General features: G+C 46.8%; 5 protein-coding genes across 7 annotated transcripts in view; 3 read left to right on the top strand and 2 right to left on the bottom strand.

The window, feature by feature from the left end:
* Positions 1–1998: 1998 nt before the first annotated feature.
* Positions 1999–55497, bottom strand: NCAPD3 (non-SMC condensin II complex subunit D3). The gene is made up of 35 exons (XM_077839717.1): positions 55404–55497; positions 41417–41571; positions 40638–40800; positions 39664–39848; positions 38546–38716; positions 38398–38459; positions 38036–38123; positions 36667–36800; positions 35583–35655; positions 34686–34811; positions 34239–34491; positions 33664–33726; positions 33392–33475; positions 27868–27941; positions 26922–27056; positions 25950–26170; positions 24059–24250; positions 23612–23709; positions 23372–23487; positions 21861–21968; positions 19855–19969; positions 19655–19762; positions 18386–18624; positions 17575–17654; positions 11324–11461; positions 10830–10963; positions 10460–10659; positions 9684–9794; positions 8536–8703; positions 7361–7530; positions 6899–7032; positions 6665–6742; positions 2946–3020; positions 2778–2838; positions 1999–2677 (listed from the first exon to the last, which is right to left on the bottom strand). Exons 1-35 carry the CDS (start codon positions 55465–55467, stop codon positions 2566–2568), a joined length of 4488 nt encoding a protein of 1495 aa, XP_077695843.1. The 5' UTR covers positions 55468–55497; the 3' UTR covers positions 1999–2565.
* Positions 55498–56239: 742 nt separating this feature from the next.
* Positions 56240–71212, top strand: VPS26B (VPS26 retromer complex component B). The gene is made up of 6 exons (XM_077839819.1): positions 56240–57287; positions 62382–62538; positions 64659–64823; positions 66196–66371; positions 67119–67261; positions 67817–71212. Exons 1-6 carry the CDS (start codon positions 57065–57067, stop codon positions 67961–67963), a joined length of 1011 nt encoding a protein of 336 aa, XP_077695945.1. The 5' UTR covers positions 56240–57064; the 3' UTR covers positions 67964–71212.
* A 619-nt stretch (positions 71213–71831) lies between these two features.
* Positions 71832–78389, bottom strand: THYN1 (thymocyte nuclear protein 1). 2 transcript variants are annotated; one of them, XM_077839890.1, is made up of 8 exons: positions 78261–78389; positions 77264–77373; positions 75932–76158; positions 75273–75341; positions 74378–74470; positions 73255–73350; positions 72186–72336; positions 71832–72069 (listed from the first exon to the last, which is right to left on the bottom strand). In XM_077839890.1, the coding sequence occupies exons 2-8, from the start codon at positions 77304–77306 to the stop codon at positions 72026–72028; spliced, it is 723 nt and encodes a 240-aa protein (XP_077696016.1). In that variant the 5' UTR covers positions 77307–77373; positions 78261–78389; the 3' UTR covers positions 71832–72025. The 2 variants fall into 2 exon arrangements, with proteins under 2 accessions (XP_077696016.1, XP_077696017.1); XM_077839891.1 differs by having other exon boundaries at positions 77264–77347; positions 78261–78328.
* Positions 78390–78577: 188 nt separating this feature from the next.
* On the top strand, positions 78578–90892 carry ACAD8 (acyl-CoA dehydrogenase family member 8). Of its 2 annotated transcripts, XM_077839883.1 has the most exons (12): positions 78578–78755; positions 80545–80645; positions 81092–81261; positions 83722–83831; positions 84618–84694; positions 85427–85564; positions 86521–86656; positions 86773–86870; positions 87571–87723; positions 88697–88799; positions 88924–88994; positions 89891–90892. In XM_077839883.1, exons 1-11 carry the CDS (start codon positions 78656–78658, stop codon positions 88959–88961), a joined length of 1224 nt encoding a protein of 407 aa, XP_077696009.1. In that variant the 5' UTR covers positions 78578–78655; the 3' UTR covers positions 88962–88994; positions 89891–90892. The 2 variants fall into 2 exon arrangements, with proteins under 2 accessions (XP_077696009.1, XP_077696008.1); XM_077839882.1 differs by lacking the exon at positions 88924–88994 and having other exon boundaries at positions 78580–78755.
* A 2414-nt stretch (positions 90893–93306) lies between these two features.
* The window catches only part of LOC144278420 (beta-galactosidase-1-like protein 2), a 49968-nt gene continuing 2570 nt past the window's right edge, over positions 93307–140704 (top strand). Inside the window, exons 1-17 of the mRNA XM_077839697.1 lie at positions 93307–93423; positions 105906–106103; positions 107477–107545; positions 109202–109297; positions 112509–112617; positions 113098–113190; positions 116678–116759; positions 121094–121158; positions 125654–125738; positions 127819–127956; positions 129323–129403; positions 130494–130600; positions 131673–131819; positions 132937–133008; positions 133936–134014; positions 135353–135440; positions 140164–140278. Coding sequence (XP_077695823.1) covers positions 93338–93423; positions 105906–106103; positions 107477–107545; positions 109202–109297; positions 112509–112617; positions 113098–113190; positions 116678–116759; positions 121094–121158; positions 125654–125738; positions 127819–127956; positions 129323–129403; positions 130494–130600; positions 131673–131819; positions 132937–133008; positions 133936–134014; positions 135353–135440; positions 140164–140278 — 1710 coding nt within the window. The 5' untranslated portion in view covers positions 93307–93337. The remainder of the gene's footprint in view (positions 93424–105905; positions 106104–107476; positions 107546–109201; positions 109298–112508; positions 112618–113097; positions 113191–116677; positions 116760–121093; positions 121159–125653; positions 125739–127818; positions 127957–129322; positions 129404–130493; positions 130601–131672; positions 131820–132936; positions 133009–133935; positions 134015–135352; positions 135441–140163; positions 140279–140704) is intronic.

Consider the following 140704-nt stretch of genomic DNA (forward strand, 5'->3'; position numbering starts at 1 on the left):
TTCTGTTCATGGACAAGACAATTCAAGAAAACCTCTGAATAGCTTTATATTTGAACTAGACTTAGTATAATGACCAATTCACTGATGTCTTACTGTTTAATATGCCTAGTTAATTGGGGTGGAGGGATGTAAGTAGGATGGAATGAAAAAGGAGGTGGTCATAGTTAGCCATTCCTCCATTCAAAACCACTTGAACTTAGCCATTCCTCCATTCAAAACCACTTGAACTAACCCTGTACATCTTGCTACATTAATTCTGAGATTAAGATTTGACCCCACTTGAAGTTCTTTAAGAAGAATCCTAGGAGTGACCACTGTATTAGTAAAAAAGAAAAGGAGTACTTGTGGCACCTTAGAGACTAACCAATTTATTTGAGCATAAGCTTTCGTGAGCTACAGCTCACTTCATCGGATGCATACTGTGGAAACTGCAGAAGACATTATATACACAGAGACCATGAAACCATACCTCCTCCCACCCCACTCTCCTGCTGGTAATAGCTTATCTAAAGTGATCACTCTCCTTACAATATGTATGATAATCAAGTTGGGCCATTTCCAGCACAAATCCAGGTTTTCTCACCCTCCGCCCCCCCCCCCCCCACAAACTCACTCTCCTGCTGGTAACAGCCCATCCAAAGCGACCACTCTCCCCACAATGTGCATGATAACCAAGGTGCGCCATTTCCAGCACAAATGGCCCACCTTGATTATCGTGCACATTGTGGGGAGAGTGGTCGCTTTGGATAGGCTGTTACCAGCAGGAGAGTGAGTTTGGGTGTGTATGGGGGTGGGGGGGTGAGAAAACCTTGATTTGTGCTGGAAATGGCCCACCTTGATTATCATGCACATTGTAGGGAGAGTGATCACTTTAGATAAGCTATTACCAGCAGGAGGGTGGGGTGGGAGGAGGTATTGTTTCATGGTCTCTGTGTATATAATATCTTCTGCAGTTTCCACAGTATGCATCCGATGAAGTGAGCTGTAGCTCACGAAAGCTTATGCTCAAATAAATTGGTTAGTCTCTAAGGTGCCACAAGTACTCCTTTTCTTTTTACGAATACAGACTAACACGGCTGTTACTCTGAACACTGTATTAGTAAGGTTAAAAATGGAAGTTGAATTTTGCCCCTCTCCCTTTTCAGTCTTTCAATTTCCTTTTGTGCCGGAGCAGCCCTTGCCTTATTAGCACAGAAATAAATGCTTACAGAGGGTTGTAGTGAAATGCATTGTCATGTAAGTTTTAGAGTTTGAGATCTACAGAACAAGTTATGTAATGCAAGGGTAGTGCAGTAGTTTTGAAGCTGAGCATTGGAAGATCTCAGTCACGTATGCCTGGGCACCAAGAAGGCTGGGCTTTCAACCTTAACTGCAGTTCCAGCATTAACACTTGTGTTTTGCATAGAACAAAATAGGGTTTTTGTACTGAGCATTAAAATTCAACACGACTTACCATCCTCAGTAAAATACTCAGAACCTGCTTTCAGTGAAATGAATAAGATCATGTTCAAAATCTGCTGTTCCAACAGCTGCATTGAATGTATGCGTAAGTCACACCAGCCGGCTGGTGGTAGAGGCTTTATTTGGCTGTCATATACACCAGCCCCGAGAATGGGTGATCATAAGGATTGGGACACTGCAAGCAGCTGCTCTAATGGGTGGGGATCCCACAGGAATTCAAGTATTTCTATGGACGAGCACAACGGCTGTTGGGGTGACTGTCAGACCAGTAGAGCTTCAATGTAGGCATGGGAGAGACAAAAGCAGTGGGCAAGAAATAAGGTGAATGCAGTAAGGCTAGAGATTAACAGAAGAAAATAATTTGGTTTTATCAAAGCAAGAAAAGCGGAGAGGTGGGTGGAATTTGTTCTCTAAACATTTATTTTTCGTAAAATTGTAACAGCTGGAAATAAGAACTTCGTCCAAGAGTGGAAATATTCCATTTAGGAAAGAAAAGGAAGGCTATATATACATAGAATGGACCTTTCACTACACATAAATCCTTAATCACTTGCATTTATATCAGATTTGCAGGTATGACAGTGTCAAGCTATTCTAGATTTGTAGAAAATATAGAAACTAGTAATATTATGAACAGGGGACAGCATGACACCAAGGGAATGATTTAAGCCAATAGCCATTCCAGTCATGTAAGGTAACAAGCTGTGACAAACATACCAGGTTCAACCAAGCCAGCATTCCTAATGGCTGCACTTACAATGGGCGAGAGCTTATGGCCAAGACAGATTTATGTTTCAAAATGGACAAGTCATAAGTCCTGTGCAGTGAATAGTCAGCCATCACTAGATACTGCAGCTTCCTGGCACTCCCAGTTGTCCTACAGCAAAGCATGTCATTAACTGCTCCAGTTTATAAATCAAAGCAAACTTTTGTATGCGTGTGTGAATATAAACAAATAAAATGGAGGGGGATAAGGAGGGACACTTGTACACACAATGATCCATAATTATAACTGTAAAGGGAAGAGGAGTAGTTCATGGTCAACGTGATGAAGGTTCTATACAAGAGCATTTCAGAACTACACACTGCGTGGATGGGGAAGGATCAGTTGGCTGGTTTCAGGGGAGCTTTCCGAAGGGATCTCCTTAGACTTGCAGTTGAGCTGCTTTTTCTCCTGGATGGAGATTCTACTTTCCACTGACGAGGCAGGGGCCCTCTACAGAAAGGAAACAATGACTGTTGGTTTATTTTAAAAAAAAAAAAAGACACTGGTATTAACTTTAGCCACTGGTCGCTAAGGCCTGGGTTGAACTTACGGCTTATCAGGTGACGTCAGACAGAGAACATCTTTTTGTTGATCTTGGGATCCTTTTTTTTCTGCAAGCGACATTTACAAGTTAAACATGCACATTTTATCCTCTCTCTCTCTCTTTTTTTTTTGGTTTGGTTTTCTTTTAAAAGTTAGGAGCATGAACATAACTTGCCTTGAGCTGAAGCAGGTGTGCGCGTCAGGCTGATGAAACTGACCCCAGCCCCAAAGGTCAAGTTATCAACGGTCTCTGAAGAAAACACACAGATCAGCAGTCAGCTTGTAATGCAGCCATAGGGCAAGACAATCCCTTCATACCCAACTCAAACAAGCATGCATGCTTCTTTCTGGCCCACTGAACCAGGTATCAGCTCATCTTTTGCATAGAATAAAGGCAATGCAATGAGATTGATCATCCTCACTGCCCACAGTCAAGTTTATACCAAATACTGATAGAACTTCTGCAAAAATTTCCTTCACACTGTATGCCTGGGAGTAGGAACTGCATCAATGACCCTAAACAAGGCAAATCCCTATCCCTTCCGGGTAGTAAAGTCATAGCCTGTGTTAGTATTTTCAGGTTTGCATGTGCTTCAGGAGGAAGATAGAGGCACATATTGCCAAGTGAATTAATAAAACTCTGTAGATGTTTAGCTAAAAGCCTAACTACCCCGTACAACTTGTTCTTTAATATTTAGGAAAAAAACCTTAAGTTCAAGTCGGTGTGAATAGTGGTTACTAGAGGAAGCTAGCAGCATTAGCAAAATACCTCCATTTCCTACAGTAGATCTCTACACTAATCCTTAGAAGTCTATATAGCCGGAAGCCAAAGAACTGGTCATTCAAGGCCATTCTAAAAGCACCAGCTGCCCTCTTGTCTTGGAAGCATAGAGCGCAAGCCTGTGCCTCAGTCTTCAAGGTAACATACATACACGTGTTCATGATAATCTGTTTTTCACTATTAGACTTGAAGGAACCTACATGCTTTGGGGGCTACCAGAGAGTTCTCCTTTCCTTAAATCTACAACTGCTTGTCCACACCATCTCATTCACACCTGATCGAGCTCCCCCTGCGGGACACTCACCAGACTGCTGCGTTTGAATCCAAAGACAGGATCCTGTATACTTCCTAATCCCACTGCATCGAGCATACAGACACTGTCTCTGGCCTCTCAGGCTCATTCTCAGGGTACTGACTTGCTGTCTGGTACCCTTAGGACTCCACAATCCAGCTGCCTTTGGCCATAATCAGGGAATCACCAAGGCATGCCATTGCTGTCCAGCTTTCTCTGTCTTGCCTGGATTGGCTTTTGACTCGTGAAACTGGCCTCTGAATTTCCTGACTTTATGCAGTGAAAGCCTTATCTTAAGGTAATGTGGTTTTCACATATGGCAAACGACTACACCTACCTCATTTTACTGGATGCTACAGCTTTTTAGTATAAGAGGGAGAGAGCGAAATGGCAAACAGAATTAACAACTACTCTTTCCACACCCCCTGTTTTTATTGAAGCCCTCCATAGATTATGTAGTGTTACCGCCAGTGTTTGCATTTACATTCCATAGTGAAGTAGTCTATTCTCTCCCAGGCCCTCTTACCCATTTTCACTGTCGAGAGCAAGCAATAGATGAGAGAAAGACCCAAGGGTGGCAGAGACTGATCTGCTAGCCAGCCTCTCAACATGTGAAGTCAGAAGTGATTTATAAAGAACTGCATCTGCAGAGTTTTACAAATGACAGACCAGAGAAAGAAATATGTTCTCCTCTGATCCTCTAACAACCAACAAGGCCCGGTGCCATCGTGCAGACACCTCAGTACAGATTAACTGAAGCAGCGATAATGCACTGTACAGCTTGTCACTGCTGAGAACACAGGCTGCCAGGAAACAAAGAAGGATTTTAGGCCTGGTGCCACTGGGGATTAACATTCTCCCCATTTTACAGCATATGGCTCTTAAGTGGAGCAGCAGCGCAAGCCCCCGAGACAGACATGCAGTCGATGAAGGAAAGATTTCGGCTCTGAATAGCATCCCAGTAGACAACATTTTATCTGCAAAAAGCATTAAGTGGTCAGGTAGCCCAGTGGACTGGTGTGATGTAGATAACTAGACAGACGGAACAAGCATACAAGAGTGGAGAATACACAATGGGTAAGGGTCAGATTGTCCATTAAATGTAACCAGTTGTCTGTGTTTGGCTTCTCTTTGCACATGGAGATCAGATATTTGCACATGTAAGCAGCCAGTCTGCTGCCTAAATGGCCATGCAGATATGTGAATACCCACTTTGTGTGCACACAAGGTATTTCTACACAACTGAGGTACAGGCAATTGTTCACACCTAACTTCAAATATTAAGCCAAAACTGTTTATTGACAGCCGACCTGTCATTGCTACAGTTAAGATGGAGTTTCCTTTATTTTTGTGGGGGAGGGTGAGGAAGTTGATCCCACACGCAGAGCGACTGGTATAGTATGTGCCCTAAAGAAATTCAGAAGTGGGAAAGGAAAAGGAGAGCAGACTAAATGGATTGATAAGGCAGCTCAGCACAGTAACATTTCATAGTCCCTTCTGCATCCATGCTCCAGTACATATGAACTGTACAAAAATGGGGCTCTGGCACTGTACTGCCCACCCAGGAACTACCACAGCGGTCTCCTCCAAAAGGATAACAGGAAGTGGACTGCCACATTTCCCACGATCTCTGCACGTGCTTGCCTCATTTAGATGATCAGAGGGATCTGGATTACAGACGCCCCCCTGATTTATGCAATCGTTCCGTTCCAGAAAGCCTTGTGTAACTCGAATTTTGCGTAAGTCAGAAACATATACCTATACGTTATGCAAAAATTTCCACAACTCGAAAATCCTATTTCTGGCTTATGGAACTTTTTCCCGTAAGTGCGAATTTGTGTAAGTTGGGTCTTGCGTAACCCGGGGAGCGTTTGTATTGCCATATGTCATTCGGATACTCTAAAGTCCTAAGAAATGAATAATCAACTGTCTTTTATTATCACAAAAGGGATATTGTGTAACCCACAGGAACTAGATCAGAGATGGCTCCAATAAATGGAAATTTTTCAAGGTCAGGTTTTGTGAGGCTGTAATTTAGCTGCCACAGACATAATGGGCAGAGAGACACTTATGAGTGACCTGTGTATCAGAGTTCTCCCAATTCATTACTGCTGCAGTTTACATAGCTTGTTTCCACAGCTGAGAACAAAACGATTACTGCTTCCCCAACACTCACTTCAGCTCTTATTTAGAGAAGAGCTCACTCTCTGAGAACACTTCATAGGTTATTAATACCACTTTATCAGATCCAAGCCAATTGTACAAAGATCTTTCTGCTATTGCAGCTCGTCAGCACCTTCAGTGATAGAACAGGTCTCGGCTGGGCCCTGAACTGGACTCTTCATCGAACCGAAGGCAAATGCCAAACAGGTATCCTTTCTACTGTGGTGGTACTCGGTTCATGCTTCAGATGATCACAGGAAGCAGCACTGAGCAACAGCACAGCACAGGCAGCCTGGGAGATGTAGGTCAGTCTAGGGAACACTCCAATCAGATGATGAGCCAGGAAAAACTAGGGCAAACTCCCCTCCTCAGCAGCCCAGAAGTTGGGAGAAAAAAGGAGCCACCATTCCCTCCATTCATCAGCCAGGAGCACAGACCCTATTATACACTGACTCCACACTAGGACGTCATGCTTTGGCTTTCTAAGACTTTCATTTGGCCACCACGGCAAAATAGCTATATAATAATCCAGAGATAAGTGGCTCTCCAGTAATGAAAGGTTGACTACCGCTGCACTACAGTGGGGGCTATGTTGGTGCATCTGTACAAACAAGGGAGTTCTTGGGCAGCGTGGAACATATGCAGTTGGGTTACTTACGGTCAGGAGTACTGATTGCACGGCCCACCAGGGAAACGTTCGCTCCAGTAGACTGTTGGTTTAGGCTACACAAAGACACTAAAAGTAACAAGAAAAAAAAAAAAGTTAAGGACAGAAAGCTGCTCCCCAAGACAGTTCTACAACCACACCACCTGCTCAGAGGTCTAAACGACCAAGTGGCTTCCACATTAAACCTGCTCTATAATGGGCAAAAGCCTGCTGCTGGCTGCTTACCTTGCTTGCTGTCGCTTGTGCTTGCTGGAGAAGAAGGCCGCCTTCCTCCTACACTTTTGCTGCGCTGCTTGTTACTGGCTTCCATGGCTTTCTTGGCAGAGTTCAGGATGGCAAGCGTGCTCAGGGACATCTGCCTATTGGGCAAAAGAAGCCACAAATGCTCTAAGGAGTTTCCTTCTACAAGTCACTCCAGAAGAGAAGATGTAGGGAAGATCTTGCTCACTCCCAACTCACTTTCAAATCCCCAGCAACCTCTCTCTCTCACATACACACACACTCACAGAGAACACAAAAGATAAGGCTATGGTGAAACAGCAGGGTCTAACTACTGCTGGTATTCACATTGTTGAGCTGAGCAAAGAGAAGATGTCAGGCAATGCAATGGCTCTGGAGCCTTGACACACTACCTAATGCCTGTCTGCACAGCATCATTCTAACCTACTGTAAATTTGCAATCCATACCTGGGTCTAAATGGCTGCTGTTTCAAAATGCCAGCTCTGGGTGTAGTAAACCCAAATGGAGAAGGGGAAGCAGGAGATCCAGACGACGAAGACCGTCTCTCAGCAACAGGTGACTGGGCTTTGTTGTTGTGGCAGCTAGGAGGTACCGCTGTGTCTGAACTTGGGGACTGCTAGGGAAGAGAAGGGGAAATGGGTTTGCCATAATTCCATTGTTTAATGCATGTAATTTACATGACTGTCACACACACACACACCATATCATGTTATGTATACGATGTGTCTGGTTAAGACGTGCCAAGGAGCAGTATCTACAGGCCAAGATTTTCAAAAATCACTTGAGAGTCTGGATGCTCAACCTGACATCTTAAAAGAGGTCTCAATTTCAATGGCAGGAGTTGAAAGTCAAGCGCCTTTAACATGTCATGTTATGTAGTCAAAAATTGAGGCGCTAAGGATCACTCATCACTTTTGAAAGTCTTGTCCTACAAAATCTGAAGAGACGTATAATTTAGCTATTTCTAGTCAAGGGTGAGTTCCTTCAGTAGTGACACAGTTTCCTTCACAAGGAGTAATGTAGGGAGAGAGGTCCCTATCACAGAAGGAGCTGTGAGAAATACAGCTGCCAGTTCCTCAACACCCATTGAGAGAAAGAACTTTGCCAGTTAGCAAAGGACTGGCCACAGCCAGCAAGTTCAAATGGATCCTCTCAAGTTAGACCTGCAGTTTTGGGTTTTGTACAAAAAATGTTCTCCCTAACTTTTCAGGCTGTGTAGACAAAGGTTTCTGAGAATATCTTGCAAACAAACATTGCAGCATTGTTCTAGTACAAAGAGAACCAGGAACTAAAATTGCCTAGAAAGTGAAGTTGAAACTGACGAGTGATATTTTGACTGTGGAAGTACAGAGCAATGCACATAGTATATTAGATTAGAAGATCTGTTTGAATTTATGGATGTGTGAGAGGTACGGGTTTTTGTCTGGATGGGGTTTTTAAAACTGTTATCAATGCCTCTAAAAAAATAAAGCCCTGGTCAGCAGGAACTATTGTGGTAAGAAAGATAGAGGAAAACCAGGCAGGTGGTATCCACTGGTTCTGTAGCATGATCTATAGCTATAAGCTGTATGACCACTGGGTGCTATTGCAGCATACACCTTACTCTGGTGGAAGCCAATACCTGTATTGTGTTCATGACATTGAGGACCTCTGTCTGACCTTCTCCCATCTCTCTCTCCCTGGCCAGTTGCTCTTCATATTTCTTCATGTCATACTCCAGCTCAGCTGCCAGCTGCTTGTCTACCGCAAAGAAGTCTTTGATTTCATTCCGATAATCTTGCATCACTTCCTGGAAGACACAACAGTCAATTTATTTTACTTCCCCATCTTAAAATCTCAGCTGACCAGCACTTACTGCCCATGTTCACATCATAGCTCTGAAAGTCCAAAAGAAAACGCTAGTTGGGACAGCAGAACTGTTTCTGTTTAAATGAAAGAGAGAGTCTATCAAAGAGGTCTACCGCTGATTCATGACTTTATAATGCTACTCATTGTTATGAACATTGAAGGTTTCTGCCCACTCCACAGAGGGAAGCCTTTTACTTAATGTACGCAGCCCTCTTCTGTACTCCCATCACCACCAGAGCAACCTGGCTATCGGAAAGGAATGGTTTACCCTACAAAGCTGTACAATACGTTTTACTGGGTTTCAAAACCTCCTCATATGGTGTTAAAGCCATGCAGTGGGACTGGAAATAACAGCAGGAACAGGAAAAATATACTCTGTTGTGGGCAGGATTGGGTGGGTGGTAACTTGCACTAAATCAATCACCAGTTTGTCATAAACAGAATTTCAGCACTGTGAAGTAAGTTTGGTTTTTTTAAAAATAAAGGTTTTAATACTTAAATTTAAGCAAGGGATAAAAAGAGAGACTCGATGTCTATAACAACAGGAGTTAAAGTATTTTTTACATGGTTTAAGCAAGATTTGTTTTATTTTTTTAGTGGTAAAAATTGTATCTGAATTCCCTGTGTGTGTGTGTGTGTGTGCGCGTATAAAAATATTTTAGAAACTGACAATTTTTTGTTTATTTTTTTAGTAGCACGTGGCAATCTGTCTCTCTTGTGGCATTTGTAAGATCTAAGATTTTTGCCGGGGGAACAGAATAAAAATGCAAGAAACAATGCAGGAGCGGGTGGGAGTGGATACTGTGGGGCAGGACAGGAGTGGGATTAAAAAACAGCCTACGCAGGGCTCTACCTTGGGTTCTACTTCTGGCCACACTTCCAAATTCGCAACCTGAGAGAAAATCACAAGTCTTTCCTTACCCGGAGATAGTTCATGAGGTCTCTCAGAGCTGGAATCCTAGTCTGTTCCAACAAAGACTTCAAAGAAGTGATTATTGGGATGATGTTTTCTATGAAGATCTTCTTCTGAACCTGTAGTTTAAACAACACACAAACACTTAACATGACAGAACAAGGGATGGTTCATTTCATTCTTATGTAGATAAATGGCCCCTAAACAATAAACGAGTAACAGCTTAATATAAGCACACATGTAGTGTAGTGATGGTTTCACTTTATCCCAATCCATGATCTGCCTTTTACGCTGGTCCACGTCAGTCATTCTAATGGCAAGTTGCTGACAGATGCATCAAAACCTATCATTAACTTCAAACGCTTCACCCGTCAGTGTCTCTTAGAGCCAAACTGAGCCACAGTGTAATTCCATTGATTTTAGTGGAGTCCTGTCTGTTTACACCAAGTCTGAATTGGGCTCTTGAACTAGGGAGAAATCATTTTAAACATGTTAGTCGCCAAACTGCTAGCACATTCTAATTCAAATTGTCTGTTCAAGTGTAGGTAACCTTCAGAAATCAGCACTCCTTTATAGGACATTTTCATTTTGCAACACATGCTGCTTGCACAGATTCACTAGCTGTCCCCAGATCACAAGGAATATATGGGCATATAATCTGGGGAGATGGGTGGCAGTCCCTACTATAGATCAATGACTTTACTCAAGATTGTCCCTAGCTGCAGGTTTCGATTTCATTCAGTGCTGTGCCCACTCTTCGCACTGCATGCCAAGTGGTACTCACTTGTGAGATGAGTTTCTTTTGTGCTGCCTGCATGACAGCATTGGCCATGGCGATTTCATCCTCAACTGGCTGGATATCTTCATCTGGTTTAGATCTCATAGCAGACAGTTTGATCTCTTTGCAGCTAAGGACTTCAAATGTATCTGAGAGCAACTCATTGGCTTCCATGTCCAGTGGGAGGATGCCATCCACAAAGCATGCTGTAAGAGATCAGGAGGGAGGAAGATTTTTATTCCCAGAACCATGCTGCCAAACATAAGCCAGGGCAGAAGGGTCCCTGTGCTGCACCCAGAGGCTAAATCGATGCAACTGGCTCATCATAGGATTTATTTTTACAGTACTCATTCTGTGCCAAAAATGATGCCCCTACCCAGGATGTTCAGGCTGATTTTAGAAGTGATGTTGAACCTTTGCTCATCTGTAAAATGCTCTAGCAGGAACCTGTAGATCTGCATTCTTTTTCCTTTGTTATCTTTCCCCTTCAGAGAAAAGAGATTCTTCTCCCTGTATAGATAAAGACATTTTACCTCAGGCTAACACCTGTAATTCCATGTACATAAGTAACTAGACTAAATCTAGCAAGAAACATTTGAATGCCACCTTAAAGGTCTAGAAACCTACTGCATATCACATACCCACACATACTATTCAGAAGTCTCCCCCATGGAAGGTGCCGGGGGAAGGCAGAGCGTTGTTACCTTAATATGAATTATTCTTAGGATTTTATCTTTCATTGCCGCGCACTATAAAAAGTGACCAAGAAAGCTTTGCTCCAGGCCCAAAGACTGCATGCCCAGCACCACACTGATATTCACATGCAACTCCCATTAACATTAAAAGAGAGGTGGCCAAATATTCACTGACCGCTCACTCTGGGGGAATTTGTTGTACTTCTCGTGTTTCTCATAGCTGTTGAAGTGGAAAATGCACTCGATGAAGTGTTGGGAGAACATGACTGGATTCCTCTTCAGTAACAAGTGCACCAGGCAGAACTCCCCAAACCTGGATACAGAGTTGAAAAATTAGAACCACCAGAAAACCTCTTTCATTCTGGGGGCCACCTCCTGAATTATAACGAGGTGTCCTGCTAATTCGGCAACCCCACAGGTTGTACTCAAAGGGCATGGCAGAAACAGACTCTGGAGAATTAAATCTTCCTCAATACAACATTTAACCCTTTCATAGACTCATAGACATTAAGATCAGAAGGGACCATTATGATCATCTAGTCTGACCTCCTGCACAATGCAGGCCACAGAATCTCACCCACCCACTCCTGCGATAAACCTCTCACCTATGTCTGAGCTATTGAAGTCCTCAAATCATGGTTTAAAGACTTCAAGGTGCAGAGAATCCTCCAGCAAGTGACCCATACCCCATACTGCAGAGGAAGGCGAAAAACCCCCAGGGCTTCTTCCAATCTGCCCTGGGGGAAAATTCCTTCCCGAACCCAAATATGGCGATCAGCTGAACCCTGAGCATGTGGGCAAGATTCACCAGCCAGATACCCAGGAAAGAATTCTCTGTAGTAACTTTCTCTCCCACATCAGGGCTTTGAGAAAGATGCTGAACTATTTACTTTAAGCCCCGTTTTCCCCCATCCAGAATTGTGCTGAAAAGCTTTCAGCATCTATGGTGCACATTTATTTCTCTTTATAATTCAACACAGTTAAGAGAGAGAGAGAGAGAGAGAAGTAACTTTGATGAACAATAAACCAGGCATAACATTTTCAATAACTCTTGGCCTTGTCTACACTATGGGGGGAGATGGATCTAAGTTACGCAACTTCAGCTACGTGAATAACGGAGCTGAAGTCGACATACTTAGATTTACTTACCGCGGGGTCCACACTACGCGATGTCGACTGCAGACGCTCTCCCGTCAACTCCCCTTGCACTTCTTGTTCAGGTGGACTACAGGAGTCAACGGGAGAGCAAGCTGCGTTTGACATCGATCGCCGTGCGTTGATCCCCGGTAAGTGTAGACAAGCCCTATAGTGACTTCCAAGCCTAAGTCCTGTTTTAAAAAGTGACAGACACTTAGGAGACTAAGGCCCAGATTTTTAAAGGTATCAAGGCACTGCTGCACCCAGCATCACAACACCTAGCTGATTTAGGAGCCTACATATTTTCAAAAGGGATTTAGGTACTTAGAGTAATTACAGCTTTAGCCTGGACAATGGTCAGTTGAGTTGATAATACAAGATTCTGTTACAAACAGAAGGCTTCTTCATCCCTCTCAGCCTGGTACATGCTGTTGTGGATCAAGACAGTAGTTTAAACAAACAATGACAAAGGTTTTGCAAGCTCAGTGACCTTGGATTATGTTGACTGATGAGATTCAGGTTTGACTGGGAGTGGGAGTGGGAGTTTGGCCGCACACAAAAGAAGGAAGAAAATTGCCTTGTGGTTAAGGCACTCAACTAGAACTCAGAACAACTAGATTTAATACCCGGTTTTGCCATAAACTTCCTGTGTGACTTTGTGCAAATCACTTAGTTGCTCTGCGCTTAGGTTCCCCATCTATAAAATGGAAAGAGGAGTTTCTCCTACTTCACAAGGGGATTGTGAGGACAAACACAGTCATGTCTGTGTCATGCTCAGACATGACTGTGATGAGCACTATGAGAATGTGTAACTACAATCTCATTTCAAAGCTACCACCCAAATGGCAGCTGCTTCTAGGGACAGGATGCTAAATTGGAACAACAGGACTCAAATGCTGGAAAAGATATGAAAGCCTGCTCAGATAAAGGTATTTTAGCAGAGCATTGTGGGGACACAAGATCAGAGGACCAGGAAAGCTAAAGTACTGAACTGGAGGGTCTCGGCTACAGCGAAACGCACAGGCACAGCTGTATATGAAAGCTTGCATAGTTCTTACTCACATTAGATCTGGCTCTTGCCAATGCTGCTGGCTGTCCACAGCAAGCCAAGTTGAGGGGCAAAACAGTACATTCCATGATACATTAGACTTTTGCAACAAGCTGTCCCATGTCCTTGAAACAGACTTTAACTTATGAATTCAATTAACTTTGCAGGTCCACTTTTTGGTTTTTACACTAGAGGTCTGGGCAGAATTTTCAGGAGCTGCTGAATGGGTTGTGCATGGAAAAGTCATAAACAACACTTAACTGCTTTTACTTCCTATCAAGAAATACAAAGGATGATGCTCACTCAGGAAACACCTGTGTACTGGGAAAATATTCAGGGAGTTTCCTGGACTGAGTTATCATCAGTGATCTGACCAATGGACAGCAGCTGAGGCCTGGCCTGAGGCACAAGGGACACCAACAGGTGGAGGCTAGGCATGTTTGCACAGTAGTAAAGCATTCACAAGGGGAATAGATTGGAAAAAAACCTCTGGCCTGGAAAAGGTTTTGGTGCAGGGAGCTCTTACGCATCACTTACTCTCCGATGTCATGCCTTCACCATATAATCTGGCATTTTATAGTAGTTTACATTCTGCCCTTTGCTATTCTGGGAGATCAGAAACACATTCACTGCAGAAAGTTTAAAGTCCTTTACCCATATATACCTGGCTTTAGGTATCACCTGAGTTCTCTGAATTCTACGGAAAGGAAGATGGTATTTGCTATGTATGTGTATAGTGTGAAATGCAAAGGGTTTGAGATCTATCCCTACACCAATCCAGTGGTCAGAACTACAGGTTGCTTTAGTGAAAAACACTTGCATGAAGGTAAGCCCAGGGAGGAGATAGGGGAGGGACAGAAATAAAGCTAAAAAGCATCTAGGTGGAACATGATTTTTAAACATGGTTCATAAGAGTGTGTGGGGGGTGGGGTGGGGGGGGATCCTAACAACAAAAATTGTTAGACACTCATTTTGTCTAGACCTATGTTTAAAAAGGGATCTACAAAGGATTTTTAAAAAGGGCCATGGGGCACTTTGGCTTTATTTATGATACAGCCATAAGGCCTATCTTTTTGGGAAGGGGAAAACGGAGGGGGTTTCTCCTTGCTTTTTTATATATGAATTTCAGGTTTTGTCTGCCTTAGAACAGTGTTGTCTTGAGAACTAGCAAAATGCCAGGACTGGAAGAAAAGATATTACCAATTAAAAAATGCAATAATATATATTACCTCACCTACCTTGTCTCTAGCATTGCAAGAGTTAGAGAGTGAAACCTGAGCTATTTAAGGGGAGGGATTTTTATCATCAGCTCTCTAACTCTAGTTATTAACATTTTAGACATTTGTTAAAGATTCAGCTACCCCCATTCCACATATGAAAGAGGGAGAACTCACAGACATGCTCTCTGACATCCAGGAGATACACCTGCACTACCAGGGTAGACCAGGCTTGCTGTTTCTCAGTTAGAAAGCAAGGAGAAACTTCTCAACTCCCCCCACCACATTTTCCCATGCCTTATTAAATCAGAAATGGGAAAAAGGGCAGAAGCCATTAAAAAAAAAAATTCCCTGGCAGCTCACCTTTAAATACATTCCCTAAGCAAGTCCTAAGGGCCTCATATAGTTCATCCCCATTTGAGCAGGCTGCCCATATTAATAAGTTTGATGTGCAATTGTTACAGATGTGATTTAAGGTAAGAATTCGAGAGCTAAAATGAAGGCTGAATCATTCAGTCAGCAGCTCAGCAGGCCGTGCCGAGCAATTGCAGCTTATATAGTCAGTGAGACTCTGCACTGACACCATGCAGGCGAAACCCAAGCACGTTATGGTGAGGTAAGAAGAAAGCTTGACGCTTTGTTATGAATCACTGTGCTTTGGGAGACTACTGGAAGTCAGGCCATTAACCCTATTTGAACCTGGGGTGAAGTTCACTATTCCAGATGTAAATAGCTGTGTGGGCACTGAAACAACGCCGATCATTGCCCAAGCAAAACCTTTTCATTCGAGTACTTTAAATGGGTCATTGGAAAAGAAAATGTTAACTGCCTTAAAAAGGAGCAATTATCAGGTCTGTAGGGTTATTTTACTTCCCAGAAAGTTAATAATTAGTATTGATCTGAGAGAATCGGTAACTGTGCTGATTCAAGTGGTATTTTGTTTCAAGGATTCAAATTGAATTCAATCTACTGTACAATAAAACAACAGGAAAAGCAGTTAATGTAGAGAAGCAGTAGTTACCTTCTGACATGCCTATGACTGGGGTGTGTCTAAAGTCATCCCCCTTGCTTCTCCCCATATCAAAAGTCACCAGTTATGTGCAACAGAATAAGCACCTGACAAATTAGCTTAATTGCCAAGATAGTACAAAGCAGCAGCTGAAAATCAAAGCACGTATAATGTTCTACTTCCCAGAACTCAGAAAGGGAAGAAAACTAAACAAAAATCCAATTTTATATATTTTGCAATGTTAGTCGTTGCAAGACCAAGAGCTGTATGTCAATCCCAGCCTGGAATAAAGGGTTTTTGTCTGTGTGCACCTGCTGAATATAAATGCCCAGAAACCGGCTCCCAACAGAAACTGTTATTGTTCCATACCTAAAGCATTGTGAATACGATGCAGCAATGCCGCCACCTACTGGGAAGAGCCAGGATTGATTATAAAAGTGCTCATGAACAGGCCCAGACTGATGGCCCTGACTGTAATCCTCAATTTATTTGGAGTAAGCAGGAACACTGGCAGCAGTTGGGCAAGCTTCCGCTGCACGCATCATCTACCCATCCATTCCCTAGAGGAGTAACCTGCAAGGGAGTTCATCTCTCCACGCCCCACTCAGTCACTGCCCTTCCTACTGAGACAGACAAGGGTCCTTGTCAGTACCAAATACGGTGGAGCTCTATATTAACACCTATACAGTAAGAACTAGACCAGAACCACCAAATTACTGCACCAAGGCCAAAACGGGTGTCAGACAGTAATAACTTATGGTATCTTTTGAACTACATTTGGGTAAAATCAAGATCTTTAAGCCCACAGAACCCAAGCAATTCAGATTTCAGATTAATTCTGCAGGATCCCTGGTATCAGTATCGCAGGAGATCTTCAAGCCATGGTATGATGTTTAAAAGGAAAATGAATAACAACATGCAAAAACAAGTTAGAGTATTGAACTGTAACCTAAGTCTACTATGTAAAGTGGGAGGGCAGTTTTTAGAACACCTGTTTCAAAGTTCCCATTCCCACATGTATGTAAATCAAGGCAAGATAGAAAGGGCAGAGCTGCCCTGTAGTCAGTGCCACCCTAGGGTACTCCCTTGTGGCCTGATGTGTCCTTTCTGGCACCCTACCTCAGTTTCCTTCCAGTTTACACCCAGAATCTTTAATAAATTCAAGTCCAGGAAGAAGGAATATTAAATATCATCTGGTTCCCTAAAGAGCCCTTTTGACCTCCCCTTAGTTTCCAGGTTTCACAGCTCTACATCCAGGGGGACTGTGTTTTAAATCCTGGCCTCTATGGCCTGCGAACTCTTCTCCCCTCAAGTTCAGGGGTTGCATAGCCCTCCTTCTTGGGGCCTGTGTGCTGGCTGAATTCTTCCTCTCAGCAGCTCCTCCTTGACCGGGCCTGGAACCTACTTTTGAGTCACCCACTCAGTCAACTCAGTCTCTTGATCCACCCCAAGTGGGCCTAATAACTCCAAACACCAGGCAACACTGGCTTGGGAAAGAGGGGAGTCTTGCCCTGCCTGTTCTATAAAGCAGACTTGGGGCTTTAAATGAACAATGATCTGGAATGGCCCTACATCCTCCCTCTCCTAGACACTAACGGCTTCCCTGGACCCTCTTCCTCGCTCCCAATGACTACTTCCATTATTTTCATGGCCCGCATCTGCTTTCCCTGGACACATGGAAAGAGTAACTGGCCTCTCCAGTCATGCCCTCTGACCTAGAGGCCAGTACCCAGTTCCATGCACACATGAAAGAGGGAACAGATTGTATCGCTCACTGTTCTCCCTCCTGCCACTCTTGTACTTTCAGTTCAGGTCAGGCTTGGAGTGAAGTTTCCCACTCCTCCATTCCCACTTTCAAAATTTTATTAGGGCATAACTAGGGAGAAAGTGGGCAGGGATTAGAGAGCACATAATCTTTCTCATGGAGATTTCTCTGTTACATTCAGAATTAACAGCTGGGATGTGAGATTCAGTTTGCTTTGCTATCCGGATAGTTTATGGAACTGGTATCCTACCTTGCAATATCTGGGTTGGGATCCACCAGAGAACTGACAAATCTGAAGAACAGGGACTCCTTCCACTTCACAAACTCCTCCTACAGGAAAGAAGTAGACAGTGAACCATCGGCATGAACCAGGAATGAATGACCCTATTTGATTTTTCAGCTTGCACCCAGATATACCCTCTGGGTCATATCAGGAGGCACACAAAATAAAGCTCAAGATTCCTTAATTCTGAAAATAGTACATTTATTTAAATGCCATAGCAGCAAGTGTCCTGATTTACCATTAAATGTTAGCAGAACAAGGGAAGAGAGAGAAAATCTGAACTCCAATGCTGAGGTGCCAAAAAGGCATTCCTTTACACTGTTCTCATGAATTAACACATTGGTGGTCTGCCTACCTAGGATACATTATTAAACCGGGGGTAGACTATCTTCTGCCTCTCACATATTGACGTCCACACCATAACTGATAGATCACCAGAGAAGGTTAGTGCCCTGCTTCTGCTTGGTGGACACCTGTTACACCCATCTACTGGGGGTGAAATTGCAGATTCAAGAAAAAACATGATAGACAAACCTTGAACTAAAATCATTTGGATAGCCTGCTGAACTACCATGCTGGAAGTCTATTTATTCACCCTAGTTAACGAACTATGGCAGTAACAGTTTACTGTTAAGTGCATCTTAAAGTGTGGGGAGATTGAAAGGGTATTTTAGGGTCAATCTGAAAGCAGCGTATCCATTGTGCAGGTTGCTAACATTCTGTATGATGGGGGCTGTTGGAATGGAGTAGTGAGAACTAGCCTAAGCCCGCTAGTCACCTGAAGAAGGTTGGTAAGCAAGATCAGTGTCTGCTTGCGGATGAAGGGCTTCGGGTCCTTCAGGCACATGGAGATGTTGGGAATGTACCTGTCCACCATGGTGGTGTAGCGGATACACAGGTCACACATAACTATGACAACGTTATTGCGAATGGCCACATCCTCAGACACCTCTAGCTCACGAGCTAGGGCTGCGACACATTTCTTTGCTAGATCCTCATGCTGCAGACACAGCTTACCTGTCACATAGATAGGAAAGAATTGGGGCTATGAATGTTACAGTTCCTCACCTCCTCAGGGCTATCTTTCCACATCCTCTTGGGGGCATACAAGTCAAAACACATGGACAGAAAAACAAGGGCAAGGAGAAATGAAAGCAGAAAATAGTGAGAGCAAGAAGTAAACAAGGGAATAAAAGCAAGAAAGTCCTAGTGGAGACTGTATAAGAAACCCACAACCCACCTCAAGGGAAATGTAATCAAGGAGGAGGATTGTCACATCCCTCTTCTGCGAAAACATGAGGCCTATATCATGGATCTAGTAACCCCATTTCCTCTTTTCCAAAGGGCCATAGGGAGCTCAGAGTGCAGCCTAATGTCCTATGCATAACAAGAAAAGAGCCACCCCAATAACATTACTAGGAAGTCTTTAAAAATAACACTAGTATTTTGCACCTCTAAATGTTTATAAGCTCTTTAAGAACAAAGGATTAAGCGTCATGAGGTGCATAAGTGAGGAAGCGATAGTACTCCCACACTAGAGAAGTGATATGTCCACAGTCACACAGGAAGTATAAAGCAGAGCTTATATAGGAGACAAATATTCTACCCGGCCTTTAACACAAAGGCTCTGGCTCATCATTCGTATAAGTCAAACATATAAACTGTTGTCAGACAGCTTTTCTAACACAGCCTGCTCTGGAAAGCATTGAATTCCCTCCATCCCCCTGTTGAGCCTCTTGTGCATCACGTAGTTCCATAATCAGATGCCACCAAGCCGGTGCAAGTCTGCAGGGTTCTTCAGGTCCCGCTAACTGTGCTACTCACTGGTTAGATATGGTAAAGTTACATATTTTTATTGGTGTGTGCACATACTCACTGCAGGGAGTTATCTGAAAGCTTGGAGCTGTATCACTATAAACACTGAATACAGTTCATCTCTGTGTCTAAGCTCATACAGAACAGCTGTAGCAATTGTAACCAGGGAAGAGAGAAAAGGGTAGGAATCAGTGGTTCACAGCATCTATTCCCATGACAGGGCAGCTCTTACCTAGTGTAATGAACGCATGGGCTCTGACCACTGAGGGCATAGCAGATCCTCTGATTTGGGACAGTGGCTGAGAAACTGGGAGTTCCTCACCATCTGGAGGACTAGACACTGGGAAACAACAGACCAAAAATTAAAATACCCTCAAAACCAGAGAGTTTTAGTTCCTAAATGCAAATTTAAGAGTAAAGGGAGGGCCTCACATTGATCTACATTGACAGGACAAGCCAGAATAGACTGAATCAAAAGAAAGATGCGTTTCTCCACTTTGGCTGGACATAACTGTGCAGTCTCACCCAAGGTGAAGAGATGTCTCACCTAAAGAGAAAAGCAACACTGTCAAAAGAGAACAGCAGGGCTGACAATTAAATCAACAAGCTTCCACGTTACCCAAGTCAGCCAGCGTTTCAACGGTGCTACAGCTTCCAAAAGAGCTTAAAATTCCCTCTGCCCTTTAAAAGGGAAGGCATCACCTGTGTATGAGGCTCAGTTAGATCTAATTCGTTATTGTCTAACTGCAAAAAGAAAAGGAGTACTTGTGGCACCCTAGAAACTAACAAATTTATTTGAGCATAAGCTTTCGTGAGCTACAGTTCACTGCATCGGATGCTGTAGCTCACAAAAGCTTATGCTCAAATAAATTTGTTAGTTTCTAAGGTGCCACAAGTACTCCTTTTCTTTTTGCGAATACAGACTAACACGGCTGCTACTCTGAAACCTGTCTAACTACAGAGAGCCAAGTTCCTTTAGATCTGTCCTTACTACATGGTGAATTTCAGTGGTGACATGTACTATTGACAAGTTGCAAACGGGAAATTAAATTACTATTTTTCCCAAAAAAACAAAAATGAAGGCAATAACATGATGCATTTTGCATTAGTACAATCACTGCAGCTCCCCCAGAACTCTTGAAATCAAGTCTATTCTGTAGCTTTCTGGCACATCACTCAAAATTTCCATTAGGAATGATATCCAGTCACTCACACACAAAAGTCTATAGACATGTACTCGGAGAAATATCACAGGGATTTAGTATTTTCCCCTACAACTGTAAACTAATGATGTTTTCCCCTCTCTAGAAACCTCAAGATTTGAGAAAGTAAGAGTGGCAAGGTAACAGAGGAACTATGCTTCTTCAGCCTCCAATGGATGCAAATAATGACTAGATCCCTTTCAGAATGGGCTGCTCTACAAGAGAATATGTGAAAATGAGAATTTTTTACTCAAAGCAGCTCTCTGTGTATTAAAGTCAGATCTGCTGACTTGAGTTGAAAGAGCTTTTACTACTTCTAACTACTGCCACTCCTGCCAAACCAGCACAACACTGGGAGAATGAAGTGGATTCTGTTCTGGATTGTGCATCAACAGGATACTCAATCGTATTCCAGTTGAAAGGATCACCCGTGCAACCCCACTTTGCCTTCAGATTAAGAGCTCAGCTACATTTCTGTATCCCAAGTGAAAGTAATAAAGCTGCACAGATCTAACGGATGTTATAATTTTAAGAGAATGGGGTTGCACAGGGTCTAAACGAGGGCAACCTTTTGTCTACAGAATGCTTTACTGTGGTGGCAATATGTGAATCAGAAGGAACCTATTTTTACGTTCAACCATGGACTTGAAATTTGCTGACAAATTCCCATAAAAGCAGCACATCTGATGTAGAGCCACTGAGATTAAAGAAAAGGTCATCGCACTGATCACATTTCGAATGTTGTCTTCATTACCATAAGGGCTGGAAAGAGGTTTATTTATTTATTTATTTTTGTAGTTTAAGGAAAGGCTAGATTCTGTAGAAGTTGATAGCCTGGGCTGTCCCACTCATCAAGGAAAGCTTTCCACTTGCAGTCTACTTTCCAAGCCCTACTTCTTATTGTGTGTAACACCATGTCAAATTTGTGGTGACTGGCCTGGGCCTGTTGTTCTCTAGGACTCACAGGAGAACAAAGTATTGCATCTCATGAACTATTCCAGTGAATATTTTAAAAACAAATATATAATTCTAATTTATGTTTATTTCCATAATAAATATCAGAAAAGCAAGCTAAAGGCCAAAAAACAACCCCCACAACAAAAAAATCCTGTATCAATGTACAAGGCAGAGTACTCCAGAGAATACTGCTCAGCTGGACAATCATGGAATCATCATTTTAAAGAGGGAACAAATGAATTCTTTGATCAATCAGTACAGAAAGGATACCAAGCTTACCAAGAGGTCTTCTTGCAGCTGCTCTGCTCCATCCTCTTTGAGGACTATACTGGAGATGTAGCACTCACAGACAGATACTAGATCTCCACATACCTGGTTGAGCAGCTTCTGTTTCAAGATGAAGGCAAGTCAATGCAGTGCTCGTTAAAGAAATGCATCATGGGTAAAGCATCCTCCATGCATTAGTCCTGAAGTGGTAAATGAAAACCTTTTTCTCGAATCTGAAATGAATACTCTCTCTCAGCGCCCTCACACTAAGCAGTTTCTCTACGGCTAAAAACTTGTCCCAGTCTTTGTTTAGCAATCTAGCTGCAGGAATCAGCTGCAAACAAAATATGGGTAAAATCTACAAAAGAACATCTGATCTGAACAGTTATTTTCCTCTTTAGGTTTTAACTTTAAATGCAGGAGTTGTTGGTATCTAAGTAGAAAGGGCCAATTGTCTTCATTTGGCATTGCTTTATGAACCTTACACTCTCCCAATGATAGAAACAGAAGAACCCGCTTTAGCACATTGGTATAGGAATTTACTAAACAGCATCTCAGCAAAGCACAGTGGTTCCTACAGCAGCTAGTGTGGTTACTGCATTTTTTTAAGCTATTTACATAGCTACCCATGGTAGGTGTCTAAGACACCATTATGAGGTAGATGCGATTAATGTTGGGAAAGAAAATTAATCCATATGTAGGAAGAGTCTAATATTGAGGGAAAAACTCATGCCAATTTAGCCCCCCCCCCTTTTTTTTTTTTTTAAAAAAAAAACAACACTGCTTAGGGTGAGCTCCAGAGCTTAGCTACTGAAGATAGCCAACTTCCCAGCTACTGAGACAGAGCAGACAGATGGGGCATAAAAGGAAGGGAAACCAGGTGGCAAAATTAAAAGGGATGCAGAATTCTCCACCAGTAAGTTAGAACCTCCCTAGCTTTCTTTTATAATGAGGTCTGCAGAATGGGGAAAGATCTTCACACAAACCTGCTCCCCTTCCCAGTTTGCCTTGGCTTTGTCACAAGCTCTTCCATTAACATAGCCTGAGAAACACGGTCACCTACTTGCACTTGTTTGAGTCCATAGCAGGTTGGTAGTGACCAACTTAATCTATGGTGGCATACATAGAACGTGTCTGTAGCCTCAATATGAACTAGTGGAAAAGCATCCAAAACACAAAACCCTGTATCAAAATAGGCACTACTGTAGGTCCCTTAAGGAAGTGAATTCAGCGGATTTCAACTGCAAAACATTCTCTTAGGGAAAAAAAAAAAAAAAAAAAAAAAGAAGCAGCAGCTCTCTCAAACCCATCCCTAACACTAGGTGCATGCCAGTGCTAGCATGATATACCAATCAAGATGGCTCAACAGAAGAGAGGTGCAATTTTCTGGAGTCAGAAGTCTCTTTCCTTTGTGCGCTGAAGAAACCAGCATTTTCAGGAGAGGAAAATGTCTCCGTCTTCGAGAGACGACCTTCTCGAGATGTGTGAAATACACTTTTAAAACAGTCTATTCGAAGCCCCACCTGTGCCTCCCCAGGGGCATCTGTGTATGCATGGCAGAGCTTCTGCAGAGCTTCAACAGCTGGGCTGATCACCTCCAGGGGACACTTAAACTCCTTCAGCCAGCACTTGATATCATCTGAAAAGAAGGTCAAACACCTAGCTGAGGTGAGTGCTCATGCTAGCTGACTATGAATAGAAAGACAAAAATACAGTGGAGCTGGGAGGCAAAGCTGAACACTGACCCACACCAAGGCACTCACCAATCAGCCTGCCCTGGGTGTTTCTGGGGAGATGCTTCGCAACGTGTCCAATTACACACAGGATGTGACCTGCGGTATTAGTGCTGGTATTTTGCTGTCTGAAAGGCCATAAAAGGGACAAATAGAAACATTAATCCAAGAAGAAAAACTGACTAGAGTCAGAAAATCCTTTCATTTGGATTATGCATGCTGAAGGCAGAACTGTCAGGGTGAATGAAAACATTGCTTGAAGGCAACTTTAAGGTACTGGATGATCGGGCTCTAGCTCAAGGCTGCAGGCCACTGCTTCTCTCCTAGACGGAAGCACTGTTAGTTTAAATTAAGCACTTTGATCTAAGCAGTCACCAAACGACACTCTACCTGTGGAGAGACAGGAAGAGGAGATCGTTTTCTTGGCCTGCCCTGCATGTCTTTTAATTGCCGAATGATTAAGATAAAGGCACACACCTGCTGACACTGTCCCAGGATTCGATTATCTTGGAGTAATCCAGCTTGGGTGAGGAACCTGCTACCTTTGCGAGCAGCATCCAGGCTGATGCAGCATGCTCTGTTTCCACATATGACATTACATTATTTATGAAAGTGGAGGAGAATTTCTCCTTCTGGGACCATACGTAAAAAGCTTTGTTTAAATAACGGCTGCAAGGAAGACAGAAAGGAGAAAAGAGCTAAGCATGCCACAGAGAAAACAGCTCATCTCTGAATCTATACTAAGGGCCAGCCGTTTTAGCCAGGCCACCCTTCACGCAGCAGGCAACACAATGAAGCTGGTGACATTGCCGTCTGGTGGCTATTTATGTAAAAAACTTTTACTTCTCATTGTTCTGAACAAATCAGGATTTCCATTCTACATTTAATCCCCAAATATTTACATCCTCTCTTCCATATTCCAGTTCATAATTCAGGTGCACACAAAGCTTCTGCCATGTAGATATGGATGTATCACTATAGATATCAGGTCACTGCTAAATTGGGCCCAATGTCTGGTATGCTTATAGCCAAGAAAACTTAACTAGAAGAATCCAGCAGGGGAAGATTTTTTGTTGGCGGTTTCTAGCCAACATCCACAAGCCAGAAGAAGATAAATTTGTTATTAAGGCACAGGACTGGGATTTATGGGTCTGAATTTACCCCCATCTCTGAGGAAGCTCACTCTGTGTCATTAGGCAATTCACTTTACCTCTCTGGTTCAAAGTTTCCTCTTTTGTCAAACAAGGACCATGATACTTGCCTTCCTCATGCTGGGGGAATTCTGAAACTCAATGTTCATCAAGTGCTTTGAAATTCTCAGTTGGAAAGTGTTATGGATGTGCAAAGTATGATATACAAGAGCCAAAATTAGACTGGTAAAATGATTTTACAAGCCAGAAAGGCAGCACGACCGACAGATCAGTTTTCTATTTAAGATCTATTACATGCTGTTGACTAATAAACATAAGGCTGCTTTTAATCAGTGTTTTGTCCCTGTCATTTTGTGTGTCACCTCATCTCTTTTGCTACTTCCCACAGCGTTCTGCAAAAGGCAGTAAGATACTATTAGTCATAAGACAAGTAACATATTGTACACCAGAATGAAGAGAGGGAAAAAAAATCCCATGTACACTGATCTCTATAAATATATAGATGGTTATTTTTCTCATCACCACACCCTCAATTAACTTTAACAGTCCAAGTTCCTAGCAATACACCAAAAGACACACCACATGTGTCATTCTCCCATTTGAACACTGGAGTTCAGGGAAAAGGAATCAAAGTTAAAACATCCAATACACAGGAGAACTGTGCTGTGCTCACCAATTGCCAACATGGAAATAATTGGCTGTTGATTTTCAGGCCTGCTATACCCTGCCCATTAAACTGGTAGAGCAACACAAGCAGCTCAGAATATAACAATACCCACATTAGCACTGACAGTATCACTTAATAGTAACATGTACTTGTTTAAATCACTTTGAGATTCCCCAGGTGAAAGATGTATCAAAAATTAATTAAGCCTCACAACATCCCTGTGCAGTAGGTATTAAATACATTTTAATTGTAAGTAAACAGAGATACACAAAGGTTGGAGTCACACAGAAAGTGAGTGGCAGAGACAGGAACAGAACACTGAACTTGTGTCCCAGTCCTCTACTCTAACCGACAGACAAGCTGCTATTGTTCTACAGTGTAGTCAATAATCTCCTGACACAGGATTAGCTGGACACATTTCACGTATTTTTATAGGAGTACAAGCATTATAACAGCAATACATGCCTAGAGAAACAGTGAGTTGGAAGGGGCCAACATACGAGTCCAAACTCCTCTTTATTGACTGGAATTGGCAGTACAACTGACCTACCTCAACTCCTGATTTTCTGCAGTGATGAGGGCAAGGAGATCCCAGGCCAGTGTCTGGTTTCGGTCTTCATGCATGAACTTATTATAGTGTTTAATGTGCTGCAACAGAAGCAGATCCAGGCAATCCAAGGCCTTTTCCTGCACAGAGTTCTCACTGTCCATCACAACAGGGACCACACCTGTTAACCAGGCCTTCTGTATCATAACATTATTGTGTTGAGTCTAAAGAGAAAAAAATTCCATATTAGAAATACTTTGAAGCCAGTAATTCAGATTCTACGCATTCAGATGCTATGGTGGGATTAATGAGAGCCTGGACAATTTTAGTTTCCAAGGTACTGATGAAGCAGTATTGAAGTCTTACAGTGTTTGGGACCAGTAGCCTTAAATTTCTAAATCACCATGCAATTGCTGAATATTATATTCATGCTCAAGGTATCAGTTATTCCTACTGATCTGAGGTTTGTAATATTTATTTTCTAAAACTAAAATCAGTCTCACACAGTGTCCCAGGAAAGCACTACAACAGATCACTTAAAACGAACGGTAGTGAGCTGTGCCTAAAAAAACTTGTGCTCTTATCCTCCTTTGCTAACCTTTTGTAAATAAACATCAAAGCAGGAAAAATCTTTCAATGATACAATCTGCATACTGCAATCTCAGTACAATGATTCAGACTTTTTTTTTTTCTGACCAGGTGAACAACAAATGTACCAATTTGCTACAGGAGAGCTGTATGAGAGCCAGAAAGAGATGTGTATAACAATAGGAAATGTCAATGTTATTCACAACTATGTGTAAGAGTAAGATAGATCTTTCATGTCAAAGGCAACAAAGTTAAATCAATCTAAAGAAATTCAGTGGAGAAATAAGTGGATAGTAATTTATGTGGTCTTTTCCCTCTTTTTTCCCCCCTTTAAATAAAATTATACTCTGCCAGTCTCGGTAAATATTGTGCGCTCTTTCCCCTCACCATAAGGAGTTCTGTAATAGACTGTAGTGCCTGCTTCCGTACGGAGACGGCAGGGTCCCGGCAGCGATCTTGAAGAGTGGACAAGTCTTCTGGGGTACATGGGATCACGTTGTGCTTCAAGATACTTGTGAAGACCTAGAAATCAAACACCGTGACAACACTGATAGGAATACAATGGGTGCACATTTGGCTGCCAATGAAAAATCCAATCCACTTCCTATTGATTTCAATGGGAGAAGAACTGGTCCCAACGACGGTAAATCTCAAGACTTAGAGCTTCACCTTTCCCTCTGTACAGTTACAGTCAGTTTCCCTTTGCATTTGTGTGGGTCATCACACAGTAACAAGGAAAAGGAAAACAAACATTCTATAGACCCAAAACAGTATATTTGTACAAACATAAATCAACCAGGAGGAGAACTGTAGGGCAGGGATTATATGCCTATTTTAACTTTTTTTTTTTTTTAAACTGACTAGATTTCAAGAGGACAGTCTCTTTTTTCAAGACCAACTGCCTCTTATTCTATGATTTTTTTTTTTTAAAACTAAAGCAGCACACTCCAAAATCGAGGCTGGATAACATCCAGTTCCTTTGTAAATGAGTTCATGAATTCTTGAGTAACTACCCAACGAACATGCCTCAATTTATATAAGGAAGTTGCTTAATATAAAAGCCTACTGACATTTGAAAAGAAGCCCTATTTCTAAAGTGAACTTCAACGAGAGTACTGGTAGAATTCGTTGTGCTTGCATTATTCACTCATCAATTAACAGGAACAAGTGGAGAAGGCATTTTGAAAGACCTGCCTATATGCTGCAGGAGCAGCAAAATGAGGCCATGATTCTTCAGTGAGCTCCATGTGGGCAGATCACTCCATGAATTCATTGCAGAATGTTAGCCTACATGTTTATATTAATAGCACACAGTGCTCAGTAGAGAATATACCTGGAGTGCAGACTTCCTGACATTTGTCTTCTCATCCCCTGCTCTCAGTCTCAGCATACCCATAATCTCCTTCCCTGTCCAGGGAAAGCATGGAAAAAGAATCATGAGATCCAACACAGGTAGAGACTGCAGCACCACCAGGAGATACTGATAGGGCAAGCAGCACATCATGACAAGGTAGAGCACAGCTCCACACTTTGTTGATCATCAATTGTTGACAGGAAAAGAAAAACCACACAGTATCTGGCAGGTAAACCAAAAAAAAACTGATTTTCAAATATTTTATTTGTAATTTTAAGTATATTTGTATTGCTTTTATATTTTAGGTAAAATCCTGAAAGGAGAGTTATGTACATAAGAATGGCTATACTGGGTCAGATCAATGGTCCATCTAGCCCAATATTCTGTGTCTGACAGTGGTCAATGCCAGATGAATAGTGCCAATGAATAGAACAGGACAATTTCAAGAGATCCATCCCCTGCCACGTCCAGTCCCAGCTTCTGGCAGTTGGAAGTTTAGGGACATCCGGCGCATGGGTTGCATCCATGACCATCTTGGCTAATTGCCATTGATGGGCCTATCCTCCATGAACTTATCTAATTCTTTTTTGAACCAAGTTATACTTATCCATGATTACTCCAAGGTCTCTTTCTTGTGTGCTAAAGGCTAATTTAGAAACTATCATTTTGTGTGTATAGTTGGGATTATTTTTTCCAACGTCCATTACTTTGCACTTACCAAACACTGAATTTCATCTGCCATTTTGTTACCCAGCCACCCAATTTTGTGAGATCCCTTCGTAACTCTTCGCAGTCAGCTTTGAACTTAACTATCGCACCATTTACAAACTTTGCCATCTCACTCTTTACCACTTTCCCCAGATTACAGTATTTATGAACACTTTGAACAGCACTGGTCCCAGGACAGATCCCTGGGGCATGCTGCTATTTACCTCTCTCCATTGTGAAAATTGACCACATATTCTTACCGTTGTTTCCTATCTTTCAACCAGTTACTAATCCATGAGAAGACTTTCCCTCATATCCCTTGATTACTTACTTTACTTAAGAGCCTTTGGTGAGAGACCTTGTCAAAGGCTTTCTGAAAATGCAAGTATACTATATCGACTGGATCACTCTTGTCCACACACTTGTTGACTCCCTTAAAGAAGTCTAATAGATTGGTGAGGCATGATTTCCTTTTTAAAAAGCTGTCTTGACTCTTCCCCAACATATCATGTTAATCTGCGTGCCTGACAATTCTGTTCTTCATTATTAGTTTCAACTGATTTTCCTGGAACTGAAGTTAGGCTTACTGGACTGTAATTGCCAGCATCACATCTGAAACCTTTTTAAAAAATAGGTGTTACATAAGCTATCCTACAATCAACCAGTACAAAGGCTGACTTAAGCGACAGGTTACATACCACAATTGGTAGTTCTGCAATTTCATATTTGAGTTCCTTTAGAACATTTGGGGGATACCATCTGGTCCTGGTGACTTACTGCTGTTTAATTTATCAATTTGTTCCAAAACCTCTTTTATTGACACCTCAGTCTGGGACAGTTCCTCAGATCTGTCACCTAAAAAGAATGGCTCAGATGTGGGGAATCTCCCCTCCATCCCCTCTAATATCCTGGGACCAACATGGCTACACCAATAATTTTTAAAGGAACCTTTTTGCCTCTAACCACCTCTTTCACTCTGCTAATTAGCCATGCTGGCATTTTTTTAGTCCTATTGTTCTTTTTCTTATTTGGGGCGTACAGTTAGTTTGAGCCTCTATTATGGTGTTTTTAAATAGCCTCCTTGCAGCTGGCAGGCATTTTACCCTCGTGACTGTTCCTTTTAACTGGCTCTCTCATGTCTGCGTAGTTCCCCTTTTTTAAGCTAAATGCTACTGTGGTGGATTTCCTTGGTATTTTCCCCCTGTACAAGTATACTAAATTTCTATTACCAAGTGGTTCAGCTATAGTCATCTCTTGGACCAGATCCTGCATTCCACTTAGGACTAAAGCAAGAAGGTCTTTTCCTTGTGGGTTCCAGGACAAGTTGAGCCAAGAAGCAGTCATTTAATAGGTCTAGAAATTTTATCTCTGCATCCTTCCCTGAGGCAACACATCCCCAGGCAAGATGGGCGTCGTTGAAATCCCCCATTATTATTGCCTTTTCTGCTTCTGTAGCGTCTCTAAACGTACTAAATGTTTTAGAAAATAAAATAAAAATAAAGGGAATGTGTAATTTTTGACCAATTGTTTTTCTTTATAAAGGGGCCTCGGATCATTTTTAACCTTAAAAGTCTTATCAAATTAACACTGTACAAAACTCTCAAGAAAGTCTGTATGATGGTAACTCTGCTGTTTGTGGGATAGAGATTTGGGTAGTGGGACATGAGAAAACTACTCGGAAATAATCTAAGATGGGTTACAAGCCTCACACACTAGAATTTCAGTATGCTTTACAAACATTAGTGAATTAAACCTCACAACCCCTTGTGATGAAGGAAGTATTAATACATCTATTTTGCAGATGGGGAACTTATGGCATAGAGGGGTCAAGTGACTTGCATGAAGTCACAAAGTCAGTGGCAGAGCAAAAATAGAACCCGAGAGTCCTGATGGAAGCAGAACACCACTTCCGTTCCCTATACATGGAAATTAGGCCTAAAGCTTTATTTTCCTTGCAAATACTGAAACAAACTTTTATACATGATTAGGGGAAATTATATAGTCTACCAGTGAGTTTATTAACCGGTAGATGTAACTAGGCTCTTATATTGTCAGTTATCACCCTTGACACCCAGAATAATCAGCATTCTAGCACTAAAACTGGTTGTTCTGGTGAACTAGTTTCAATCCTGCTGTTATCTTTCAGAGCTCCTATAGTGGAATTTCCTACATGTTCATCTTCTTCCAAGTATACTTTGCAAAGTCTCAGCGTAAAACGATTCCCCAATAAAACAGTTTCTATAATACATGTCCAGCTTGGAGCACTGCGCTTCTGTGTTCTGGTCAGTAAAAGCCTGATCCAAAGACCTCTGAAGTCAATGGGAATCATTACACTGTCTTTAATGGACTTTGGATTGGGACCTAAATGCCTTTTTAATGGGCAGCTATTCTCTCCACTTGACTTCAGCTGCTAGATGGCTTGATAGTGTCAGATCCTTTTACAGGAACAGAGATATACTGCCTTAATTAGTAGCAACAAGTTTTCTGGGGAGGTCAGTCCATGACAAACTAAACTATTGCAGGGGGAACCAACTGGCTAAGATAATCATGCTCTTGCCAACTGGCACTGACTGAGCATTTCAGCATAATGGACAGGAACAATACCAAGGTGACCTTCAGCAGGCGGAGAAGGACTATAAAGGGAATGAACATAATGTAGTACACAATAGGTACTACAGGCTCTGTAATGTGCATTAACCCTATTGTATTCCTGGGGGAATTCTGCACCGAAAAATTCTGCACCAAAAAATTAAAAATTCTGTGCACAGTATTTTAAAATTCTGCAAAATTCTGCATATTTTGTTGGTCATATGGTTTCAATTATTTTGGTAATTTAGTTAAACTACAATACAATGGATGAAGATTTGGAGTGGGGAGCATTGGAGGAAATCGCCAAACTCCCTTTCCTAATAGTAATGTAGCAAGGTTTGACCCTTTATTTCTAGTTATTAGTCAACAAATATATGTAGCCATATGCTCAAGGTTACATCATACACAACTGAAGAACAAGTAGGCGCTGGGGAATCAAACACACAATTTGTATTGGCTACTGACCATCTCCAGAAAGGTCAGTAGCAAACAGTTCATGGAGCACATTCCGATAGGAAATTTTTTCAGTCCAAAAATTTAGACCAGTTTTAATTACTAAAGCACCATAAGCATTTATGAGGCCATACTGTCCTTTACACCACTCTGGCAATGTAAAGGAGCCTTAAGACTTTTACACCTGTTTTATACTCCTGGGGGAGTTTACTAGAACAATGAGAACAATTCACTAAGCAGGCAGGATGCTACATTCTGCTCTGCCTGAGAGAACAGAGCCTGCCCCACGCCTAGCTCCTCAGAAACACCCCAAAGCTCTGCCCCTCCATGCCAAGTGTGCTGTAATAGTGAGCGAAAGGGACAGTTTCTCTCTCTCCCACGCATGACTGCCCAACCCTTCCTAACCCCTGGCGGTGATTTACGTCTCAACCAGCTGCTCCAGGCGCCCGAATCAACCTGCCTGCGCTGCTGGGGAGGGGCGCGTGACCACTCTTGCCGCTTCCCTTTGCTTCCCCTTCAGAAGTCATTTTTCTGCAGAGAAGCCAAGAAATTTGCAGGGGACATGAATTTTGCACACATGCAGTGATGCAGAATTCCCCCAGGAGTAGCCCCATTGGGCCAACACTGCCATTCTTTTGTCTCTTCTAAACATGGGGTTGATCACATTTTGAATACATTGTTTATCATTTCTTTTCTTTCTAAAATATTTAAACTGTTTGGTCCTCATGTAAGTAAGAAATTAGCATAGGCTTGAGTCAAGTATAATGCAGCCAGACAACTCTGCTAATGCACCTCAACTCTGGCTCACATGTCCCTGGTGTTCCAGCTATCCTATCAAGCACAGACAGCCCATTGCACTGAGTTATTGTTATTAATTTGTTTTATTAAGTGCCACACTCCTTACTCCATGGAGCCTACAACCTAAATAGAGAACACATCATACACTGAGTGGCCTAGAAGGCATTTCTATCTGAGAGAGTAGATCTTATAAGAATATCATATGTTTTACTGAGTGGATTCTTATTGGTTTTAAGGAAGGATTTTAATACAGAAGATAGGAGCCTGTCACACTGAGATACGGAGGGAGTTCCTGTGTAGGGAGCAGCATGCGACAAGTAACAAAGACATACATGAGGGACACAAGGGGAATAGTGAAGTGGGATTAGCAGCAGTACAAAGGGAGTGGTGGTAGTGGGAGTAGTAAATATAAGAGCAAAGATGTAGGTACAGCTGTGCAGTTCCCAAAAGCTCAGGACAAGATGCCAATACCTGATGCTGCAGAAAAGTGAATTCTAATCCCACATAATGCACCTAGTAAGTGGTGCAATATTTACGTGGGGAAAATATATTTGTTCCTTGTGCACTGAAGCAAGAGATTTTATTAATATTATTACAAGCAATGGAGCTACAAGTGTTATCATCCACATAATTTACTCCTTCCAAAAGAGATGGTAATTAATGTGCTTTTTGACAAGTGCTTCTGCCACATCAGTAGAAATGAACATCAATATGTCAAGATTAAATACACTTTCCAGAGTGGTTCTTCCAGACTTAAATGGAAATGGAATTTCTTTAAAACTGAAAATTCTAACCCTCCCCTCATTACATATAAGTGGAACCTAAAATCGCTACGGAAAGATCTGTTTACTTATATAGAAAACTAAATGCTGAATACACATAAGAGGCTCTGACTGCTGTTAGACACTGCCAAAACCTAATATCAGCTGAAAAGACAAATGTGATTTTGACGTACCATCGAACATAGTGGTATCACCATCCCTGGTCAATTCAATGGTCTTGAAAGTCGGAAGAGTCTTCAGTGGATGGTCGGAATGAGCTAAGAGAAAAAAAAGTAAATCAAAGGATTAAGAAGACAAAAAGGACATGTTCTCTGCACAGTGTGGCGCATCACTAAATGGAGAATGTGATGTACCCACCCCGAGATTTCATATATCAAAATTATTTCTCTGTAGAGAACATAAGGCATGTGGAGGAAAAACAAACATTTTTAAGAGAAGACTTTACCTTCTGTGTGGGTTACCAAACTCTCAGGGTAGTTGTTTGTGTCTAAAAGTATATGACCAGAAGCTGCAGAAAGAAGAAAAAAAAAATCAAACAAGATAATTCCATTCAGGATTCTTCTTCTTTCCAAAAATAATCAGGCAGGTAATCTAAGAATAGGAGACTGCATATGCATTACTGGAGCATGCCATCTGGCTTTTTAATCACACTATGGGAAGTTTAGCATGCTAAACATGACAGATTTAAACTTCCCAGACACTAAAGGTTTCTGAAGATATAACTGTGTGTCAGGAATGAGGAATTTATTTTTTAAATGAGTCATTAAGTAGTTTGTAAATGTCTTTCAAAGTCATCACACAGCAGAGTCTATTTAAACCAGTCATACTGTCAATAAAGCCTTTCTAAATATAACTTGTAATGAGTAACAAGACGACTACCTTTTCACTTTGTCATAACACCTAAGGGACCTCTGCCCAGATTTCTAATTCCTTGACAATTAGATCTTTGATCTCCCAATAACTGTTCCCGCAAAAATTCAAGAGACATTTAGCAATACTGAATTCAGCTGCCATACTTACTGCCTTGTAATAGCTCCTGTATACTCTCCAACGTAGTGGCAGCTTTCATTTCCAGACAGTAAGCAAAACTGGATAGTGCTTTACTGCGGACCGTAGGTGCCTTGTCTGAGCAGCGGCCGAACACCATATCCTGCACCAGAAACTTGTGCTTTAGAAGCTTCTGATGATCCACAGACAAGGAGCTGTCCAGTTTCCTCTCCGGCATATCCAACAAAGCTAAGGCTACATCAAGGGCAAACACCCTGTAGGGAATCTATGGAAGTGAAGAACACCAGATTCTCTACTACGGAAGTGTTAAAGCACTGAGACATCTATCACAGCTGTAATCTAGTTGCTACCAGCCGTCAGCTATAAGAAAAATACTATTTAGTACTTATACGGCGTTTTACCTGCTCAGAATACACCTATGTCCAAAGGTCTGGTGTATTAAATAGGATATACACTTACCTTGGTATTATGTGAGTATCTATAAAGCCAAGCTATAAAATCAGCATACTCTGCACAAGGGAGCTTATTCAGCAATTGCATCAGGGCTTGTGCAGCATAGGTACGATAGTCAGCTTTATCTGGGACCTGAAATACAAGGACAAGGGAATTTGCCAAGACCAATATTCGGATGGTCTGTTATGATAGCTAAAACACATTTCAGTCCTCAGAATAAATATCAGTTTATTCAAGAGGGTAATACGGCCTAGCAGTGCAAGCACAGGACTGTTAACCAGGAATTCCAGCATTCTAAGCTTGTCTTTGCCAATGGGTCAACATATGGCCTTGGGCAACGCACAAACCCTCAAAAGCAAAGGTTCCCCCTTTATAAAATGGGGATAATGCTAGCTTCCCAAGGCAACTGTGAAGACTGGAAAAACGTGATCTTGATTTAAAGGGTGATCCATGGACAGCTGGCTGGTCACAGGGCTCTTGTAATCTTCGTTTTCAGGTACTAAAGTCACCCTGACAGTAACTACACATATGTTAAATGTTTCTCTATTTTTACTTGGCCACATAAGTAATTGGTTTGCCACAAGATTTTGAATTTTTTCGTTTAAGATATCAGTAGAAGGTACAAGCAATTGTGAACAGTGGAGAAATGTCCATGAGAATCTCTCTGCTAAGATGCGTGCCATACTTTGACGGTTTGAAAACACTTACATGGATCTAAAGAGAGTCACTTTGTCACAAGAATCTCAGACATACTAAAATACCCAACAGAAGACCCATGGTGATAAAGTTTAAGTGGTGAAAGTTAAGGAAATAGATTCTCCACGTTCATTCATAGGCATCACATTTTATCCAAGAATAGTGCCACTGTCTATAGATCCGAGACATAAAAAGGAGCTAACATACCTTGGCACAGATATGCTGCAGTAAGATTCGGAGCACAGGAAAGGCGACTTCCTTTAGTTCATCTACTATAGAGCTGTACAAAACAGAAACAAGCAACTTATAACAGGTTGCTATTGTAATAGGGAGCAAAAAATTAGCACAAGGTCATCTCCTACATTCAGACAGGCAGCTGTACACAGAGCTTCCTTATTCCTACTCTGACAGTTAAATATTGTTCACTGGTCTCTGTATAAACTGTGCTTTTAAAATATTCTTGTTTCTAAATGCAGGAAGAGGAAGTCAGAAATAGCAGCTGCTCCCAAAAGCAACACATTAGAAGTAGGGTACTAAAAACAAACTCCGTGCAACAGTTAGCCAACCCCCACCCTCTTGTGACTGCCGCATAGCATAACGTTGTAAAGCTCCATACCTGGGTCAGTTCTGTTACTAAGCCCACCAGTACCCAAGTGTTTGTTTAATTGCATCTAACTGGTGAGGACTTCAATCATTTAGCTAGAGCCAAAAACTTGAGCAGCACTTGGCAAAACAGAATTAGATGTGTCCCGTCTGTCCCAAACACCTGTGTTCTCCAGTAGACAAGACAAAGGACAGCAGTAAAGGTAGGGGATGTCACAGAAAGATGGAGCGCCTATACAAGAAAGATTCCTGGAAGGAGCAGGTTTTATGAATAGGGTTGGAGGAAATAACAGGCCCTTGGCAGATGAAAGTAGAATATTGTTCCAAGTATAAGGGACAGCATAAATGAAAGCAAAAAGCTAAGAAATAGAAAGATGAGAATTGAGAATTAAGAGAATTAAGGGATAAATTCCTAACTAAAGGTCTCCTTCATCACACTCAGTTATGAACTAAAATCCTCACAATTTGCTGCAAGTCTAAAACAGATCTTTGCCCTCCCATCCCAGTTTTCAACATTCAGTGTTTTTTCCCCTCAGAAGACAAGTCCTATGTTAGCTCTTCTGACAGAAATTGAAATTAATCCTCACCTATACACAACAGCTTCAGAATAAGCCTTAGTTATTCTAATCCCTCTATTAACTAGCAATGGGGAGTAAGATTATGCTAACCAAACAACTTTGTACTTCACCTGATGAATTTTATTCCCTGATTCCTAGCACCAATAACTTGTGATGTGACAGAAAGGGCTGTATGCCTGGATCCTTCTTCCCCTTCCAGCATGAGGATGACATTGAGGAGACGATGGAAGATACGGTGCAGAGTCTGGAAGAAAAAGACACCCAGAATCAGCTGATCTTCAGCAACAAGTACAGGAGCTAGAATACCACTGTGTCTTGGTTAATAAAATAATTCAAGCAGGTTCATACGAAACTATTTTTCCCTTACAAAATCCAAACAGAATACTTTAAAAGGGAAGCTACATACACAGAGAGCATCTTTCTTATACTGGGGTTATACTTACCCTAACTGATGTCATACAAACCTGAAAAGACCTAAAAAGTTACTTTCCAGCAGGACAATCAAGTTAAAAAGGTACATAATTTCAAGTGGAACACAATATAAGAGTAACTGATTGAAATTTAACAGCCTGTGGTGTACAGGCCGTCAGACTTCTGGCCTTAAACTCTATGAATCAGTTACAACAGAAATCCACAGAACTTGGGGAAATTCACTATTTTCCTCACAGAAAACACCTTAAATTAAATGCCTATGCTTCCTTATGCACTGATGGTGCAGAAGGTACATTTTTGGCATTCCATTGCTTGCCATGCTTTAGCTGTCACACTGTTCCTATTATTCATATCATTTGACTGAGGGGCCTGAGCAACAAAGAGATAGAAAGGAGGAAAGAAATTCTCCCTGAAAAAATGAGACTAGTGCCCTCTTGACATTATATTACAATCCAGAAAAACATGGATACTTTCTAAGTTTACATGCCCTATGGAAACAGATACAATATGTAAATAATTAAGCATTTATGCAGGGTGCTTGATTTAACAAAATAATAAAAAAGGTCAAGCTGCAGACTTTGGTATAATGAGATGTTCCTATGAGAAAGAATTTTCTGCCCATTTGCATTAATCCTGTTTACCACTGTGCGTAATATTCCCACAATCCCCACTGCCCCTATCACCAAACTGTGCCACAACAGAGAATACTAACAGACAGAATTAGAGCACCACCTAGCAGGAAGCAAGAGAATTGGCAGTTCAAGTCAGTAACTGTTCAGATTCTCTGCTCTAAGATATTAAAGAGATGCAACTTTACTTAGCTTTTGAAACACAATCCCTAAAATGTTTTCATTAAACTATGCCATATAGATGCACAACAAATCATCACAGAAGTCACAGAATATAGGGATGAGGAAAAAGAGGTACCTAAGCCTATCTCCAACTGGGAAACAACGTATATAATGAAAGTGGCTTGTTAAAGGGGGGAATAATAGTTTCTTTCTGATGTATGAAGAAAGACCTGAAAGATTTTGTCAAGACTTTTACCTTATTTTCTACACCATGAAGCGGGGAGCACAGCAACCGCAGCCCGTGATAGGCCAACTCTGGGACATATTTTGCTTGGTTTATGTTCCTGAACAAAAGAATACGTTGAGATGGCTTCACCTACTGCCGGATATTTATTTACTTTAATAAAGTGACCAAACATACTCTTAATAATTAACTGGAAAGACATGTTTAAAATTCACTGAATATCATTTCTATGTAAATTAGGAAGAACTAATTCAATATTATCTAGAGAAAAATCACTGTTTTCATTTTAACATCCACAGAATAATAATACTTAACATATTCACCATATTTACCTCTTCAAAACAATGTATTAACATTAAGAAATAATAGCTCACATTGTTCCTGAAAACTCGAATTCATGCACTGCAGGCTCAAAACTTGTCAACTCAACAAAGGTCTGCAAGAAAGCAAAGGGGTGATGTTATGTGAGGGGCAGTGATCAGGATCTGTCTGTGTGGCTGAGTCCTTAGTAGTCTTAGTTACCTGCATGCAGTTCTGCACACAATGAGGTTTCTCTTTCAGAGAGAACTTGGGCAGAAGTCTTAAGAAGTTTTTCAGGAGGAGGAGGATGGCTTCCCGAATTTGAAGCAGATCATGTCCTGAAAAATAAATCTCTTCTTCTTGATCCTCATCCTCTTCAAAAATCTCATCCATCTAGATTGGTAGAAGACAGAAGTATCATTTATCATTGATACAACCGCTTTTTTTCTTAGAAAGCAGGAACTCTTATTTGTACTATGCAGAAACTCTGAGGCTGGAATTTATTTAATTAATAGTAAAGCAGGATGGAATTTGCATCCAACGTACCAAGTATTTTATTTCAAACTATTTAAAGGCATTTACTATAAGCTGGGAAAAGAGAGAAGGGGGCTTCCAGAAAAATCTCACACAGCTTGTTCCCATCTGAGATTTTACAAACAAAAACGCCTGCAGAACTAGGGTTGGGCGTCTGAATTCTGATATTGATGTACACAAAGCCAAGTTCCTAGCTCTGCCTACTCTGTTCCACCCTCTTTCATCATGACCCTGCCCTCATGTTCAGATTTCTGATATCCAGTTCAGGACTCAATTAATGTTAACAAATATAACAAAGAAGGTTTTAGAAAAGTTAGAACTTTTCAAGAGGTGCAGTCATGTGCACTTCATAGGAGGCTGCAAGTATTTAGTCCTTAGTCTCCCATCATTAGATTAGTATGGAGATCTGAATACCCTTAGTCCTCTAGTTCTGCTAACATGCAGATCTCTTAAATATACAAAACAGCTACAGGCTGCACTCATGATTAACATCAACATGTCTATACGCTGCTGAACATGTTAACAATATGCTGAAGAACAGTGCGCTTTCTTCTGTCGCAACTCACTCATCATCAAAGAAACTGCCAGCTAACTTTGCATGCCTGGCTTTTCAGAAGTTTGTAATGATGTGCAAAGTAAAAAGAACACAGTTTGATTTCAGAATGCAAGGTTGAGAGAGTAAAGTGCTGGAAGATAAGAGAAGTCTCATTTTGACTTGGAAATTAAATAAGTTTCCTATTGAGTTATGAATTAATAGAGAGCATAAGGATACCGTATCTGAAGATACTGTATGAACATTATCTTACATCAAAGTTCTCTTTCCTGGTTGGCCTTCCTTTCTTTTTATTTCTTCTTGCTTCAGCCTGAGAGCTTTTAGCATGATCCTTTTTCCTTTTCCTAGTCAATTCACACCCTTGAGGCCAGCTCTTTCTCAGGGTGTGAAGACATCTGTCAAACATCACTTGATGGAACACCTGATGAGCTACGCTGCCTGCCCAGAAACAAAACACCCATTTTCAGAACAAAACTACAAATACATGAAAAGCATAAAATTATTCAGCTATCTGCTCCACTTGTTTGCACAATCAGATGGCTAGAACACGAGTGCCATTCTGGTGACTTGAGGTTCAGAAAGTGAAAAATCAGTATTTAAGTTAACAAAATTAAATTGCAGGAAGGAGTAAAATCAGCAAAAACGTTCTCAGTTGGTGCTGATAGAACAGGACAATGAGCCAAACTGGAATTTGCTGTATTATTTAACACAAAACTTTTAACTAGAACGTACATCAGCCTTAAAACACAAAAAGATGCAGCCACAGATTCAGCCTGCTAGAAAACTCTGATTACCTTTTATTTTAATCAGAGAATTTTGCTTTCATGATCAGCCTGATAGCAATAGTGAGCTGAATCCTCTCTATCTGCAAAGCAAGTACAGCACAAGCATTGGCAGTACAATCTTTCCCTGGTGAAGTTCAATCTCCATGTCACATTCAGGCCCCTCTGCTAAAACTGCCAGTCAGGGGGAGAGACTGATTAAGATGTCTGGCAATTAGGACCTGGACTGAGATCATCAAACGGTTTCACATACAACACCAAAGCACTAAGACTATAGCAACTTTCCAGCACTGCACATCCACACAACTCTAGAGGAAAGTGGCTCAACAGCCATTACCTATCCAACTTCATGTTCTTATGAACAAGGGACATGTAAAAGCGCTGTCCAGACAGCTTGAGCCAAATTAGCCACACTAGCACTAGAAAGGAAGGTCTATCTACTTACCTGGTATTTCAAGCAGTAAGAAGTACAGCCCAGCAGCATGGAGAGCACATAACCGCTGCTGTACAATAGCCTTTTTATTCTGCGCCACTTGGACAAAGTGATACAACACAGCCACAAGAGCACTGGGGGAGAGATTGTTCTCAGCAAAGAGGGTCCAGATACTCTGAGACAAAGCAGAAAACTGATCGTAAGAACTATGGTAAATCTCACATCAATTTCCCCCCACTTGCTACCATGGCCACTCAGATCAAAAAGAACACAAAGGGCTATGATGCCGGTTTGAAGGAAAAACTGGTCATTCACAAGCTAGATTTTTTTTTTTTTTTTAATTCACTGAACCACGCCATTTGGGATAACCAAACTTGTTTAAATTAGAGATTTTCTTTCATGATTTTAAGTAAATGGATGGAGAAGAGATGGTTAGAACAACACTTACATTCAGAAGACGCCTAGCCACTACTTAACCATAGAACTCTTTTGTGAACCACACCAGGGCAATACAGTTCCCCGTCAGCTACCATTAACACTTTGAAAAATTGTTCTTCTGTCCACTCCCCACATACGTAGGTTTTTTATTTTAATATCCTTTCTGTGAAACAGCCTGCATCTCAGATATGTATTCTTTGAATACAACTGTATAAAATATCAGTTACTCATTCGGAGGTCAAAATATTTAATTACTAAACTACTACAGAAAGATGGGGAGAGCATGCATAGTAGGAAAATTCAGTGGGTACATCTTTGCTACCAAGTAGAGAGATGGATAATTTCCAACTTACTTCAGTGGTCCCATGGTCCTCGTCAACAAAAGAGTAGAGAGTCTTGTAAAGTTTGCTGAAGGCATCAAGTCCATCCTCTGTGATCCCCTCTTCTATTCTGGAATCCAGAGGCTCTGTCTCAGTGAAATCTAGTTCCCAGACTGTGTCAACCCAGGCTGGGGGAAAAAGATGCAACACACACACACTTATTCAAAAAATATAAGATACTTATATAGAACTTTTCATTCCAAAGCACTTTATAAGTTTGATCTAAAAATATAAACAGGGATCACTTCACTTACCACTGAAGTGTGGCCACTTCTGAGAAGGAATGTGACAGTTTTTTATGAGTATAAAACAGTTTAGGATAGGAGTACTAATACCTGCATTTGGGCTGGCATTAACAAAACCTTTAGAACAACAATCCTTTAAAGATAAATCTCTCACTTTGACTTATTAAATGTACCTATTTAAACTTCAATCACAAATACAACTTTTTTTTTTATGTGATTTTTTATGAGTTAGGTCAATATTCACAAGGTGACTCCCTTCAGCTAATCAAGAATAAAGTCTTCCCCACGCCCAATCCCTTCAGGAAAACCTCAGAAATTGTACAGGCCTTGCACTGTGCAATGAAGTTCAACAATTCAATGTTTTGTTAACGAACTGGCAAAGGACACTTTCAGAGCAAAGGACCCTTTCCCCAAAACATCCTGCCACAGGCCTCTCCTTGAGGGTCTGTTAACTCAGGAGCCTCAGATGACTGTAGATGTGTCAGTCTCTTTCAATATGTGATTCTGTATCTTAAACCATTTGGAGCTCTATAGGTCTAAAACTTAGAAGCTATTTTTTCTTGTCCCTATGCAGGTTATAAAAAGGTAAAATGCTGTGATATTCTCCATTACTGAGGTGAAAGGAAACACAATTCACCATCAAAGATCATAAACTATGGGGAACTCAGAAAGAGGTGGAATTTGTCCCAGGCCGGTGCTTGTGAAGGTTCTTTCTGCTATGAGATTCCATTCCCTGTTTTTCTTTTTAGAGGCTCACAGTAATTACAAGAGGACATAAGGATGTACATGTTATTCCTTTATAATAGCTTATTAAGGGTACCCATATTTCTGGCACCTGGACAAACATGAAAACAAACAATTTATAATTACCACAATAGGAAGTAACAGTAATCCTCCGTTAACTATTCATCAGGAAAGAAATCAGATAGTAGGGGTAAAAAAAGGACAATGCCTTAGATCATTGAAATGTAGGGCTGGAAGGGACCCTAAGAAGTCATCAAGTCCATTTCCCAGCACAGAGGAAGGACCAAGTATACACAGACCACACCTGACAGGTGCCTGTCCAAATTGTTCTTTAAAACCTCCAAAGATGGGGGTTCCACAACCTCCTTTGGAAGCCTATTCTAGAGTTTAACTACCCTTTAGTCAGTTAGAAAGTTTTTCCTAATATCTAATCTAAATCGTCCTTGCTGCAGATTAAACCCATTATTTCTTGTCCTATCTTCAGTGGACATGGAGGAAAACTGATCACAGTCCTCTTCATAATAGGCCTTAACATACTTGAAGACTGTTATCGAGTTCTCCTTGGTCTTCTTTTTTCAAGCCTAAACATGTCCAATTTTTTAACCTTTCCTCATATCCCAGGTTTCCTAAACGTTTTTAATCATTTTGTTGCTCTTCTCTGGATGGTTCGTCTTTCTCTTGCTCCTAATGTATTGAAAGAACCTCTTTTTATTGCCTTTTATCTCCCTTGCTAGATGTAACTCATTTTATGCTTTAGGCTTTCTGATTTTGTCCCTACATGCTTGTGCTATTTTTTTGTACTCCTCCTTAGCAATTATGCCATGTTTCCACTTTTTGTAGGGATTCCCTTTTGATTTCCAGGTCATTAAAGAGTTCCTGAGAGAGCCATATTTTTCTCTTATTATTCCTCCTATCTTTGTTTCGCATTCAGATAGTTTGTAGTTGTGCTTTTCAGTTACTGGGTAATTATTTCACCTAGGTATCATCTTCACACTCAAAATGTTCTCCATGTTCCTGACATTCTTGGGAGTGTGGCTTTTCCAACTACAAGTGACAGTCCAAATAGACTTTTAAAGACAGTAAAATAAAAACAATATAATTCAGACTGGCAGGATGAAAATCTGATCTCTCCTCCACCTTTACAATAGTTTGCAAAGGCTAATTTATTTTTTTCTCTTTAAAAAATAAGAATGCCAGAGTACTCTCAATTAGGTGCAGTATTATGCATTTCCTGCACTAAATTATTGTGCAGTGTCACCGAGCACTGTTAAACAGCTGCCATACCACAGGCTGTAGCTGGCTGTGTTTCAATGCTGGGAAAAGTAATACCTGTATATATGTCAAAATTCAAACTTAGATGTTGCTATTTATATGATTTTTGACAGATAAAAATGCTGCTTATCCCCAAGTACCATTTGACATTTTTATTTACTTAAATTATTGTACTAGCAAGAAACCAAGAGAAAAACCACAGACGTTAATAATTATTTATTAAAATTGAATGCAGAAATTGAGATTATTGTACATTTCAAACCATAAATTTGAGAATTACATTTCATATTAGTTTCTTATTGACAAAGAATTAATAGCAATAGCGTGTGGAAGTTACATACAACTCTGAGATAGATATATGTGTATATATATATATACACACATACACACACACATATATCTGAATTGCTGTTGCTGAACATTTCAGCAAGAATGTCAGTTCAAAATTTGGCTCAATTTTTGCATTTGTCTTATTTATTTAAACACAAAGCCCAAAATCAACAAAATTATTTTTACACTCCCACCCCCACCCCTAAGTTTTGCTCTAGCATTCTTATGGAAATTTTCAGCAAATGTAAATTAGAATCACACAGCCCAGGGGTGGGCAAACTACGGCCCACAGGCCACATCCAGCCCTCGAGCTCCTGCTGGGGAGCATGGTCTGGGACTTGCCCAGCTCCCACGCTCCAGCCGGGAAGTGGGCTCGGGGGCCACTCTGCGTGCGCATGCCACAGATCTGGGCAGCTCCCAGAAGCAGTGACAAGTTCTCCCTATGGCTCCTATGTTTAAGGGCAGCCAGGGGGCTCTGTGTGCTGCCACCACCCCAAGCACCGCCCCCACAACTCCCATTGGCTGGGAACTGTGGCCAATGGGAGCTCCAGGGGTGGCTCCAGGGGCAGCGTGCAGAACCCCTTGGCCGGGCCTCCACATAGGAGCTGGAGTGGAGACATGCTGCTGCTTCCTGGAGCTGCTTGAGGTACGTACCGCCCACAGCCTGCACCCCTGAGCCCCTCCTGCCCCAGCCCAGAGCCCCCTCCCGCCCTCATCCCCAGCCCCACCCCAGAGCCCACACCCCCTCCTGCACCCCAACCCCAATTTTGTCAGCATTCATGGCCTTCCATACAATTTCCATACCCAGATGTGGCCCTCGGGCCAAAAAGTTTGCCTATCCCTGACATAGCGTATTGGACAGATATGCAACTTCTTCTGCTGTCTACTACTGACAATTATGTCAATAAGAAACTATTCTCAAGTTGCATCCAATGAAGTGAGCTGTAGCTCCCGAAAGTTTATGCTCAAATACATTTGTTAGTCTCTAAGGTGCCACAAGTCCTCCTTTTCTTTTTGTGAATACAGACTAACACAGCTGTTACTCTGAAACCTATTCTCAAGTAGCATCTTCTAAACTCTAACAGAGTTTTCCAAACAAAAATGTCTATAAATAGAAAAGGAGTACTTGTGGCACCTTAGCGACTAACAAATTTATTTGAGCGTAAGTTTTCGGGATCTACAGCTCACTTCATCCGATGCATTCAGTGGAAAATACAGTGGGGAGATTTATATACCTAGAGAACATGAAACAATGGGTGTTACCATACACACTGTAACGAGAGTGATCACTTAAGGTGAGCTATTACCGGCAGGGGGAAACCTTTTGCAGTGATAATCAAGGTGGGCCATTTCCAGCAGTTGACAAGAACGTCTGAGCTATCTTCGAGATACCACTGACTTCCTGAGGAAACTACAATCCATCGGTGATCTTCCTGAAAACACCATCCTGGCCACTATGGATGTAGAAGCCCTCTACACCAACATTCCACACAAAGATGGACTACAAGCCGTCAGGAACAGTATCCCCGTTAATGTCACAGCAAACCTGGTGGCTGAACTTTGTGACTTTGTCCTCACCCATAACTATTTCACATCTGGGGACAACGTATACCTTCAAATCAGCGGCACTGCTATGGGTACCCACATGTTCAATATCTTCATAAATGATCTGGAGGATGGTGTGGATTGCACCCTCAGCAAATTTGCGGATGATACTAAACTGGGAGGAGTGGTAGATACGCTGGAGGGCAGGGATAGGATACAGAGGGACCTAGACTAATTGGAGGATTGGGCCAAAAGAAATCTGATGAGGTTCAGTAAGGATAAGTGCAGGGTCCTGCACTTAGGACGGAAGAACCCAATGCACAGCTACAGACTAGGGACCGAATGGCTAGGCAGCAGTTCTGCGGAAAAGGACCTAGGGGTGACAGTGGACGAGAAGCTGGATATGAGCCAGCAGTGTGCCATTGTTGCCAAGAAGGCCAATGGCATTTTGGGATGTATAAGTAGGGGCATAGCGAGCAGATCGAGGGATGTGATCGTCCCCCCCTATTCGACATTGGTGAGGCCTCATCTGGAGTACTGTGTCCAGTTTTGGGCCCCACACTACAAGAAGGATGTGGATAAATTGGAGAGAGTCCGGCGAAGGGCAACAAAAATGATTAGGGGTCTGGAACACATGACTTATGAGGAGAGGCTGAGGGAACTGGGATTGTTTAGTCTGCAGAAGAGAAGAATGAGGGGGGATTTGATAGCTGCTTTCAACTACCTTGAAAGGGGGTTCCAAAGAGGATGGAGCTAGACTGTTCTCAATGGTAGCTGATGACAGAACAAGCAGTAATGGTCTCAAGTTGCAGTGGGGGAGGTTTAGGTTGGATATTAGGAAAAACTTTTTCACTAGGAGGGTGGTGAAGCACTGGAATGCGTTACCTAGGGAGGTGGTGGAATCTCCTTCCTTAGAAGTTTTTAAGGTCAGGCTTGACAAAGCCCTGGCTGGGATGATTTAATTGGGGATTGGCCCTGCTTTGAGCAGGGGGTTGGACTAGATGACCTCCTGAGGTCCCTTCCAACCCTGATATTCTATGATTCTATGTCCCCACAGTATGCCAACATTTTTATGGCTGACTTAGAACAATGCTTCCTCAGCTCTCGTCCCTCAATGCCCCTACTGTACTTGTGCTACATTGATGACATCTTCATCATCTGGACCCATGGAAAAGAAGCCCTTGAGGAATTCCACCATCATTTCAACAATTTCCATCCCACCATCAACCTCAGCCTGGACCAGTCCACACAAGAGATCCACTTCCTGGACACTAGGGTGCTAATAAGCGATTGTCACATAAACACCACCCTATACCGGAAACCTACTGACCGCTATTCCTACCTACATGCCTCCAGCTTTCATCCATACCACACCACAAGATCCATTGTCTACAGCCAAGCTCTGAGATACAACCGCATTTGCTCCAACCCCTCAGACAGAGACAAACACCTACAAGATCTCTATCAAGCATTCTTACAACTACAATACCCACCTGCTGAAGTGAAGAAACAGATTGACAGAGCCAGAAGACTACCCAGAAGTCACCTACTACAGGACAGGCCTAACAAAGAAAATATCAGAATGCCACTAGCCGTCACTTTCAGCCCCCAACTAAAACCTCTCCAGCGCATCATCAAGGATCTACAACCTGAAGGACGACCCATCACTCTCACAGATCTTGGGAGACAGGCCAGTCCTTGCTTACAGACAACCCCCCAACCTGAAGCAAATACTCACCAGCAACCACACACCACACAACAGAACCACTAACCCAGGAACCTATCCTTGCAACAAAGCCCATTGCCAACTGTGTCCACATATCTATTCAGGGGACACCATCATAGGGCCTAATCACATCAGCCACACTATCAGAGGCTCGTTCACATGCACATCTACCAATGTAATATATGCCATCATGTGCCAGCAATGCCCCTCTGCCATGTACATTGGTCAAACTGGACAGTCTCTACGTAAAAGAGTAAATGGACACAAATCAGACGTCAAGAATTATAACATTCAAAAACCAGTGGGAGAACCCTTCAATCTCTTTGGTCACGCAATTACAGACCTAAAAGTGGCAATTCTTCAACAAAAAAACTTCAAAACCAGACTCCAAGGAGAGACTGCTGAATTGGAATTAATTTGCAAACTGGATACAATTAACTTTGGCTTGAAGAGAGACTGGGAGTGGATGGGTCATTACACAAAGTAAAACTATTTCTCCATGTTTATTCCCCCTCCCCCACTGTTCCTCAGACGTTCTTGTTAACTGCTGGAAATGGCCCACCTTGATTATCACTACAAAAGGTCCCCCCCTCCTCCTGCTGGTAATAGCTCATCTTAAGTGATCCCTCTCCTTACAGTCTGTATGGTAACACCCATTGTTTCATGTTCTCTAGGTATATAAATCTCCCCACTCTATTTTCCACTGAATGCATCGGATGAAGTGAGCTGAAGCTCACGAAAGCTTATGCTCCAATAAATCTGTTAGTCTCTAAGGTGCCACAAGTCCTCCTTTTCTTTTTGCAAATACAGAATAACAGGGCTGCTACTCTGAAACCTATAAATAGAAGCAGCTGCTAAAAGAAATAAACATCCCCCTACTGTTTTTGAAAACTACACATTCTGCAAGCTTCTGAAATAGAAAACAATGAAACCGGAAACAAAGAAAAGTTAAATCAGACAGCTCAACTGATCTATGAATCAGAGCAGCTTTTTATTATCCACAGAAGAGATGCAGCCTAGTTTTAATATCCACGGCATTATTAATAACTAGCAAACTACAGCAGAACGGTGGCAAACTGGACAACAGGGGGCTGCTGAATACAGTGATTTCCGACAATGGAGAAAATGCTCAGTGCAACTGACAAAGGGAGAGATCCCAGATTCAGGAAACAGGTAGTGACAGATAATCCAGGTGGGGGCGGCTCTGGTTTTAAACCCTGAGCTCCCCATGAAGCAGGCCAATAGCACTGGAGCTATTCCACAGAGGGGCACGGAGACGAGCAGCGATGTTCAGGGCAGCTTGGGGAGTAGAATCCAGGAGTCCTGGCTCCCACACCAACCTGTTCCAGGATCCCACAGACACTCCCCAGGCCCGAACACCACACAACTTCCCAGGCCAGCCCCTCAGTCCACTCTCTTTGGAGGTGGAGCTCTTGTTGGGTAGGAGGTAGATACAGAGGAGAACTCAGGAACCCTCCCTCACCCTAAGCCCCAGGCATTGCGGACGGAGGAAGCAGTGACTACCCGAGCCCCCAAAAGCCCCTTCATCCTTCAGCCCCTGGAACCTCAGAACGCGACCCCCCCGCCTCTCCCAGCCCCCCGCCTCTCCCAGTTCTCCTCCCCCCCCCCGCCTCTCCCAGCCCCCCGCCTCTCCCAGTTCTCCTCCCCCCCCGCCTCTCCCAGCCCCCCGCCTCTCCCAGTTCTCCTCCCCCCCGCCTCTCGCAGCCCCCCGCCTCTCCCAGTTCTCCTCCCCCCCGCCTCTCCCAGCCCCCCGCCTCTCCCAGTTCTCCTCCCCCCCCCGCCTCTCCCAGCCCCCCGCCTCTCCCAGTTCTCCTCCCCCCCCGCCTCTCCCAGCCCCCCGCCTCTCCCAGTTCTCCTCCCCCCCCGCCTCTCCCAGCCCCCCGCCTCTCCCAGTTCTCCTCCCCCCCCCGCCTCTCCCAGCCCCCCCGCCTCTCCCAGTTCTCCTCCCCCCCCGCCTCTCCCAGCCCCCCGCCTCTCCAGTTCTCCACCCCCCCCGCCTCTCCCAGTTCTCCTCCCCCCCCGCCTCTCCCAGCCCCCCCGCCTCTCCCAGTTCTCCTCCCCCCCCGCCTCTCCCAGCCCCCCGCCTCTCCCAGTTCTCCTCCCCCCCCGCCTCTCCCAGCCCCCCGCCTCTCCCAGTTCTCCTCCCCCCCCGCCTCTCCCAGCCCCCCGCCTCTCCCAGTTCTCCTCCCCCCCGCCTCTCCCAGCCCCCCGCCTCTCCCAGTTCTCCTCCCCCCCCGCCTCTCCCAGCCCCCCCGCCTCTCCCAGTTCTCCTCCCCCCCCCGCCCTCTCCCAGCCCCCCGCCTCTCCCAGTTCTCCTCCCCCCCCGCCTCTCCCAGCCCCCCGCCTCTCCCAGTTCTCCTCCCCCCCGCCTCTCCAGCCCCCCGCCTCTCCCAGTTCTCCTCCCCCCCCGCCTCTCCCAGCCCCCCGCCTCTCCCAGTTCTCCTCCCCCCCCGCCTCTCCCAGCCCCCCGCCTCTCCCAGTTCTCCTCCCCCCCCCGCCTCTCCCAGCCCCCCGCCTCTCCCAGTTCTCCTCCTCCCAGCCCCCCGCCTCTCCCAGTTCTCCTCCCCCCCCGCCTCTCCCAGCCCCCCGCCTCTCCCAGTTCTCCTCCCCCCCCGCCTCTCCCAGCCCCCCGCCTCTCCCAGTTCTCCTCCCCCCCCGCCTCTCCCAGCCCCCGCCTCTCCCAGTTCTCCTCCCCCCCCCGCCTCTCCCAGCCCCCCGCCTCTCCCAGTTCTCCTCCCCCCCGCCTCTCCCAGCCCCCCGCCTCTCCCAGTTCTCCTCCCCCCCGCCTCTCCCAGCCCCCCGCCTCTCCCAGTTCTCCTCCCCCCCCGCCTCTCCCAGCCCCCCGCCTCTCCCAGTTCTCCTCCCCCCCCGCCTCTCCCAGCCCCCCGCCTCTCCCAGTTCTCCTCCCCCCCCGCCTCTCCCAGCCCCCCGCCTCTCCCAGTTCTCCTCCCCCCCCCGCCTCTCCCAGCCCCCCGCCTCTCCCAGTTCTCCTCCCCCCCCGCCTCTCCCAGCCCCCCGCCTCTCCCAGTTCTCCTCCCCCCCCGCCTCTCCCAGCCCCCCGCCTCTCCCAGTTCTCCTCCCCCCCCCGCCTCTCCCAGCCCCCCGCCTCTCCCAGTTCTCCTCCCCCCCGCCTCTCCCAGCCCCCCGCCTCTCCCAGTTCTCCTCCCCCCCCCGCCTCTCCCAGCCCCCCGCCTCTCCCAGTTCTCCTCCCCCCCCGCCTCTCCCAGCCCCCCGCCTCTCCCAGTTCTCCTCCCCCCCCGCCTCTCCCAGCCCCCCGCCTCTCCCAGTTCTCCTCCCCCCCCGCCTCTCCCAGCCCCCCCGCCTCTCCCAGTTCTCCTCCCCCCCCGCCTCTCCAGCCCCCCGCCTCTCCCAGTTCTCCTCCCCCCCCGCCTCTCCCAGCCCCCCGCCTCTCCCAGTTCTCCTCCCCCCCCGCCTCTCCCAGCCCCCCGCCTCTCCCAGTTCTCCTCCCCCCCCGCCTCTCCCAGCCCCCCGCCTCTCCCAGTTCTCCTCCCCCCCCGCCTCTCCCAGCCCCCCCCGCCTCTCCCAGTTCTCCTCCCCCCCCGCCTCTCCCAGCCCCCCGCCTCTCCCAGTTCTCCTCCCCCCCCGCCTCTCCCAGCCCCCCGCCTCTCCCAGTTCTCCTCCCCCCCCCGCCTCTCCCAGCCCCCCGCCTCTCCCAGTTCTCCTCCTCCCAGCCCCCCGCCTCTCCCAGCCCCCCGCCTCTCCCAGTTCTCCTCCCCTCCCAGCCCCCCGCCTCTCCCAGTTCTCCTCCCCCCCCGCCTCTCCCAGCCCCCGCCTCTCCCAGTTCTCCTCCCCCCCGCCTCTCCCAGCCCCCCGCCTCTCCCAGTTCTCCTCCCCCCCCCGCCTCTCCCAGCCCCCCGCCTCTCCCAGTTCTCCTCCCCCCCCGCCTCTCCCAGCCCCCCGCCTCTCCCAGTTCTCCTCCCCCCCCCGCCTCTCCCAGCCCCCCGCCTCTCCCAGTTCTCCTCCCCCCCCGCCTCTCCCAGCCCCCCGCCTCTCCCAGTTCTCCTCCCCCCCCCCGCCTCTCCCAGCCCCCCGCCTCTCCCAGTTCTCCTCCACCCCCCGCCTCTCCCAGCCCCCCGCCTCTCCCAGTTCTCCTCCCCCCCCGCCTCTCCCAGCCCCCCGCCTCTCCCAGTTCTCCTCCCCCCCCGCCTCTCCCAGCCCCCCGCCTCTCCCAGTTCTCCTCCCCCCCCGCCTCTCCCAGCCCCCCGCCTCTCCCAGTTCTCCTCCCCCCCCGCCTCTCCCAGCCCCCCGCCTCTCCCAGTTCTCCTCCCCCCCCGCCTCTCCCAGCCCCCCGCCTCTCCCAGTTCTCCTCCCCCCCCGCCTCTCCCAGCCCCCCGCCTCTCCCAGTTCTCCTCCCCCCCCCGCCTCTCCCAGCCCCCCGCCTCTCCCAGTTCTCCTCCCCCCCCCGCCTCTCCCAGCCCCCCGCCTCTCCCAGTTCTCCTCCCCCCCCGCCTCTCCCAGCCCCCCGCCTCTCCAGTTCTCCTCCCCCCCGCCTCTCCCAGCCCCCCGCCTCTCCCAGTTCTCCTCCCCCCCCGCCTCTCCCAGCCCCCGCCTCTCCCAGTTCTCCTCCCCCCCGCCTCTCCCAGCCCCCCGCCTCTCCCAGTTCTCCTCCCCCCCCGCCTCTCCCAGCCCCCGCCTCTCCCAGTTTCTCCTCCCCCCCCCGCCTCTCCCAGCCCCCCCCGCCTCTCCCAGCCCCCCGCCTCTCCCAGTTCTCCTCCCCCCCCGCCTCTCCCAGCCCCCCGCCTCTCCAGTTCTCCTCCCCCCCCGCCTCTCCCAGCCCCCCGCCTCTCCCAGTTCTCCTCCCCCCCCCCGCCTCTCCCAGCCCCCCGCCTCTCCAGTTCTCCTCCCCCCCCGCCTCTCCCAGCCCCCCGCCTCTCCCAGTTCTCCTCCCCCCCACGCCTCTCCCAGCCCCCCGCCTCTCCCAGTTCTCCTCCCCCCCCGCCTCTCCCAGCCCCCCGCCTCTCCCAGTTCTCCTCCCCCCCCCGCCTCTCCCAGCCCCCCGCCTCTCCCAGTTCTCCTCCCCCCCCGCCTCTCCCAGCCCCCCCGCCTCTCCCAGTTCTCCTCCCCCCCCGCCTCTCCCAGCCCCCCGCCTCTCCAGTTCTCCTCCCCCCCCGCCTCTCCCAGTCCCTCCCTCCCCTCCTCCCCCCCCCGCCTCTCCCAGCCCCCCGCCTCTCCCAGTTCTCCTCCCCCCCCCGCCTCTCCCAGCCCCCCGCCTCTCCCAGTTCTCCTCCCCCCCCGCCTCTCCCAGCCCCCCCGCCTCTCCCAGTTCTCCTCCCCCCCCGCCTCTCCCAGCCCCCCGCCTCTCCCAGTTCTCCTCCCCCCCCGCCTCTCCCAGCCCCCCGCCTCTCCCAGTTCTCCTCCCCCCCCCGCCTCTCCCAGCCCCCCGCCTCTCCCAGTTCTCCTCCCCCCCCGCCTCTCCCAGCCCCCCGCCTCTCCCAGTTCTCCTCCCCCCCCCGCCTCTCCCAGCCCCCCGCCTCTCCCAGTTCTCCTCCCCCCCCCGCCTCTCCCAGCCCCCCCGCCTCTCCCAGTTCTCCTCCCCCCCCGCCTCTCCCAGCCCCCCGCCTCTCCCAGTTCTCCTCCCCCCCCCGCCTCTCCCAGCCCCCCGCCTCTCCCAGTTCTCCTCCCCCCCCGCCTCTCCCAGCCCCCCGCCTCTCCCAGTTCTCCTCCCCCCCGCCTCTCCCAGCCCCCCGCCTCTCCCAGTTCTCCTCCCCCCCCGCCTCTCCCAGCCCCCCGCCTCTCCCAGTTCTCCTCCCCCCCCCGCCTCTCCCAGCCCCCCCGCCTCTCCCAGTTCTCCTCCCCCCCGCCTCTCCCAGTTCTCCTCCCCCCCCGCCTCTCCCAGCCCCCCCGCCTCTCCCAGTTCTCCTCCCCCCCCGCCTCTCCCAGCCCCCCGCCTCTCCCAGTTCTCCTCCCAGCCCCCCGCCTCTCCCAGCCCCCCGCCTCTCCCCAGTTCTCCTCCCAGCCCCCCGCCTCTCCCAGCCCCCCGCCTCTCCCAGTTCTCCTCCCAGCCCCCCGCCTCTCCCCAGCCCCCCGCCTCTCCCAGTTCTCCTCCCAGCCCCCCGCCTCTCCCAGCCCCCCGCCTCTCCCAGTTCTCCTCCCAGCCCCCCGCCTCTCCCAGTTCTCCTCCCCCCCCGCCTCTCCCAGCCCCCCGCCTCTCCCAGTTCTCCTCCCCCCCGCCTCTCCCAGCCCCCCGCCTCTCCCAGTTCTCCTCCCCCCCCGCCTCTCCCAGCCCCCCGCCTCTCCCAGTTCTCCTCCCCCCCCGCCTCTCCCAGCCCCCCGCCTCTCCCAGTTCTCCTCCCCCCCCGCCTCTCCCAGCCCCCCGCCTCTCCCAGTTCTCCTCCCCCCCCCGCCTCTCCCAGCCCCCCGCCTCTCCCAGTTCTCCTCCCCCCCCCGCCTCTCCCAGCCCCCCGCCTCTCCCAGTTCTCCTCCCCCCCCGCCTCTCCCAGCCCCCCGCCTCTCCCAGTTCTCCCCCCCCGCCTCTCCCCCCCGCCTCTCCCAGCCCCCCGCCTCTCCCAGTTCTCCTCCCCCCCGCCTCTCCCAGCCCCCCCGCCTCTCCCAGTTCTCCTCCCCCCCCGCCTCTCCCAGCCCCCCGCCTCTCCCAGCCCCCCGCCTCTCCCAGCCCCCCGCCTCTCCCAGCCCCCCGCCTCTCCCAGCCCCCCGCCTCTCCCAGCCCCCCGCCTCTCCCAGTTCTCCTCCCCCCCCGCCTCTCCCAGCCCCCCGCCTCTCCCAGTTCTCCTCCCCCCCGCCTCTCCCAGCCCCCCGCCTCTCCCAGTTCTCCTCCCCCCCCGCCTCTCCCAGCCCCCCGCCTCTCCCAGTTCTCCTCCCCCCCGCCTCTCCCAGCCCCCCGCCTCTCCCAGTTCTCCTCCCCCCCCGCCTCTCCCAGTTCTCCTCCCCCCCCGCCTCTCCCAGCCTCCCGCCTCTCCCAGTTCTCCTCCCCCCCCGCCTCTCCCAGCCCCCCGCCTCTCCCCAGTTCTCCTCCCAGCCCCCCGCCTCTCCCAGCCCCCCGCCTCTCCCAGTTCTCCTCCCAGCCCCCCGCCTCTCCCAGCCCCCCGCCTCTCCCAGTTCTCCTCCCAGCCCCCCGCCTCTCCCAGCCCCCCGCCTCTCCCAGTTCTCCTCCAGCCCCCCGCCTCTCCCAGCCCCCCGCCTCTCCCAGTTCTCCTCCCAGCCCCCCCGCCTCTCCCAGCCCCCCGCCTCTCCAGTTCTCCTCCCAGCCCCCCGCCTCTCCCAGCCCCCCGCCTCTCCCAGTTCTCCTCCCAGCCCCCCGCCTCTCCCAGTTCTCCTCCCCCCCCGCCTCTCCCAGTTCTCCTCCAGCCCCCCGCCTCTCCCAGTTCTCCTCCCCCCCCGCCTCTCCCAGCCCCCCGCCTCTCCCAGTTCTCCTCCCCCACCGCCTCTCCCAGCCCCCCGCCTCTCCCAGTTCTCCTCCCCCCCCGCCTCTCCCAGCCCCCCGCCTCTCCCAGTTCTCCTCCCCCCCGCCTCTCCCAGCCCCCCGCCTCTCCCAGTTCTCCTCCCCCCCCGCCTCTCCCAGCCCCCCGCCTCTCCCAGCCCCCCGCCTCTCCCAGCCCCCCGCCTCTCCCAGCCCCCCGCCTCTCCCAGCCCCCCGCCTCTCCCAGTTCTCCTCCCCCCCCCGCCTCTCCCAGCCCCCCGCCTCTCCCAGCCCCCCGCCTCTCCCAGTTCTCCTCCCCCCCCGCCTCTCCCAGCCCCCCGCCTCTCCCAGTTCTCCTCCCCCCCGCCTCTCCCAGCCCCCCGCCTCTCCCAGTTCTCCTCCCCCCCCGCCTCTCCCAGCCCCCCGCCTCTCCCAGTTCTCCTCCCCCCCGCCTCTCCCAGCCCCCCGCCTCTCCCAGTTCTCCTCCCCCCCCGCCTCTCCCAGCCCCCCGCCTCTCCCAGTTCTCCTCCCCCCCCGCCTCTCCCAGTTCTCCTCCCCCCCCGCCTCTCCCAGCCTCCCGCCTCTCCAGTTCTCCTCCCCCCCCGCCTCTCCCCGTAGGATCCCCTCTTCCTTCAGTCCCCCTCCCCTGAAGGTCTCCCCGGCAGCCCCGGGGCCGGGCTCAGGCCTCCCGCCGCTTACCCGCACTGACCGCCCGCAGCCCCCAGCTCGCCAAGCCCCGCAGGGGCCCCCCGGCCGCCACCATCCTGCCTTCCTCGCTTCGGCGCCGCCGGTGCCTTCGAACCCGCCAATCCGCGCTCCGGCCTGGCAGCGACCAATCACCGTCCGCTGTCGGCGGGGGCCAAGGACTGGCTGGCCGGCTGCGCCTGCGCGGGGCGCCCACAGTGGAGCCAATGCGGCGGCGCGCGGAGTGAGCCCCGGAACGGGGAGATGGCGCCTGCGCAATGGGAGGAAGCGAGGCCGGGCCGGGCGGCGCTTGCGCAGTGCGAGGCCCGGCCCCTGGAGGACAGCTCGAGCGCAGCTAGTGCCAGCCAGCCGGGGCAGAGCGCGAGCGCGTCTGGGCTGCGGAGCCCCTCGCACCCAGCCCGGAGCGGGGTCCGCATCGTGCGAGCTCCGAGCCCGGGTCCTGCGCCGCGGGGTGACCGCTGCGCTCCGTTCGCCCTGCGGAGACCACGGGGGCTGAGCGCTTGCCAGCAGGGCCTCCCAGAGCACCCCCTTGCCCCCACAGCCGGGGCCCGTCCCCCATTTGCACCCCCTTGCCCCCACAGCCGGGGCCCCTCCCCATTTGCACCCCCTTGCCCCCACAGCCGGGGCCCCTCCCCATTTGCACCCTCTTGCCCCCACAGCCGGGGCCCCTCCCCATTTGCACCCTCTTGCCCCCACAGCCGGGGCCCCCTCCCCATTTGCACCCTCTTGCCCCCACAGCCGGGGCCCCTCCCCATTTGCACCCTCTTGCCCCCACAGCCGGGGCCCCTCCCCATTTGCACCCTCTTGCCCCACAGCCGGGGCCCCTCCCCATTTGTACCCTCTTGCCCCACAGCCGGGGCCCCTCCCCATTTGCACCCTCTTGCCCCACAGCCGGAGTACTCTCTATACCTTCTCGCTGGGGGGACCCTCCCAGTTGCACCTCCTTCCCCTAGCAGTGGTGCCCCCTGCTGCATTACACCTTCCCCCACACACACCCCAAGCGGTAAGTGCTCCCTTTTCGTTACCCAGCACCCCACACCCCTTCCTGAGTAGTGAAGGTAAGAGGCAGAAGACCCCCCACGGGGTGCACTGAATCCCTCGGTCTCCAGCTGCCAAGGGCCCTTCCTTGTAATTCATCTCCGAGCAGCGGCTGCAGACTCCATGGGCGACCTTTATGCTGCAGCCCTTTCCAAAACAGCAGCAGTTCCTTAGGCTGTTACATCGCCCTTTTAAGCAGCTTTCTAGGCCCTCTCTTGGTTGCATTGGACCACCCTTCTCTAACTCCCCTTCCTAAGCAACAGGAGCCCTCTAGCACTCTGAGGTTACTCTATCCCAGTCCTCCAGAAATATAGATCCTTCTAGTGCTTTTGAGCTGTATTGAACTCTCTTCCATCCTGAAGTCACTCAGCTTGCTAGGATTGAACCTCACCAAGATCCTTTAGCATTACAGTCTTCATCCCTAAAATTGGATTACATCCACTTTCCTTATCTGGGTTTCTGTACTGCATCCATTGCCATCGTATTTGAGCCCCTTGAAGAAAACAAAATTCTCAAACGTTGCCACTCTTCCAGTGCTCCCTGGAGTAGTACACGCCATTCCCCACAGCAACCCCATTAGCCCCCTCTGGGATTGTGCCTTCCTCCCCAGCAGCGAGATGAGCTTCTTTGGGTTTGGGCAGAGTGCAGAGTTGGAGCTGGTGCTGAGCGATGCAGAGAGCAGGCGTAGGGCTGAGCACAAGACTGAAGAGGGCAAGAAGGAGAAATATTTCCTTTTCTACGATGGGGAGACAGTATCAGGTCGGGTCACCCTCACCCTCAAGCACCCAAACAAGCGGCTGGAGCACCAAGGCATCAAGGTGGAGTTCATTGGACAAATTGGTGAGTGGGGAATGTGGGGGTGAGAGTATTGCATGGTGTATTGCCAAGGACTTTAATTGGGAGGGGTGAGGGGAGTGGTACTTTGTACCAGCATGGCGGAGTGGGTTGGGCTCACAGCTTCCTAAAGCTTGCTTGCAACACATTCATCCGCCTGCCATCCTGTAGTGATTCCTCTGATTGGAGTCTGATTGCTCTTTCCCTTCTGAAATTAAAAATGAAACCCCTTCAGTGAGGGCAGCAATACATAGCAGTGCACTGAATGGAGTTTTATTTATTTGTTTTGCATGGCTAATTCCTCCAGGTTGCAAAAAGAAAAGGAGTACTGGTGGCACCTTAGAGACTAACCAATTTATTAGTCTGTTACTCTGAATCCTCCAGGTGGAATATACTTAAATGTTAACGCTGGCAAGGTTCTGTCTCCCATTAGCCTAGGAAATGGGTAGTTAGAGTGCATCCTGTTCTTGGAAATTGGGTTATGATCCCCAGCGTCTTGTAATTACGCTGAAAAGTCCCTTGATTATCAGAAATTATTTTAAATCCCCTCTTAGGTTTGGACAAGCCATGTGTTCTGTACCCTTGAATCTGTGCAGAAGGGAGGTAGTTCCACTCCTTTTTCAGGTCATTGTTCTCTCTCATCCTGTTTTCCTGTTTCTGCTCATTCAGTGACCTGAGCTCTGAAATATACAGAGAGAGTTTTTTAATTCAGATTCAAACCTTCAGGGTTGTTGTTAAGTTTTAATATCTTGGCAGCAGCATCCCTTATAGTGTATAAGATGGGTTCTTTATCATGCTCCATCCTTTTTATTAACATGTTGTTACGTCTCTAGCTGCATTTACTGTGCTATTGAGTACATTGTGTGTGATGGGAAGGGCTGCTGTGGGAGGTAATGGTTATATTGAGGGCATGAGGCAACAGACCAGCTGGTGTATGTGCACATTTCAGTTAATGAGCTATGCCCCAGAAGTGAACTACCCTTGTGGGTCAGCTTCCTTTCCTTTCAAAGCTTGCTGTCCCCAGCTCCATTGATTCTGCTCACCCTGTTGGGGTGGCCTAACCCCCTTATCCACTTGAAGTCATCTGATAGCTGAGCTGTTATTCCTGTGATTGCGGTTTGAATTTGGCAATTTTATACTGTGCAAACCAAATTTAGATAAGTGATTCCCTCCCCCCATAATAGGAGGGAAGGTGCTTGCCTTACCCACTATGCCATTGTATAAAGAACTAAACGTTTTGTGGACTCATCTGAGTTTGAGTGAAAAGAAGTGATAAACCCTAGAGTAACTTGCACAGTTTTTATTCGTTTATTAACTCTGTACCATGCATGTGTGGGACTTTTCAGACAAGACCTTAAATCCAGGGCCCTGTCTGCTCTAAAAATCTCGGTAGAAGCTGTTCATCTGCACATCAATGTGATCAACATTTTCAACTTGAGATGGATAACATTTCCTTGCAAATCCCTTGGCACAGAAGATTAAATTGATGTTTTTCCTCACCCAGCCCCACCACCTTCACTTCATTTCTCTTCTGATTTTCTCCACTTGCACCACATGTTACACTTCTGGGGTCAGAGAAAGCACATAGCTAATTATATATAAACAGGCCCCATTATCAGAAAACTGGAATATAACCTGCCTCTGGGTTTAAAATCTCCAGAGTAAACTCAGCATGAGCTTTACTCTCTGCTCCGCCACTGACTCGCTGTGCATCCTTGGACAGGCACTCCACCAGTCTCATTTCCCTATTTGTAAAATGGGTGCTTAGGTTGTAAGCTCTTGGGGGAAGGCGGACTGTTTTTTTGCTCTGTGTTTGTATAGCATCTAGCGCACTAGAATCTCGGTCCATAACTAGGGCTTCTAGATGTTATGATATTCCAAAAATAATATTTACCGAGGAGTTTTGAAGACTGATTGATTTGCTCAGTGCTTTGACTTCATGAAGCACTACATAAGTAGTACGTGTCTATTACAGCTACAAAGAGAGTTTTCATAACCAGACTTGAGGTCAGACTTGTACTTGGTTATACTACCTTAAACAAAACAAAAACCAGCCCCAGTAGTCTGAAAGATGGTATAACTGATTGTGCTTTTATAGCACCTTCCATCTCCAAATGCCTCATATTAGGGATTTAGACTCTCAGAGGTGAGGAGATAGGCATTACCCCCATTTTACAGATGGGGATACCGAGAAGTGGTGTGATTTGTTTAAGATCATAGGGTCTGTGATGGAGCTGGGAATAGAATCCAGGAGTCCTGTGTCTGATTCTCTGGTTAACGTCCAGGACAGTTTCCCCTCTGATGGATGGATAGTGCAGATTCCTTTAAGGACATCAGTCTGTCTGCAGTGACTGTTCTCTGAGATTTAAAAAAAAGTCAGAGTGGAAAACTATGGCTTTGTTGAACTCAAACTGGGGCTTTTTTCTAACGTTCGACATGCTGATGTCTTTTTAAATATGAAGAATCCTCAATTCCTCCTCTAAAGGTCAAAGTGCCAATCTCAGCCCCTGGGCAGTAGTTGCTGGGAGCCTAGTACGCTGGCAGTCTGTTTTTTCCCAGTTTAAACTCAGTCATTGCTTTTGGCATTGTGCTGTGAGATGAGTCCGTGTCTCTTTGTATGTCACTCCTGCATTCCTTCCCCATCACATAAAGGAGCATCCCTTCTCTCTCTTTGTGGAGGTGTATTGAATGGAGGGATGCTTTATTATATGATTGTATTACTTTAGTGCGCAGAGGATCCAACCAAGATCAGGGCTTTGTTATGCTAGGTGCTATACAAACACAGTAAAGATCATTCCAGCCCTAAAGAGCTTCCAGTCTAAAGAGGTAAGGTGGACAAAAAGGTGGACAAGACAAAGCGTTATTGCATATTTTACAGCTGGGGAGATTAGGCACAAGTAAGTGACTTGTCACAGATTCAACGCGTGACCGTGGACAGAGATGGGAGCTGAACCCAGATCTCCTGAGTCCCAGGCTAGTGTTCTAACGACAAGACCGCCCTTCAGAAAGCCTCTGCAGCAGGGTTCAGTGGACATGTGATAATGTTTGACCTTGTCTTAGCTGTGACCTCAGCTCCAGATTGTAAGAATTACGGTTGCCCAAATTTTTCCTAACCAAAGGGCTGTATTGGCAACTTTCTGGGAGCACACCATACAGGAAACTGGAGTAGAGTGCCTTTACCCTTATGTATAATAGCAAACTAAATACAGGTCCCCTGGTGTGTCACTTTCTGTTATCTTGGATCAAGATGGAAAATTATGTTTGAGGGGCTGTAGTTCCTATGGGCCACTTTATATTAAAGATGGTCACTTGGTCACAGCTATGCTTGGAGAACTGCTGGAACAATTGGGAGGGCACAGGAAAATGTCTGCCTTTTCATCTGCAGCTGGTTTGAGCAACTCTTCCACACAGACCCTTGTTCCCTAACATTTCCCTGGCCAGCCATGTAGCCATCAGAACCACCAGCTCGGCTTTATCCCTTGAAGATGTGTTCTCTGTGTGGTCATATGCTGTGTGCTGGCATAGTGTGGAACTCAATGGACTTCTTAACCTTTTTTTGTTCCCTGGAGCTAACGGGGCTACCTCTGCGCTCACTGCTGCTTAAACTTTCTTTGAGAGACATGAGCAATGATAGATTGAAGCCTCCTAGCCCCACACTTCTGCTTTGTCTCTGCTTCCCCATTTTGGGGAAGTTTTGGGGCTTTGTTTTTTTACTGGTTACAAGTCCAGTGCCTCGACCTTGAAGGTGCGGATCTGCAGGAAGTGATGAAAGAAGGGATGGCACTAGCTGCTGATTTGCTCTGTGATGGTTCCTTGTCTTTGCAGGTAATCTGGATATATTAACCTTGATTACACTGACCCACGTAGATGTTCTGGTTTGTTTTTATAGGTAGGAGTAAGTGAGTAAAGCTGAAGAGACATCATGAGAATCTCCGCTCCTGCTTTCTTTGTCTCCTCTCTCTTTACCTGCTTTCATGGGAGTGGAATATTTACTGACCTACTCAGCTATTTTTGACACCAGTCTATCCTGTTCCCTTACCCGTGGGTTGGATATTTTGTATGAGCTCATGGGATATCTTATTTCTTCTCTACTTGTACAATGGAGGATGACTCAAGTAATTTAGGAGGATCCTCAAGCAATTTACAGATACTAATGTAGCAAAGCAACCCTCCAGGGGATGCATAGCTGACCCCATTTTACTGATGGGGGTGGGGGGGAAGCAGCATACGGAAGAGGGAAGTATTGAGGGTGTCACAATAAATTAGTGGCAGAACCAAGAATGGAACCCAGGAGTCTAGGTTTGCTAAATCGAACCATTAAGAGAGCACTCCTTTCGTTGTATTGGACTCTGTCATGCACTTGACAGAGGAGAATGTAAGCCACTGTGTGAACATGGGCTGTCCAGTGAGGGGAACAGCACTGCTGATTATAAGGGTGAACAAACCAATCTGCAAAATCGGGTTCTCGTTTTTACTGGCACTTCAAAATGAGCTTGGGCCCGTTATGGGTCAAGGACCTAACTGTTTCAGAGTAACAGCCGTGTTAGTCTGTATTCGCAAAAAGAAAAGGAGTCCTTGTGGCACCTTAGAGACTAACCAATTTATTTGAGCATGAGCTTTCATGAGCTACAGCTCACTTCATCAGATGCATACCGTGGAAACTGCAGCAGACTTTATATATACACAGAGAATATGAAACAATACCTCCTCCCACCCCACTGTCCTGCTGGTAATAGCTTATCTAAAGTGAGCATCAGGTTAGGCCATTTCCAGCACAAATCCAGGTTTTCTCACCCTCCACCCCCCCACACAAATAGAGCTAACTGTGCAGCTCTACTCTTTAGACCCTGGCTCACTCCTCTCATTGTGTATCTGGCCCAGTTGGGGCTGGATGAAGCATGGCCCTTTGTGTTTGAACCTCAGGATTTCCAGGGAGGCCTTCTCTCTCTGGGAAGTGGAGGAGAAGGGATAGAATAGGGAAGAGGCTTTGTAGGGGACTGGTTCCTTTCTGCCATGCCCATTTCTTGCAGTTCTTCTCCCAAAGCTGACCTACTCACAGAAGAGCGAGCAGCACTGCTTAACCGAGTATTCTCTTCCTAGAGCTCTACTATGACCGGGGAAACCATCATGAATTTGTCTCTCTAGTGAAGGACCTGGCCCGTCCTGGTGAGTTCACCCAGTCACAGACATTCGACTTTGAATTCACGCATGTGGAAAAACCGTACGAGTCCTACACGGGGCAGAATGTGAAGTTACGGTGAGTCTCCTCCCGCTGTCGGGTTTCTCCCGGTCCCAAGATTCAGCCTTCTCCCTGTGCATTAATTTTCATGCAGTGTCTTTCTAGTAAGAGAGACCGTACCAGGTACCCCAAATGAACACACACCAACAGATAGTACAGCAACACAAGGGTCTAATGCCTGTGTCTAAGAGTCGAATTGGGAAGAATAGATAGAACTACAATCTATCTTAAATATAATAAGGAACAACTGAAAATCCAGTAGGGAACTGTCAGCTTTGACAGTCTGATAACATAGGGCTAGTCTACACTGACAGCATTAAAGCTTTAACGTGGCGTGTGTAGTCTCGGCAGAGATCTCCCAGTGCTCTTAAAAAAACAAAAAACAAAAGCCCACCTCCATGAGGGGCGTAGCTCCCAGCACTGGTGCTTTACAGCGCCGAAACTTGCTGCGCTCAGGGTTTTTTTTTTTTTCACACCCCTGAGCGAGCAAGTTGCAGCGTTGTAAAGGGCCAGTGTAGATAAGCCCATAGACTAGGGCCATGGGATGTGGGTCTTGCCTTTGAAATCCGTGGGAAATCAGAGCTGAGGCGTGTTAATTGTTTAAAAGGGGCATGTCATTGAAAAGTGATTGAACTGCTGTTAAACTAACCATTTTCTATCGTTTCAAAACAAGCTGACAGTAACTTCTAAAATCTGATTTCCCAGGCAATCCAGCCTGAGCTGTTTCCCCCCAGCAGGGAGGAAGTACTGATAAAATGCTATTCCCAGCTGAGAGGGGCACCACACTCCCAGTTAACCTTGCAGAGGGAACAGAGCAGTGATGATAATTTCTAAAGGTTGTTGAAGAAATTAATTTCTAATCTGTATCTTGCTAGTAAATACACAGTTATCTTAAGCCTGTGTCACTGGACTCTCCCTTTTAAACTGAATTGTGGCCCTTCATGTGTGTGCATGTGTCTTGAGCCCCTCAAGCTGCTGTTTGTGTGGGGGTCACAGTATAGTCCCATTTCATGTTTAAACATTAGGCCATGGGGGTGGATTGACAGTTCAGATACTGTGTGTGGGATGCCTAGAAAATCTGTGGAAAATCTACCAACTCCTGTGAACGCCACACGTTTGAAAAGGGAGGTCTCGACCCTTTTTGTCGTTCCTCTTTCTCCCCCCTCTTCAAAAATCCACGCTTCTCTCCCTGGCTTCCCCTCTGTTCCTCCAGTCTGCAGCTACTTCTTGATAGCTCTTGTCTGGGCTGCAACTGCAGTTGCGCCCGCCGGCCAAAGGCTCTGTGCCTCTGATCCCTGGCTGAAATGGAATGTACGGTTCTCAACGCCTGTGACGATGGAAAGCAGCGCTGTCTTGGGACAGCACATCAAGCGCTGAGTGCAGTTCCAGCAGCTGTGCAGCGAGCTCAGTAGTAAAATGCAGCCTGTCGTGGCTTCTCTTGTGCATGTGGATCATGCTTGAATTGCTCCTTTTTTTTTTCTTTTTTCTTCTTGTTTAAAAAACAAGGGAAAGCAAAGTCTCTTCTGATTCCCAGATGCTTCCAATTTATTTGGCAATAGAACAGCAATGTCTGGTCATTTGCTTCAGTCTCCAGCAGAGTCAGTTAAATGTGTTTCAATAGTCCTGTAATCGGGCCTGCTTATTTTAATCGTGGCTTAGATGCAAAGAAATGCCTTGCTGACTTGCTGTATTTCACAAATTGTAAATCCTATTTCAGATTTGGGCTGTCAAGATATGCTCTCACCTTGAAATCTAGTCAACGAGTCAAATGCTGGGGCTGCATTTAAGAGGGCTGGATAATTTTATGATCGATATTTAGTTACCTAGGTGGTGATTAGTGTACTCACGTCTCATGCTTTAGGGCAATAAGCCATAGGGTTCAGGCTGGAACGTCTCCCCTGTGTACAGCAGCGTACAATTGCTCAGGTGCACTACAAAGGACTTTCACCCTTCTTCTAAACCATCAGGTATTGTCCACTACAGGAGGCAGATTACTGGACTAGATGGACCAGGTGGTCTGAGTGGCTCCATCAAAGCCCATGTTCCTCTCTCCTCCACTCTAACACCTCCCTCCATGGCTTTTGCACCCTTTGAGGTAGTCTGCAAGGGTTCTAATGGATGAGGTGTTCCCCTTGCAGGTATTTCCTCCGAGCGACCGTCAGCCGCAGATTAAATGATGTGGTGAAGGAGATGGACATTGTCGTGCACACACTCAGCACCTACCCGGAGCTCAATTCCTCTATCAAGATGGAGGTGGGAATCGAGGATTGCCTGCACATCGAGTTTGAGTATAACAAATCCAAGTAAGTATCCTGAGAACGGCTGCTGAGTAGAACTCCCTGCATGAGAGGATGCAGCCTGCTGGGTAGGCTGGGTGGGACTCTTAGGGCATGTCTCCACTGCACCAAAAAAAACCAAAACAAAATACCCCACAGCTGGCTCATGCCAGCTGACTCAAGGTCGTGGGGCTGTCTCATTGCAGTGCAGACTTCTGGGCTCAGGCTGCAGCTCTGGGACCCTTAACTTGACTAGATATGCAGAGGCAGCTCCTGTTGTAAACTTTAGGTGGGACCCTGTAATTTATCTTAGCTCTCCCTGTTCCCTACTGTGGATGGCAGGCTGTTGATTGACGTGCTGGGACTGTTCCTGCTTTAGATCTTTCCCCTCTCACCACCACCCTGGAATGTGCTTTATCCAGACGGAGGCATCTGCACCCACATACTGAGGGAGGTGCATAGAATTAGGATGCAAGTGGGTTTATTTTACTCAGATTGAGAACTCCCATTGTTCTGAGTCCCAGGTGGCCCAATGGCACAGCTTCTGCTGTTTGCCAGAATGGTGTGATTAAATGTGGGACTATGTGGCTGTTAACTCAGGCACAGAAGTTGGAAATTACCAGTTTAGGCTACATCTAGTCCAGGGTTGGCCAATCTGAGCCTGAGAAGGAGCCAGAATTTACCAATATACATTGCCAAAGAGCCACAGTAATCCATCAGCAGCTCCCCCAGTACTTTCTGTCCGCCGGCAGCCCTGCCAATCAGCACCTCCCCGTGCCTCCTGCACACCGCAATCAGCTGTTTCGCAGTGTACAGGAGGCTCTGGGAGGGAGGGGGGAGGAGCAAGGGTGCAGCAGGCTTGGGGGGGGGGGGGGCGCGCAGGAAAGAGCCGGAGCCTTGGGGTAAGGGGTGGAGTGAGGGCGGGGCCTGAGGTTGAACATTGGAAAGTCGGCACCTGTAACTCCAGCCAGAGTCAGCATCTCTGCAAGAAGCCGCATGCAGCTCCAGAGCCACAGGTGGGCCACCCCTGATCTAGTCCATCCTTCCCACCCAGTCTTGGAGCATCCTCCTGCAGGGTATTGTTTTAAATTACCTAAGCAGTTGCCGCTGGGAGACTTGGATCTTGTTGCTGGGAAGTTCTTATGAATGTCCAGCCTAAGATGTCATTTCATCCAATAATCCCACTCAGACTTGCTGATGCCCAGAGAATTGAGCATGAATGCAAAGTTACTGCTTGAAGCAGCCCAGAACGCATGGCTGGGGTGCCCATGGACTCTGAAGTGTGCCCTGAGGAGAATGGGGAAGTGTCTGACAGGCACATTCCAGCTTGTCAACTTGTTTCCTGCTCTGTTGTGCAGAGACCAAAACTGATCTTGGCTGTCTTACCTATCCTCTCAAGGTACCACTTAAAAGATGTGATTGTTGGAAAAATCTACTTCCTGTTGGTGCGGATCAAGATCAAACACATGGAGATAGATATCATCAAGAGAGAGACAACAGGGACCGGCCCCAATGTTTACCACGAGAATGACACAATAGCTAAATATGAGATCATGGATGGGGCACCTGTTAGAGGTGAGAAGGGGTGGGGAACCATTTACATTCCTCTCCTATAATCTTTGGAGGTCCAGAGCTTGTTTTGCACCATTAATTTTTGCTGGAATGTGGGACCTACTGTGAGTCCCATAAAGTTGTCGTCTATCTTCAACTGAGTGCCTGTTTTCTTGTGTGGTAATAGCTGGCTCGTGCATCCCTCTTCACTGGTGAATCTCATGTCAGCTTACAAACGTGGGGGAAATTGAGGCACGTTGCTGGTGTCTTTAAGTCTCCTAGCAAGTCAGTGGTACAGTTAGGAATAGACTTTCACTGCTGACCTGGGCCTGGTCTCAGAACGTAGCACTGAAAGGTGGTATCTTATCTCATTGCCAATCCCCTGAGATATCTGGTCTCTCTGGATGATAGTGTTCAGCAGTGGGGACCTGCAGTTCTGTTCTAGACTCCCATGTCAGTCGCTAGAAGGAATGTCGTTCCAGTCTCTTTCTCCTCCAATGCTGTGGGCAATGAAGGGAACCCTGTGGTATTGAAGTGGAGGAAGGACGCTTGCCACAAAGGGCACGACCCTGCTAAGGAGTAAGCATGCTCACTGCTATTCTGTAGGAGCTGAGGGCATTCGGCCCAAACCCCATCCAGCAGTGGTAAGGTACGCCAGACTCAGGCGCAGGGTTGCAGGCGTTAGCTTGCTCTGGTTTTACCTTATTGAGCCGGTGCTGTCCTTGTAAGATTTGAATCAGTATGTAGTGACTACGCTCATGCCTTTTGCAGGGGAGTCCATTCCAATCCGACTCTTCCTGGCGGGCTATGAGCTGACGCCCACTATGAGGGACATCAATAAGAAGTTCTCGGTGCGTTATTACCTCAACCTGGTGCTGATCGATGAAGAAGAAAGGCGCTATTTCAAACAGCAGGTGAGAAAGGGTGGGACTTCGCCGTGCGGTGGAGTGCTGCTTCAGGCACTCCATTATAACTTGCAAGAGAAGAATGTGGGGCAGCCTGGCTGGTGATGTGGGGGAAGATGCTCCTCCCTGGGTACCCACTGGAGCCAAATCATTTGGGGGCTGGATAGAGGATGCACCTGTCTATCTGGGTCTGTTAGGGATGCTCCTCGGAGAGGGCTTATCTACCGTAATCCCCCTATCAATTCGCTGCGCTGCATTAACCATGGCAAATGTCGCCCCACATATTGGGACAGACCTGGCAGCTAGTGGCTGCCTCTCGCCCATCCTCTGAGGAGTGCTATCATCCAGCCTTCGAGAGGTCTGCACTGCCTGGGCCCCTCTCTTGAAGCTGGAATGGCCTTTCCCAGCTGAAGGATGGAGAGTGGAATAGGCCAGCATATGGGGATGGATGCAAGTTACTGCTCCGGCAGCTTAGGCAGACGTTCAGACCTATGAGTACATCCTGGGTGGGGCCAGCGTAGCTGCTGCATGTCCTAACAGGTCCTGCTGTCTGCGTTCTGACAGGAAGTGGTGCTATGGCGGAAAGGAGACATTGTGAGGAAGAGCATGTCCCACCAGGCAGCCATTGCCTCTCAGCGGTTTGAGGGGACATCCTCCCATGCTGAGGCCACGACCCCCACCCAGCCTGCAGAAAACAACAGCCGGCAGTGAAGGGCCCTGTGGAGCGAGGCTGCTGCAGAACCCACGTGTCCAGGGCCAGCAGCAGCAATGAGGGGAAAAGAAAACATTTCACTAGAGACTTATGAAAATCAGTATCAGTTTTTTGACTTAATTCTGATCTTCGAAGGACCAGTCGGGTGGGGTGGGGGCAATGTAAGCTACAGCAACCACGGCACAAAGTTGAACGTACCTCAGTGCTCCCCAACCTCCTACGTTCCTCTGGGGTTGGCTGCTTTTATACATGCAGGGGCCATTGGGCTGCCTGGCTTTCCCGTTGCCATGAGACCCCTTCAGCATGGCAGTGGGGAGGCGGGAGGGGAAATTTTGATGCTCCTCCTCGGCGGTAGGTATGTCCCTTTGGGCATGTAGGAAGGCATTTTGCTGCCATCAAGAAGCCCTCGTGAGGTGAGTGGGAGGAGGGAGCCCGATGAAGCATTTCAGCTGGAAGGCGGGAGTGTGCATGTGCGGAGTTTAAGCTTGAAAGCTTGAAGTGTAGCCTGCCTGATGGGTTCCCCCCCCCGCCCCATGCTGTTCCTGGAGTCTCTGCTGCAAATCGTTATATAACTAGTTGAATCAGCCCTGTGAATAGCAGAGCCAGGTTGTGCAGCGTAGCAGATGATGTTGCCTTCGTGTCCTTGCCTTGGGAGCTCATGGATGCAGCGTCTCGGAGGGCAGGAGGTTTGGTTAACGTTTAAAAATGCAGATAGCAGCTGTCTGTGGAATTGACAGGCATATGGATACTGTATAGGGCAGATGAGGTATGGGTGAGCTAGCGGAGCTGCTAGGCAGAGAGTCTGGGAGGAAACCGTCCAGTGAAAGAGAGCACACAGAGCCTTGATAGTCTCGCCTCCGGGAGGTCAGGCTGTAGTTTGTAATCCATGCTGTATGACATAACCACGCTGGGCCCTGGGAAGCTTGTGTATGCTGGAGATAGAAGAGAGTGTAATAGCACAGCAGTTGTACAGACTCCACATGCTGTGGTGGGAAGCAGTTGCAGTCAGGTCTCTCTAGGAGTTGTACAAGGAAAAGCCTTGTGGTGTGAGAGAGAGCAACAGCAGTGCAGTGGCCTGTGCAGCCTCTGAAGTGCTGCTGTAAGTGATGGACTGTTTCCCTTCTGGCTTTCTCCTTGTTTCCAATTTATCTGAATGAAACTCTGCTTCATCTGGCCCTAGGATTCACCCCAGTGGTGCTGTGGTTAAACCTCATGGGGACTTCCCTGATTGGCTGAAAATTATCTGAAAGCGCAGCAGGGTGGGACAGGAGGGGACATGGGGGTGTTCTTTAAATGCACCTGTATGTAAAAGGCTTGAAGGTTACCCCCTGGGCACATGGGATAAGCTATTAATAGTCCTGGCAAATGGGACACCTTTGTTTAAGGAGCTACTGGCCTGTATGTGCTGCTAAGTGAAGTGAAGCAAAATGGCAGGGTGGCTGGCAAAACTTTCTGCTTCCATACAGTCAGCTCTTGGTCAGTTGGGCCTGATGAGAACAGTAGTGGTGGTGTCTTTGGGCATGAAGCTATCAGGACCTGAGCGTGGGATGTCTTTCACTCAAAATAAACTCCATTTAATCTTTTGAGTTAAGTGGGATCATGAGAATGTATCCAGAAGGGATTCAGTCTTCCTTTAAAGTTCAGAGATGGTCTTTTAGACTTAACTAATTGATGGGATTTGGATGTTCTTCATCCTTTTTAGATCCCTTTCTAGAAAGCAGGTAATAAAACCTCCAACCAGCATATGGAGACAGAAACCTGAACTAAACCAAGACATCACTCCCTCTAACGGGAGCGGTACTGATGGTTTTCCTGATGTTCCGCCAGGCTTGCTTCTGATTCTGGAATTTCCTCTGGTTGGATGTAGGGCTGTTCTCTGGCTGCTGGGAAGTTAAAGCATCTTCTGCAACGTTTGTCTCTGTGAGAGACAGTGCCCTGGTGCCTGTAGTGACGGTGGGGTCTGGGTGGGAGGAGGATGGTGTTTGCGTAGTAAGAAAGCTGCTGTAGTTCAGTGATAAATGTGTTTTCTGCTTGCCAAACTAAGTTTTATTTTCACTCAGTCACATGTAGGGCTATGGTTCTTAACCTAGATGGAGAGTCCTGCTTCATCCCAGGGGATGTTAATTGCCTCTTCTCTGCTGTGAACACTAGTGTCACACCATGTTCTGCACTGTAGTAGTGAGGATGTGTGGCTTACCCTGCCTCCGTATGTGAGAGATCCCTGCTGTGGACTGGAACAGCAGTCTCCTCCCTCAGACCGAAGCACACTCATATTAAAGGCAGCTGCTTTGTTACATCATGTGTAGGGGTAGTGGTGTGCTTTGGGCCTCATGTAGCCAATGAACGTGGACGCTACTTCTGCTCTGCTTCTGCCCCATTGAGAGGGATCCAGGTGTGCCATGGCAATGCACAATCATTTGAAAACAGGTGAGGCTCCCTTTAGGAGACAGTCCAGGTAACAGATGGTATCTGCGGGGCTGAGCCTAGCCCAGCTGCACCCTGACCCACTCTCTCCTTTGCCTCATCTCAAAACAGCCATCCTGAAATCCCTTTGTGCTTGAATACTTCTCTTGGTTGTAGTATGTTGGTGTTAAGAAGCCCAGGGGGTGAACACATCTCTGCATTAGGTGAGTGGTGAAACAGGATCAGTGATGGACCTGAGGAGATTGCCTAAAGATGGAAATCCCCCTCTCCCCAAGATTCTCGGACAACATTTGCTTGTCACTCTGAGAGGGATTAGTCAGAAACGGTGCATGAGCCAAAATGTTTCCTTTTGTTAACTTTTCTGCACCTCTGTGTCCCCCATCATAGGACTAGGCTTGAGAGTCACCCCTCCCCACCTTTTTACCTTCTCTGATTAGATGATTCAACCTGCTTTCTATTATGCCCTGTGTTTGGGGGTGATGATACCTGCCCCATCTATACTATTGGCTCTTGAGAGGAGAGATATGAACCTTCAACTCCAAGCCCCGACAGAAAAGAAAAAGCCAACTGTTTACTAAAGGAGTGGGGAGCTATTGTGGCTTTTGCAGTGCACCCCCTGCTGGGTTGTTTTATCTTGTGCTGTGGGTGTCCCCTCCCCTCCAAGCAGCTTCTCACGGGGTGGAGGGGTGCATCGGCACTGAACCAAGCAGTGCGACTTGTAATTTAGCCCCTGCAGTGTTTACATGTTTCTTAATTCGTCTTTTCAGTGGCTGTATTTTAAAATCTGTTTGTTTGCCTCTTGGATTAAAAGGGGCCATTCTAGGCTTTCAGATGCCATGCGTTCGTTTGTCTGGCTTGTTTTACGTTGCAGGTCCAAACTGTCCTGCCTGGCTGGGCGCTCAGCAGGCGCCTGAGGAAGGGAGAACGCAGCCTTTTTCCTCACTGTGCTGCCTCCAAGGGCGTGGCGCAGCCGTGCTTCTTACTGGGGAAAGCTAACTGGCCCCCCTTTAAGCCATGTAACGTGCACCCGGAGTCGTGCTGATGGGTGACTTCTATGGCTACTCCATTCCAGTGGGTGGGTTTTTTTCTCCTTTTACCAGGACCTAGAGCAAGCTCAGGAAGCGAACTTGGCTGTGAACACTAGCCCAGCACAAGGATTCAACCACAGCCCACATCATTCGGTCCCACAGGCGACAGTATTAAAAACTTGACATCAGGTCTTGCGCTCTCCCTGCAGCCTGCTTTGAATGTGGTATCCTTGCTCTTGAGAGATCTGTCTTTCTGCCCCACGGCAGGGTTTGCACCGAGGAGTGGAAGGAGCCTTGTGCGTGTCAGCACCGCTTGTCGTAAAGGGAATCAGGAAGGCAAGCTCTTTTTTTTGGTCCTCTCTGAGGTAAAGAGGAGCAGCAAACCCTTCTCCATCCATGAAAAATCAAGTCTGTCTCACTAACTTTAAAAAAGCTTTATTTAAACATAAGCATGGTGCACCAAAATAACAGTGAATATATACACCTCCTTTTGGTCTGCTCGCAGAGTCTTCCCGGGGGTTGGGTTGAAGAGTATAAATTTGGAAGGGAGGGTTCTGGCTGGACCGGGGGGCATTTTCAGCCTCGATGGGCCCCATTGCTGCAGTCTGTCTAACTTGGTTTCTCTTCAAGGCTCAAGACAAATTCAAATTCCCCTGGGTGAAGGGGCAGGAAAAGGGAGTAAGAAGAGGAACACACTAGTGTCCTAAGCAAGGGTTTCTCCTTAGCAGGAATCTTGTCAAGACACCCCTAGTAGGGGGAAGGTTCTTACCGTCTGTCAGGGGTTGGACAGAGAGCCTCTGCCTGGTGAACAGTGTCATGTCCTTCAGCGGGCCTCCCGAAGCTCTGTGCACCTGGTAGTGAGCCTTCAGCTCAGACAGGGGGATGAAGCGCTTAGTCATCCGCACAAATTGGACATCCACCTGGTGAGTGGGGAGATATGGGCAATGAGGGAACGCAGTTGCTAGAAATGGACAAGAACTATTGATGTTAGAGCAGTGGTTCTCCACCAGGGGTAGGCAGAGGTCTTCCAGGGGGTACAGCAACTCATCTAGATATTTGCCTAGTTTTACAACAGGCAACATAAAATGCACTAGTGAAGTCAGTACAAACTAAAATGTCATACACTGACTTGCTTATACTGCTCTCTATGCTATACACTGAACTGTAAGTACAATATTTATATTCCAGTTGATTTATTTTTTACTATGGTGAAAATGAGAGTCAGCAATTTCAGTCGATGTGCTGTGACGCTTTTGTATTTTTAGGTCTGATTTTTGTAAGCAAGTAGTTAAGTTAGGTGAAACTTGAGGGTAGGAAAGACAAATTAGACTCCCAAAAGGGGTACAATATTCTGGAAAGGTTGAGAGCCACTGCATCAGAGGAAGGAGTCCATATCCTTGTTGGGGGACAAGACGTTTATTAGGGACGTAGGGCTGATGTCTAATACTGCCCTACAGTTGTGTTCTTGTGCTTTAAGAATAAACACTGCCTAGTGTAGACTCAGCTTGGGACTTAAAGGTGTGCAGAGTAATCTTCCATCCTCAGCCACTGAGCTCTGCACTACAGAGAGGCTAGAGGTTCTGTTTTCTGGCAGCAGGGTTTCCAGGTGAGGTGGTAAGAATTTTAGGGTATATGGATCTCCGCATCCTCCAGGATGGGGGGCCCAAGGTAGAGCAAAGGAGCAGGGAAACAACTGGAATGAATTCCCTCTCATGACAGAGGTGGTGTAGATTCGAACAGGGGCTTTGATAGACCAGGGAGGCCATCAGATTCTCTCCCTTCCTCTGCCCACATCAGTAGTGTTCAGAACTGGCTGTGTGTGTAACTTAATACATTACCATGGACCACTTAGGGTTCTCCTTGGTACTGGAGGAATCATAGTGAGGGTCCTTCTTGTCAAATTGAGTGTGGTCTGGGTAAGCCTCCTTCACAATCTAAAAAGGGAAGCAGAGCAGAGACTCATGAGTAATACTTGAGTTGTTGACACCTCCTGACCCACCATAAATGAGAGGAAGGGCATATCAAAAGCAACACCTTTAGCACACCCTTCACTACTATGCTTTACAAATACTATTTAGGCACCCTCTGAGCTTGGTGAGGTATATGCAGTTTCCATATGGGTACACTGAGTCAGGGGTTTAAGGGACTTGCCTAAGGTTGCAGTCAGAACTGGGCATAGAATTCAAGGCCCTTACTAATAGCAGTCAAAAGTGCACATCTCAGGGGATCAAGTCACTGAGTGTTGAAGCAGGGCATCTGATGGAACAATCAGGGACTGGGGTTCCTGCACTCTGCCTATACCTCTCATGATCAGCCAGCTAAGTATTCCTAGCAGCATAAGATATGAGGTGTCCATCAAAAGATCCTGATGAGGAGTAATGGGGCAATACTGCTGCAGAGTTGCCAGTTTCTCCCTGGATATGACCATAGGAGCTCCATTCTAAGGGGATGACATTCTTCTTTACGTTCTCTGCCCAAAGCATTTTAAACAACACTGAGACCAACAACGCGCCAGTGCACCACAGTGGAGGAGAGAGGGTGGGCAAGGGCCATGTCACTGGGATACCCATGTACTCTTAATCTTGTAGACCCACAGAGGTCAGATGCTTAAAGTCTAATCCAAAAGACCATCTTCATACACAACTATGTGGAACCCAGTGGGGCAGATTCTATTTGGATACTGGTGTAAATCTCGCATAACTCCATTGCCTTGTCTGGAAACACTCCAGCATGAAACCAGCGAGATCGCATAAATTGGCTCTGTTTCTATTGGGAAAGGGTGAAGTGGGAGTCAGCTCTGCTGGTCTGTGAACCAGTGATTGTAGGCTCTTCACAACTAATGATTAGGCTACTCTTGCATTTCTCTGGGGTTGAGGTAGGAGCAAGGCTAATGTGCTGCTGTTTCCAATAGACCAGCAGTGAAATATTTCACTGTTGCAAGGATTAGAAAAAGGCTCTCACCTTGATAATTCCAGCAATCCCAGGCTCTTTGCAGTTACTGTGATAGAAAAATGCTTCTTGCCCAACTTTCATGTCTCTCATGAAATTCCGTGCCTGTCAGATGATTAGATAAGAGACCACTGAACTTTGTAATTAAGCCATGAGGAGGGCCTGCAGTGTCCCCTATAGGAAAGTTTCAAAAGGCTGTGCCCATTAACTGCTTAATGAAACAAGAAGGAAGAATGGAAGTGCGGAGAACACTGGTGCTTCAGACCCACTCATACAAACATTCCTACAAATGTCAAGATATTTTATTCTCTAAGTTCAAGTAAGAAAAAGAAGTAAGACCCAGGGTCGTAGTAGCTATAATGTCTATTGGAATTCAGCAGCTCTGCCATCCTCATTCAGCAACTGCAGGAGTCTAAAGTTCCCGGTTACAGAACAAGCAGCAAAGCTGGTTTTGTTTATAAAGAGACAAAATTGTGCTTAGATTTCCCACTGTACTAGTGTGCCGAAACAGAAAACTACACAGACAAGAAGCTGGAGTCCTGTTAGCCGGGGCTTTGCAGGAAAAAGCTGAAGAGGAAAGAAATGAGGATTGATGTTTGCTTTGAACCTGCATATTTCTTTCTGAAACCAGACAGAAAAATCAGACTACTTTCCAGAGGACTGGCCTGCCTGAATATATGTCTGGGGAGATTTTTTTTTTTAAGCCATAGATAATTAGCCAAAGTGCAGAAAGTAGGAACAATTGGTTTAGTGTATGCAGGGGAAGAATTTGGACACGGTGAACAAGTCATCTATTTTGCCTGCAGTCTAGCATTTATAAAGAGCTAATTTTTGTTTTCTTGTTTACAATAGTGATATTTCAATGATGCTGTATTTGCAATCCAGGCCTTCAATCACTGCTCCTTACCTGGTAATTCCTGACTCCATCCCAGCATGCTGTCTGATTGGGTTGAGCCTTTAAGTCTTCAATGCCGAACTGCCCAATCAAAGTAAAAACAGGAGGTTAGACTTGGATTGTCATTTGGATTTAGTGCACAGAAGCCTTTCTTATTGTCTATGCACATTGATGTGTTTCTAGGGCATCTCTCCTCATACTGTCTGGGTTACAAAGCTTTTGGTCCTTGCTTGGTTTAAAGTAAAGAAAGTTAAGCTGCAGAGGCAATGCTTTGGCAGTCTAAGGACCAGGTCTGAAACAGAAAGACTTCCGGCTGACCCGGATTAAAAATCCTAGCACGGCCTTCAACCATTCGTGGTCACAAGGTACATACACTGAGTTCCACACACACTGCCTGGTGTGGCTTTTTTACAGGATCTCTCTGGGCCTGGAAGAGAATGAAATCTGTGTGTGCGCACACCCAGAAAGAGAAGGGTATTTGAGAAGAGGGTGACTCTTTATTGTGAAAGAAAGAAATAAGGTAATTTTGATATTAAACCTGAATCCTATGACCCCACAATCCATAAAGTTTAGACACTAGCCCTCTAGCTAGAAATAAAACAGCTTCCATTCCTCTTCATTCCTGAGCGTACATGCTGGGCTGGTGACAGTAAGGAAGATCCAGTGCTTACTTTCACATCCGCTCCCTTCTCAAACCTGCTTTCCGGCTCTGATTTCATCAGCCAGTGGCTGTACACTTGCTTGCTTCCCTGTGCACTAGGGCAGGCCGCCTTCTTGGTAGCCTTTCCTGTGCTGCTCCCCACGGGCTTTGAACTCCTCTCCTTAGGAGCAGGCATCATGAGTTCTTCCTCCTCCTGAATCTTACTTTTGGCAAATTTAGCAGCAGGACTCTCTTTACCTTTAAAAAAACACAACATGAGTGGAGAAATCAGAACGCATTGTTTCCTAATTTGACAATTGCTGTAAACACCTGATTTATATCCCAGCGGGCTTGATACGGGACAACATTTGGCTAGAAAAGAAGTTTTGGTGGATCCCTGCCTCTAGCTTAGGCAGTTGACATCACTTACAAAGATTTCCAGCACATCTGAAATGTGTCCCAAGATAATAAAAACAGGAGTTTTTACTGTTGGTTGGACAGCTGTGGTCTAGCTATTGCCAAGGTTTTGCTCGTACTGTCATTTAAATATAGACAAGCCACAGTCTATTAGCTTGATTCAGAAAACTGGCCCTAATGACGTGCAACAACCAGACTACTTTGAACTAGCAGATGAGAAACTAGGTGCAGGCAGCCAAACTCTGTGAATTAGCCCATAAGTGAACATACAAAAATTGTACATCATAGTGTACTTTATTTATAATCTCCTGTACTACAGCACCTAAAAGCCTCAGAGGAACAGGCCTCACTGTGCTCGATGCTAAGAGACAGTCCCTGCCTGAAAATGGTTAAAATTGTAAATAGCATACAGCCAAGAGAGCGGCTAACAGAGGCACAGAGAAAAAAGTGACTTGCCCAAGTTCACACAGCAAATCAGTAGCAGAGGTGGGAATACAATGTCCAGTACCCTAACCACTAAGTCACATCGTCTCTAACACAGTTGGTTAGTTATTTGATAATACTCCTCTGTTCTAGCAAGTAGTATAACAACAATGCTACACAGTATTTTGACTTAGGGTACCTTTACAGTGGACAATCTAAGAATGCTTTACAAATATTAACAAATTAAATCTCCCAACAGCCTTGCACTGTAAGGAAACATCACTATCCCTTATTATAGAGAGGAGAAAACTCCTGTCAGGTCCATATGGGTCCCCCAGACCATCTGTAGAAGAGAGACATACAATCTGCAACATCCTTGCCTATGAAAAGGTGGCCAGCTTACAGGCAAGTACAGGGAGTATCTGTTCATGTTTTCACTATAAACTGGAACCCACACCCAAATATGAGAACCCAACAGCCAAAAAGCTACAGCTGTTGAGCGGGGTAAGACTTCTGCACAGACCTGCCAATGTTGCTCTGCTTCTCTTTTTGCCTTGCAGAGACATCTCTGGCTTCCGTGAACTAGTTTTTCTGCAAGTAGAAGCACCTCTGGGGGGGCACTTGCTGTTACCACTTATTCAAGCAAAAAGAGAAAGAAACCATTCAATTCATTTAAAGAGTTTAAAGAAGTAAAATTTGGCTATTGTGTTAGTATTTTGCTGTGATTTATAATATATATATTTATCAGGGATGAAGACTCTCCAATCAGCTGCTCTTCCACTGCTAAACACAGGAAATTTGTACATATTTTGGCCTGTCTGACAATAATCTGGGACCCTTTTGAGGATGGGTTTTTTTTTTTTTGGGGGGGGGGGGAGGAGGGATGGACAAATGTCCCCTTTGTTCCCGTCCACCTTCTCCTCCCTCTCACCCCTGCAGCGGACGGGGTGCCAGCTATGCTGCTGCAGAAAGGGTATAAACATTCCCCCTTCTAGGTGCAAGCCCCGGTGTCCTATCCTGGGAGCACTGGATGGTTCTTGGGACAGAGACTTGCAGCTTTAGGTGGCAAGTTTGAATCCTCCAGTGGTAGGTGTTGGACCAACCTGATGTCTACTTTGTGAGCTAATGGGCAACTTTGCTGGTAACCACAGCAGAACAGTCATAGCTCCCCAGGCTTCCTCCCACTACCCCACCAAATCCCCATGCCCAGGGCTCACCCCACCCCCCCTTCCCCTATGCCCAGGGTTTGCTCCCTCCCCTCCCCTCCTCTACCCTGCCCCCATGCCCAGCGCTTGTTTCTCTCCCCCCCCCCCCATGCCCATGCCTCGCTCCCTCTCCATCCCCTCCCCTCCCCATGCCCAGGGCTTGCTCCCTCCCCTGCCCCCGCCCCCATGCCCAGCGCTTGTTTCTCCTCCCCCCCCCATGCCCATGCCTCGCTCCCTCTCCATCCCCTCCCCATGCCCTGGGCTTGCCCCCTCCCTCCCAATGCCCCGCTTCACCGTCGCCAGGGCTCCCCTCACCAGCTGCGGGGGCAGCAGCCCCTCTCTCTGCGGAGGGAGGGAGGGAGGGATACTCCTCCTGGCTGCACAGCGGGTGGGGGTGAGGGGGTGGACCCCGCCTGCCTCTCCGCCTACTGAAGGTCGGCGGGCAATAAAAGTTATGCAAACGTGCAATGCCTTTAAGACCTGCCCCCTGCTCAGCGGCCAATGCGAGAGCCTCGATCCCGCAATGGTGGGGGGGGAAGGGGGACTACAGCTCCCACAATTCCTCAGCCTCTCCGCGCGGTGCTTTCTGGGTGCTGTAGTCCCGCGCCCCGTCCTGAGCCGGGGATCCTTTGCGGGCTGCCCTCCGCGGCGGACTACGACTCCCGCGGTGCGGCGCAGGGCAGGCGCCCCGGCACAGGACGGCTGCGGGCATGGCTTGGAGAGGCTGCAGCAGGTTAGGGGCCCAGCTGCGGAGGAGCCCCGGCTGGCTTCAGGGGTTGGGGCGCAGGAGGATCGTCTCCTGCATTGACCGTAAGGTTCAGGGCAGAGGGGCCGAGCTCTCCCCAGTGCGCGGGGCCAGGCGGGGCGGGGGCAGGATGTGGGAGCAGGGGCGCCCAGAGGCGATGAGGATGGGCGCATCTGACATAGAAGGGAGGTGGTGAAGGGGCTGGGGCCCATAAAACCAGCGCGGCGTCTGAGCCGCCTTCCTCTGTCCATTCGGGAACAGCAGGCGTTGCTGAGTGTGGTCCAAAGCGGGTAATGCATTTAAGAAAGGGCACACTTAGGCTGTACGTCAGGAAAAGCTTCCGAGCAGTGAGATCTTTCCAGCTGGAGAATGGTTTCGCTGGGGAAGTGGTGAAAGTCCCATGTGTTGGTGCTGTTCAAACAACTTGCGCAGCGCCTTGACACATTGTAGGGCTTGCATCAAAGAAGAATCTCAAATCTAATTGTAGGTGGGGGTTAGACTAGATCTTTGCAGTCCCTTCTAACCCTATGATTCTAAGAAGTGGGAATTTCATGAAGCAGAACATAATTATGCACGTTAGCCTTCAGCCAAGGCATGAGGATTCCTGTCTCTACTTTTACAAGAAGTGCTATAGGATCTCTAAATGTGGACTATAAAAGGGGGAATATATTTTGCCTATAGCCTTTACTGATTCTTTATGATGTGTGAGGATGGTCTAAAGTTTATTTTAATTTTTTTCTGCTTGTATTTTATCTTACAAAGATTAGAGTGTAAGCTCTTCAGGGCACAGACTCTTTCTGCGTGTTTGTACAGCACCTAGCACAACGGGGGTGTGTGTGTGTCTCTGAATGTGGTTACAATAGAATATTTTAAAATGAGGAATATCAGTTCTTGTCTTCCCAATTTTTGCTAGAGGATCCTCTGAAGGACCTGGGGAGTTAATAGTTCCATTGCAGGATTTTGAAACCTGGGCTGTAGCTTTCCTAGCTGTAACTGAGTGGGAAGGGGGAATGGGTCTGACTGTATTTGAAATTTTTTGGGTTTGCTTTGCGTGATTGGGTTTTGTTTAACTCTGACAAAAACAAAGAGCTCTAACCTGCGTGTGACTCCATATTGCCTTCTCCCCAGGGGTATACTTATGTCACAGTTACACCAGTACAGGATCTAAGGTCACAGGCTTGCATATGTGTGACTTTCCCTAGTAAATTACTGGTGTAAATTGCAATGATGAAGCACATCTATGCTTAGGGCTCATACTAGTGTAACTACATGAGTTCATCCCCCCACCTCTCCTTTGCAGACAAGGTTTTTACATGGAAGCTGGAGTTGGTTGCAGTAAGTTTTGCCCTGTTGTGAAGCCTCAACCCAGCTCTCCAGTGAGTTCTCCAGAAAAGCAAAGAAATCAAAAAGTGATCATTCTAATGGAGAGGGAGAGGAAATATCCAGGCAAACAACAACAACAACAAAAACAACCCTGTAGAATATCAAGGGTACCTTTATGCATAAAAAAACACCAATAAAGCCCCCCCCTCCCACATTTTAGTTGTGTATTGCAGTTCATGTTCAGTGACCACAAGAGATCAGGACCTTGATTTTGTTTCACCAGAAGGCAGCCCCTCTGCTAGACCACTGCCTCGTAGCAGCATGCAGTGGCATTCATTCTGCACTGATTCATTGGGAGGCACGGCCGATGCTTGTAATGCCACAGTGGGTCAGTGTAGATAATAGGGCTAAGCGATATTGGACTGTGAACAATAATTACTACAATGTTTCAAATTGATCTTGGGTATTAAAGAAGTGAGGAGGTTTGCAGCCTCCTTCCCCATCCTCTGAAAGTATGCACTCTTCTTCCAGCATCCACAGGCCTGACTGAGGAGCAGAAGGAGTTCCAAAAGGTCGCCTTTGACTTTGCTGCCAAGGAGATGGCCCCTCATATGGCAGAATGGGATGAAAAGGTGAGAGCACAGGCCAGCTGCCAGCCCACAAAAGGGATACTTCACCCAACGCCCTCTCCTCCCTCAGGAGCTCCTCTTGCCTGCATTAAAGGGCTAGTCATTTCTTTTCTTCTCTTTTTTTCCCCGCAGCATCCCCTTTGCCCCAGCCCTGCAGGTAGTGGTGTCCTCAGTAGCTCCTCCCCGCTTGTTCAGTGCTGTGATTGTGACAGTGGAAAGATTTCCTTTAGGGATGCTGATGCAGTGGCACCCTGCTGCCATCAGTGACCCCAGCAGGCAGAAGGGAGAAGTCAGAAAACCTGCACTTGCTCCCTGATCTATCTAGCTGCCTACCTGCCCACTTAAACTTTGTGGAAGTTCAGAACTGGACTTCATGGCTCATCTTCACCTGAAGCTGGTCTTGCTCTTGATCTCTTGCAATGTCTTTTTTCCTTGTGTGCCTCCGATAGGAAATATTCCCCGTGGAAACAATGCGGAAGGCAGCCCAGCTGGGGTTCGGTGGGATCTATGTGAAACCAGATGTAGGTGGCTCGGGACTGTCACGGCTTGATACCTCCGTCATCTTTGAGGCTTTGTCGACAGGATGTACCAGCACCACTGCCTACTTGAGCATCCATAAGTGAGTGGGGGCAACTGGCTAAGCATCTGTGGTCAGTCTGGCTGAATAACACTCTTACTGTGAACACTGGGACTCTGAATCCTGTCATCTTTCAACTTTCGGGGGTGCCATTCATTACAGAATCATTGAAACATAGGGCTAGAATGGACCTCAAGAGGTCATCAAGTCCAGCTCCCTGTGCTGGGGCAGGATCAAGGAAACCTAGTCCATCCCTGACAGGTGTTCATTTAACCTGTTCTTAAAAACCTCCAATGATGGGGATTCCATGACCTCCCTTGGAAACCTATTCCAAAGCTTTACTACCCTTACGGTTGGAATTTTTTCCCTAATATCTAACCTAAGTCTCCCTTGCTACAGAATAGGCCCAGACTTCTTGACCTACCTTCAATGGATATGGAGAACAATTAATCACAGTCCTCTTTGTAACAGCCCTTAACATATTTGAAAACTCCTATCAGCTTCCCCCTCAGCCTTCTTTTCTCAAGACTAAACTTGCTCAGATTTTTTAGCCTTTACTCATAGATCAGATTTTCTAAACCTTTTATCATTTTTGTTGCTCTCCTCTGGATTCTTTCCAATTTGTCCACATCTTTCCTAAAGTGTGGCACCAGAACTGGACACAGTACTCCAGCTCCAGCCTCACCAGTGTTGGACAGTTACTTCCCATGTCCTACATACAGTATTTCTGTTAATATAGCCCAGAAACTGCTGAATTGGAATTCATTTGCAAATTGGATACTATTAATTTAGGCTTAAATAGAGACTGGGAATGGCTAAGTCATTATGCAAGGTAGCCTATTTCCTCTTGTTTTTTCCTACCCCCCCCCCGATGTTCTGGTTTAACTTGGTTTTAAACTTGGAGAGTGGTCAGTTTGGATGAGCTATTACCAGCAGGAGAGTGAGTCTGTGTGTGTATGGGGGTGGGTTTTTGGAGGGGGGTGAGGGAGTGAGAGAACCTGGATTTGTGCAGGAAATGGCCTAACTTCATTATCATGCACATTGTGTAAAGAGTTGTCACTTTGGATGGGCTATCACCAGCAGGAGAGTGAATTTGTGTGGGGGGTGGAGGGTGAGAAAACCTGGATTTGTGCTGGAAATGGCCTAACCTGATGCTCACTTTAGATAAGCTATTACCAGCAGGACAGTGGGGTGGGAGGAGGTATTGTTTCATATTCTCTGTGTATATATAAAGTCTGCTGCAGTTTCCACGGTATGCATCTGATGAAGTGAGCTGTAGCTCACGAAAGCTCATGCTCAAATAAATTGGTTAGTCTCTAAGGTGCCACAAGGACTCCTTTTCTTTTTGCGAATACAGACTAACACGGCTGTTACTCTGAAACATAGCCCAGAATGATATTATTAGCCCTTTTTGCAAACTGTATCACATGGTTACTCATATTCGATTTGTGATACACTGTAACCCCCAGATCCTTTTCAGCAGAACTACCAATGAGGCAGTTAGTCCTCATTTTGTAATTGTGAATTTGATTTTTCCTTCCTACGTGTAGTACTTTTCACTTGTCTGTATTGAATTTCATCGTGTAAGGATGTAATGTAGGGACCATTAGTGGGCATATGGGGCATGACTGGTTACTCTTAGCAATCAGGCTGCAGTCCCTCGGACACTGGAAGGAATCATTCCTATTCACAAGGAAATAATTTTAGCCTAGTGATTTGAGCAGAGGGCTGGAGCTGGGAACTTTTGGGTTCTGTTCCTAGCTCTGTCATTGACTTACTATATAGCCATGGTCAAATCCCTTAAATGCTCTGTGCCTCGGTTACCCCAGCTCTAATCTGATTTATTTAGTGTGGCAATATCCCAGTCAAGATCAGGGTCCCATTGCACTAGACGATGTACCGATACATAGTAAGAGTCAGCCTTTTCCTTGTAGGGCACGGAAATAATATTTACACCTCCCTCTCGGTAGTATTATTTTAACAATTTTGAAAAACTCTAAATGCTTTAGAAAGGAAAATGAATTGTAAACTCTTCGGAGCAAAGACCATTTTTTGTTCCATTTGTATAGTGTCTAGCACAGTGGAGTTCTGGTCCATGATTGGGACTCCTAGGCACTACTGCAATATTAGTAGTAATATAATTATCTCCAGACCCTTTTTACAGATGCTAAGGCACACAAAGAGGCAGTGACTTGTCCAGGGTCTCACACTGAGTCAGTGGCAGAGTTGAGAATAGAATGCAGCTCTCCTGACTCTCAGCCCTGTACGCTGATTCCAAGAAGCTTTATGAAGTTTAAGACCCTGAGCCAGTCCCTGTGGCACGCAGTTGCTTTGTTCAGTTTCAGGGGAGGACAGCATCTGTCTCCTAGGCTAGGTTAGATTAGCTCTGGAAGAGGCTGAAAACCTCCAAACCAGTGGCATGAGCATTCTGTGATCATCCTTCTTCCTAGGCTTGTGCTTGTATGCATGCATTATAACCCCATCCCTTCTCTCCTGGTGCAGCATGTGTGCTTGGATGATTGACACCTTTGGAAATGAGGAACAGAGACACAAGTTTTGCCCATCCCTCTGTAGCATGGAGAAGTTAGCCTCTTACTGCCTGACCGAGCCGGGTGAGCTTCATGTACAAATAATTCCATCCCCTTCCGGTCCTAAGTCCCAGCAATGTTGTAACAGTCACTCTCATTCTCAAATGTTCCAAGGAACTGGAAGTGAAACTCCCATCTCCTGTTGCTCTGAGCTATCCAGACCTCCATGTGGCTTGTGCTTTAGGGTATCAGTGAAGCAAGGGCAGGTACCTCAATGGGGCACATCTTGTGATGCTGACAGTCTTCTCCCTTTAGCATACAGCAGAGGTGGGAAGGACTGGGAGAAGTGCTGTGATTCACTGAGAGAAGTGAGGAGCTGAAGGTACAAAAGGGTGCCTTGGAAAGGTGTGGCGGGATACACACGGATTTGCAGAATATGCAACAAAACTAGACCCACTTTGACTGACCTGCAGCTCTTGTTTTCAAGGCTGGTTAACCAAAATGGATAAATACTGTGGTAAGAGGGTGAATCTCTGTCCAGGGCACTTTAATAAATACATGAAGATCTGATATCTCTAGTTTAAAGCCATGGGCAGTCAGGATCCCACATGAATTGGAAGAGACCTGTTCCTCAGCCCATGATGATGTGGTTGACCGTCCTGCTCTGGATTGCTTTGCTCTAGAGGATAAATATAGCTTGGGGGCAAAGGGGTACAGCCCCCATTGAGGTTAGTAGGAGTTATACTCTCTGGTTCCAGGGATGCATTTGGCCCTGAGTCTGACTCCTCATCAAACCGAGTAAACACACAATCTCTGGAGGAGAGAGGAAGCCTTGCCATCTCATTGGCTTCTTTCCTTCCCCTCTAACAGGAAGTGGAAGTGATGCAGCTTCCCTGATAACCTCAGCCAAGAGGAAAGGCGACACCTACGTCCTTAATGGTTCCAAGGTACCAGCTTTTCTCGCCTTAAAACCCGCTGAGCACCCTGCATGTGTGAGAGGGTCGTTGCCATATCTTTCTGTCTCCCCCACTCACCCTCTCATCTCCGCCTCTTCCTCTTGGCTTGTGGAACTGGAAATATCCCATTATGTCACATCTCCAGTTGCTTCTCCCAGGGCAGGATCGTTCCCCGCAGTGTATTCTCTAGGGCTTTGTTCAGTTCTGTTCTTACATGTCCCTTGGTGCTGGGGCATCTGCCTCTTCCCTTGGAGACGCTGTTCCCAGCCCAGTAAAACACACTGTTGGGAAGCCCTGCCTGATGCTGAACTTCTTCCCGCTATTCCTAGCTCTACCCCCTCAGAGCATCCTGAATGACTCCTCTCCCTGGAATTTCTGCACCCTAACAACCAGTAATTGGGGGTGGTTATCCTTCCTCCTTCTGTCCCTCCAACCCCAATTTGCCAGGCTACACCTGTTCAGCTTGTGATTTCACCCCATAAACCAATCCCTCCAGTCCTCCCTTGCTTCTCTGTCTCCTTGTCTCTCCTCCCCTCTGCCCTCCCCCAGCTCTCCGATCCCTTCGCCCGCCTCTCGGCTTCTCTCTGCCCTTGGATCACCACACAAGACACCTAACTCCCTTTCAGCACATGATGTCCAGTGGAAATTCTTTCCTGCTTCCCCGGCTCTGGGTGTGGGCTCCCTGCGTGCTAATTCTGTCTCATTTCCTGTGCCCCTTGCCAGGCCTTCATCAGTGGCGGTGGTGACACAGATGTGTATGTGGTCATGTGTCGCACAGGAGGGTCTGGCCCCAAGGGCATCTCCTGCCTGGTGCTGGAGAAAGGAACTCCAGGGCTCAGCTTTGGTAAAAAAGAGAGGAAGGTGAGAGACCCACACATCATCAGGGTTGTTGTGGGTGAGTGGGTGGAACACGGCAGAGGCAGGCCAAACTGGAGTAGACCACTGGCGATCCCATGTCTGATCAGATAGCAGGCCTATCCAGCCCTGTACTGGGTGAGACAGCTGGACCATTCTAGTCTGCTATCCTGCTTCCTCACTGCACCATAGCCCCAGATAATCCAGTGTCCTGACTCGGGGCAGTATTGAGGTGCACAGTGTGGGGAAACCTTGCCTTGCCACTGCTCATGCTGTATCTGCTGTGTGGATAGGTGAAGGGCTTTAATCTCCAGGTCTGTCAAGCCAGCATCAGATGCAGATTCACTGGATCTGCACTTTTCCTGTAGGCATTTGCATTTCAATTTCTAGTGGATGGAATTGCTTGTGAAGTTTAAGGGCTCCTCAAACCAATCAGGGTTATGTATGGTGCAGACAGCCCCTGTGTAAGCTTCACATTCACCTGACCCTCAACCCTCACCATCAACTTTGCTGAAGCTCACTCCTGACCCCTTGGCTAAGCTAGTAATGGGGTCTCTCCTGAGCAGAGACTCCCAGACTGCATGGTGCTTTGCTTGTGGACTACAGAGCTTTGGAGATCACTAAACTCATGATCCAGGTGTCAGGAGGTACAAATCCAGCGAACTAAAACTGAGCCACCTAAACTGTCCTGAAAGTTGCTGTCAAAATCCAGTTGAAAGGGGCAGTGCATGTGTAAACCTTTAGTTCAGAAAAGCTGGAGGAGTATCTGAATAGACTCCTCTTCACTGCAGAATCTGAGGGAAACCACACTCTGTGTCACAGAGTGTGCATTACAGAGGTGCTCTCCTTCACAAGCCTGGCAATGGAGGGGGAGAGAAGTGATAGACCCATTATTTCTCCAGCGGAGAGCTGGATGTGCCCAGCCCTCCAGACAGTCTGTGAGATACTCCTGTCTTTCCCAGGTGGGCTGGAACTCCCAGCCGACTCGGGCCGTGATCTTCGAGGACTGTGCTGTTCCTGTGGCCAACCGGCTTGGCGCAGAGGGGCAGGGCTTCGGCATCGCCATGAAGGGCCTGAATGGAGGGAGGATCAATATTGGTAAGCCTGGCAGCTAAGAGCAAGGGGAAGGGAAGGGGCTGTGGTCTCCTCACTGGTAGTCTAGTGTGGTGGCTGTCATGTAATATTCACTCTGTGCCCTTGGCTTCCCCCGCCAGCTTCTTGTTCTCTAGGAGCTGCTCATGCCTCTGTCCTCCTGACCCAGGACCATCTCACCATCCGCAAGCAGTTTGGGGAACCCTTGGCCAGTAACCAGGTGACTTTTCTGTCGACAAGCTCTGCTCTTCCTCCACTGCACCCCTCTGGCTATTGCATAAAACAAGCAGCCAGAGCTCACACATCCTGCCTTACACACGTTCTGCTGGGACTGCAGTAGCTTGTCCCAGTGCTAATGTACTTGCACCCTCTTTTATAGCATCTCCCACTGGGAGGGGTTTGGGTGGCAATAGGTGATGGGGGTTTTCTCTCCTCATACAGGAAATAGTTCATGATAATTATTTGTTGGCCTTATGATAGGAGAGAGACAGACGCTTGGAAGGAGCTGGAGAAAAATATAGAGGCTGAGAGAGAGAAACTGGGGAGTTGGGGGAGCCAGGGGCCCTGGCACAGAGAATCAGAGAGGCCTGAGCTTCATGTGAAGGGAAGTCCTTTCTAGAAAGTTTCCCTAAAGAGGAAATACAAAGATGGGGGCCCTGCCTGAGCGGGATGGGGGTGGTGGGGGCAGCATGGGGGAGCACCTGAGGGGACTGAGGGATGTTTGGGGGACAGTGCCTGAGGGGGGGAAAAGGGTGGGGTGTGGGATTCAGAACAGGGCCCCAGTTGAGGGGGCAGGGGGTGGTACTAGGGCAAGGCCGCACCTGAGGAGGATGGGTAGGGGGAGGTGTTTCAGGGCAAGGACCCACTGAGCCTCTGGCTTAACCTGGCCCCTCATGCGCTGTCTGTTTCCTTCCTGGCAGTACCTCCGGTTCAGACTGGCTGAGATGGCAACGCGCCTGGTGGCGGCAAGGCTCATGGTACGGAATGCGGCACAGGTGCTGCAGGAGGAGCGGGAGGATGCCATCGCCCTGTGCGCCATGGCCAAACTCTTTGCCACTGATGAGTGCTTCACAGTAGGTTTTCCAAGTCTCTGCCAGGGGGTGTCATAATCAGAGACTTCAGAGTCTCCTTGTAGTGGCTGACGCTGCTTGGGATTTCAGGAAGTCTCTTCCGTCTGCAGGGTTCCAGGCCTGAACACGTTTGGTGGGCCATAAACCTAGTCTTGGGGCCCCTTTCGTGGTCCAGAATCCTGGCCTGTGTGTAGGCAGGGATCTCAGCCCCTCTGCAGGGCACGATCCTTCTCCCTGGGTATTCTTCATATGCTATAATGCCTTCTGCTGCTTCTAGGAGCCCAGGGGCTCAGGCAGACTTGTGAGTAGAGCATTACCAGGGTGTCCATTACTTGGTCTTAATTCCTGGTTAGCATGTGTCATTGGGAGCGAGGGGGGTACTCTAGTGCAATTACAGAATACCATTTAATTAAAAGAAGAACTTCTGAGCTATGAATTGTCTTGGATTAGTTATATTTTGGAATTACCGCTACATCCTGTCATTAGCTCCCTGGATGTATACTGCTAGTGTGGTGTATCTCACACACAGGATTAATTATAGTTAGGCTTGGTACCATCTTTAAATAGAGGGCTTTTATCCTGGAATTATCCTAGCTGGTCACTAGATGGTGGTCTTGTATTTTAATTTTGGACCTAGACTCAGTTAGAAATGCAGCAGAAACTGTCTTGGTTGAGGGGAATTAAAATGCTTGTGCACTGCAGCATTCCTTTTAAGATGATACCATTGGTTTTAAATGGCACCGTCTGGGAAATATGGCAACAAGCACCATGGCATATAGTGGTTAGAGCAGAAGAGACTGGAATTTAGGACTCCTGGGTTCCGTTTCTGCTTGGGAATGTGGTTTGGTGGTTAGAGCACAGACTTAGTCCAGATTCCTGGGCTCTAGTCCTAGCTCTGCCACTGACTTGCTGTGTGACCCTGGGCAAATCACTTCATCACTCTGTGCCTGACCCACCAACGTTCTCTTCTCCTCAGATCTGCAACCAGGCCCTACAGATGCATGGGGGCTATGGCTACCTGAAGGACTATGCTGTGCAGCAGTTCATGAGAGACATCAGAGTCCACCAGATCTTGGAAGGTAACCTGGGGTATTGCTAACAAAACTGACAACTGGCTGTGGCCTTGGCCATACGTATGTTCCAGTGGAGAACAGGGACTTGGATTATAGTTGCAAATTCCACTTCTTTCATTTTGTGCTTTAGGTCTCTCATCTGACAGCAAAACCCATACGGGGATCTGAGTTCATTGGGCTATAGCAGATTTGTGTAGCCCTGTAAGTATTTCCAACCCAGTAGAAGACAGAAGAGACTCCATGTGCAGGATTGCTCCCTACAGTCTATTTTTTAGTGTCTTGTCCACTCTTGCTCCACATGACTCAGTTGAAGGAGCTCTCACCACCTCCCTGGGAAAATTATTGATAGTTTAATGGGTCTCACCAGAGGAAAAGGTCTCCTGATGTTCACACTAAAGGTGTCTTTGTTTAATTTCATCCTGTTACTCCTATTAACACCCATTGTTGAACCCTGAACAATTCCTCTCGCTCTGCGTGCTGTTCCACCTTTGGATCCTTGTAGAGAGAATTGTGGTAATATCCCCCTTAGCAGAGCCAAGATTTTTATTTTTAATCTACCCTCTTAATCGTTATTACTGCTATTCTTCGAACTCCATTCACCTAGAATTAGACTATCGGGAAGGGGTGTGGTCCTGGCCATCCCCTGCTATGCTCCTTTCTACTCTCTGATATGATGCATATGTAGCAGTAGGTAAAGCAGAGAGACTGGCCTTCAATAGGGGCCAAGTTCTGCTAGGTGCTCCGTGCCCTAAAATCCTTTTAATATCAATGGGAGCAAGGAGCACTCAGTGCCCCCTTAATGAGCTGTCTTTTTTCCAGGCATCTATGTCTTACTTTCTCCTCTACACCCACTAATACCCAGAACCCCTTTCATGCTTGAAAGGAATCTCTTCTGTAGAGTAGGCTACAGATCCCACCAGGTTTTGCCCTGATCACAGGCTGGATGGAGACATGGAATAACTGCTCTGCAGATTGCATACTGCTCTGTTATGGGTTTAACAGAGCAGGTTTTTTGCATTTGACTTCAATGGAAGCAGGATTGGACCTTCACTTAACTGATGACTGTCTCTATCTCTGTGTTCTTTGTCCTGCTGCAGGTACCAACGAGGTGATGAGGATGATTGTGGCCAAGAATCTGTTACAGGAGTGAAACCAGGAGTGCATTAACTAGTGTTAATGCACTCCACTTGCTAGTTAGAACATTGTCTATTGCTCCTGTTTCCATAGGCTCCTTCCCTGGGAGTGGGAATGTACCAGTGGAAACTCTCTTGACTTTTTCTGATCCCAAGCACAGCTGTATGCAGCCCATGTGGGGTCCCAGCTGTATGCGGTGCCCGGCAGAGCTGCTGGTACTAGTCTGGTATCAAGGACGCCAAAGATAAAAATCAGACATGAATGAAAGCCTTTGTCCCTGTGTCCTGACCATGGGCCATTGCTGCTGCCCTGCCCCTCCTCGGACAGAAACATTAGCCCTGTGGGGTCATCCAGTCCACTTTTGTGCCAGGACAGGATCAAAACAGAGGGAATCCAGTCAGCCCCTCTCCTTCCTTGGGGCATTTCTAAGGCAGATGTGGAGGCATAGCCTACTGATTAATTTCAGGCAGGATTGTGCACGTGTGCTCTCTTATGGATAAGGCAACTCCTTTGAATCACAGGGAGAATCTGTTGCCTTGTTTAAACCCTTGTCTTTCCAAGGTGCTGCGCTGTGCTGCAGCATTGGGGCAAGTCATCCATAAAGAGTGTGTCTCCGTGAGTTGTTACACAGTGCAGTGAGCATTTTAAACCCATTGAAGGGAATGGGGCGTGCCTGGTGCTAATCGGGAAGCATCACTGCTTCTCATTTCCTAGAGTTCTCTTACCTAGTGCAACTGGCTCTTGATCTACCCCATCCCAGTTAATGCTTTCATTAACATTATGAATCCTGGGTAATGGGATCAGGGGGATAGATGAGAGAATCTTGCATGAGAAAACCTGGGCTCCTTATTCTCAAATTAACTCTACCCAGAAACGTACAATACGAGCAGAGTCAGAGCTTTGATCAGGTTTACTTTTCCTGCCCCCTCAATGTCGGAGTCAATAAAGCTATGACAGTAAAATCACTAGGGGGTTTCATCAGTTCTGGTAATTCACTCTTTCTGCAACATTCTAGTTCTTTAATTTGAACATATTCCCTTTAGTTGATAGCATTTTTTTTTAAATCAGCTTGTTTAATGGAAAATCCTAATTACTAATAACTTGCATATCTTTAGTGCCTTAAAGTGCTTTACCAACTAACATCCCTTTCCGGTGGGTAAGTGTTGACATACTCATTTGACAGATGGGGAAATTGAGGTGGAGAGAGGGGAAGTGACAAGGTAAGCAGTCAGTGGCAGAGATAGCTGACTTCCTATTCCCGGCTTTAATTATTGGGCAACATTCCTTTTTTCAGTATCTGCCACAAAAAATGACACAAGGAGATTTCCCCCCCAGCCATAATATCAAGGAACTGAAGTAACTTGACCTTTCCTTCTTCAGGATGAACACACGTGTATCTGACCCTTCCAGGTAGAGGATGGGAAGGGAATGGATTGTCATACCAAAGTATTTTTGACATTGTGAGACACACTGTGGCTCCATAGAAACTCTTAACTGTTCAGAACTTGTCTGTGCTTACTTACAACATGATTGTCAAGATGTGATCGTTTTGACAGTGTTGCTTAACAGCGTAGATGGGACTTAAGTGGGTAACCGCTGTATATTTCAACTTCGTTGTAACCAGCTCCCCAGATGCTACAGATCTCTGTAGTACAGACTGGCTTGGTAAAAGCTAAAATCCAAACTGACTGTATTTAATACTTGGGTAAACAGAAGGCTACTGCCCTGTAAGTAACCCTTGTTTGGGCTTCTCTAAATATTTGACTAGTATTGCAGAGTCCAACCAGAGAGCCAGTGAAGCCTTATCTATCTCCCATTCGCTGGGTTGCTTGGGCCAAGATGCTCTGTAAACTCAGGTTTATGTAATTGCCTAAAAATGGTGCTATGAATGGTTCAGGCATAAATGGCTTGAATCTAGCTTAGCTGGGTAGAGACTGAATGTTGTTATCTGCGCAGGCTTCATACGCTGTGAACTGAATTGGTCTCGGTCTCGGTGTGGAGGCAGGTGTATTTATCTCCAAATCTACCATCACAATTGATAATGTTGGTAAAAAAGGCAGAATGAGGATGGAATGAGCCATCAGTGTGAACTCTACTTTTCCTCCTGGAAGTGCTCTCGAGGGCCAGGGTGGGAGACACTGCCCACCCCCACCAGTGTGAAAAAAGACTATACCGTGGTTGACTGTGCTGGGAGAGAAACCAAGAGCTTTGGTTTGCAGAGCTGCTGACCAGTGCCTAATTTAACTGCATACAGGTGGTAATTTAAAGGAGATGCCTATACAGCTGGGTGTGTTAAGGTGGAGGAATGGGCCTGTTGCTGGGGGCTCTTTACAATGCTGTGAATCCCTACAGCTGCAGAGTAGGTGTGTTTGCAAACATGAAAGCAAGACCGTCTTTAGGCATATGCAGCATACACGGCGGGGTAGGGCACCCGAAAATTTGGGGCACCACGGGGACAGCAGGTAAGAGCAGGTCAGCTCCTGCACACCCAGCATATGCTTTAGTCGCATTATGCAAGGGCCGTATTCACAGAGCTGAATGTACCAGCACGGTCCATTCTGCCTGAGGGAGAGGGCACGGGGGGCTGGTCTCCGTGACTCTCCACTGCCATGATGCGGCCTGGGGGCCTTGGTATCCTCTGCTGCCTCTTCCCTGCCCCCGCCCCCCCTGCTGCCACTTTGTCTGCATACAAAGCTCTGTGTATGTCAGCAAGGGGCGGGGTGAGTTCTTCTGGGGTTCTGTGGGTGGGGGGGCGCTGGCTGTGCCCCAAGTCGGGCATAAGGGCACCAGTTTAATTCTACTGCGTAGGGCCCCCTATAATCTAAGGATGTCTCTGGATGCAGGGGTTGGGCGTGAGGTTTTTAGCAGAAACTTGTAGCTTTTGCTGCACCCCCGCACGTGGGGCGAGGAGAGGAGCTTGTCCCCACTCAAGCACCCAGGGGGCCAAGGGCTTTCCTGGGGCCTGACTCATGGTTGCTTAATAAGTGGGTCTTTGCCCCCCGAGGCTCCAGGGCTGCTGTCCCGGTGCCTCCCCCGGGCGCGGGACCGGGGCTCTGCGTCCCCCACCGGCCGAGGGGAAGAGGCTGGCTCGAACCTTTGCTCCCCCCGGCCGTGCAGCAGGCACGTGCCCCGCGAGCACCTGCGGCTGGAGGGGAGCCGGGCAGCGGCACAGCTGTGGCCAATCAGGAGCGGGCTTGGCCTCGGCCCCTCCTACCCAATCCAGAGGTGAGCCCGCCCGCTGGGCGGCAGGCCGCGGCCAATGGGGGCGCCGCGAGGGCGTGGGCTGAGGCGACGGGGCCCGAGTGGGCGGAGCCGAGCTGGGGGCCGAGGCGCCGCGCGCCCCAGAGACCCTAGGAGCGGCGGCGGCGGCGCGCGGGCCCGGGGCTGGCTGAGGAGACCCTGCGGCCGCCATGGGGGGCTGCTGCGGGCGGAGGCGGCGCCGGCTGGGCGCGTTACTGCTCCTGCTGCTGCTGCTCGGGGGGCTGCTGCTCCGCAGGTGAGACCGGCCGGGGCCCCTCCCTCCCCCACGGGACACGCCCCTTCCCACCCTCTCCCCCCGGCACTTCTCCTCCAGCCCGGCCCCTCCCCCTCGGCCTGGTCCTCCCCCAGGGGACACGCCCCCTCTGACCCTGCCCTCCCCTCCCCCGGACTCCTTTTTCTCCAGTCTGCTCCCTGGGGGCCTCTCCCCCTCGGCCTGGTCCCCCCCGGGGGACACCCACTCGACCCTGCACCCCCTCCCCCCGGACTCCTTTTTCTCCAGCCTGCTCCCCCGGGGGCCCCTCCTTCTTCTCTGGGGCCCCTCCTCCTCGGCCTGGTCCTCCCCCAGGGGACACGCCCCCTCTGACCCTGCCCTCCCCTCCCCCGGACTCCTTTTTCTCCAGCCTGCTTCCCCGGGGGCCCCTCCCCCTCGGCCTGGTGTCCTCCCGGGGGACACCCACTCGACCCTGCACCCCCTCTCCCCCCGGACTCCTTTTTCTCCAGCCTGCTCCCCCGGGGGCCCCTCCTTCTTCTCTGGGGCCCCTCCTCCTCGGCCTGGTCCCCCCCCGTGGGACACGCCCCCTCCGACCCTGCTCCCCCCCCCCCACCCACCCACCCTCGGACTCCTTTTTCTCCAGTCTGCTCCCTGGGGGCCTCTCCCCCTCGGCCTGGTCCCCCCCGGGGGACACCCACTCGACCCTGCACCCCCTCCCCCCGGACTCCTTTTTCTCCAGCCTGCTCCCCCGGGGGCCCCTCCTCCTTCTCTGGGGCCCCTCCTGCTCAGCCTGGTCCCCCCCCCCCGTGGGACACGCCCCCTCTGACCCTGCTCTCCCCCCCACACCCCCGCCGGGACTCCTTTTTCTCCAGTCTGCTCCCTGGGGGCTCCTCTCCCTCGGCCTGGTTCCCCCCCCCCCCCCCCGTGGGACAAGCCCCTCTGACCCTGCCCCCCCCCCCCCGGACTCCTTTTTCTCCAGCCTGCTCTTCCGGGGGCCGTCGGCCCAGCCCCACGCCCGGCCCGGCCCCCAGGGGACACCTTCTCTCCCGGGGCACACGCCCCCTCCGGCCTGCCCCTTTCTCCCCGGGGACACTCCTCCCGGGCCTCATCCCCTCCAAGCCTGCCCTGCCGGGGACATCCCTTCTGGACACACGCGTGCTCCCCGTCCCCCGACGGCCCAGGCCCGAGCCTGCCCCCGGACCATTTCTCCCACCCCAGAGCCCTGTCCCCCAGGATTTTCCCTTGGGGCACCCCCACGACTCTCTCCCTGCAGGGTCCTGACTCCCCTGTTCCTCTCAGCCTGTCCTGCCCCTGGGATCCACGCCCCAAGGCACCTGCCTGCCCTCAGCCCACCCCACTTCTAGTGCCTTGCCCATCCGCAGGGCCCTATCCCCTGGGACCCTCCCCCTGTGCAGACCCGCAGGGGTTCCCAGTCAAGTCACAATCTACTTGCGCTTGTGTTGGAAGCGGCTCTAGGGCCTGCACCCGCCCCCTTTTCCCCCAACGCATTCTTCGACGTGGAAGTTGTTCTCTTCCCCCTGAAAGACCCCTGGAACAATATGGGGAACTGTCTGGCTGACTACATGGGGAGAGCGAAACTGACTATACAAAGTGCTGGGGGATCCACAGAACAGATGCAACAGACAAAAATGCACTCCCCCTGCTCCCTGCCTGGAATTGTTGCTCCTAAAAAAAGTTTTCAGCCAGAAGAGAGAGATTGTTTTTCAAGTATCTTCTTGGGATTCCCACTATGTTTCTGTGCAGCCTTTAAACATGCCCCTCTGCTTGATAACCAAGCATGCTGATGCATTGGTCTAATGTGAGTTTGCCAGTGAAGAGAATCAGGATTGTTGTTTTGCATGCGTCTCATCACTGTTGGTCCGCTTCTTTTCTTCCTGATACTCTTTGTCAACTATGCTGTTTCTGCTCCTTCAGGTTCGCTTGCTGCTGGATTTATTCTCTTCTGGGAAGGATTTAAACAGCTGTTCTTAGCCTTATCAGGATAGTCCTTCTCTGCTGAGCAATAGGGCCCTGAGGTCACTGAGGTCGTTTGTTTTATGACTCCTTTTAGCTTACTGTATTGGGTCAAGATTCATTGCACTTTAAGTGAAATTGATCTGTACTGGTTTGTCCCTAAGGGATACCGTTAAGGAATACTGAAACGAATGCTGTCAGGTTAAATTCATGTAATAGGCTTCTTTAGCTGGGTTACTAATAGCACTGGAAATCATTAAATCTGTAGGTATGTCAGCTTTGAACCTGTTCATTTACTGCATTTCTCTAAGCTTGGGCAGTGAATGTAGACTGGCCAGTTGTAACCTATGCGTTTAGTTGGTTCCATTTCATGTCTCCCTCAAACCTGCTGTACCTGTCCTTAGGTTTCAAACACTGTAGGGGGGATGCTATTCCTCCAAAAGTAAACTTTTCAATGGAAAGTTTAATAACAAATATATTGCACTGTGTAGCTGTTTAAATATTCTCAATTTGGAGCCAAAACTGACTTCACATGTCCATTTAATCCTTAACCCATTCATGATTACTATAGCTCAGCAGCAGCATTCAAACGATTCATATGCGTGTGAACGGAGGCACAAAGCTGTACATTAGATGTAGCAATGAATTCAAGTGAAGTACTGATAATTAAGTTACAAAAAGACACATCTGAATATTTCAAGATGGGAGGCTATAGGGTGCTGTGCAGTTGGGAGGGACTGGAACTCTTGGACCTTTTCACCTGGTTTGGGTTAGCAGAGCCTGAAAGTTACCACCGTCTGCCTGTGTGCAGTGAGTTTGACTGGTCTCAGTTAATTTTTCACAGCAAAAATGTCCCTATCTCAGAATATTGTTGCAGTTGATACTAATTACCCGACAATTCCTTGCCCTCCAATCTCAACAGAGCGACCAAGGACTGAATGGGACCATTTGGGCAGAACTCCTCTTTCCCCCTACAAGTGGTCTGTTCATTCAGAGTGTATTTATGTTAGTGGGGCAGCTTGCCCTATCAGTGCTGGTTTTTTACCTGTCTGTTGAATGAATAGATGATTCTAGGACTGTCATTCCAGCCTCCTCTAATTAGCACTAATACTCCGGGTATGCCAGTTGCTGCTTGCCACTGGGTAAGCTTGCAGGTGTAATGCAGCATCGCACTTAAAAGGCAATCATCTTCTGTTATCATTGTTGAGTAATATTTCTGCTTAAAGGTCTACCTCTCCTCTGTGTTAACTTGACTCCCATTAACCTTAGTGAACGATTGCATTCAGATGAAGAATAGGATTCCTTTAATGTGGAAACATTTCCAAACTTCATGCTCCCTCCTGACTGCTTTAAAAAAAAAAAAATCTTCTCCTGATTCATAAGAGCTCAGACCTGATAAAACTGAAGCAACATCTTCTTTTATCAGAATGCATAGAGAGAAACGGCACCACTCAGAATCCATCACTGACACCGAGCATTCATCTGGTGCGGGAAGCATGAGAGAGTAATGCCCCAACCAGATAGAAATGATTTAAAAGCTTTAAATAAATGTTACACGTAATATATAGCAATTCCTTGTCTATCATAAAAAGTAATGGATAAGGAAAGACCAGTTGCCAGCACTATAAATCAGTTTCTGTGGTAAGCTTACGTTATCCCCATCGACCTTGGCTCTTGGAGGGTTTACTAAAATCGCTGAAGCTCTTTGATGGATGACATGCATTTACGAATCAATCACTCTCTGTCCTGGACCTAACACATCTTTGAAACTGCCAGGGGTATCTCTTGCTTTTTCATATCAGGGCTCTGTCTTTTTATTTGTGATTTTGGGCATATCCTGCTTATTCTGGGATTGATTATACCAACGCTGCTTTGAGTAGTACCTTGAGACCAATGGAATTACAGGTGGAGTAACATACTGCTCAGCATGAATAAGAGTTGGGCTTTATCTAACTTTCCATTTAGCCAAGTATTAGGCCCTTTCTTCCCCGCACTCGTCTGTCATGGGCCAAACTTTATCCCTTATGTCACTCCCACTAAAGCCAAAGAAGTTACACTACAGATTAATTCGACACTGTGTTTTTCAGATCATGTCCTTTCTGATATTAAAGCCCTGTACTGGGTGAGTGGATTTTGTATTTCATTGAGAGCTACAACATAACTGTGAAATAGTGTCCCAAGGGAAATTCGTGGGAGGCTCTTTACTGAGGTTATTAGAACGTAGGCTGTACAAAGCACTGGTGAATATACTCAGGCTTAGGAGGATGCTCTTAGAACATATAAACATTTCAGGTTTTTAATGGCCAGATTTTTCAAGGGCTGTTTTGTGCTCCTAAATCCATATTAGGAGTTAAATTGAATGTGGCCTGATTTTCAAAGCTGGTGAGAACCTTTATCTTCCATTCACTTCATTGGGAGCAGGATTGTTCCATAGCCACTCCTGTTTTTATGCCGTGGTTTGTATTCTGAGCAGAAACCTCATGAACTGTAATACCTGGTGAAAGCATCCAGGTCTCTTCCTTGAGCAGTGTTGGTTTTTTTTGTTTTTTTTTTTGAACGTGTCTTAGGAGTCCAGTGTGTTTCTTGATTGTCCCTCCACTATTCAGTTGAAAATAAGCTGTTATAAAACTTGAGATGCTGGATCAGAAAATAGAACTCTTCCCAGTGGGGCAAGATCTCTGTCACAACGAGAGATGATAAGCAGCATGTTGAAGTTGCGGTTGCTAGCTTTGGCCATCCTCTATGGGGGGAAGCCCAGAATGAATAGAACTTGGATTTTGTGGAGTCCTCTGTAGCAGGAATGAGCAGGGTTTAAAGTTGTTCCAAAAAATCCCCGCCCCCCCAAGTGTGCCCTTCAGTGCTGCCTTGTGCAAATAGCCTCAACTACAGCCCCCCACACTACTTTGTTTTTTTCATATTAGAAATATCAGATCTTGATTTCCCTGTTCTTGCCGGGAGGTAAAGAGCTGGACAGGGATCACAATAATGCAGTAGACTGAAACCTGAGCTATATTTCATGCCCTTAATTGAGGCACAATGGGGACATTTAGCCAGTTTTTGGCTGTTCTGGATTTGTTTTTGACAATTCTTAACATAAACCAACTACAGTAGAGCCTCAGAGTTATGAACAACTTGGGAATGGAGGTTGTTCATAATTCTGAAACGTTCGTAACTCGTAACAAACGTTATGGGCAGGGTGGATTTGATTTAAATCATGATTTAAATCTCTAGTCAGGAAGACTCTATTTAATCATGGATTTCTACATAAAAGTGCATTCTTATTGGTTGTTATAACCTTAATACGTATTCTTCACAACACAGCAATAGATGTCGGTTTCATTTTAAGAAGGTACACACTATAGATTTTTTAAGTGATTTATTTTGAAAACTTTTCAGATTAGTTTTACAGCTGTATCAGAAAATGAATGATTGTTTGGTTATTTCATTTACCAAAGGTAATTGAAGCAGATATTTATGAAGTCATTGGGAGGTGAACGATCTCCAGTTCAATAGGTTAATCATTAATATTTGGAGGATTTTCTTGTCATGCTGTATTTGGAGGATAACATCACCAGACAGACATTTAAATTGTTTTATTTAACTAAAACAACAATGGTGTGTATTCGGGGTTTTTTTCTTCAACAGCAAACCTATAATATTTTAACAAAACAAGCATATGAATTTTTTAATTTAGTTAAACATTCAAGTTTTTTAAAATCAGGTTTGTTTTTGTTAAAATTGTTTTTAACTAAAATAGTTAAATGAAATATTTTTAAAAAACAAAACAAAAATTAAATCGACAGTGTCAGCCAGGTCAACTTAAAATATTGGCTTCTGCAGCTAACTCAGTTGTCTTCACCTTCATTTTCCTGTTTGTTCATAACATGGAAAAGAAAAACAAGCTTTCCTGCTTTTTCAGGTCCCAAACGATTTCTCAATTTGGAATGAATTTGGTATAAAATTTTGAATGAATTTGAATAAAACAGCTATTTTCCTGCATTTTTTTCAAGGCCACAGAATTGGTGATGGGTGTTCTTTCAAAAGTGTACAACTGAACATTGACTCAATACAGCTTTGAAAAATGCTGCTTTTCCTTTATTTTTTGAGTAGTTTACATTTAACACAGTTTTGTACTGTATTTGCTTTTGATGTTGTTGTCTCTGCTGCTGCCTGATTGTGTACTTCTGGTTCCAACTGAGGTGTGTGGTTGACTGGTGAGTTTGTAATTTTGGTGTTTGTAACTCCGAGGTTCTATTGTACAATCACCTCCCTGTCCCCTGTAGTTGTTTGAATTTCACCTTAAACCTTATAAAGCAAGAGCAATAAAGACCAATTTTCCCAAGCCAGTCTCTCATCCTCAGATCTAAATTCTGAGGAACCTGGATCTGGTTTCCCAGTCTTCAGAGTGCAGGCTTATCTCTGATTGTTGCCCTTGCTTTAAAACAACTGTTTATTTTTTGTTCTGGTTGCTAAAAGAGCTGTGACCAGTGAATTCACTTGACACTTTTCAAGCTACTGGAATTCTCCTACATGGCCTGCAAGTGATCCCAGAAAGGAAGGGCTATGAATACTTCCATCCAAAGGTGCAGAAAGGTGAAAATCGTAGCTTCAATGCTTGTAAACTTGACTAAGGAGAGACTAGCTACAGATTAATTTGTCTTAACTTCCAGTGCAGTCTGCTGCAATATTCATAAGCCACTTAACTGCTTTGGAGAGGGGGTGTGGGGTGAAGCCTAGCCAAGAAGCTGATCCCAGCACAGCAGAGAGGAAGTGGTTAAAGGGAGACAGGAGCAGGAGAGTGATCTGAGGGGAGAAGGAAAAGAAAGTTTCCAAAGAGAAGCCAGAGCTTTCAGCTCAGTAGAGGAAAGAAACCAATCTTTAAAACCAGAGAGATCTCTCATCAACCGCCAAAGGAAAGCTATGGAATTTCAGCTGAAGATAACAGGATGTGGCAGGCTCCACAGAATCAGATAGATAGAAGCTTGTTCTGTAGGACTGAAATACACCCTGCGTGCTTAGGGTTGGGTGTGGATTTCAAAGGCTGCTATCTCCAGGTGTATCTGTCCCAAAGGAAATCATTGCACCTACTTCTGCATGTGAGGCCTCCTGTGGGGCAGAGGGGGTTTCCACCAACCCTTCCTGGGGAGATGCACTGGAGGGGATAGCTTTAAGTCAGGATAGGTGCTCAACAGAAACCTAGTTGGCAGAGTATGGCCAGTGGATGAGCTTATCTGACTCATTTCTTTCCATCTGGCTGCTCTGGCCAGGCTGGCTTCCTGTATTCTGGTCTACTTTGTGCTTCCCATCGCCATGGGAGGGTCCTGCATGCTGATGTATGCAGGTGTAAGCCAGGAGCAACTCTAGCCCAGAAATGGAGTCCAAACCCAAATTCCTTATCCTAATGTATCAGAATACTAGCTGAGGATCAGAACTTTGTGCCCCAGGCCCCTTCTAAGCTTCTCCCCAACCACTACCACCAAGCTGTAAAATTGGATGTTGCTATTTCAGTGTTCACTTTTTTAAAAAAAAATTGAAAGCTACAAGAGGTTGCGTTAATTCCTAACAAAACTGTCATTCAATCAGCCAGTGTCCTGTTCTGCAGACAGATCTGGAGCCTTTTATTATGCATCTATTTTGATTTTTTGGGAACACTACCATCCAATTGGCCACATACAGATAAGTTAATTATAGACATTAAGGCCAGAAGGAACTACCAGATCATCTGGTCTGACCTCTGCACATCACGACCCAGCTACCCCTGCATTGAGCCCAGTAACCTCGATTAGACCAAAGTATTACAGCACTCTGGAAACTAAACTGTTCTGTGCCACAGGTAGAGAATACGAGGGATTGGGGTTCACAAGTGTCCAAAGCACCTGCAATGGCAGGGATTGATTCTGAGAGACCCAGATGAACCTAGCAAGCAACCCACACCCTATGCTGCAGAGGAAAATGGGTGTGTGTGTGGGGGAGGCACAAAACAAAACCCCTCCCATCACCTCTGCCAATCTGGGGGAAAATTATTTTTTGGCCCTGAGCATGTGAGCAAAACCCACCAGCCAAGCATAAGAGAGAGAATTCCCTGTACTACCTCAGTGTACAGGCCACCCTTCCTGGTGTCCGATCTCCACCTGTAGCCATGTCTGATGTTTCAGAAGAAGGATTTAAAAAAAAAAAAGACCCAGAATATGTCAGTGAGGAAAAATTTCCTTCGTGACCCGTGCTTAATTTGTAAAGAAAGAGGTGTCAGGGATCAAGCAATTTTTTTTACTTTCATAACTGATATGGCAAGCCCAGAAGTGCCGGCGCTATGAACTGTCAAGCCTAGAGGTGCTGTGGCTCAGCGCTGGCAAGCCCTGGCACAAATCAAGCACTGTTTCTGACCCTTGCAGGTGTCCAGCTGAAGAACTAAAGCATGAGATGCAGGACATAAGAGAGGACCGGAAAAGAGCCCTTGGGCCACTGAACCCAAATTCCTGCTGTCACAGTAAACCACATCATACCATACCACTCATAAACTTACTTCTATCTTAAAACTAAGTAGGTTTTTTGCAGGCACTACTTTTGGGAGGCTGTTCTAGAACCTTATTCCTCTGGTGGTTAGAAAACTTCTTCTAATTTCCAACCTACATGTTTTGTTTTTGTTTTGTTTTTTTTTTTAAACAAGTCACTTTATTGGATGTAAGGTGTTACAAACACAAAGAAACAAAGGTGTAATTTTTTGGTACAGAATGACATTATCCAACAGTAGATGCATGCACTGCTGGGCAGCAAGCTAAGAGACCTACTGAAACCCATCTGTGGCCTATGCTGAGGCTTTAGTTCTCACTATCACTGTCCCCCAGGGTGTGTTTGTCAAAGAGGTACTCTGCCATCCCATATTTGGGTGCCCCCATCTTGCGCAGGTTGGTCACATGCTCACCCAGTTCTTTGATGGCCTTCGCCTGCTCATCCAGGTAGTGGGTTTCAATGAAGTCACACAAATGAGGGACATTCTTGTCAGTTGCTGGCTTGTGCAGATCAGGGAGTGACGGGTTCACATTCTTTTCCATGTATTCACAGGCAGATTTTACTCATTTCTTCTAGTGTCAACTTTCTCCTTTAACTTAAATAGCTCTTCTCCATCCCCAGTGTTTACACACCGGATATATTTGTGAAGAGCAATCATATCACCTGTCAGCCTTCTTTTGGTTAGGCTAACCAAGCCAAGCTCTTTTAGTCTCCTCTCATAAGATGGGTTTTCCATTCCCCTGATCATCTTTGTTAGTTTTCTTTGAATATGGAAATAAGTTCTTTGACAATTCACATTTTTAGGGAGGGGAGTGGTCACTTTTCTTCATGGGAATGGAGAGCCCAAATTAATGTAGCTGTGTGGAGAGAAATGATTCTACCTAGAATCGCTTCCCAGTGAGCTGAACCCTGGAAACGTGTTTTGTTTTACAGATCATTGTGAATGGCTCTATTTATTTATTTATGTAGGCAAGTCTGCCAAACACAGTGGCTTTGTATGATTACAAAGCATTTGGATGGCCGGCACTGTAGGAAGATACATAGATACTGCAGTAACAAGGGTTATAGGAAAGCCACAAGAGCAGTATTGTAGTTATCTAGATCTACATTTTCAAGAGAGGTCACTGATTTTGAATGCCAAGCTTGTGGCACTTTAGGCCCTGACTTTCAGAGGCGCTGAGTGCCTACAGCCTCCATTGCTTTTAAAATGGAGTGATGGGTGGCCACTGTTTCTGAAATTGAGACCAAAGATGTCTCATGTTAGGCACCCGCAAGTCAATGGCTACTCTGAGAAACATGAGCCTAAGTCCTGAGTGCAGCCAATGCTAGTGAAATCCTTTCTCAAGCTGCCAGTTTATCAGCCTTGAGGATGAACCCAGTCTACCTCCCTTTGAAAATGATTTCTTTCATATACAGTTGCATTGTGGAACAGAAGCAAATCTGGGGAATGCTGGGTATGACTACTGAGCTGTCTGATCCTTTTGGCATACTGGTCCAGCTTTAGATCTTCAGTGAACAGTAGATGTGAAGGTGATTAATTCTTCACACTTTGGTCTCTGGCTCTGTTCACTTGCATATATGGATTGGATCTGTATCTCTGATCCTGTTTGCCTGCATGTGGGCTGTCTTTTGATGTGACCATCTCAGATACTTCATGCTTGCTCCTCTTTTACTGTTATATGGGCTATTGTTCCTTTACTAGAGTGTAGATCCATTATTGTTCACAAACGTACGGATTCTATGAATAACAGTGGTTTCTGACCCGTGGCCTGTCACATTCTCTGTTGTTCAGTTTTATTACTTTTTTTTTTAATGATTCAACAATAAATCCACTTGGTGTTCAATAGCTAAAGACAGCAGTGTCTAATTCAGGCTTCCTTTTCCAGGTATTACGCAGGCTTGCTGTTCGTTCCAGAGGCCTGTGAGAATGCTGTGCTACAGAGGTACTGTCTGTGCTTGCCAGCCAGCCCTTGCAATGCATTGGAAGTCTTAGATTTAGCTCCCTTGTAGTGGCCTTGTCTTGTGTTCCAGGAGAACTAATCACTGCAGATCCCCTATGTGCAATCCCATGTAAGCCATGTGTTCTGAAATGTCCTCTTTACCTTCTGCCAGCGTCCTCTAGTTAAAACTTGACTCTTACTGTAGAAGACTACTAGAGGCTTAGCTAGTACCACCTCTAAATGTGACCTTTCTTTCTAACGCGTGGGTTCTTACTCAGCTCAGAATGGGAGCTATGTCTTGTATCTGACTGTGACCTTGTTTCACAGGAACAAACTGCCATTGTGCTTCTGGGCTGGGTTTGAAGTTATGGAATTCGAGTGGGCTGAAAAAGGCAACATGCCCACCTCTCATTAGAAAGTCAATGGATATAAATTCTTTATAGTGACCTTTGAGAACTACTCATTTGAATCCTGCAGTAGGCAATTGCACTGGAACTCCTAGAAGAAGTGGCTGAGGTGGAGAAGCACTTCTGGGTGGTGTCTGGTCTTGCTTGAGGGTTACTGGATTGAGGCCTGGTAGATTAGAAGGCCGTGCTAATGAGTACAATATGGCTGCTTCTATGAACGAATCAACTTGAAGGGAAGTCAGATATAATTGTGACCATCTAAGCAGATAATTTATTTAAAAGGCTTGTGAATGTGATGTCTTCTGTTTTCTGCATTGGGTGTTTCTGATGATGTATGGCAGGATTAGAACAGGGAAGAACATCATTGTCTGAGTCTTCTTGGCCACCTGCTGAAATGTCAGGTTTTTTAGATATTAATGCAGAAAAATGAGCGAGATTTTCCTGACTTGAAGCTGCCTGAGGTAGAAGAACAGGGCACAAGCTCATCTGTCTCAGTATCTCCTTATCTTTGGAAGATTAAGCAAGTGTCTAGGCAAATAAATGCTTCTTTTTGGCATCTAGATGTCAGTATGCGTCCAAATGTGGATAACCTATTAAAGTGCCCATATCTGGGGAAAATGGAGCTCACAAAGTCCAATTTCCCACTGATACATTGCTGGAAAATCACGATTTGAAAAGGAAAGGTTCCCTGCTTCAGTGCTGCCCTATATGCTGTGATGACCTGTTCTTGCATCATGTTAGCCAGGTGGAAACTGCCTTTAACTCTTAAGCATTCGATTCAGAGGTATTTCTGCACCTAGGATAATATCAGAGAAGAACTAGTGTAAAGTGACAGATTTATTTTTGTAAAGTGATTGGACCTATTAAAATAATTTACAGGGAGCAAAGAAGGTTTCCTGGAACAAGAAGAACTTGAAGGACTGCTAGTGGGAGACTCCCAGGCATTGGAGGTGGCTTGATAGACAGCATCGTGGTAGACAATGAGAGGATTGGGATGAGGGGGAAATGAGAGCAGTGATCATGTTGGAGTGAGTTTATAGGGATTATGGGCTCAATTTATCCCTTTAGTGGAATTATGCTAATGATGTATTGACTTTTTTAAAAAAAACCTCGGAAATGCTCCCATCTTTCCTGTCCCGTCTTTTCTGACCAAAGTGAGTAGGAAAGGGACCCAGCCACTCTTCCATGACTTGAAATACACAGCATCAGGGGATGCTAATTCTTCTAAGTATGCTTAGACAGCTCAGTTCTTTGTCAGAGCTAATAATAACTTAGGTTTGCATCATGGCTTCTATCCCAAATGACCTCAAAGCACTCTGCACATTATACACACACAGAGCATGGTTGAAATGCAGCCACCTGTGGAATGGAGCACAATAAATCAACTTGCACATAAAATGCTAATACAAGAAGGGAAATCTTAACCCAGGACTCCAGGGGAAATCCCAGACTCTTACACAAAGAGGTCCTGGGCTCTTTGTATGTCCACAGAGGACAAAGAGGTTTTTAAGGGCTCATATGAAACACGCACATGCAAACAACTGCATGGTGCACAATTTACTTTGGAAGGATTAAGGACTGAGTCGACCCTGCTAGGTGGGGTGAAATGAGCTGCATCGCCTGGGAGATCCTCTGCTGGAGTTCAGGCGTTGACGTGCTTTCCTTCCTATTCTAGGTTTAACTGGAGCAGTCTGGTCCCCCTGAAGCTGTGGGGCAGAACACTGGGCCTGCAGGCGGAGGATTCTGAGTTCCGCCTTGAAGGCATGCCCTTCCGCATCTTCGGGGGCTCCATGCACTATTTCCGAGTCCCCAAGGAATACTGGAGAGATCGCATGGTTAAGATGAAGACATGTGGCTTGAACACCCTCACCACGTAAGTGCTACCTTCGCTAACTGGGTCCTGCAGAGTGGCTATTTAAATAAGTGGGGATTTTGCCATTGACTAGAGCAAGTCCTAAAAGGTTGGTTTCTTTCCCTGCTGCCCTGCACACGTTTTCCTGTCAGCAGGTTATCGGCCTTCCCCTGAATATGCTATCCAGCTAGCTAATTCCTTGCTCCCCTGAACGTTCTCCAACTGATGGCTACCAGATCCAGTCCTGCTGGTGGCTCTGAGTCCCAAGGGCACCTCCTGTTTGTTCCAATCTTTCTGCTGTGCAGCAGCAGCCCCTACCAACCAGATGTCTCTTCCTTGTTGTTAGCTGCTTCTGCAGGCTCCAGGCTTGGACGTCTGTAGGAACATCTGGAAACCAGAAGAGCTAGTACTTAAATGATGCAAGAGCTGTCCATGGAGAACCAGTAAGCACATGTTTGAGAACTACTGATCTCGACCAATATCATGTGGGGTCTTGAGCCGATGCTGGATTTGGGCCTGTTTAATCTTGCTCTTAAACTGATACCCTCAGTCCTGCATGGAGCAGACAGATTGAGCTGTTGTCTTTGGGAGTCTGGGGGGTATTGTGCAGTGTGCCCTTTGTGTTCTGTCCACAAGGAGCAAACAAGGCCCTGCTTGACTTGTGACCTCTACTCTGTTAACTACCTTCAGTTCTGCCAGTCCGTAAATCTGACTCTGACCTTCTCTAAGATTTACAATATACCTCAAAAACCTGCACAATTAGTTCTGGCTTTCCAGGTATGTCTGAGGGAGTCTGATGTGTCTGGTCACTCAGCACTGACACAGTGGCAAGGCAGGTCCAGGCTCTGCAGTTGCTAGTTAACATGATAATGGTTTGGAAACATGCTTCAGCCTTGCCAATGAAGAGATATCTGGACACCAAAGACTAAATTCCAAGGTGAATCTAAACCTGTCCCTTCAGTGTGAAAGTCACAGCAACTTAGACTCCTTTTCACTTCATTACTTAGACTCCCACTCTGGCCTCCCGCCGTACTGATCCTCTGAACTTGATCCAGCGAGCCTAAGGGCGTCTGAGCTGGTGTAAGTCACATACTAAAGGGCTGGAAGAAAGAAATGTAGGAAGAAAAGCATCTAACAGGAGAGTGTAAGAAGTGGGGTATAAAGACAGCCCCACCCTACTCTAACTGCTGGCTCCTCAGAGTGAAGTAACATCAACATATACCCCTTTACATAGGTGCAAAAATAGTTGTAAGCTTGCCTGACTCTGTGCCTGGCTAGAAGTGGTGTGCACAAGAGGGCAGTGTGTTGAGGAAGGGGAAAAGGGCCCACAGTCCTAGCCTCACTGTTCAGTGTGTGAATTCCCAGTCCCTCGCTCCGACTCTCTGTGTTTTCAGGTATGTGCCGTGGAACCTTCACGAAGCAGCGAGTGGGAAGTTTGATTTCAGCGGAAACCTGGATCTAGAGTACGTGGTGCAATAAGTTGTGGGGAGATGTTTTGTTTTTTTTTTACTCTACTGCTATCACTGGTTAGAGTGTAGGGGGCAGGGCGGGGGGTGTGGGAGACAAGAGTAAGAACAATTAGCTTTGAGTGTTTGCATTTTTGTTTGCACCCCAGGTGGCTTGTTGGATTTGAATGTGATTGTACTTAGAATAAAAATACATCCCTGATCCTGTCTAGTTGTAGGTTCGCTGCCTCTCCCTGAGTAATAACTTTTTAGGATGCAATTCCTGTTAAGGAAGGATAAAGTTGACTGCTAGAGAAGTGTTTCCATAGTAAGTGTAAAAAGAAAAGGAGTCCTTGTGGCACCTTAGAGACTAACCAATTTATTTGAGCATGAGCTTTCGTGAGCTACAGCTCACTTCTGCTGCATAGATGGTCTTATAGGGACATGTAGAAAAATGTTCAGATCGTTATCCCCTTCCCCCTCCTCACCAAATAACCACCACATCAGGCAGTCCTGGTTTGTTTAGTGCCTCCTTCCTAGGCCTCCAATGAAGACTATGCTAGAAGACTGTGGTTTGACACACTCCTTGGTTTTGGTTTCAAGGATAGGGTCAGGAACTCCTTTCACAGTTGATTTCAGCAAGTTTCAAGGCTGGTTTGCTTGTCAAGCACGGAGAAAGATGCAGGGTTGGTTCTAAGGTTTGCTCTAGATAACATCTATAACAGGGTTCTGACACATTCCCTGACCATATCATTGAGGCAAACTCTATTGAGACCCTGCTCACAGCAACCATGTTCAGCGACTGTTTTGTTGAGCATGGAGCTGTTCCCTACCCAGATATCCTCTTGGGTAACCCCGTCAGTGTAGCCTAGTGGTTTAGAACAGGTGACTGGGAGTTGGGAGAACTGGCTTGATTCTGCCACTGACTCTGTGTGACCTTGAGCAAAGCACTCAGTCTGTTTTGTGCCTTATCTTTCTCATCTGTAAAATAGGAACGGAAGAGAAGTGCCAAGTAATAGTATCTTACTAGACACTTCTAGGTTGGAGCAGGTATGCAAAAATCCACAAAAAGTTTGTAGCTAGTCTGCGTTTGTGTTGGGGGTTTATTTGCATGCTTGTTAATATGTAACAGGCCCATTATACATCTCTGTTCTCCTTCCAAAAGGCCCCTCCCCCCATATGCTCTTCCCTTCCCCTTCCGTACTCAGCAACAGTGAGGGTCATCCATTGACTCTCGGCATCACCCCCGCTGACTTGTCCTTGAGTGGAAAGTCGGGGGAGAGTGGTGATTGTGCTTGGTGCCATCTGTCCAGTGATGAATCGTCTCTCTCCTCTGGGTAGAGGCCGCTCAGTTCGCTCTTTGGGCAGCCTGCCTTCATGGTTAGGTCAGAACCACTCTGTTCTGTGGAGTCAGGTGGTGGGCAGTGCCAGTTAAATGGAATAATGGTATTGCTGTTGATCATGTGACTGCATTAAGCCTCTGTGCCCACTACCCCTCTAATTTTTTGAGGCCTTTGAAACCCACTGATTTGGATTCGCCTCCTATTGTTGCTACATCAAACAATTTTCTTTGACTTTGCTGCCTAGACAACATTGTCATGGGTGCATTAGGAATGCACAGAAACCAGGTGGTTTTTTAGCGAGGCAATAATTAATGTTGTCTGGATCTCCTAGGGCCTTCCTTACCTTGGCAGCTGAAGTTGGACTGTGGGTGATTCTGCGTCCGGGACCCTATATCTGCTCTGAATGGGAACTTGGTGGTCTTCCCAGGTAAGCGTATGCATGGTAGTCACATGGATTTGGGTTCTTTGTTTGACTCAAATGCTCAGGCATTCAGCCCTTAACTTGAGACAGACTGTGTCTATTTTGCGTTTGTAAGACCATAGGAACATACAAGCTCTCTGGGTCATGGAGCCCAGCCTCCTGCAGAGATTCAGAAATAATGTTAGGAAATGATTAAATGTTACAGCCTGTGTATTTCGAGGAGATGGTCATTTCTCATAGCAGAAATATTCCCACTCAGTCATTGGTCCTTTCAGAGCATTACAAACAGTAGACCTGAGATTAGAGTTCTGCTGTGAACAGTTTTTTGGTGTTTTTTTAAGGCTGTGGTATGTAATGGTTAGAGCAGAGAATTGGCGTTAGGAGATCCATGTTCTATCACTGACTCACTGTGTGACTTAGATTTACCTTCCTTATGCTTCAGTTTCACCGTCTACAAAATACAGATAATGATATTTGCAACTTGATATAAGGATTCATTCACCCCAGGGCTCATTTTAATAGCCCTATAGGGACACACATACGATGTGGATGGGAGCAATAATGTCCCATGATTCCCTCATCCCTCTATTAGAACTTCTTTTAAAGCTCTGATCTCCTGAGTACCTTTTCACCCCCCCCCCCCCCCCCACCACAAAACCTCCACTTACAAGCAACTCACTAGATCTGTGAGGCTGTCATGGCCAGCGGCAGCTCAGGCTGGTTTATAAGGCTGGAGTCAGCACATTTACCAGTTATCCCGCTGCCACTGCATAAGTGGAGTCTCATGTTTACAGCAGCCTGGTAATGGTAAGAGCCCTTGAGAGTCAAATCTAACCCGTAAGCACTGAGAATCTCTCCTGGTTACCAGATCCCAATGGGACAGCTGCCAACGTTCAGTCCCACTTGTTTATCTTTCCTTGTCTTGCTCACCAGAGCTTTAACCTCAGTGGAGGAGCTTGGCTCAGATGAAATTTTGGGATGATCTCTCCCCACTGTCTCTCTGTCTCACTTTTGCTGCAACTCACGCTCTCCTTGCTCTCAGACAAAATGAGTTCAGAGTGTTTTGGCTATTTAATGCAATTAGAGTAATCTTATCAGGAGACTGAGTTTGATTAAGGCCCCTGGGGTATCCTCCTGCAGGGATGTGAGGCTTTTGCATAGACACTTCGCCACAACATGCAACAAACTGTTTTGTGCAAGCCTGGGGGCCCAGGTGGTAGCAAGATGTGCTGCCACCTGGGAATCAAAATTAAAGTAGAGTTTTGAGATTGTGAAGGTCTTAGAGATTCTCTCTTGTCCCATCCTATCACCATCACTCATGATGGCATAGCTGCTTGTGATAACAGGAAGCAGTTGGTTAGAAATAATATTAGTCGAAAATGACTGCATTATTAGCTGATCCCAGGTCACTGTTGTAACATATTTTGCACTCATAGAGCCCCTTTTGCCTGATAAAGTAATAGTATCCCCATTTTACAGTTCAGGAAACTGAGGCAAAGCATGGTTGTGACTTAGCCAGAGCCACACAGTTGCAGAGTGGGATGTAGAACCCAGAAGTTCTGACTCTCGGATCCTTGCTCTTACCATTAGCCCAGGCTTTTTCCTGTAGGGACAGGCAATGAGCAGAGTTACTGAGATTAGATTGTAATAGCTCTGCAGTATACTGCACTTGGATAAACGTTGATTGTTCCTTTGTTATCCCAAACAAACCAATTACATCCTGTAAACCTGCACTAGAAGTGAAGGGACAGATCATCTGAAAGGATGCTGTGTGTTGGGGTGGTGATTTGGAGGTGTTGGAAGCTTGGTTTAGGATGTATTTTTATGAAGGAGCATTGGTTGTAAGAATGCAGAAAACTCAAGAATACTCCTCTTCTTCCCTGTCACTATAGACTATGGAGGTCATAGGCTGCTCTCACAATTCACCGCCACCTCCTTTTGTCAACAGCATATTTTTTTCCACCACTAATGGCTCAAGAATGATCCAGCTCCAAAACAAAGGACCTCTTTATCTTCTGAGATATAAGGCTTAGCCCATGAGGTATCATGAATGTGAATTGGAATGGGACTGAGTCTCCCAAGTTCATATTCCAAAGTACTGGGATGACAGAGGGGGTGACGTGTGGTTAGAATCCAGAATCTTGATTTGGACTCATTAACAAATGTAAGTGGAGGTTTGCATTGTAAATGTACTTAATGGGATTATTTTCAGGAAAGTGATTCTGTAAAAGTGTTCCTTTCTTACATGGAACATGCTCAAATGCCCCATGGGATTCCTTTGCCATTCATGGCATAAATGTCTGTGTAATGTTGCTCTCTGCTGCTAAATAGCTGCTGTGTTCACCTCCCGTGTCTCCTCCACCCTGCAGTCATGGGTGAAGGGATTTTAACTCACATGCCCCTTCCGTCATAAAAGATGCTATATACATGTAAAGTGACTGTCATTATTCAGTACATCTGCTCCTTCTATGTCTTTGAGTCATTGCTGCTGAACTGATGGCACAAACAAGCATTTTCCTGTTAACGCTGCAGAGAGCACAGGGAGAGCAAACTGGCTTCTCTTCTGCCTCTTTTATTATCCACACTAATGTCTAAACTTCTGATGCAGGATCTTTATTATTGGGACTGATGTTTGAAATAGAGATAATCCAGCTTGACATTGAGGTCCCAAATGCTTTTGCAGAACTATTGCTAGGAAAAAGCCCTTTTGACTTGGAAGCTGTGTGTGTTTTGGTCTGGGAGTAGGTTAAAGAGAGAATAAAGCAAACTTTACTATGTGTCATTTAATGAGTCGCTCGAACTGCACTTTGGCTACAGTTAATGTGAATCCAGGATAAAATCGCTAATGTCTGTGCACATGTGTATGTGAAGGCACAGGGTAAAAGTACAGTCCATGATTATGTCCTGAGTATATCTAGCTTAGAGTCTGATACTACCATGTGCTTTCTGAGAGATGTAGAGTACCTTCAGCTCCCATCTAGCTCCCTGGGAGCTCAACACCTCTCAAGGAGTCCTCAGCACCTTGCAGGATGGAGCTGTTGCTGAGCCAGATGACCTAAAAATGGCAATTCTTTCTGCCTGAACTCTGTGATGTGTAAGCGAGTGGAGTAATGCATGCGGGCTGGAGCAGAAGTGGGTCCCCAGTCTATTTTCTCTGCTGCTGCTTCTGCTGAACAGTTTCTGGTTATTCTAGGAATCTCCTTCTATTCTCTCCTAGCTGGCTACTCCAAGATCCTGACATGCAACTGAGAACAACCTACAAGGGCTTCACGGAGGCCGTGGATGCTTATTTTGATCACTTGATGGCCAGAGTGGTCCCTCTTCAGGCAAGTAAGATGCCTCACTGTCTCTTTCCAGGACTTGGCTGCTGTAAGCATTAGAGTCCACTCATTCAGTGGCAACAGGATAAACTGGCAAACGTGCTTACTCCACCTTATGAACCAGCCTAGACTGCAGCTGGCCATGGTAGTCTCACAGATCTAGTGAGTTGCTTTTAAGTGGGCTCTTGGGGGGCAATCCTAGCTCATCTTTTACTGAGTTCTATGGAGGAAGAAGGTGTGCAGAAGGATGAAGCTTCCATTAGATTACTCTCTTCCTCCCCACCCTCCTTCTCCCCACAGCAGTGACAGTGCAGGTTTTTCCTAGCTTGGAAGGCACAGGCTTTTCCACCTTAACTGTTGAAGTGTGATTTCCCCTCTCCTCCTCATAGGCATTCGTTTCTTGAGCCCAGGGCCGGTATAACCCCAGGTTCAGCTGGGTTAGAAACCCTGAACCTGGTGATCAGCTTCTCCCGTCTCTCCCTACAGTACAAGAAAGGGGGCCCCATCATCGCGGTGCAGGTGGAGAATGAATATGGTTCCTACGCCAAAGACCCTCAGTACCTGACCTACATTAAAACGGTAACGTTGGCACTCCCACTCTTGAGCCTGCTCTTTAGCTTCCTCCTTTCCTGCACTCCTACAGACCTCTGCTGACACCTGACCACACCTGGAGAACATCAGCAGGGTCAGTGTCTGATCCAGCTAACCTCCAATACCCATGCCCCTGTAGCAGGTGAAGTGATCCACCGTGTATCTCGATGGGGGTTGGGAGTGGGGAAAGAGGCCCTGTTTAACCTCTTCACTGCAGACAAGAGCCCGTGTATGCTGACTGTTTGCACTCCATGAGCTCTTCCCAGAAACACAAGGATACCCACCTGGCCCTGGGCAAGGCTGTCCCCTGGCTGTGCTCATTCCTATTCTCCAGATCAGAAGCAGTTTTGTGGTCGTTCTGAGGCATGCCTGATCCAATGCCTTCCCTGGGAGGGAGGTTTCTGTGAGCTAGAAACAAGCCTCCTCATAAACCTCTGTAATCTGGAGTTCAATATTGGCCAGGCAGGCTAGTTTGACTAAGGCCTCCCTCATCCTCATCAAGCAGAGACCGTGACCCAGTCTGGGTTTCTGAGCTGGGCACAAAGAGCTGGTGTGGACTCGAGGAGGCTGTGTTATCCTGGTGAATCGGATATGAGCCATGCTGACTTGCTTACCTGCTGCTGGCACAATACCCATGCCAGTGCAAACAATTAACTGGGGCCACTTTATAGCTCAGAGGGTCATCTTTCCGTGAGAATCTAAAGATCCTGTTATGTATGAGAGGGAAGTTATTTGCTCAGCATCCTGCTGTGTGTGTGTTATGGGGGAGGTGTTCTGTTTTCAAATGCTTGTGCTGCAAATGTTTAAGATTCAGAGTAACTATTAAGACCTTGGGTTGGGTGAACGAAGACTGACCTCCTCTCACACATTCCTTGGCTTCAAACAGGTGGCGCAGTCCTCTTTTTGCCCCCTAAGACTCCACTCCCTAGAGTATTGTGTTTACAGGCCCAGGTTTTCATCATAAACTCAGTGTGTCCCCTGCTTTTCTGCCATGGCATTGATAACTCCTGCTTTAACCTTGCAGGTATTTCAGCCCCCTTGTGCTAGAAGCCAGTTGGAGAGTTAACTGGATTAGTTCTGGCTCAGGTCATCTTACTCCTCACAACTAGCCTGCAAGTATTCAACTGAAGGGGTCACGTGGCGAGGTTCCTAATCCTTTTTGAATGATTCCCCTCCTGCGCTAACTCAATCTTCACCTCCTTGGAGGGTTAAATGTGACATGTCCCGGTTAACAGGTTAGAAGGTTGATTTCTAGCCTGAGCAAAGATTGTGAGAGCCATTTAAAAAAGTCTGTCGAGTTCACACTCCCACTTCTTATATCAAGTGATGAGCATGTAAGTAAATGGCTGTTTGGGTCCTGTACCACTCTGGCATGGAGATGGCACTAATTGCATTGCTCTGAGATCAGACTTTACAGTTTACCAGCCCGCTTGCTCACTTTTACCATGACAATGATGACGATGAAAGAGCTAGTGATATTTCACTCACCTGTCAAAACAAATTACATGCCCCAGACGAGTGGGTGAATAGAATTTTGCAAGGCTATTTCCTTCTGGTCTGATATTGTGTGTGATACCTCCTGTCTGAGGCTGTGTTGTCTAGTGGTTAGAGAGGAGGGACTAGGAAATCAGGACTCCCGGGTTCTGCTCTTGGCTTTGGATGAGAGTGTGGTATAGTGTTGGTGCAGAGAGACTCCTGGGTTCTGTTCCTGGCTTGGCCCCTGGGTTTTGAGTATGATGGGCTGGTTATTTCACCTCCCTTTGCCCATCTGTGACTGTAGACTGACTTGTGTTTGTTGTTAACATGGTGCAATCATCCTAAAATTCACATTTAAATTAAAAAACAAAACAAACAAAAAAGCCCCTTAAGGTCCCACTTTCCCTCACACCCTGTCAGGTGCTGCCTTTACCCTTCTGTGTCCTTGTCATGACTGCCTGTACCAGCCGCCATCTTCCTCAAGGTACATGAGCATACTGCTGCTGTGATTATCTGAATACACACACCTGTGCCTGCCTTTGACTCTGTTTCTAATTCTGGTTTTCCTGTTGTACCCTGAAATCCTGTAATGCATTTCAATGTGCAGCGACTCACTGTTTTTTTAAAAAGAAAAGGAGTACTTGTGGCACCTTAGAGACTAACCAATTTATCTGAGCATGAGCTTTCGTGAGCTACAGCTCATTTCATCCTGAAGTGAGCTGTAGCTCACGAAAGCTCATGCTCAAATAAATTGGTTAGTCTCTAAGGTGCCACAAGTACTCCTTTTCTTTTTGCAAATACAGACTAACACGGCTGTTACTCTGAAAACTGTTTTTTTACTTACTTCCAGGTAAAATAAATAAATAAATAAATACAAAGCTAACATTAATGCAGCACTCTAGGAATATTAAATAAGTGCAAGTGAGAGAAATTCCAAAATTCCCACAGTAGCTGAATTCTGCCCCACTATAAGTGTCTGTTAAGATATAACCGTGATTGCGAATCAATATAATGATGAACAGAGATTGGCAGAGAAACTGGAACCAGGCCAATGTATCTCTGAAATGTCTCTTTAAGTTCTCAGTCATAATATTGATTTAATGTAACTTTCCTTTGTGCAATATGTAAACGTTCGTCATGTAAGTGCTTTACAGACATTAGCTAATGAATCCTTGCAGGTAGCTGGTTCAGACTGAGATGTATTTATCCCCGTTTTACTACGTGGTAAAAGTAGAATGGAGAACTAAGAGAAGTCACCATCAGAACTTACCATTCAGGGATTCTCTTGGCATAGTTACCTATGACCTTTTGCCCAGAAATGAATGAGAGATGTGTCCGTTACTTCGTGATTCTGTTAACCCACCCTGGTCTTCTATATTAAGTGGTAGGAAGGCAGACGGTTCTTCTTTGCCTACTTCCCCTATATTCCCCTTGCAGTTGGAAGCAGCGGAATTACCAGATATGTTCAAAATATTGCCCAACAGGGATACATAATCCTGAAATTTGGGAGGGCCAATCCAGTCAAATAAAGAATCTCACTGGGACAAAAATGAAGGGAGGCAGAATAGGAGGCTGTGATAGCTTCAAAATATATATACTTCAACCACTTCTCTTCTTATAGTAAAGTGTGACAGCAGGTCAAAGGGAAGGAGCCAGCTTCCATTGAAATGAATGGGGATTTTGCCATTAACTTCAATGAAAACAGGAATAAGATGTGGTTTGATATTTACATAGCCCATTTTGGCCAGAAAGTAGCACAGTGGTTTATTGTGAAGTCCACAGCTGTGGCCCCAGATGAAACTTCTTCCATTTCTTTCAGTGGATGGACAAAAAATAGTTTGGAAGTATCTGGCCAAAAGGTCTGTCCCCTATCCTCCTTCCTCCACTGCAAAGAAAGATGGTACTGAACTGTACCTCCTTCGTGTGCCGGTGAAATGTTAAATTCGGGTCCCACCCAACACGATTTTTTTTCTCCCTCTCCCCCCTCCCCCCCATTTAGGCCCTGTTAGACAGAGGGATTGTGGAACTGTTAATGACTTCTGACAACAAGGATGGACTCTCCTCTGGCTACGTAGAAGGAGGTATGTGGCATTGCAGTGCTTTTCAAGGGGAAAAGTTAAAGCTACTCTTCTAGTCTGGAATGGTGGAAAAGACTGATGCCTTAAATGAGGGGAGGTGCATTTCCTTAGGTACATCTTTATTATTTATTATTTTTTGTGTTGTGTTAGCACATAGGAGCACAAGTCAAGGACTGGGATCCCATTGTGCTAGATGCTGTACAAGCACAGAACTAAAAAAGAGTCCCAAAGAGCTTAGTGCACACTCCTTTTCAATGTAATGACTGGGATATGGATGGCAGCAGAGTTGCACCATGGATATACAGCATGTTGGAGCACCGAGGAGCTATATATCACTTTTCAGACCATGTGGAGGAGTCAAGGGCTGATAGGGATGAACAGCTTGGATATAATAAGGTTTAACCATATATAGCTACCTTGTCCTGTTTGGTGATGAGCATCTGCAACTTCCATTAGCGTTCTTTGGAAGATGTAAGAGATCAGATACCAAGAGGTGTTGAGCAAAGAGGTTGAAATTGCTGTTGATGCTAAAGATACTGCCCTAGCTATTTATTTCAATTTAACATATTAAAAATGCCTACATGTAAGCACTTGGTACCCTAACAATTATTAAAAGTGCAATCACCTTTTGTTAGGATTTTGGATTTTACATTAAAAGTCAGAAGGCCTCATGAAAAGCCGAAATGGGAGACTGAAATTTACCGCTCTGAAAGGGTTTAAAATAGTTTGTAGAGGGGCAGGCTGGCTAGCCGTGGGTTACTGTGGCATTTGCACACTTGTCCCTAGAGCGTGGAGCTTTTCGGGTGCGAAGAGGAGTCGGGAGAGACAAGTTGATTTTTGTGATATAAATCTCAGAAAAAATCAATCCTCCTAACGAGCTATGATCTCCCTGAAAATAACTCCTAGAAACCCAGTTTAGCACCTAGCCATACAGAAACCCAGGTGCATGAGCTCCAGTGTCTGTGTTCTGCATTTGATGGTGTTGTATACAGCACCATATTGAGATGTTCCTTTTTCTGTGCCTGATCCTGCAACTAGCCCTTAATCACTTCACTATTCCCATTGACTTCAGTGGGCCTACCCATCTGAGTAATGATTACTTTCCTGTGTAACGGTTTGCAGGTCCCAGGGCTATGTTAGTCATAAGTAAGGCAGCGAGTCTTTCACGGAGGTCACGGATTCCCTCTGTGACTTCTGCAGCAGCAGGAGTGGTTGACCCCAGGGCCGGCCTAGCAGCTGGGCCAGCCACACTGGCTGCTGCTTAGGCAGCCCCAGGCAGCTGGCCCTGGCGCTAGGAGCAGTGGCAGGGCCCTGGGCCACCCCTCCCACTTCCAGAGCCACGGCGGTGGGGTCCCAGACCACTCCCCCCCAGCAGCAGTGGCATGCTGGAGCCTGCCCGACCCACTCCCAGAGCAGCAGTAGCATTGCCAGAGCGCCCCCACCCTCACCCAGCAACTACGATTTAGTCAGGGGTATTTATAGTACAAGTCATGGCCAGGTCATGGGCTGTGACTTTTTGTTTATTGCCCGTGACCTGACCATAACTTTTATTAAAAATACCCATGGCTAAATCGTAGCCTTGGTCACAAGTGCTGCTGATGTTCAGTCCAGAGAGAACTGCATGGAGATCACAAAATAAGAGATGTTCCCCACTCTTCTTTGCTCTTACGTTTGAAATAAATAAAGCGGGGGGAATGCATTCTTGGTGTAACTCTGAAGCTTGTGGAGTTGCACCCCGACTTAGTGTAGCCTGTTCCAGTTTTTCTTTCAGCTACAGCAGTTTCCAGCCTTGTCCACACAGGGTCACTCTCTCCCTGCCAGTGAGCTCAGCATTTGGAAGGGATGGGGGTGGAAATCCCCTTTTTTAGCACTCGTTGCCTTTCCTGGGAATGTTTACCGCCTTGGAGCTCTCTCTCGTGTGGAGTTGTCTTTTCCAGAGGGCTGTATGATGAGATGGCTTTGATACCAATTCGCATTTTAGATGTCAAAACAATCTGCTCATTAGAGTCAACATGTCAAGTAATCAGGAATGCGGAATAACTAGGGCTTCCAGTGATGCTGCAGCAGCAGGAAGGTGGCTGAAAACACAAAAGGGAAGGTAATAGAATCTGCTGTAGAAATAGGCAGAAAGATGAGAGAGGAGAAACTGCTGCCATGAGGTTGGAGAGGAATATAAAGCCATGATCCTGAGGCCTGGTTCATTCTTCTCGTCAGTGGAGGCTTGGTTTCCTTTTAAAAGTGTGCGTGATTCCCATTGATGCTGGTGGCTGACAGGTGCCTTGCAGAGAAGAATATCCATTATGGAAGGGCATCTGCCCCAGGGTGTCGTAGCCAGTCTGGTAGTTCTCTCCTAGCCACTGCTCTGTGGCTGTAAAGGACCCTACTGGCCTCAGAATCAGTGCAGTGGCGGGAGCAAGGCTTCTGATGGTGTGCATCCCCTCCACACCCATGGACACAGCATATGCCACATGCTGCAGCTCTCTGGGGGTAGCATTGAAGCCTGTAGCTTGCAGTCTGTATGGATCCATCAGCCATCGACCTGGGCTGAGGAAGGAGGTGCAAGAGCTGCAGAGGCTTTTTGAACCCTGAGGCTGGCGTGGCAATGCCAAGAAGCTTCAATACTTCTCCACAGGCTGGAGTAGGGTAAAGTATCTCCCGCACAGCAATCCCCAGCATCCAACCCAGTTCATCAGGCAGGGCCCTGGGAGCAGGCTTTGCATCGCTGTGCAGATTACAATTTCAACCAAGGGGGTAGACACGGGGCTGTGGGTGGCTGTTATTGGGGCATCCTATCAAAAACTGCCTCTTGTACTCCGTGAAGATGGGAGGTGCTTCAGACAGGGAAGGAGAGCTTCCAGAGAACCTAGTTAGCTAGTTCACCATTATATCTGGGTTTGCTCTGTCGCTCCCCAGTGTCTTTGATAGCTGCTCAGCAATGTATTGCTAATTCCGAGTGGACAGGTGGCCTCATCCCATTAAACTACCATCACACTCTGCACTAATTGGCAATCTCGTTGGCAGTCTTGACAGTGAACGTAAGGGCTAAATGTGCCACAGAATCCAAACTCCTGGTCCCTCCAGGTCAGGACTGAAGTGCACTGGGGTGGGATGTGTGTAAAGCTTACCCTGCTGCTGCCCATCCTTTATCGGATCTGAGTATTTGGGCTCGATTTTGTTCTCCCACCAGTTTCAGTGGAGTTCTTGATTTGCACTAAGAGCAATACTGGGCACCTTGTCTCCAGGGCTTTCAACCAGTGCCTTCCACCAGCAGTAAACTCACGTTTTGTTCTTGCAAAAGAAATGACTTGCTTGTCTGTACCAAAGTCTCAGGGTTCGCACATTGGTCACAGAAATCTGTGAAAATCCAGGTAAAAATGGTGAACTGCTGGCTCTGGCTCTTGTAAATAGTCTGTTTGAATCATTGTGCTTGACAAAACAGGGGCTGGAGCTGATGCCAGCTCTTTTAGATTATTGTGGAATAATGTACTTCTGTATTAACAATACTTGTACCACTGCACCTTACATCGCAGAGCTCTTGCACTGGAGTGTCTTAAATGTTAGGCAAGGGCAAGAGAAGAGTTAAGGGTTCTTCACACCACAGCCCCTGCTGGGTTGAGGAATATTGGTTACTGGGTAGCCATGTATGTTGTCAAAGTGGCACGTGCACTAGTTCTCCTGGACTACGCAGTCAGTGCCTTTCACCCAGCGTGCAAAGAGCATAACCTAGCTGTTGGCTTGTTTCCGGTGAAACACTGTGTGTCTCCCTGCTGAGATGTAGACTTTAATTGGGAGATCTATCTGGCTCATTTGTATTGTGGTTTCTCAATCCCTCTCTTGTTCACCTACCCCCACAGAACCGTTAAGCTGTAAGCCTCTGCCAGGGATAGAGTATCCTGCAGCTAAAGCTTGGAGGTCAGAATTGCCTCCAGATATGATTTCTAATAATAACAGTTCTCCTTTATGGTGCCTTTCATCCAAGGATCTCCAAGTGCTTTCGGATGCTAATTAAGCCTTGGGATATCCCATGAGGTGGGCTGCTGTTATTTCTTGCTTGTATCTCTGTGTGAACATTCAAAGCTAGGAATGTGGCCTGCAGCTATTCCACTGTTTGTCGAAGTCCACAAGCTGAGAAGCTTCATGGTAGGTCAGGATTTGAATTGGAGACCTCCAAGGAGCACCCAGGCGTGCTGCAGGATGTTGTGTTAATGATTCAGTAATTGGCTTATTTTCCCTCTGAGTTGGTGACAGGTTGATGCCCCATCCTGGTATATGGAAACGTTCCATCAGTTGAGGGGATTGATTTATCAGCACTAGTAAAGACTCTTGTTTCTCAACAGCTTTGGCCACTGTTAACTTTCAGAAGGTGGATTCCAGCTTCCTGGTCTATCTTGACACAGTACAGGTAAGATGAAAAGATTTGTCTTTGTTCAGCCTATTCTTATCGTTGAAGCAGTGGCATCCAAGCACTGATACCTTATTTTTGTGGTGGATGCTCTAGACTCCTCTTCCCTTAGGGCCAAATCCCTTTGAAGTCAATGGAAAGTTTCCCATTGATTTCAGTGGAAGTTGGATGGGACCTTAATGAGGCTGTATCCCAATGCTCACTTACTGCTTGTTTTCCCGTATGGTTGTGGAGCTTGGCTAGTGTTCGCAATCTGGGATCTCTCTTTGGAAAGCGGGGGGATACAGTGTGTGCCATTGCATCAGAATTTCTACAGCTGAGGCCCAGCTCTGGTATAAAGCAGAGAGAGAGAGAGAGAGAGAGAGAGAGAGAGGCTGTAGATCAAGCTCTGAATTTCTGAATGCTTCAAAGATGGGGGATGTTTGGATCTAGGGTTCTGGTTCAGCCCATTATGGGTGAATCCTAATTTCATAATATTCATGGATACTCATGAAATTGGGGGTTTGGGCATCTGGGAGCTTCAGAACTCTTAAGAGCTTCGTTTCAGCCTCACAGGGATTAGATATTCAGGACAGAAGCCCACAGCTTTTCAAGAGCACAGCTGCAGTCATTGCAGCCCTGAGGGGACACAGCCAACCTCCAGGTTACTGAGAATATGGAAAACATGGGTAGCACTGTATAAAGCTACAGGCTGTTTGCAAAATGCAGATTTAGATATGGGTTGGGTATTCAACAGCCAGCCAGCCGCCTCCTCCTAACCCCCCCCCCCCGTGTTTGGATAGCGGGGCACTAGTCCAGCTGCATCTCCAGGGAATGGTATGGTGGGAATGAGTGTGGTGGAAAAGCAAGATGCTGCGATGTCCCCGATAGACTTGCTACGTCACAAAGCCACCAGCAACATGTGATTAAATTATCCCCCTCGCCCGGATTGAATTTGCAGCATGAGGTCTATGTTTGTCTGTCCTTTTTAGTGCTTAACAGATTTGAACGTCTGGTAATTCCTTTTTCTAATATTGAGTGATCAATTAAACAATTAAAGTGAACAAGTTTTGGCAGGAGAAGGCAGGACTCCACAGCAGCCTTTCTGGCAAGTGTGTCCTTCATAGCCGTAACCGAGTGCCTCGTGCATGCTGGTGGGGAGAGGGGATGGCATTCTGAAGTGTTCTGCTGGTGGAGCCCTTGGGAATCTGTGAGCAGATTTCCTATTTGCAGGTCCTGATCTGACTCCCCTCACCTGGGTTTCCATTGTTCCATGACATATGCAGCTATTGATCCACTGAAGAGAGGCCAGAATAATTTCACTTTGGCAGCAGGGAGTTGGGCCTGACTGCTTTGGCAGCATTCTGATTCTCCACGTTCTCTTTGCTTTGGAGTATTAATCTGCAGGTACCACTGGATCTTGGAACTGGAGACCTCCTTTCCTGCAGCTTGAGGGCTCTCTACACAAGTGGAGATAGCCTGACGCTTGTGTCTTTCATTTAAAGAGGATTGTGCTGTTCTGCCTGACCAACAGGAGCCTGGGCATTGGTCTGTTCCTGGCTTGAAATACCTTCCCTACTGTTCTATAAAGGTTAATTGTAGCCAGATATCTCCGAAAGCCAGAAATCTTATCTCCTGAAGTGTTTGTTACTGGGGAGGTGATGGGAAGGTTCTTTAGACTCATACTAAATATCCGAGGGATTAAGGGTAATTTAAAGTTTAAATCCCCCGTGTATCAAAATTTTTTGTGGGGTGGACTAAGTGTTTCTTAAATCAAGTGAACTCACAAAGCAGAGTGAAGGCTCCTTCTGTTTGCCAAGCTGCTTGGTTCACACACAGTCACAGCCATGTCGAGATCAGGATAAAAATGAAAGTATCGTGCCTATGACACAGCCAGCCAAGTCAGGGTCAGGCTGAGCAACATCGTGGTTTCAGAAGCATTTAATCATCGAGGGGCCAGTGAGCTGCCAATCAGGCTGCGCTGCAGCCCTTGCGAGGGGCCAGTGCACAGTAATAGAGGTTTCAGTCTCCTCTGATAAAGCAAATTCAACACGGCAGCTCATTACAGCAGCTTCAGTGGGAAGTTTGGGTGTATGATTCCATATTTGAAGGGCTCCACCAGCCATTTAGGCACGTCCCTAAATGTTCCTGCTTATCAGTCTGAGAACTGGACTCCCTAATTTAAACGGCTTGGAAACGGGGTTCTCTATTTTGGTGCCTTTGAACAGCAGGTTCTGGCAATTGAAAAAGGCGGTCTGGATTATAGAGTTCATGGAACAGACTCCATGACCTGTCGGGGCCTGGTATGTGTCGCCGCTGTTTGCTCTCTCCTCTATTATTCTAGCTTTGCCATCCTACCTCGCTCCTCCCCTGCTATCTCAATCTTAGCTGCTCTACAGCTTTGCCAGCAAGTTCCAGTCTTCACCTGCAATGCCCCCACCGCGTGCTGTTCCAGTCCAGGGTCCCACTCAACTCTGCCAATGCACCTCAATCCTGATCTACAGCCCTCACACCTCCATTCCAAGCCTGAGCCTCTCCTAAGTGTGTAATGCCAGATGGTATGGATAAGCTAAGGTGGTGAACTATATTAGATTTCAGACCCAAATCAAATTTAAGCAAAGGACACCAAGCACTGGATTAACCCATTGTGTACTGTACTTTGTCCTTTTGTAACTGATACAGTGGGGCGGTGGAGGTGATGTCTTGAGTCTGTGTCAAGCAAACAGTAGTAGCATCATTCCTACTCTCACCTGGGGTGATTCACCACTCTAACAGTCCTTTCTCTCTAATGACTTGGGTATCCCGGTCCAAAACTGATCAGGAGGCAGTTTGACTCAATGGCATTCTGTCTTGTTGCAGATATGCCTACATATTGGCTTCACGACAGCGCTTCATGCAGAATCCTGTCCCAGGGCACCCCCTCAACACTGCCTGCATGGTGTTTTATTTAACACTGTTCATTTGTGGAGGAGCACTCCAGTCTAGTGTTTCACCTGAGTGCCCCAGATTCCTTGCACTGTCAGAGATGTAAGATGTATAGAGGTGGGGAATTGGTGAATGAGCACTTCGCTCAGATTGCAGCCTGGTTGTGAGATGCCATAGCAGCAAAATGGGACCAGGTTTTATTTTTTAAATGATAACAATCTCCTCTTTGATTGCACACTCTTCCCTCCTCCTCTACCACCAACACCTTCCTTTCCTCCCCTAAATGCCAGCCTGGAAGATTTGCAGAAATGCTTTGTGTCCCTGGGCTGTGGCCTGTCTGTTCTCTCATCTCCCCATTTTCCAGCTTGGAACCTAATTGGGATTTCACATTCTTGGAAAGTTTGCAGTGCAAATCCAGCCATTTTAACCTGACTTTGTGACCCACAGGCTAGAGAGGTTCTGCTGTAATTGGCCTTGCCATATTGAGCTGGCACTGGAGCAAGAAGTAGCATGTTCTCCACCAACCTCATAGTCATTGCTGATCACCAGGTACAGCGTGACCCTTGGAGAACAGCACTCCCTCTGCAACGCTAGTTAATTATAGGGGTTGGAGGGCTGACCGTGCGTGTTCTTAGGGAGTCTGAATCATAGGTTTGTTTGTCCTTGATGTGGTCTCTATTCAAGGCGCTGATTAAATGCCCTGCTTGACTGTTTTGTCTGAGACTGATTTGACTGATACTGTATTTTATCAAGAGCTGATTTGAACCTGGAGCAATTAGAACGTTACAGGCACCAGCAGTTGTATTCTCCTAATAGAACATGATTTTCTTTAATTCTGCTTACCTTATCCCTTTCACATAGCATCAGATAACCCCCACCCATCAAACACAAGGTGAAATTGCCTTGACTAGGAGTAAACGTCCTGAGTGCGGAGTGCTGACAAGTCTGATCGCACATGGTACTGTCTGGTGTGATGGGGTCAAGCGGAATTCCACAGGAGGTAAAGGAGCTGGCAAGCCGTGACAAATGGGAAGAAATTGCTTTTTAATGAAGACCTAATTCCTGCAAAGGCTAATGCTTTCCTGCCATCACCATATGCAGCATTAAAAAGGCATTAAGTCGCTAAGGTCTGCTGTTCCCACCTTGGCAAGCATTGGCTACAGCACACCTGCAAACTCATAAACTGCAGTGGTGTGGCTGATAAGTAGACATTTATAAATGTGAATTTCTAGCAGAAACTAAACCATCGCAGTTGGCTTGTTTTTTTGCTCCAGTTGCTCAAAGCCTTGATATGTGGAACCATTTGGTGTCACCTGTTCTTTTGCGTTGCTTTGTGTTTCCCTTCTGGTGGTGTGATCGTAGGAGACTGTATATGCTTCAGGCTCTGCTTTGCCCATCTGTCCTAGGTGTTTCTATGTCTTGCTTGTCCAGGGTTTTGTCTCTAGATCTTTTCTGTGTGCTTGAGAAGAAACCCTTTTAAGGGCCTTTTCCTCCAACAGCACTCAGACGAAGGGCCTCTGGAAAACAAGGGTGAGCACTGGATCACCATACCACCCCATCTATGTAATTCTGTCTTTTGTTTTTATAACAGCAAAATAAGCCGAAGATGGTGATGGAGTATTGGACTGGATGGTTTGATAGCTGGGGCGGCCCTCATAATGTCTTTGATGCAGATGGTGAGCACCATATATTATCATCGCACACTTAGGATTTATTGCGGTATAAACTGCTGTCAACAAATGTGGTACAGTAATGCTGTCTCCATCAAGTTTCCTATCTAGCGATGCCCCTAGCTCTGAGCAAGTGCCTGTAAATTTATAACCTCTTTAGTGGATTCACACACTGCTGTGGGTTTTTTTTTTTTGTCTTTCTTTATCCCTGTCAATGTCAAGTAATGATTTTTATGTGGCATTTTTCAAATAAGTTTGTTTTCACTGCTCTAGGAGTAAGCATATCAACAAGCTAGTGCAAGGAGTAGTTGCATAGATTCCAAGGCCAGAAAGGACCATTGTGATCATCTAGTCTGACCTCCTGTATAACACAGGCCAGAGAACTGCCCCAAAATAATTCCTAGAGCAGATCTTTCAGAAAAACAATCAATCTGGATTTAAACATTGACATTAGCCGTCAATCTTTATATTATGGCAGTGTCCAAAAGACCTCAACTGGGTCACGAACCCCCATTGTGCTAGAGGCTGTACAAACACAGAAAAGAGACAATCTCTGCCCTAAAGAATTCACAGTCTGAAGAGACAAACAAAGAGTAGGCGATGTGGATACAACATACAAGCTAATGAAATTGGTGAAGAACTGATAGTTATGTGGATTGTAGAAAACTTTTGTAATTGGGGTTAGAGATAAGGTGGAAGGGAAAGGAAATAAGGATAGTCACTGTGAGGAGCTTAGAAAGGACTTCTGGGTTTTATTTCACCTCCTCCACTGTTTCACCTCCTCCACTGTTTCCTATCTCCCTACCTCTTCAGGGGTATGGGTCATCGTAGGGACACGTCATTGCCCACTGAAGTCACTGGCAGATTCTCCAATGACTTCAGTGTGCATTGGAGCAGGCCCGTAAAGCTTTGTTCTAGTGATCTACATTTTTATGTGGCTCCTATCACCACAGAATCTGAGTACCTCACTATCATTTAATGAATGTATTTTTCCAACACCCATGTGGAGAGGGAAATAGTATTAGCCCCATTTTACAGATGGGGAACTGAGGCATAGAGAGACGAAATGACTTAGCTGAGGTCACAGAGGGACTCTGTGGCAGATTTGGGAATAGAATCCAGATCTCCTGACTCCTAGCCCACTGCCTCAGCTACTTCGTCCCTATCTTGTGCAAATTTCTAAGGGACTCTATTCTGCATATGTATGCTACAGCAGTAGTAAAAATGACATGAGGATTTTGTGATAGCTCTGTCATCACATTATATGCATAGTAAATAGATTTGTTTTCACTCCAACAAGATTATTTTACCTTTTGTGGGTGATATGGTCAACATAAACCTCATTCAAACTTAGTACTTCCAAAAGGGTCATGTCCCATTTCAGTTCATATATTAAGAAACAAGGTAAATAAATATATCTTAAAAAAATAAAGGAAACTTAAATAATTTGGTCATAACATAATGCATCTAAAATAACCTGTCTCCTACCTGTGCAATTCTCTGTGTAACTATGTCATCAGTATAGTAGATCAAGGTCCTTGCCTAGACAGAATTCCCACTGAAGTCAATGAAAACTTTGCCTGCTTTGGGAATGTAGGCTCTCTCGGATGGGCTGTGTATGAATTATTCCTGCAGAACATTTCAAGTGGAAAGGTTGCCCTATATAAAGTAAAAGCGACAAAGAGTCCTGTGGCTCCTTATAGACTAACAGACATATTGGAGCATAAGCTTTCATGGGTGAATACCCACTTCTTCAGTTGCATCTGAAGAAGTGGGTTTTCACGCATGAAAGCTTGTGCTCCAATATGTCTGTTAGTCTATAAGGTGCCACAGGACTCTTTGTCACTTTTACTGATCCAGACTAACACGGCTACCCCTCTGATACTATATAAGGTAGCTGTAAGTGACTGGAGTTACCCCAGGCATGAATTGGGCTCATGAAGCATTGGGAGAGGGGGGTGATTGTAAACAAAATGCTCAGTTTGAAATTCTTGAATTGTTGGCATGTTCAGTCCGTACTATGTTATACTACCTTCTTGATTTGTGATGTTCGGAACCATTGTTGGGGGTTTTCCTTCCTTTACAGATATGGTGAATTCTGTAGCAGAAGTCCTTAAAACGGGAGCATCCATCAACCTCTACATGTTCCATGGGGGCACCAACTTTGGCTTCATGAATGGTGCTTTGGATTTTGATGAGTACAAGCCAGATGTCACAAGTTATGGTGAGTTTTCTTTCACTGCCTCGCTTGCGTGCGCATTGCAAGCCTGCAGCCTTTGAGCCAGCTGCAGCTGATGGAAAGCTCTATGCCCATCACTTTCTTGAAGGATCTAGGTGCTGTCTCTGCATCACCATCACCGAGACAGGAGAGAAGAAAGACCCTGATCTTGGCTCATCTGGGAAGACGGTGTGACTGTGACAGAGGGTTTCCTTTAACACTCCAGTTTTCTCGCCCTATTCCAGTATTTGGGGGAGTCCTTTACTATGAATTGAGTCAGAAACCACTGGGTAGATAAAGACATATAGTTATCATCAAGTGGTGCTGTTTTCTCTATAGTGTCTCTCCTCTCTTTCAATTAATGATTAAGGAAAGACCATCTGAGACTTCTGACACCAAAATAGTTGGTTATTTGGCTTTGACTTTTAACAATTTGAAGAGTATATTATAGCAATTTTCATCCCAAAAGTCCTCACCAAAACTATTGACTTTATCCCACATGGAGTTAAGGGCAGATGCAGATTGGGACCCTCACAGTATGTGCAGCCAACACTGGGGAGGAGAGCAGCAGCCACAGTACAGCAGTGAGGGAAAAGAGGAAATGTTAGCAGAGAATGCTAAGGCAAATCTGTGTTCTTATGGAAAGGTGTCTGGGACCATGCAAGGCAGATAGGACCCCTATCCATTTACTGCATGGCACTATCCTCAACGTATTTGTGTTGCGTGGAAGAAGGGCTGACTTGAGCTTGCTGTGATTTGAACCTCTGATTGCAAGAAGTGGAGAGATTTCTTACCTGAAACATAGGCCTTTAACATGCATCCATATTTCTTCCCCTCCTCTTTGGCTTGCAATAACAGTTAAGAAAATATTTTATTTGTCAGTCAGTTGTATGAGGCAGGGGAAAACCCATTAAGCATAATGGGAAAATGGATGGCACTGGTGTACATGGGAGAGGAAGGGTATCGGTTAAGAGCCCTGTTGTGCCCTCAGACTTTCATGCCCTGTTACCCTTGACTTCAGTCAGGCATTGTAGAAGTGAACGTGGGGGGCAGAATTTGACCATACACTTTATTATACCAGCAATAGGTGTGGGTTCAAGCTGTTTCTCTTTACTTTTATTTTACGCCCATCTTCAGAATTACTTTGCTATTAAGTAGCTGTCTCTTTACACAATGAGACAATGTCTCAGGCCCTGTCTGCATTAAGGAACTTTGTGCTTGTGTAGTTAATCAATGTAGCTATACCAGTGGAAACTTCCTTAATGTCAACAAGGCCTGAGATAAACATATTATCCCTTTGGCTCTGACCTCTTGAATGACTACTTTCCTAAAGCTGACGATGCTCTGTGACAGGTGCATGCTTGTTTTCCAGACTATGATGCTGTGCTGACAGAGGCTGGAGACTACACATCCAAGTTCTTCAGACTCCGTCAACTCTTCACCAAGATCATAGGTGATGATAAACCTCAGAGCAGCTTCTCTACCCCTTAAATGCTGGCCTGTGCTATACCAGAGAAGCTTTAAAATGGACCACCAAGGGTCTCTGCTGGATCCCTGCTACTCCCCACACGGATATGTCCCGCAGATTAGTTGGAAGCATTTCCTGAAGAGTAGGAGGCCCAGGGATCATAGAATATCAGGGTTGGAAGGGGCCTCAGGAGGTCATCTAGTCCAACCCCCTGCTCAAAGCAGGACCAATCCCCAACTAAATCATCCCAGCCAGGGCTTTGTCAAACCTGACCTTTAAAATATCTGAGGAAGGAGATTCCACCACTTCCCTAGGTAATGCATTCCAGTGTTTCACCACCCTCCTAGTGAAAAAGTTTTTCCTAATATCCAACCTAAACCTCCCCCACTGCAACTTGAGATCATTACTGCTTGTTCTGTCATCAGCTACCACTGAGAACAGTCTAGTTCCATCCTCTTTGGAACCCCCTTTCAGGTAGTTGAAAGCAGCTATCAAATCCCCCCTCATTCTTCTCTTCTGTAGACTAAACAATCCCAGTTCCCTCAGCCTCTCCTCATAAGTCATGTGTTCCAGCCCCTAATCGTTTTTGTTGCCCTCCACTGGACTCTTTCCAATTTTTCCACATCCTTCTTGTAGTGTGGGGTTGTAGAGCAGGTTGTTACAGAAATGGTTTTTCAGCTGACTTCCCAGCAACGGGAAGGATGCATGCATTTAACAGTCTCCGCATGCAGGGGAAATGTCATGCCAGCAAACTTAAAATCAATGCAAATCTGGGGAAGTGCTTTTGTTGTACAGATCCCGTTTGCATTCTGTTCTCTCTGGAGTTGGACAGGTGGCTCTCACCACTGGATAAATACACTAGCCCTGGCCCAGCTTTCAGTTTTGCTTGAGCTCTCTTTGAGGTGGATACAGTGCTCTGTTTGATCCCATAGGGAGATTGATCAAAGACGTTTCCAGAGGCAGAGCTGTGGTCTAGAGATAGAATCAGGGAGTGCCCATAAGCCCCCCTGTTGCCTTCTGTAGCATCTATCTAGCAGAACTGAAATATAACACCTGTCTTGTTTCTGCATTGCAGGACAGCCTCTGCCCCTCCCTCCTATGATCACAGACAAAGCATCATATGGCGCAGTCCTGCTGCCGCAGTATGTCTCTCTGTGGGAGGTGCTGCTATCTATTGTAGAGGTGGGTACAGTCCTTTGAGCTGGAGAATGTGCCAAGAGGATGGGATGATGCAAAGAAACACGTTGCACTATGAAATAATATAATCTTATTCTGAAGGACCTCAAGGTGCTTCACAAACTTTGTATCTATAGCTGCAGTGAAAGGTAGCCACCTCTGGGGTGGAGGAAGTCAACCCATTTGTATACCACATGCTCCACAAGAATGGGGAAGAGAGGGCACATTTTGGCCAAGGATACTAGAGCCATTTGTCTCTAAAGTGCTACATGATCTTTAATGTCACGGGGAGAGGACCTGTGTTTTAAGGTCTTATCAGAAAGACCTGGGCCTAGTACGTTGTATGGAACTCGCATTTATTTACTGAGAAGGAAGATGTGGGACTGCTCGGATTTGGCTTCAGGGATGCTTGGTTTTGCAAATATGAGGCTTCACCCATTTTGTCACCTGTTCCATTTACTAATACTTCGCGCTCATTGGAGTGCCTTCCATCTGGGAACTTCAGAGCTTTACAAAACCCTCAGCCGTCCCTCTGGGCCTTAGTCCCCCAGGGTGTAAAATGGGTTAATGATGCTTTCCTATTCACAGGACGGGTCAATAGATTAGCACGAGGTCACACAGTAAGAGAGACAGGAATAGCATGCAGGAGTACTGATTCCTAGTCCCTGGCCCTAGCCATTACACCAAAACTACCTCCTACGTGAAGAAAGCAGGCATCAGTTACTCTAATTATTCACCCAGAATTGAACAAGAAGCAATGGGTTTAAGTTGCAGCATGGAAGAAGCTTTCAGAACCATAGGCAATGGAGCAGGTTATCAAGGAAGTGATGAAATAGCCATAATTGAACATCTGTGTCTGATGAAGGCTTAGACATCCAGCTAGCAGAGATGGTGTTGGCAGGATTGAAACTCATCACTTAGTTGCAGTTCTTTGCACCCCGGGAGCCCTTTAAGAGAGGCAGCTTTTGCATAGGATTTGAGTAAATGTCGGTTTGTGAGACATAGCAGCTACTTGGCTGATGATGCCGCCCCTATGTAGCCTGTCCCCTTAGAAAGGTTACTTGTTCTTCCTTTGCAGCCCATTAAGTCAGAGTTCCCGGTTAACATGGAGAACCTGCCAGTGAATGATGGCAACGGGCAGGCCTATGGGTATACGCTCTACGAGACGGTCATATCCGGCGGAGGACAGCTGCATTCCAGGGACAACGTCCGGGACCGAGCACAGGTAAAGAGCACAGAGCAGTTGTTGTTCTGACTCTACAGAAAGGCAAATAGCTTGGCTGCGGTAGTTGACGTGAAATAGGCCAGCCGTAAACCAAGGTGGCAGGCTTTCCCTGAGTAGAATTGTGATTCCCTTGTGCTGTTCATAACGAAGCCCCAGCCTACATCCTCCCTAAATCCCAGGCTCAAGGTCCAAGTCTGTTTAAACTCCAATAACATCAGCTCAAATCTATCCACAGAAGGTAATGGTAGGAAATCATGGTGCATTTTTAGAAATGCCTTGATTTGCCCAACATTGCAGAATGAGTCAATGGCAGAGCTGGGAATAAACCCTGGGAGTCTTGACTCCTGTTAGACCAGAGGTGGGCAAAGTACTGCCCGCAGGCCACATCCAGCCCACGGGACTGTCCTGGCCGGCCCCTGAGCTCCCGGCCGGGGGGGGCTAGCCCCCGACCCCTCCCCCGCTGTCCCTCCTCCCCTGCAGCCTCGCCACGCTGCCAACGCTCTGGCCCTCTGCTCCTGCTGGGCAGTGCAGCATTTTGGCTGCCTCTAGCTGGGTGGTGGGGCTGTGAGCTCCTGCTGCTCTGAGTGGCATGGTAAGGGGGCAGGGAGCAGGGGGGTTGGATAAGGGGCAGAGGATCCCAGGGGACAGGGAGTTGTTGGATGGGGCAGAGGTTCGGGGGGGGGACAACGATCAGGAGATGGGGAACGGGGGGGGGTTCGATAGGTGTGGGAGTCCTGGGGGGTCTGTCCGGGGGCGGGGGTGTGGATAGGGTTCAGGGCAGTCAGGGGACGGGGGGGTTGGATAGGGGGTGGAGTCCTGGGGGGAGCAGTTAGGGGACAAGGAGCAGGGGGAGGTTGGATGGGTCGGAGGTTCTGAGGGGGGCAATCGGGAGCAGGAAGTGGGAGTGGGCGGATAGGGGGCAGGGGCCAGGTTGTTTGGGGAGGCACGGCCTTCTGACCCAGCCCTCCGTACAGTTTTGCAACCCCGATGTGGCCCTCGGGCCAAAAAGTGTGCCCACACCTGCGTTAGACGATGCTTCCTCCCCTGTTATGGCTCTAATCTCTTGTCTAGTACACCTGTTTCGAATTCTGCTGGTCTCCTTTGCCCTCTCCTGCAGGTGTTTGTTAACACTGTGTTCGTTGGATTCCTTGATTACAACACGGTGGAGCTGTCAATTCCTGAAGGACAGGTAAGTAATCTGAGACCACTCACGAGAAGTATGTGGGTAACAGAATCACAGCTCACCCCCAAGAATGCAGAGCCCGAAGTGTGTCTAATGCCAGCTTCTTGCAAACCAGCGATGCAGCAGCATGAGACACAGAGCAGTTGTTACACTCAAACCTGAAATGACTCCACAGTTGGAGCAGAGTGGCTTAAAATGCCAAGAGTATCCTTCAGAGAAGGGGAAATATTTGGACAAAACTCCAGTCAGCAGGTTCACTCCAGAGTAGCAGCTGGTGCACTTCCTGCCACACCCACACACTGCAGACACCCATGAGATGGAACAGTGGGCTCTAGGGACCCTGCCTGTGCTGACTGAGGACATGTAGGCTGTTCGCTCATAGGCACAAAACATGCTTCAGTCTTTTTACTTCTCTTAGGTCAAAGTGAAGTGAGTTGGATGGTCTCACGTGTGTTCTGAGCTCACGCTCTCCCGCATTACAAAACCATCCAACAGTTCGGCACAAAGCGGCCGTATGAGTAGCACGTCTACTAAATGTGCACTGGCAGAGCTGTGCATGGCTCCAAAGACGAGAATTGGATGAGTGGGAGGGAACATTGGAGGTCAGGAATGTGACTCCTGGGTAGAGCTGTGTGATGGAAGCCTGTGTGGTGTTGGACACATGTTGTTTCTAGCTCTACGTACCATTTCAACCATTTAAAATGTAACAGCAAAATATTATGGTTTCATGAGAAGGTTGAGTTTTCCTCAGTGATTGCAGTTACTTGCAGCTGTGGCATATGCCTGTAATTTATAGTCCTGTAAACAGCTGCCAAAGCTACTGGTGCAAACTCCCCCCTGGAGCGATACCATTGATTTCTCTCTTTGCTCAACATGGCTGACCTGGCACTTGGCTGTGCACTAATTCAGCAGAGGCTGATCCATTCTTTACAGGGCTTCAGGCAGCTCAGGCTTTTGGTAGAGAACTGCGGGCGTGTCAATTACGGACTTATGCTGAATGAGCAGCGGAAAGGTAGGTTAAGTTGTCTCTTCCCTTCCAAGCTGGTGCATGGGGCTGAGAACTCAGATAAACCCCTCTTTTTGAGTCTGTGTTTAGCAAGGACCTCCAACACGGAGGACATTTTTAAAATGGCTCCCGCACTCCAGAAACAAACACTCCAGATCGAATGTTAAAATCCTGTGTGTTGGATTGAGTCGTATAAAGGCATGCAAAAATTTCACTGTGCCTGGATAATGCTGTGTAGCTTTGCAGTCAGGCAGTAGAAGGCAGCCAAGGCGGGAGACTGATAAAAGAATATATGTCACTTCTTGACCATAAGTTCAAACATGTCCAGGGTGGTGGTAGCTGACATGTGATAGTTGGTGAAAATAGCCCACTTCATGGGGGATGGACCTATCTTAAAGACCTTCCCAAGTCCCTCCCTATAGTGGTTGTCAAGATAGATGGGGTGCCCCTCTTCTCACTCCATGATGTCCATATCCACTTGTGTAACATCATACATGGGGGGGGAAAGGAATTCCTTCCTGATCCCTGTTTCTGCTCTGTGATTTGGAGAGCAAGATAATCTCAGTGTACACAGGGTCCTGGGACTACGGACTATGTCCAGCTCAGTAAAATATTTATGCCGGTAGAGCTGGGGACTGGGAGTCAAGATTCCTTGTGTTCTGTTTTATAGGGGGGAATGTAGGCTGAAACGTTCAGAGCAGCCTAGTGAATGTAGAGACATATTTCATTAGCTTTAATGGAAGAGGTGTGCCTAAAGCCCCTGGACTGCTTTGACAATCTCAACCATCGGCTTGTAGTTAATGACCTGGACTGAGAGCCAGGAGAGATGGGTTCTGTTCCCAGCTCTGCCCTGGACTTCTTGTGTGCCAGTTTCCTCCACCCGCAAATGAGGATAATTTCAACTGCCTCACAGGAGGCTGGTGAGTCTAAATTTGTTGGGTGCTTTGAAATCCTTGGTGAAAAAAGCAGTGGATCAGTACAAGGGATACCAGGATTTCCACATTTTCTTCTGAGTATTGGGGAAGTAACTGATCTGCTGCTTTAAAAAAAAAAAAATCCATGTATGGACAGCCAAATAAAAAGTGAATCTGCTATGTATACCAACAGTACGTTCTGCCAGGAGAGGGTTTCTCAGCTTAGTGAGTTAAAGCAAAGGATGGAGAGGAGAGGGCAAAGTGTGGCAACATTCCCTGCTCAATCTGGATGAGCAGTGGGACCATATGGGCTTTAATGCCATTGCAGAGCATGACTACTTTCCGTATCCCGCTGTTCCTCCTATTGAAATAGGAAGATCCGTCAGCTTAGTTGCTTCTCAGCTCTTTATTACCTCTATTGCTCTTGCAGGCTTAATTGGTGACGTCTTCCTGAATAAAACCCCCTTGAGGAACTTCAAGATTTACAGTCTGGAGATGAAACCTGGCTTCATGGAAAGGTTTGGGAGATATATGTACATATATCTAAATTGTTTGTGCAGAGGAGGAGGGCATATATATATCTCCTTCGTTTGCACAGACAATTTGGCATAGGTGCAAAACCTACTTAGCAGTGCCCGGAAAGGCAGCACCTGGTGAATCTTCACGCTTATGAATCTCTTCCTGATAACGCCAACTAAAATTGTACAGAAGGTTTCAACACTTATTTTTGCACCTTTATTTAGGACCCAATACAACCCCCCATTGAAGGGGATGGAAAGACTCCCACTGACTTTAATAGGCATTGGATCGGGCCTGTAGAGATGTGGCCAATCCAAACCCTTTTGAATTTTGTAAAAGTTTGGGGCTTGTCTGGGATCAGAAATTTGGGATTAGGAAACACTTCAGTGAAGGACACTCCCTCCTCCCTGGATAGAGAGGGGAAGTAATTTCAGGAAGCTCCTAACAGTGTATTACTAGTCCAGATGGCTTCCCCCTATTTCATGTTTTAAAATTGTGTTCTTCAGTATTAAATGCTAAAGCAAAATAATCTCGGAGGGATAACTAGCCAGGCTGCTGTCGTTAGAGCAACAGAGCATAGGTCACTTTATGGACTCCTGCCAAAAATCTCAAGGGGGTTTGCTATTGCAGTGCTAGTGTTGCCAAATAATGTAACACATTTGTGAGGCCTGAGGACTTCACAGCTGTCATTCTGCTGCCTGCTGTGGTCACCTGGAGTTTAATAGTGTAGAAAGTCTAGAACTCCAATACTTCTGCTACAAAGTTGCAAACCCCTACTGCTTGAGCCAAAGGAGAGAGAATCTCTGTTAGTTCTGGACACTGCAGGGCCTGTGACACACGCAGTTGTGTTCTTATTCTGTCCAGTAGATGTCAGCCATGTGTATACTCTCTCTAGTCAGTTTATTACAGTGATCCTTTAAGGACAGTGCTAACAGGTAGTGTTAAATATTCTAAGTGAAGGTTTTGCAAGGTATTCTCTTTGGCAGGGTGAGCTGTCAGCTTTGTGCTGTAGGGTCATTAGAGAAGGATATTCCCAATCAAAGGTATGAAAGCTAGTGAGCTGCCATGCAGGCATAAAAGCAAGATTAGCCAGCAGTCTGATCAGTTACTAGCAACTGGCCATTAGCAATGAAACATCATAAGGTAGAAATCTCTGAGTAGGAAGCCAGAGTACACTGTATTGAAAATGGGATTGTGCCAGGCTTAGCTCAGCAATACAGTGGAATTCACATTGCACGAGGTCAATAATTTGCTTGAATCTGGGGATGCTGCTGATCAGCATTGGAGAGGACATGTTCTGATAAGGTTTTGAGTCTCTTGTGGAACTTCTAAGCTCCTCACTTTCTCTCTGCTTCATCACCACTCACAATCACACCTGTGGTACAAGAAGGCAAGAAATGATGCAGACTTTGAGCATACCCAATAACTTGCTAATACCCCCTGATGTGATGAAGGGTGCCCTTGCATTATATATTCCAAAACAGACTTGATGCATCTATATTGGCTCAGATAGTGATATCCGATCCCATGAGCTAAACAGAATTGGACTTCGTTAATACTTGGATGGGAGACATCCACCAAAAACCCAATGCCAATAGAAGTGATGGGTTTGATTCGGTAGGTGGCATTCGCTAACACCTGACCCAATGTTCCAGCGTAGTTTAAGGGGGCATTGGGCTTATGAAGGAGCTGTTTGGGGTAAGTCTTTAAAATTGAGGGCCAATCTACCTGAAGGCAATAAAGATCCTGCAATATTTCTCATGAGAGCAGAGCATTCACCGGAGTGTCCTGACCAGAGTTTCCCCCCCAAGTAATTACATTGGCCATTATAACGTTGCAGTCCATCTTGGGGGCTTTTTAAGGTACTTCTAGAGCATCCATCGCTATAACATCCAAGTGCTAAATAGAGTGGCCTAGGTTTCCATAGCATTCTCCACAGAATATGGCATGGTGGAATTTTCATGCCACCTCTTCTAAGGTCTAGGAACCTTGACTTGCCTTCTGTGTACGAGTAGTTCCGTGGTGGTGGTGATGATGGTGATGACAGGAAGACTGTAGCAAATAGGTTTGTAGTGTGCTCTCCAGGCAAATGAGTTTTGGTTCAAGAACTGGAGGGAAGGACCTTGTGTGCTGCAAATTATTGTTACACTTGCTGTGTTTCTCCCCAGAGATGGCTTCATTATGGTGACAGGTGATGCAGGGTTTTTTAAATTAACAACTGGTCAAGCACTTCAGAAATTGTTGAGTTGAAGGGTGCTGTACAGATATAAAATATTAGTCTGAGAGGAATTGCAGCCACCATTATAGTTAAGGTTGCCTGGCTCTGTCTATGCTCACTCCATTTTCAAAAAGAAAAGGAGTACTTGTGGCACCTTAGAGACTAACCAATTTATTTGAGCATAAGCTTTCGTGAGCTACAGCTCACTTCATCGGATGCGTTCAAATGCATCCGATGAAATGAGCTGTAGCTCAGGAAAGCTTATGCTCAAATAAATTTGTTAGTCTCTAAGGTGCCACAAGTACTCCTTTTCTTTTTGCAAATACAGACTAACACAGCTGCTGCTCTAATCCCTGTTTTCAGTTGCTCATAAGTTTATTTCTTTTTTGAAACTATCGATTTGGCAGAATTTTCCCAGTATTTGTGTGTGTCCCCCAAAATAATCAAGGTCAGGTGAAGTATGAAGCAGGAGGAACTGAAATGGTTCAGCAGTTTTGAGTATGTGTACACTTAAAAAGAAACCCCGAGAAAACTTGAATGCTGGAGAAAACTTTTAAACAGCTCTGTCATGCAAATAATGGGGTCCAAAAGGTGAAATGTAGCCTGCAGCTAGCCCTCTCTGAAGTGCCCTTCCTTGGTCCAGAAGTTGTTTTTGATTTCACTGAGTTACGAGCCTTTGAAAATTGTGCAGTACTGTAGGTGCGTGGTGGTTTTTGCTTTGTTGTGTTATAAAACCTAGGCTTGTAACACGTACCTGGGCAGCACAAGATTATGTGGCTAATCTAGCATGCTGAAGTGCTTTTCTGAACTGGAGTTCTGTTGAGAGAAGTCTAGATAAACACCTGGGAAGGTTTGCCCAAAAAGGGAAGGGATTGAGGAAGGACTCCAGCAGACTCGATAAACTGGGGGGGGGGGGGGCAGGGCAGAGTTTCCATACGACACTTTGTCTCAGTACCTGAGGCCAGCTGGTAAAGTGTTCAGCATCAGGCTAGATTGTGCTGGAGACATTAAAGCCAGTCTCGTGATGCCTGTGCACAAGGGAGCAGAGTGAAGGCTGAAGTGAGGTCTGGTCTATACACTGGTTTTGTACTGGTAAACTATTTTGATTAAGGATATGACTCTCTTACCAGTAGTTATACTGGTACAACCCCAGGTGTGGAGTTTATATCTGTATAAAAGGTGCTTTTTATACTGGCATCTCTACTTGTACAGGAAGGGGAAATAAGTTACACTGCTAGAAAGTACCTTTGAGTGCATCTGCACTAGGGGCAGGTGCCACTAAGAGGAGCAGTCTAGTAAAGCCAGTATTTTCTGGGTATAGACAAGTCTTGAGTGTGCAGCCTCACCTCCAGCATATTCTTTTTTCTTTTTTTTTTTGAAGCAGTGAAGCCTGAACAGCTTTTCCCAGGGAAGTGTCTGTTAGATCACAGGGCCTCGTGTTTTGCTTCATATCACTAGCCTCCGGGCATGTTTATAGTCTTTTTAAAAACATGCTACAAAATAGAGAGCAGAACCGGATCAAAGTCAACTTAAACTCCTAAGCCTCAGAAGAAACTCATGCCCTCTCATGCCACTTACTCAGGGCGCAGGTACGAGCCTCTGAGCATACCCTGAAAGTGGCTCTAGCTTGGTCAGACCAATGGAGGAAGAGTTTCCAGAGCCATGAGCCCATCAGCATAGTGTGTGTTCTTCCCTTGAGTTAACTAACCATCATTAGCTAATGGATTCAAAGAGAACTGAAGACATGCTAACACAGCTTCTTAGTCACATTAGCCACTCAAGTTCTGCCCCAGGCTCTTGAACCAGGTTAAAAGCTGAGTTGCCATGCCTTCACTACCATTGTAACCTGAGTTCAGAACACTTTTGCGGGGGGCAGTGTAGACATACACTAAGAATGCACTGTCCCTAACTACTTGCCTATGCAGAGTACAAATCAGGGGTCTGTCAGTATCCCATCTGTTTTCTGCTGCTACGACAACACCTTGGGTGTGTGGCGGGCACTCCAGCAATACCCGAGATAGATCTCCGTAGTTTAAGATTAGCACCTTGGATGCACCAGGAGACAGGTTGGTAGCCAGTGTGGTTGGTGAGATGAGAAATGAGTGAGTTTGAAGCAGGGATTTTCACTTCTAGCAAAGCAGAGAGAGAGCAGTAGCAGCACGTCTCACTGCATTCACAGTGGAGACCTTCACCTTGCTGACAGAGAAAGGTGAAGGCCAAGATCTCTCTCACCAGGGGATTAACTTGGAAGTAAGGAGGTGCCTGCCTTGAATGAACAACCATGTCCCCATGCTGAGTATTTGTCCCTAAACCAGTGCCAGTGGGCAGCAACTGCTGCGCATTTCAGGCAGGAAAGTGAATAGCTACTTCACTGTAACAAAACAAATGGTCCCCTAGGGTGGCCTCCTGTTTGAAGTGATCCTAAGGCCTGCCCTGGGCCCATGAATAGCTCCTCTCCGGAAGTTGCTCTCCTTTTGTTAACCGTGTTTGTCTTTCTCTCACAGCTTGCGAGGTCTAACTGCTTGGAGTACTATCCCGGATTACGCCGTGGGTCCTGCATTCTTCCAAGGAAACCTGCAAGTGCAGTATCTGCCTCAGGACACTTTCCTGAAACTCGAGGTGAGTCGCTCAGTTATTGTCTGGTTTTTTTCATATGGCTGGAGAGAGACCCTGGCATAACCACTCCAGTGGCAGCACCACATAGCACTCTTCATGGGTCTGTGGTAAAGCAGGCCACCCATGCAGGCTGCATAGAAGTCTGCTCCTAAAACTGCCAGCTGGCATGTTCAGTTAAACACAGCCTCCACCATCACAGGCCCTGCTGAGACAAACGTGGGTGATTCTGGCCTGCCCCTCTAACGGCATCCTGGCAGAGCTAGTAATGAGCCCAGCTTTACATAAATTAGGTGCTGTTCCTCTTCAGGTAGCAAAGGGTTAGTGGCTGTGAGCACAAACCTCTGAGTACCTGAGTCAAGTCATTTCCCTTCTCTGTGCTATCTGTAAAAGGGACAGTGCTGTGGAACCTTCGGACATGGGGTCTGAGAG

This window comes from Eretmochelys imbricata, chromosome 22 (assembly GCF_965152235.1).
Source record: "Eretmochelys imbricata isolate rEreImb1 chromosome 22, rEreImb1.hap1, whole genome shotgun sequence".
In the NCBI taxonomy this organism is placed as follows: domain Eukaryota; kingdom Metazoa; phylum Chordata; order Testudines; family Cheloniidae; genus Eretmochelys; species Eretmochelys imbricata.

Excerpts from the sequence above, each read along its gene's own strand:
- NCAPD3 (XM_077839717.1), bottom strand. The coding sequence starts at position 55,467 with ATGGTGGCGGCCGGGGGGCCCCTGCGGGGCTTGGCGAGCTGGGGGCTG. Across the intron at positions 33,727-34,238 it reads ACAGGAGCTATTACAAGGCA|CTTCTGGTCATATACTTTTA; the intron begins GTAAGTATGGCA and ends TTCTTTCTGCAG. Across the intron at positions 9,795-10,459 it reads AAAAGAAACTCATCTCACAA|GTTCAGAAGAAGATCTTCAT; the intron begins GTGAGTACCACT and ends TTTAAACTACAG.
- VPS26B (XM_077839819.1), top strand. The coding sequence starts at position 57,065 with ATGAGCTTCTTTGGGTTTGGGCAGAGTGCAGAGTTGGAGCTGGTGCTG. Across the intron at positions 66,372-67,118 it reads GGATGGGGCACCTGTTAGAG|GGGAGTCCATTCCAATCCGA; the intron begins GTGAGAAGGGGT and ends TGCCTTTTGCAG. Across the intron at positions 67,262-67,816 it reads GGCGCTATTTCAAACAGCAG|GAAGTGGTGCTATGGCGGAA; the intron begins GTGAGAAAGGGT and ends GCGTTCTGACAG.
- THYN1 (XM_077839890.1), bottom strand. The coding sequence starts at position 77,306 with ATGTCTCTGCAAGGCAAAAAGAGAAGCAGAGCAACATTGGCAG. Across the intron at positions 76,159-77,263 it reads AAGCAGAGCAACATTGGCAG|GTAAAGAGAGTCCTGCTGCT; the intron begins GTCTGTGCAGAA and ends GTTTTTTTAAAG. Across the intron at positions 73,351-74,377 it reads GGATTGCTGGAATTATCAAG|ATTGTGAAGGAGGCTTACCC; the intron begins GTGAGAGCCTTT and ends TTCCCTTTTTAG.
- ACAD8 (XM_077839882.1), top strand. The coding sequence starts at position 78,656 with ATGGCTTGGAGAGGCTGCAGCAGGTTAGGGGCCCAGCTGCGGAGGAGC. Across the intron at positions 78,756-80,544 it reads GATCGTCTCCTGCATTGACC|CATCCACAGGCCTGACTGAG; the intron begins GTAAGGTTCAGG and ends CTCTTCTTCCAG. Across the intron at positions 87,724-88,696 it reads CCACTGATGAGTGCTTCACA|ATCTGCAACCAGGCCCTACA; the intron begins GTAGGTTTTCCA and ends TCTTCTCCTCAG.